General features: G+C 38.7%; 1 protein-coding gene, 1 non-coding gene and 1 pseudogene across 11 annotated transcripts; all 3 read right to left on the bottom strand.

Moving 5' to 3' along the window:
- Positions 1–20,503: 20,503 nt before the first annotated feature.
- On the bottom strand, positions 20,504–114,107 carry LOC108350036 (uncharacterized). 10 transcript variants are annotated; one of them, XM_063282901.1, is made up of 8 exons: positions 113,946–114,102; positions 103,929–104,073; positions 101,457–101,550; positions 94,592–94,710; positions 87,339–87,481; positions 80,522–80,719; positions 68,613–68,665; positions 63,062–63,229 (listed from the first exon to the last, which is right to left on the bottom strand). In XM_063282901.1, exons 1-8 carry the CDS (start codon positions 113,954–113,956, stop codon positions 63,177–63,179), a joined length of 816 nt encoding a protein of 271 aa, XP_063138971.1. In that variant the 5' UTR covers positions 113,957–114,102; the 3' UTR covers positions 63,062–63,176. The 10 variants fall into 10 exon arrangements, 5 of the variants coding, with proteins under 5 accessions (XP_038959649.1, XP_038959648.1, XP_063138971.1 ...); XR_010064304.1 differs by lacking the exons at positions 63,062–63,229; positions 68,613–68,665; positions 80,522–80,719 and adding exons at positions 20,504–20,697; positions 67,020–67,137; XR_010064306.1 differs by lacking the exons at positions 63,062–63,229; positions 68,613–68,665; positions 80,522–80,719 and adding exons at positions 54,257–58,691; positions 67,020–67,137.
- Hnrnpa1-ps46 (heterogeneous nuclear ribonucleoprotein A1, pseudogene 46) lies at positions 87,548–92,952 on the bottom strand (annotated as a pseudogene).
- A 17,619-nt stretch (positions 114,108–131,726) lies between the features above and the next one.
- On the bottom strand, positions 131,727–131,860 carry LOC120101338 (small nucleolar RNA SNORA17). Its single transcript, XR_005501705.1, has one exon. It is a non-coding gene; the product is annotated as a small nucleolar RNA SNORA17 (small nucleolar RNA).
- Positions 131,861–135,287: the final 3,427 nt, after the last annotated feature.

Here is a 135,287-nt window from a genome sequence, read left to right as displayed (position 1 = left end):
ATTTCTGGTGGAGGCATTCATAACTAGGGTACCACCTTTGTTAGCATCCCACACTAAGAAACTGCAACTACCGACACACATCCAAACCCTCCTGAATGGTCTATGCTGAAGTGTTCTAAAGTAAATTACAAACCCTGGAAACTGGAGCTGCAGCTGTCTTTTGTAAACTCACACTGGGGAATTTCAGAATACTGCATGGGGTAATTGTTTGAGCCAAAAGTCCTACTAGTCTCCAGTCTCCAGTCATAGAGGGAAAACATGAAATAGAAAGTCTCATCAGATAATTGTGTCACCAGAAAACATTGTTTCTGGAGCCCATAAACTGCAGCTCTTAAAGAATAATAAAGAATCCCCAAAAGAAGAATATTTTAGCTGTTTAATTTTATGTCTGACTAGAACCATAGAAAGAAAGAAATTTATCCTAAAATATAAAAATATCTAAATATACATTATATGTGTAATTATATATGTAAAATACAAAATTTAAGAAAGAATTCTTTGGCCTTCCATATTTTTTATAACTCTCCATTATTTTATTAATTTTCATCCAGCCACCCCACCCCGGACCCCCAACCCAATTTTCCTCACACAATTCCTCATCCCATTCCTCCTCCAAGGATGTTTGCCCACCAACAGGCCTCCCCTCTCCCTGGGGCCTCAAGTCTCTCCAGCACATCTTCTCCCACTGAAGCCAGCCCAGGCATTCCTCTGCTATATATGTGTCAGTGGCCTTGGACCAGCTACTGTATGATGCCTGGTTGGTGGCTCAGTGTCTGGGAGCTCCCAGAGGTCTGGGTGAGTTGAGACTGCTGGTCTTCCTATGAGGTCATCCTCCTCTTTTGCTTTTTCCATCCTTCCCCTAATTCAACCATAGGGGTCCCTGACTTCATTCCAATGGTTGGGTGTAAGTATCTGCATCTGTCTCAGTCAGCTGCTTGCTGAGCCTCTCAGAGGACAGCCATGCTAGGCTCCTGTCTGTAAATACATCATAGCATCAGTAATAGTGTCAGACCTCGATGTCTCCCCCTGATCCATAGTTAGGCTAGTCACTAAAACACTGTTCTTACAGTCTCTTCTCCATTTTTGTTCCTGTGGTTCTTATAGACAGGAATCTTTCTGCATCAGAAATTTTGACTGTGAGTTGATAACACCATCCCTGTCTTTCTACTGAAGGTGATCTCTTCAAGTTTCTTCTCTCCACTCTTGGGTACTTCATCTAAGGTCACTCCCACTGAGTTCTGAAAGTCTCTCACTTCCTAGGTCTCTGGTACTTCTAGAGGGTCTTCTTACCTCCCATCTTCTGAGGCTGCATATTTCCATTTATTCTACTGGCCCTCTGGGCTTCTCTCCTTTCCCTCTCTCCATAACAAATCGTGTTCCCCTTCCCCCTCCCCACGTCTCCTGCACACATTCCTCCAACACTCTGCCTCCTGTGATTATTTTCTTCCTCCTACTAAGTGGGATCAAAGACCCAGCTATACCATCCTTGGGCATAAACCCAAAAGTTGCCCCACCATACCACAAGGACATGTGTTCCATAATGTTCATAGTGACCTTATTTGTAGTAACCAGATGCTGAAAACAACCCGAATGCCCCACACTGAACAATGCATACAGAAAATGTGGTTCGTTTACACCATGGAATACTTTTCAGCTATTAAAAACAAGGACATCATGAATATTGCAGGCAAATGGATGGAACTAGAAAATATCGTCTTAAGTGAGGTAACTCGGACCCAGAAGGGCATACATGGTAAGTACTCACCGATAAGTGGATACTAGTCAAAATGTACAGAAAACCCAGGATACAACCCACAGACCGTAAGAACGTCAACAAGCAGAAAGGCCTTCCATATTTCATTCAGTCGCCATCTTGTAATGCATCTGTGGAAAGGAAATCATAACTAAAGCTCACTGGGACATCTCCGCTTCTTCCTGTGTGGAGGTGATGTAGCCGCACCTTTATCCCAGGTGGCTCCAGGCTCTCCTCATGAACATTACTCAACTTCTTTGGTCACCTTGGGGTCGCCTTACTCGAGCATCATGTGGCATGATTGTGGCGTCATTCAGGTGGGGGCTGAGGGGGACTAAATCATCTGACCCGCTCACTCCATTCCTTTATTTCCTTCTTGCCTTCCACATTCTCACTGAGCAAGAAGCTGGAAATTAAAAGCTAATTCTTACCTTAGAGGCCCAAAGACTGAATCTGGTTGTGTCGTCTTCCACCTCTGAATGAGGAATGGTGGTAGTTGAAGTCTCACTCAAGCTTTCAATGTATGGAATATTAAAAGGTATCAAAGGAAGAAGAAATTCTGACTCTCACGATTCAAGTATTCTGTCTGGAAGTGTAAGGAAAAACTAGGTAGTCTGTTTAACAAGAGAAAGCTGAAGTAAGTAATCCATGCTGACCTTTCCCATCCGTGCCCCTAACCTCGAAATAATCAGGTAAGTTTCGCTTTTGTGGTTTGACTTGTGACAAACTAAAGGAAATATTACGTGGGAAGGAATAATCATCTGAACTAAGGTAAATTCTGTGGTTTCTGTGAAAGGATAACATACTCCAACGCTCTGATAGCTTTTCTGATTCTTCATTCCTGTCAAGGCTTCTGGGAAAAATCTGAAGTTAACAAACTCAGTTTTATTTGATGTATTTCTTAGAGAACTTCAAAAACTTTAGAGGCATGCAAAAATATGCTCTGCACAAACGAAAATAAATCACTGAAAATGTAGGTAAATACCAAAAAAAAAAAAAAAAAAAAAAGGAGGGTAAATTTGCAAGTCACTGGCAGCTGTGTTTTTTTGGCCTCTTGATTCTGTTATTTCTGGCAAGGGCAGACGAGGCATTTCCCCCAGCAGCCGTTTCTGCTGCTTGTTCACACATTACCAGCGGGTCAAATTCACAAGCATATGCTCTCAGTCCAACATCTGTCTAGTTACGCTTGAACCAGAAACTATTTTGAGACACGGAAGAAAACATTGTCTTTTTAATGCAAAGAGTGTGGGTCTGGGAGGACTTTGCAGGGAAGGAGAAACCATAGTCAGAATACACTGAATGGAAAAAAAATATTTCCAAATTTTTTATAGAGTGTAGTTAAGTTTCAATTTTAGTAAGTGACACGCCCAACCCCCTGCCAGTGGGTTTTAGGTTGTAAAAGCACACACCGAAGTTGATATTTGAAGGTAGCCAAAAGCATGATGCCTGTTTAAGAAGAATCAGTGAAAGAGCCTGGAATGGTTAAGTTATACATTTAGAAAAGTAAACAACTGGGGCCATTGGCTAGGACTTCTACCCAAAATATTGACTTCTGTCTTAAACATGCATTTTATTTAGTATGCACACGCTCGTTCAGAATTTTGACCTTTGGATAATACAAGTTAATTACATCACCAGACAGTCAGGGTCAGTTTCTTCTACGTCTGAGTGCCCTGCAAACATTTTTCTGATCTTATGGGTAAAATCCCCAAAGATCATTGCAAATGTAAACGAACCACAATAACCCATAATCCCCTTCTTTGTTCCCCTATTCTTGCTAGTGAGCAGACTGGGATTTAAAGTTTTCTTGACTGGTCATTAAGATTCAAAGATTTAAAGCTCATAACTGGGGTCAAGATGGTTGGCCTACAGGCTCTGCCTGGATGGGCAGGTTCTCCATCTTCACTGTCTCTACAGTAACCAAACTCAGATGTTTTACTAAATCCTGATGGGGCAGGGTTAGGGTACTGCTGACTGAAGATGCAGTGGGGGGTGCTTCTTGCCTGGAGATGTGGAATGAAGAAGACTAGCACTAAGTCTAAAATCTGCCCAACCTCTTTGGAGCCATGAAAAGCCACAAAGCTAACTTGTGCTGAATTTCAATGGCTGTGGGCACATCTTGATCTGGATGTTTGACTGGTTCAGTGATGCTATTCTGTATCCCAACTATCAGTAGGTATTCACAGTACACAGAACTCCTGTCCCCGCTTTTAGTAGCCTCTCAGTCTTCTTTATCTTTTTCAACGCTGTCAACAGTCACACAGACACAGACTCGTCCAACAGAAGGGAAACCAGGATACCAATAATTTTCTTCCCTTTGGCTGCATGTCTATAAACGCCCTTGATTTTTGACAATAATCTACTGAATTAAAAAAATTCCTGTACATTTGTACATGAAACTGATTATACATGTGAAAATTAATCCTTTAGGCATTCCCCTTGGCATATTCTTAGCACTTCAGATGACATGTGATCTGTACTTTCTAGCAAACCTGGCTATAACTCACTGATGCCCATCTACCTTTCATTCTCCTAGACTGGTTTGCTAATATTCACATAAGATACTATGCATACTACATGTTCCTGACCATGTTAATTTTGATTTTTTAATTTTCATTTTTTTTAATTTTCATTTTTAGGGGTATCAGTGTTTGGCCTGCATGTATCTTTAGACCACTGCATCCTGGTGCTCATGGAGGCCAGAAGATGGCAGCAGATCTACTGGAATGAGAGTTGCAAATAATTGTGAGGAACCATGCGGGTGCTGACAATCAAATCCAGGTCTTCTGGAAGAGTAGTCAGTGTTCTTAACCATGCAAACATCTATCCCCCCAGCCCCTTTTCACAAGAGTAACAATAAAAAGGATGTTTATTCTAAACTGCGATTTACCTCATTGTTCTGTTTTTAGACAACTCACAAAAGGAAATGTTCCATTCTCGATATCAATTTTTACGTAAGATCATTAGAGGGAAAGTACTTTTTTGTATAGAGCTTTTGGTAGCCACTAGGAATCATCACAGACATTGTTACGTTAGTTCCATGAGAACTGCATCATGGAATATCAAAGGGATGTGTAGCTGAGAACCTGAGAGAAGCAATGAGATTTTTTTTTTATCTCTATTAACTTGAGTATTAATTTACATTTCGATTGTTATTCCCCTTCCTGGTTTGCGGGCCAACATCCTCCTAACCCCTCCCCTTCCCTCCCCTTCTCTATCGGTGTTCCCCTCCCCATCCTCCCCCCATTACCACCCTCCTCCCAACAATCACGTTCACTGGGGGTTCAGTCTTGGCAGGACCAAGGGCTTCCCCTTCCACTGGTGCCCTTACTAGGCTATTCAAGCAATGAGATTTTTTAATAAAGAGGAAACTCAACAGATCCCATCCTCATATCAAATGACAGAGATGAATTTGTTTGCATATATCTCCAGCCTAAAATTTGAAGAGGAAGTCATTTTCGAGTTTTACTGTAGCACCATGTTCTTTTCATTGCCGAGAAATTACAGTTATGTCATTACTTTATATCTGAAAAATTAATGAAATATCCTATCTATTTAAAAGTTTTATTGTAATGATCTCACAAATAAAAAATTTATATTTTCATAGCTAAAAAAAGGAAGCATTCGGAGTCATTATCTCATACTCTTCTTCATGATCTTTCCCTGTGATTTCACATCAGAGACAGAGTGCCAGAATATCATTAGTTCTGTAGCTGATCTCTACAACAGGCAAACATTTCCAGGAACTAAAGCACATGCCATCCCATGTGCAACATTTAAAAAACTACTCAAATAGCAAATATTACTTTTATGCCAACTGGAAAATGACACATTCCTTCCTGTTACTTGGAAATACATTTAGTCTCTCAACTAGTATTTCTCAATAAAAAAAAAAGAAAGAAAGAAGAGAAAAGAAAAGAAAGGAAAGGAAAAATCAAGTTTCTTTACAAAAGGGGGGTGGGTCGTGAAAGCTGAGGAACCGGAAGTGCTAGTTAATGTTGCAGGGAGCTTACTGTCCTTATTTTATATTTTGTAGTTTACTATGGTTGCCAAGTTATATCAAAAGCAAAATATAATGGCAAGTATATTTTTTAGCCTTTAATTTCAAAGTAAAAGTCTTAGAACAAAAGAGAAGGGACATGTGTGTGTCTTTGTGTGCCTATGAAATGGCCTCATGTAATCAAACCTGACTTAGTAATTCCTGTTTTCTGTTTTTTTTTTAAGAAAACAAGTGATGAGCTCATCATCCAATAATTCCATATTTAATCGATGAATGAATTAAATGCGGCGGTGGAAATTGTTCCCAAGCTGTTTATGCTCTTGACTGAACAGAGGAAAGATCAAGGTCATTGTTTGGGACAGCGAGTGTGCAGGTCTGCCCTGCCCTTCGTCAAGGGCTCTATGAATTCATTGTAAGGTATGATCTGTCATGAAGGAACACAGTAATCATTCACTAATGCTGGTAGAGCAGATAAAGTTGTATATCATTGTGCATAAATGATTTATTTAAGGAATTGTTTACTTAGAGGTCATAAACAATATATTTAAATGGTGCTTTGAAGAAGTTCATTTTTAGATAAATTAAGACCACATATGTATGAAAAAGAAACAGTGACATTTCAAAACTATGTGTTTTGCTAATGTTTAAACAACTGATATTTTAGAAAATTTCCACGTATAAATCTATTAGTATTGAAAGCTAACATTAGTGTCTATATATGTTTTCTAGCATTTCCATAGCTACTTAACAACATGGTGACTTCAAACTATACATATTGATTCCCTCACAGTACTGAAATATAGACATCTCAAAAACAGGTGACTGCAAAATGGAGCCCTGTACCCTGGCTTTGTGGGGTTGTGACCATACTTCTGGTGTGCCTTTCCTTACAGAGTCCTCATTGAATCTTTAGTCACTGAGTTCTATTATGGCTTAATCTTAGTCACTTATGTCTGCAAAGACTCTGTTTCAAAGGAAGATCGCATGCTTCTAAGAATCTGGCTGAACACTAATTCAGGAAAACAAGGTTCGACGAAATAAATTGGTTTGGCTTTTTTTCTCCCTGGCTCTGTGTTTTAACTTTTAAAGTGAAAATCTCACAGCTAAAAATAATCTACTTAATATAAATTTTTAGTGATTACCTACTTGAACTGACAGCTTTATTTAGGTAATATACTGCTCAATTTTTATCAAAATTTTTGGCAAAAGAGATAGAGAAGAACTTAATACTAGTCTTTAGGAAGATGTGCAAATTTTCTGTAGTCTATAAGAGAAATAATTCCCCAATATCTTTTGGTTTTACTATGTGTGGAATGCATTTTCATAGACTATTGATCTTTTAGTTTTCCTAAAAATGACTGCAGATGACTGTGTCATTGTGTCTGCTCTGACTGCTTCTAGTACCAAAAGAAAGGTAGATGACCAGAGACGGCAGACCAGGAGACCAGTGCTCATTAAAAGTTCTCAAAGAGATACAAGACTACAAAGAGAGCCTTCTTAGAGAGACTGTGTCATTCTGCCACCTACTGGGCAGAAGTCACTGGGAAAACTGGCCAATTCCCCTTCTGTAAATGACATGGCACTGTACCTTTCTCAGAAGACTCTAAAAGAGCCTAAATACAATGTGTATAAAGTGTTCCGAATGGTGCCTACATGTGTGAAAACTTTGTATAAAGGTTCAAATCCTTCATTAAAAATGTTAAGAAAGATAAACTTTGTAAAACATTTTGGCACAGCCAAAGAAAAGGGCAGCTCACTGAGTATAAGAAAATCTTCATCATCTATTCCTGAGAGAGGGGTAATGATCAGAATACACAAAAACTGCAAAACAGAAACACACACACACACACACACACACACACACACACACACACACACACACCCTGCCAAACAACAGATAAACTAAGGAAATGAACAGATTCCTCTCAAGAGAAGCAATGCATGTGAGCAATGTGCATATTAAAAGGTGTGCAACGTCCTTTGTCTTTGGGGAAATGCAATTTAAAGCTACGTTGAGACACACCTCACCCCCGTCTTTATGTTACCAAAAGGAGATCTGACAGGAAGTGCCTGTGAGAACCGTTTTCACTGCTGTGGGGAACAGGAACAAGCAGAGCCATCTTAGAAATCAGTTCGGAGGTTCATCAGAAACTGCAGAAACTTCCTGTGGCCGAGCTATACCATCCCTCTGCATGTGTTGTTAATCCCACTGTTCCAGAAGAAGACCACTAGGACAAGTTGGAGACAAATTTGCAGCAAGCTTTAATTAAGCACTGGTCAGAATGAAGTACTCTCGGCAGCTTTATTCTGTGGTTCCCAGAAAATGGCGTGAGTCTCATTTTGCAGAAGGTTACAAAGACAAGGCCACTTGGTCCAATCCTGATGTATTTACGGCCTGCATACCTCTGCCTATGTCTAACTCCGCCCCAGCATACATCCGGACATACTTCCTGCCTACAAACTTTCCAACTGCATCTGAACAAGCAGAGGAGGTGCCGCTGGGTCAAACAAACTTGTTTAGAGGAGTGAGACATGCGGCTTGTTACCGTACATAAACCGTAGCCTCCAATACTTAGTGTCTGCTCTTGTGCAAGGAATGGTCTTACAGATTAAAGGCATGTTTGTCTTACGGATCTCGTAGGCAGAGGAACCGAAACTTAAAACATAATTCTGACTCTTACATTTTCTAAACAAAGCCATATCCATGTTTCTTGCGGCTTTTTTCAGGGTAGTGAGGAAAGCGACCTAAACGCCTACTAACAGGTAAATGGATGAAGAAAAGGGGGTGCATGTACATAATGAAACTTATTTCACTAAAAGGGGAAGCAAAAAAAATCATGTTTTGCAGGAGAAAAAAGGTTGGATTTGGAAAGTATATTAAGTGAGGTGACCAAAGGTCAGAAAGACAAAAAGCTATATTCTCTCTCCCATATGGATTTGAGTTTGTAATACATGTGCATATGGAAAATGGACATACATGGACATAAAGCCTAAACTACAAAGGAGCTGGAGAGAGTGATCAGTGATAAGGGAGGATGGGGTGGACCAAAGGGCACGAGAGGTAAAGACTCGGGTGGATTGGGGCAGCAGGGCATGGAAGAGGTGAAGTAATGATTGTGTGTGTGTGTGTGTGTGTGTGTGTGTGTGTGTGTGTGTGTGTGTGTGTGGTGTGCTAGGGTTGGGGAGAATCCATCATCGTCGTCGTCGTCCTCCTCCTCCTCATCGTCAACATCATCATATCAACAACAACAACAACAACAACAACAACAACAACAACAACAACAACAACAGGATCTCTCAACAACAGCAACAAAAGGAAAAAGAAAGTAAACCAGCTCCTGTGAATATTTAGTGATGATGCGAATGTGGAAAGTTCTTGACCCGAAATTGACTTTCACGTGGCTTCTAGAGAACACTAATTGGTAGTTACAAACATTCTATAAACCGCAATCGATTTTTCTTTTCTTTTTACAGAAAACTTTTTAAAAGAGAAAAGATTTTTGTTTTGTATCTCGGTTTTCCTGTGTATGTCTACACACCCTGTGACTGTAGTGCCTCCAGTGGCCAGAAGAGGGCACGAGATCCCTTGGAACTGGAGTTACAGTTGTGTGTAAGCTGCCTTGTCGGGGCTGCAGCCTGAAATTAGGTGCTCTACAAGAGCAATAAGGTCTCCTAAATACGGAGGTATTTCTGGGTTTCTGATTAGCAGGGATCTTGTACCAATAAAAGTTTAGTGAGTAGTTTTTTGCTCAGATAGGATAATGATATATTTTTGTTGTTTTTGTTTTTTGTTTTAAAGTTAATCAAATTTAGCAAATGGAGACAAAAAAGATCACAAGTTTGAAGAGTGCTGTGCTACTTAGTCTGAGTCAAATGTGTGCTCTAGGACAGATTCGACTCCAGAGGAAGATTATATTTCAACAAAAGGAGAAACAATACGCACACGGTAAATACTTCAGGTTTTTAGATATTAATAGTTTTGGTGTAGTTTTGACATGTGTGGATTTGCACAGTTCTCTACATGAAGTCCTGTGACATTTACTGGTCATAACAGAGAATCTTTTCCTCTTAGAAATGACACTGTGCAAGGTAAAATGTGACAGTTACCTTGAATACACCTCAGTTATAGTTTTTTGTTTCTTAAGAGAATGCTCTGCCACTGTTGATCTCCCAGGCCAGCCATACTTCCTGGGCCATCTGCAGCAAGAGACAAAAAGTGTACCAGCCAGAGCAGATGTGTGAGTGGCCTTGACCATATTTCTCTAACCTAGCTAGACAAAACTAGTATGCACAATGGATCGAGGGCAGGTTATCAGGAATTTCCCGTGGCTCTGATGCCATCACTAGGGTGCTGGTCAGTCCTCTGTTGTTCATGCTGATCAGTAGTGTAAGGGTGAAGAGAGGAAGGACTGAGTAAACTTGGATAATCTCCAAAGGAAAGGAAGGAGCATGGGAAACCCGCTGCTGCAGATTGTGGCTGTACCCAGCCAGTCTGTTTGTTGTGGTGCAGCTGTCCTGGGGGCGGGGTTCTACCCTTCACTACAGCGAGATGGACCAGATGTTCCTTAACTCCAATTCGACAGTGTCCTCAGCCCGGGTGAGGCTGCACCCTCACGTCCCTTCCCCACGTGCCTCAGTGTGTCTCAATTTCCTTCCATCACATCTGCTATTTGAAAATGAGTCTTAATAGTCACTGCCAAAAGGATGCCAATAAATTCTCATCAAATGAGAGTAATAGGCGATATTATCCTTAAGTACTAATTAGGAAGGCTATAAACAGCACGTCTACGGCAGGTTGGCGAGTGCTCTGGGAAGAAGGCTTTCCCGGGTGAAATAAGGTTACAAAATGGTAGTTTAAACTGTGCTACTGAAATTATTGGGGGTAATAAGTAACTAGGGGGTGTGTATGGGAATACTTGTTGGAGACGTGAGAAGCATACTGATATTTAGGCCAGAACAGAGATAAACACATGAGGGCTGGTTGGATTCACAATATTTTGCTTTGCTGTGACCTAATATCTGGCAAGAAGAAATTTAAAGGGAACAGATTTTTCTCTGGCTTAGGGTCTAGAGGATGCTTTCCATATGCCAGCGGGTGTGACAGTGGCTAGATAAAAATGAGACGGGAAGTGGAGTGTGGCTAGGAAACCTCCCTGCCAACCCCAGTCATCCGCTCCTGGGAAGAATCCTCCTAAAAGTTGCACACTTTTCTCAGTCAACACCATCAGCTTTCTACCAAATGTTCAAACAAGTGAGTGCTGAAGTAGCTATAATAAAAGAGGCCACAGTTCTGTTAGAGTTTCTACATGATTGATTGACTGGATTTCTGTCATTGTAGAGAGTTGGAATGTTGCAGATCTAGAGTCAGATTTTTATCTTGAGTTATCTTTAACCCTTTACCCATTTGTTGACTATGCATCACTGACATAATAGCCTTGAGACTATCCTGTGGAATAATTCAATTTTGTATGCATTAATATAAAACACTACTAGCTTCTACCGACCCGAAAAAGATCATGTTGCATAGCATCTGAGATCTACAGAAGAGATTTTCTCACCTAGAGATAACCCAACTACCTAATGTTTCTATCAGAAGTATTTGAAAACTATCTCTATTCATGACTCTCGTCTGTTCTGTGTGTACAAAAACTTCACAAAAATGTTAGCAATTTCGAAGATGGAATTTAAGGTGACTAGAATCTGTGTTCCAGGGCACAGTCCTACATACTGGCTCCTGGAGTAAGATCTGCTTTGCGGATGGATTAATTTATTGCATTTCCAATTTAGTGTATATTTTCTTAGAATCTTTCAAAGTTGTGCTTGATACAAAAACATTGAGGAACATTTTCTCATAATATGTTTGTAACACGGTCAAGGGATTGAATTGAGTAAACGCTGCTTTGAACTATGTACCTAGAATGCATGGCTCTGCATGCATATACTTGGCTCAAATGTGAAAGGAAACTTCATAAAAACGGAAGGTGGAGTCCTCATTTCTTCACAAATTTAAACGACTTTGGATGATGCGGAATTCCGTATTGAGGAATGCCATTACATAATATAAACCCTGGGGAATTAAGGCTGTTTTAAGATGGTTGATGTCATTAGCACTATTAATAATTATGACATACCTAAGGAGGAAATTAGGTTTATTACTAAAGATTTTAAAACAATGGGCCTGCTTTGCCTACATTTTCCTTTGATTCTAAGCATCTTCAATGATTGTTAATGGAAAATGCTTTATTTGATGTCCTCTCCCTCTACGGACATAAGACCAGCTAAGTCCAGATGCCTGGCTGTGGAAACTGCCCCCTTCTAATTCTAGTAAGTACTTTTAACTTTTCAGAATGAGTATGTGAGCTTAATAGCTCTCTTCACCCTCAAGGAAAAATGATTTTTAGCACATTAGAGATGTCCAGATGGATTTCCTGGGAAGATAAAGAACAAAATTGACCCTAGTTCTCAAGCTGTTATTTTCTAGTAGATAATAGGTCATTATTTCTTAGCCTGTTTCAGTCTGCTTCCAAAGGGCCTGAATTCACTAATTAAAATTTCCCAGGGGAGAGAGGACAGAATCCTGATTTAATAAAATCATGAATAAAAGAGGGCCATAGCTCACTAGAGAATCAGCCATCTTTCAAATGCTGCAGTGCTGTGAACAGACTATTGTTTGCTCTGTTTATGGTGCTGAATTAAACCAACAGGGAGGTTCAGAGTGGTAGGGTGGGGAGGATGTGAAATGGTGCTGAGGGGGGAAGTGGAGGAGTCAGGTGAAGATCAGCCCACCTGAGGATAGCAGCTGAGGATAGCAGCTGAGGATAGCAGCTGAGGATAGCAGCTGAGGATAGCAGCTGAGGTCTCACAGGTACATACAGGTAGCTCACTATTCTAGGGACTTTGCTAAGACAGTGAACAGCACACAGTGGTTGGTCCCTCTGTGGTATTCCACTTATTAGTACATTGATTTGGAAATTTTGTCTGAATATAGAGAAAAGTGTGGACTATAGCAATTTGTTTTTCTTACATCATAAAACTGTGAAGAAAAAGTGGGCAGATCCATCTTTGTCCCCTTATGCCAACCATCACCTGCAAACTCAGATTTGTTCCAGTTTCAGACCATTGTACTCTGTTTACCTTCCCCACTGACCTAAAATCAAATCACACAGTTCGTTTATATGTATTGTGCAAACATGCTAGATTACTACTCCTTAGGGATATAAATGATTTTCTCTGCAAACCTGATTCCCATTGAGCAAGTAATCAAACCTCTTATGAAGGAGACACTGCCTTTCTGAGATGCCAAGGACTGCATGGGTGTAGGTTGCATGGGTGTGAGACTTGAGAGAGTTGCATGGTGGGAAACTCTGACATAGGCAGTGGATTGGAGTGTGAGCTGAGTAGTATTTGTGTTTGTTAATGACTTCTTTCAAGATTAGTATAGTTTTAAAGCCCCATGTTCACAGTGGTTGATTCTAAAATTCACATTAGATGGTTATATCCCTGACAATCATTATAGGCCAAAGACAGAATGGAACGGATATAAAAGAGAAAAAGACAGAAGATAGAAACTAATAATTTCCCCATTATTAATTTGGCAAATATTTGCTAGATATCTAGAATCTAATGTTCTAGCTGCAGGAACAGGCATTGATAAATAACACACACAAATACTTTGTTTTCCTTGACCTTACATTCTACTGTGAAAGGTGGTAAGGAAATAAAAGTTTTGTTGATGTTTTTCATTTTTATTAAGGTAGGATTGCCAAATGAAATATGGTCACTTACTGTTCACACCATGATACTTTGATAAATGTTTAAACTTCAAATGATTAAGCTGACTAATAACAGACCATTCCATATTCTCATCATTTTATGTGTGCGACAAGCACATTCATCACCCACATTCAGCACTCCTCACCTGTGGAAGCATTAGTATTAATTACACTCAGCACAGTATAAAATAAATCACCAAAAACGTAGTTCTCCTGACTGATTAAAATGTAGACTTTGCCTAACACCTCCACGTTGGCCCCAGTACAAACATTACCTGCAACTAAACTTCCACTCTCTGCTTATGAAAGCTTGACATTTTTTAGGCCACACGTGTAAGATAAACCATGTTTCCATGCTGGACTTTCTTCACTTAGCATAATGTCTCCCAGGTTCATCTACCTTTACACAAACAACAGACATAATTTCCATCTTGTTTAAGGATGGGCAGCATCCATACATATGTATCACGTGATCTTTCCTTGTTCACTTTTTGGTGGACACTCTAGTTAATGCTCTATCTGGACAGTTGTAAATGATGATGCCATGACTGTAAGGATGCAGGTGTCCCTTTGATGTCCTGAGCTCATTTCCTCTGATCAAGTATCCAGAAGTGGGATCACTGTATTATTTGGCGGTTCTACTATTTATGTAACTTCAAGACTACTTTCCATTGTGAATATACTAACTTCCAGTCCTACCTTCAGTCCACAAAAAAAATCCTCTCTTTCATATTCTGACCAACACATGTCAAGGAATATCTCCTTGTGGCTTCAGCTTGAAGTTCTGTGGTGATTGGTGACAGTGGTAGTTCCGATAAGAAAGGATCCATATGTTCAAATACTTGAATGCTTAGTACCCAGAGAGTAGAACTGTTTGAGAAGGATCAGAACAATTAGGAGGTGTGGGCCTTGAAGGAGGAAGTGTGTTATGGTAAGTGAGCTTTGATGTTTTAATGACCCACTCCAGACCCAGTCTGTCCCTCTCTCTGTCTCTCTGTCTCTCTGTCTCTCTGTCTCTCTCTGTCTCTCTCTCTGTCTCTCTCTCTGTCTCTCTCTCTCTCTCTGCCTGCAACCTAGGGATCAGATGTAAACCTCTCAGTATTACACCTGTCTGCTTCCTGCCATGATGATCATTGGCTAACCCTTGTTTTGAAAGAATTGCTTTGCTTCTGGTATTTCTTCGGAGCAATAGATATTAAATATGATATTAAATATCCTTTTTCAGACCTTTTGGTGAGTTACACTTTTATGTTTTATTGATTTAAAATACATATTTCCATTCATATATACAAAACCATTCTGTTCTCACTGGATTTGATAGGAAAGTATTTCAATATACATTTAACTCACACGCACACGCACACATGCACACACACACACACAATCATTATTCATAATGGTAAACAGTATAATGATACAGTTTACGTCTATGAGGGCCTAGATTTCATGAAGGGTAATAATATAATTACAGGTTGAGCCAAGGAAATCAACCCCTTTACAGCAAAAGCAAAAGCAAAAGCAAAAAATGAAAACAAAACAACAAATTTCAAATTATACTGAAAATCCCAATTTACCAAATGGACATTAATAAATACATGGACAATGACAGAATTATGGAAGACATAGATATTCCCTTCCTCCTGAAGTTGCTTTTGGTCAGAATGTTTAATTCAACAACACAGAGAAATCTGAGGCAATCGGCAGCATCAGTCTCATCATGACAAAATGTTAATTATTCTTTCATTCTAATAATTTATTACATCACATTGCTAGGACAGTAACTTCCAATATGATATGCAAACAAATTAGTAATTTATGGTAATTTCCCCTCATTACCATATTTTTAAAACCATGAAGATCACTTCACACAATTTTGGCTCTCAGTAGATATTTATTAAATGTTTCATTCAAATTTTCTGATAGTATATAATAAAGCATTGAATTAGCTTTAATTTTATTTAAAATATTTTATCATAGGCATAATATTGACACACTAGTTTTAACTTAATCCAAAGATATTTAGTAAACAATTCAAGTATTCTAAGAAAATGTATCTATTCCAGAGGTGATTAATTTATGGGTTAAAAATAGGATCAGTAATGCAGACTCCTGATTTAAAGCAGTTCTTCAGATATCTCTGTGTGATTTTTTTCACTCAGCAGTTCACTACTTAACAAAGGCATTCAGTAATCATTTCACACTGATAGAATGAGGAGCACTTCAGGCATATTGATCAATGGGTAAATACTCTTTTGTTAACCTGAAGGCTTGCCTGGATGTTCTATGAGAGTCGGGAAAGCCAGCAGGGTAGCAGTCCAGCACCACTTCTTTAGAGCTCACCATCTGTCTCAGCTACAAGGAACCTCATTTTTCAGAATAGATTACAAACACTTGATCTGAGTGAAAGCATTCAAGGACTATCCTATGATGTTTCTTAGAGCTAACTGCCATCCCTGAGTGCCAAAGAATGGAGTGTTTGACGGATGGTAGAAATCAGTCTAAGCTTTGCTCTCACCTGCTAGAGAAACCCTGAGAGAGGACAAGCATGAGAGGAGTACTGAGTACAGAAACTACAAATATCTACCTTTCAGAGCCTGAGAGGCCCTGGCAAAGCTACAGTAGAGAATTATCAGCATTTCCCCATTCTGTAGACTAGGAATCTAAGGCCCAGAAAAAAGGGTAATTTATCTAGAGGCAAAGGAAGAAAGAAAGAAAGAAAGAAAGAAAGAAAGAGAGAGAGAGAGAGAGAGAGAGAGAGAGAGAGAAAGAAAGAAAGAAAGAAAGAAAGAAAGAAAGAAAGAAAGGAGAGAAAGGAAAGAAAGGAAAGAAAGGAAAGAAAGGAAAGAAAAGAAAGAAAGAAAGAAAGAAAGAAAGAAAGAAAGAAAGAAAGGAGGAAAGAAGGAAAGAAAGAAAAGAAAACAAACAAGACCTGAGATGGAAAACTAAGTGTCCTACTAGCCATCTCCTTGTATTTAAAATATGGTATCAAAACATATTACTATAGCCTTGGGAGATAAATATCACAGGAGGATTTCTATGTATTTAGAAATATCTAAAAGACAACACACTGAACTCTGATTTCTCTTTGAAAGCATTTTTGGCTGAGATGATCTGTTTTTCCAGAGGTTTTCAAAATAGACAAATGCAAAGATAACACTCTCCGGGCAAATCATTCTTGTACCCCAACTTGAATGTGTATTTATGTATGCAAGCATTTTTGAATGCAGAGAAACCAAAGCAATGCATTACTATTCTTATTAGTGCATTGAAAAAATTTTTACATTTCATTCCTTTAAAAGAGATACTAGTTTCATTGACTAAAATAAAGTGGGACCACTATTTCCATGCTGCACCAGCATCAGAAGTAATGTGGAAAGAGAACAGAAATGAATCAACTTGCTGTGCTCTGTTTTAAATTTCCTTTTGAATATTTTCTGTGAACACAATAATAAGATGCATTACAAATCTTCCTAAGCACACCCTGGGTGGAAGAGGAGGAAATATTTATGTTTTCTTGTTGCTGTTACTAATGGGCATGGTCCAGTATGTTTCACTTGTGTGTGGCCTGGGATTTTTAAACTGATGAGTCTGAATGTGATAAATGTGCATATGACTGACATTGTGGTAAACAACTTGGGCACGTGACACTCATTTTCTGAAATTGCCTTTAGTGAACCAGTTCTTCATTCACCTTTGTATTATATTACTGATTGGGATGAGTTATATTTAAATTTTATTTTTTTAGTTATGTTAGGTGCAGAAAGCCAATGTATAGGATTTTGTTCGTAAAGAGCGGTGGAATAAAGCTCTCTCCTCATATGGGGATTATTTACATTCTCACCTGAGTATTTGTGTTGAACAATAAGTATATCCCACTGCACATGGGGCCAAATTCATGAGATCAGCTATGCTTTCTTTTGAGAGTGCATCACAATCATGGTGGACTATTGAGAGCCCCTCAAAAGAGAGGATGCAAAGGGTCATCAGACCCTCACCTGTGTCCACCTCTTGCCGAAATGCTTGGTTTCTGTTAACTAACTTATTAGTGGCCATTGTATGTGCAGAGCAGACTTGGCTCAGTACAGCAGCTTTACTTGAATACACTTCTTCTTTGAACTTTTTTTTTAACTGATTTTTTTTCAGGTAACGTTCATTTAAAAAAAGTTAATTAAAGTTTGTTCTTGTTTGGTGGCTGTATATGTATGGCCCACATGTAGGGCAGGCTCTGAACGGGTGTTCCTTCTGCCTCTGTTCTAAACTTTGCCTCCCTATTTCCCCTTTTAAAGAAGGAGTGAAGCATTCACATTTTGGTCATCCTTCTTAAGTTTCTGTGCATCTAGGGTAATTCGAGCATTTGGGCTAATATCCGCTTATCAATGAGTGCATACCGTGTATGTCTTTCTGTGATTGGGTTACCTCACTCAGGATGATATTTTCCAGTTCCATCCATTTGACTATGAATTTTGTAAAGTCATTGTTTTTAATACCTAATTAGTATTCCATTGTGTAGATGTATCACATTTTCTGTATCCATTCCTCTGTTGAAGGGCATCTGGACTCTTTCCAGCTTCTGGCTATTATAAATAAGGCTGCTATGACATAGTGGAGCATGTGTCTTCAAACTAGATAAGATGGATGAAGCAAAAAGAAGTGCAGGCTGACAGGAGCCGGATGTAGATCTCTCCTGAGAGACACAGCCAGAATACAGCAAATACATAGGCGAATGCCAGCAGCAAACCACTGAACTGAGAATAGGTCCCCCGTTGAAGTGAACGTGATTTTTGGGGGGAGGGTGGTAATGAGGGAAGGTTGGGGATGAGAACACCCATATAGAAGGGGAGGTGGAGGGGCTAGGGGGATGTTGGCCCGGAAACCAGGAAAGGGAATAACAATCGAAATGTAAATAAGAAATAACCAAGTTAATAAAGATAAAAAAAAAAGTTTGTTCTTAATGCAGGTGGAGCTTCTTGGACAGAAGTTGGACCATCTAGAAAAATATAATTTAGCAGTGACTCAGAACTATAAAGGATAGTTACAACCACTAAAAGCACAAGTCAGAGAATCTGTCCTTTGCAATGTTGTGTATCCCAGTGTTTTTGACCTCTAAAATTGTATTCGGTTTTAAAAACATAGAAGCAAATGTCTTTGTGCCTCAAATTGTGTATCTTAATTGCATGTGTACCCCTGATCTTCATCATCTTGTGTGTCAGATTTGTTTCCCTTACTAGACAGTCTGCTTGAATGCCATCTGCTCTGCTTTTACCCTGCCATGAGACTAGACAAGTTTTCATCGCTCCAGTGGCAATTGTTTATAATTATTAGTTATGAGAGCAATAGAAACAGAAATTCTCTTTTGTGATTATTTCCTTTCAGGGATAGTATTTCTTGTGCAGAAACAAAAAATATGGGTGTTTGCTACTATGAAACAAATACTTGAAAGAACCACACCACATCTGTTTAACGCCCTTGAGCTATGACAGATGTCCATATGTTTGTATTTTCACTTGTGAGGCTATCTAGGCTGTGTGAGGATCAGTAGACTCTTAGCTTTTTTTCAGAATACCACATGTCCTAGGATTGGCACACTCTAAAATGATGTTATTTTTTGTTGTTATTGGTTATAAGGTTTTGTTTCTTTCTTTGAATTTGTTTTTTTTTTTAGATAAAAGTCTGGAACTTACAATATAGCATGTGTGATGAATTGTTTGTTTATTTTTCAGATAAGTACACATGTAGTGTCTCCTCTGAAATTCTCTCTCCCTGCCTCTCTTCTCAGAGATTAGCCCATAAGCAGCATAATCCACTGTGTTTGTATTAAGACAGTATGCTATGCGGCATAGTGTTTAACAAGAGACTTGTGGTAATGTAACTTTTTAAACCAATATTTAGGATTTACTGTGTTTTATCTGTTTAGGAGGCTGTCGTAAATATTCATGTAGAACTTCTGCTAATGTAACTCAAACAATTTAATTTTTGTTGGGTTTCCATTCCTTACTACTTGACTGACTCTATGAATAACTGTTGCCTTCTATAAGAACCAACATTAAAGAGAAAAATGTTTAAGAACATTTGTTAAGGATTTGGATTATTCTGTTTACATGTAGACAACACAAGTCTGAATTATTATGGGTCCTTGCACGTTCCAGGACTGGTGGACCTGCCTTTACTATAAAGGGAAATCAGGACCATCAGCCACTTCAACCTGCCAAATACTAACATCCTCAGGTTGGCCAAACCCAAGGTCCATGCAGAAGTCAACAGAGCTGGAAGTGGCTAATGAAATGTTTGTGATGATGTGTAATTTCTGACTCGGCAACATTCCTTTATGCTTTCTCCAGAAGAGTCCAGACATGTAAGTCTGTGCTTTTCCTCAATCTCCAAGGCCTGTGCATCCCAATATTCTCCTGTGACCATCTGCTCAGCATTTAGTAGCTTGGGAATAGAAGAAACCCTTCTTTCCTAAGAAGGTGCAATAGGTGTACATACATGCACTCTCTCTCTCTCTCTCTCTCTCTCTCTCTCTCTCTCTCTCTCTCTCACACACACACACACACACACACACATACACACACACATACACATCTTCACCAATTATATTTTCCTTTGTTTGACAATTAACTCTTGACATGCATTTTCTCGAAATACTTAAGAGCATCTCAGAAGCAGGAAACATAATTCTCTTGACAGCTTTTATCACCACACAAGCATTTCTATATTAGTAAAAGCATTTGCACCTTTGTTTCCAAACAATAATATTTCACATATATCTTAAATGCTTATTTACATTTCTTGGCATCATTGATGCTGAAATCGGTCTTCATCAGAACATACCTTATTTAGTTTATTCTCTGCATCTATTTCATGGCATACATCTAATAAGATATGTGCTGACAAAATCATAAATGACAAATACTGATGCCTGAGAAGAGTGTATGTAATGGGAAACATATCATCATTTCACAATGCAATTTGCAAGAATTTGCTGACTGAAAACTTTACTGGCATGCGCTCAGTACATTTAGGCCTCTCTGATCCAAGCAAGTCTTAGCCCCAAAGGTGTAGTTGTGTCATCAAATCTTGTTTTCTTTCTTTCCAAGTTCAACTTCTTGTCACTCAACATGATGCCATCTTGTTCCAGCAGATCCTGAAGCCCATGCTCACAAGGGGAAGCTCTGGGAAATGAAGAAAAGTGAGATAGATTTCAGAAGAGTAAGACCGGAGCATGGGGGATTCCTGAATTGTATGTGAGGCTTCGTCACTTCCTTAAATGGCTCCATTATTTAAAGAGGAAGAAGCTACAAAGTGCCAAACCAATCTCTTAAATTAGTATGCAGCTTTTCCATAATTGCACTTGGTTGTAGGAGGAGTCTTTCAGAGGGGCTGTACTGCACAGGATTAGGGGAATTGGGTCCATATGTGAGAAGGATGTTGTTATCCACAATGGTATGGTACATGTGCTTTGAGGACCACCCATTCGTTTAAATACTCATGCTGTATATTTAGGCTCATAAATTCATTCAATCCACAAGGTAAAGTATGGTGGGGTCCTAATTTCATTTGTCAATTAGGACCTCAGGGAGAGGGGGCAGATGTTGATCAGAAAGAAGTTTAGCATCAATTTGGGCTGGTTTAAATTTATTATGATCTTTTTGGTTTCATTGCTTGTTGGCTGCTGGTTTGTTTTGTTCTTTTGTTTTTAGGCACAATGGTAATGTCACAATGCCATTTGCCTGAGTTGCATTGTGCTACCTGAATAATGTCATTCAGGCTATTTTTATTTCTTCATTATGGACACAAATTTTGAAAAGCTGGCAGTGAGTAGCTGGAGAGGTAGCTTAGCAGTTAAGAGCAATTACAGTTCTTTAAAGGACCCAGATTCAGTTCCCAGCACCTATAGGTCAGTGCATATCTGTCTATAACTCTAGTTCCAAGGGATCTGACACTGTCTTCTAATCTCCAATGGTAGTAGGCATCCATGTGTTATACATGCTTACTATTAGGCAAAGCATTCTAATACATAAATTAAAATTACTAACTCTCGAACAAATTGATGAATTTGATCTAGTTAAAGGCATATGAGTATCTATAAGGATGATGGTGACTTTAAAATTCAAAACCACTCATTGAAGACTGACATCATTTTAGGGGAGCCCACCAAGGAAAGAAGATGTGACTGGAGTAGCTGGAAGCAGGTCTAGAAAACATGTTCTAAATCTTCACAATAATGTGGAATCAAGTATGTTAAAAGCACTTACTTAATGCAGAATTCTAAGAATTTAAGATCAGAGGACAGTTCCTGACCTGTTTCAGTTTAAAAAAATGCGTACTAGGTTTACCAGATTGCTAAGTATCCTCCTATTGTCTACTGGAGAGACCCCCCCTTGAAAGTTTTCCATATAACATTGACCTTTACTTAGTAAAAATTGACAAAAAACACTTGAAATCAGTGCTTCTTATGACGTGTCCATCCACAACAACAATAAAAAGAAAGGAAGGAAGGAAGGGAAAAAGGAAGGAAGGAAGGGAGAAAGAAAAAAGGAAGAAGGGAGTTTTATTCTATAATGAATATTTGGCTAATTGTTTATTAAATATCTATACAACATTTCTTGATCCCTTAGACATATATAAATCTAATTAGCTTTCACAACGGCAGTAACAGTGTCCTATTTCTCAGTTTGTTACAGGTGGGAGAACTTTCAAATTATAATTCATTTTCATATTGTGTTTTTAAATTAAAATTAAAAGCAATATTTTTAAAATGTGTGACCAGTTTCTGAGTTTGCTATCAGGTAGCTCTTTGCATGTGTATCCCACTATTTGTCGTAAATTAAGATTAATCTTTCATTCCAAAGCATTCATTACATTAAATTTTGCTACAATTAGTTGTTACATATTTCTTTTTGAATAGTTTATAGCATTTTAAACATTTAACTGTTATAAAAACCTGTGACAGAGTCCAGTACATGGTTGGATAACTTATTCAACTGAAGCAAATTTATGTATAAAAGAAGAAGAGCCCGTAAGATATGTACAGTTTCCAGAGCGAGAAAACAATTAAATTATCAATGATGGTGATATGTGTACTTGAGGCAAGCTTATGGGGTCACATGGACAGCCAAAATCCCATCATTTGAGAAGTGGATTGGGGAACAGGACATCGATATTATTCTTGGCTGGATAGTGAGTTTGAAGGTAGTCCGGCTTATGTGGAAAGTGTAAATATTTTTAAAAGGAAAGGCCCTATTTTGCTTTTTGCAAAAACTAAATCTGCATATAACTTTCAGATGTCTAAAGGAAAAAAATGTGTAGCAGAAAACATTAACTTCAGACAACAAAAAGATTCTTAGAATTGTTACCCAGAATAAATATCTATGCTTTTGGTGTCTGTAATTCTAGGAGAAGGGATGAATTGGATGCCATGAAGTTTATGTCAAGAAAGAGAAGAGAAATGAAATGAGTCATAGATAAGAAGACAACTGAAAGGGTCCCAGGAGGAGGAGGAAAAGTTGCAGGAACCCAGCGGGGACAAAGGTACAGCCAAAAGGGCAGTTGGGGCACAGGTTAGCCAGGACTCCCTTTGAATATAGGTCCCTCAGACCTGTGTTACTTTTTTCTTGATCTTTAACTATATCTGTGATATGCAGTATCACAGACTTCCCTAAGACTTGTAATATGGAGAGGAAGAACACACTGTGAAGGTTGATGGAGCACCTTGCAGATTTTAACTGCCTAGGAATCTGCTATTCTCTTGGCCTTTTGACCACTGTGTCATCTAACGTTCAGCGAGATTAATGAGATTAACACTTGATCAGAACAAGTCACTCAGCAGTGGCAGAGCTAAGCGCAGACCCTTATCTTCTTCATATGACTCCAAATCTTTCCTAAGGGAAACAGAAGACTGTATCATGAAAGAAGCCCAGATCATGAATGGCAGATGAAACTTCTCTGTCACACTTGGTAGGAAAACTCTGAGCTAGAGCCATTTCTGTGCAGAGAGAGATGAATTATTGTCTCCTTAGTTTGTTGTGATGATGGAACAGTAGAGGTGGCTAAGAGCATGACAAAGTTGATTTGGGTGAGAGGTGTGTGTGTGTGTGTGTGTGTATAATCCAGGACCTTACCCATTCCAGGCACATACCCTACCACTGAGATTCTCCTATAGCATTTATGGTAAGAACTTTTATCCCAGAAAATAACAACATGTTATTTACATGTTGTATTACTCTATACTCTGAATGCAAGCAAAAATATTTGCTTTCTTTTATAACAGACCATTAGAAATTCATTCTCTTTGACAGCTAAGTCCTTATCTTTTTCAGCCTACCAAGGCTCGCTGTGGAAAAGGGAGCCTAGAGTGAACAAACATTTCTTCATGTTTCCCAGAAAAGGTCACAAAATACTTGACTTTCAGATTTAGCTTGCAAATTTAGAAATATTTAGGTTGCAACAATGGCATTTTGCTGAAATACAACATGCAGTGGGATGCACCTTTGCCTGACATTTCATTCCTGAAGGACAAGTCTCCAGAGTCCGTGTATTCTAAATGACATCATGTCAAGGCAAGGTGCAGCCCCATGGCTGTTCAAGATTTGTCAGAAAGATCCGCTGGATGGAGTCTAGGCCAAGTGAAGTTTAAAAATGCACAGAAGAGCCACAGAAAAGAACTGTGTGTGCCCAAAGGTCAAGAGGCTGGGACAAAATCAGTGGGTGAGCAAGATCTGCTGTCAATAATTAAAACTGACATCTCTAGATTGGATGGAAGTGAACATGGTGCTGTACAGAATGCTTTCTGAACAAGAGAGTAAGAGGGTGTAGCAGAATGACAGACTAGTTATGATGTACCACCTACCACCTCTCCAATACCAGAAAAATTGATCAACATGTATCACCCTTGCATAGTTAGACAAAAATACTGTAATCTTCTTCCTCCTCCTCTTCCTCCTCCTCGTCGTCCTCCTCCTCGTCGTCCTCCTCCTCCTCGTCGTCCTCCTCCTCCTCGTCGTCCTCCTCCTCCTCGTCGTCCTCCTCCTCCTCCTCCTCCTCGTCCTCCTCCTCCTCGTCCTCCTCGTCCTCCTCATCCTCCTCGTCCTCCTCGTCCTCCTCGTCCTCGTCCTCGTCCTCCTCGTCCTCGTCCTCGTCCTCGTCCTCGTCCTCGTCCTCGTCCTCGTCCTCGTCCTCGTCCTCGTCCTCGTCCTCATCCTCCTCCTCGTTCTCGTCCTCCTCGTCCTCCTCCTCCTCCTCCTCCTCCTCCTCCTCCTCCTCCTCCTCTTCTTCTTCTTCTTCTTCTTCTTCTTCTTCTTCTTCTTCTTCTGACACCCTCTCATGTCTTTCTTTCCCAGTTTGTCTAGTGTCCTTACTAAGAACCTCATGTTTTGGCTCCTTCCTATTTCCAGATTACGCAGTCTACCCCAAGTCAATGCAGTGATTATTGAATCCTTACAGGGAAGCTCACACAGTCACTGTGAGGTTGCTGGCACTAGGCAGAGATGTAACGCAGCAGCCAGCTGAAAGCTCACTGGGAACATGAGAGTCCTTGTAAGCAGTGATATCATGGTGGGGAAAAGGAAGGGGAAGTGTGAACAGCTTCACAACAGCTGTCCCAGAACCAGACAACTCTGTCCCTGCATTTGCCTGCCTTCCCTGGCTGGCAGCTGTCTCTCGCTGTTCATGTCTGTGTCCACGGCTTGTAAGAAACTACCTTGTGTGAAACCCCACCCCACAAGGGTCCCTGGGACACAGTTCTGAAAGGTTCCTTGGATACAGGACAAGATGAGCATGTATGTGTTGGAAAAGGTGTTGCCTGAGCCAAGGATGATGTCTACCTCACCCATATTTCAGCCATGACCTTCGTGTCGAAGAACTCTACTGTCTGTGTCTGCAATCTGAAGCATAGAGCCGCATTGTCAGTTTCCTGATGAGACAGAAAATAACTTGCTCCCAACATGGAAGCCAGACCTGCTATGGTAAACAAAACAAAGCAAACAAACAAAACAAAACACCCACTCCCCAAAAGCCAAACCCAAACTAAAACACCGTGATTGTTTTTTTTTTATTTAAATTCTTTGTCTAAAGTCTGGCTTTTTCCACTATATCTAGAATCCTCGGCTGAAGGTATTGGGCATCTTTTTACTACTCTGCCAAGTTTTAGATTTTTTTATTGGATATTTTTCTATTTACATTTAAAATATTATCCCTATTCCCAGTTTCCCCCTATTCCATTTCCCCCTTCTATAAGGGTGTTCCCGTCCCAACCACTCCCTTCCCACATTCCCTTACACTTCGGGGAAGGGGGTGTCCAGCCTTGGAAGGACCAAGGGCTTCTCCTCCCATTGGTGTCCAACAAGGCCCATCCTCTGCTCCATATGCACCTGCAACCATGGGTCTGTCCATGTGCAGTCTTTAGGTACTGGTTTAGTCCCTGGGAGTTCTGGTTGATTGGTGTTTTTCTTATGGGGTTGCAAACCCCTTCAGCTACTTCAAACCTTTCTCTAACTCCTCCAATGTGGACCCCGTTCTCAGTTCAATGGTTTACTGCTAGCATTCATGTCTGTATTTGTCATGCTCTGGAAGAGTCTCTCAGGAGACATCCACATCAGGCTCCTATCAGCATGAATTTCTTGGCATCAGCAATATTGTCCGGATTTGGTGGCTGTATGTATATGGGCTAGATCCCCAGGTGGGGCAGGCTCTGGATGGCCATTACTTCAGTGTCTGGTTAGCACTTTGTCTTTATATCTCCTCCTATGAATATTTTTGTTCCCCCTTTTAAGAAGGAGTAAATCATCCGCACTTTGGTCATCCTTCTTCTTGAGTTTCATGTGGTCTGTGGATTGTATCTTGGGTAATTCAAGCTTTTGGGCTAATATGCACTTATCAGAGAGTGCGTACCATGTGTGATTTTCTGTGATTGGGTTACCTCACTCAGGATGATATTTTCTAGTTCCATCCATTTGCCTATGAATTTCATGAAGTCATTGTTTTTGATAGCTGAGTAGTACTCCATTGTGTAGATGTACCACATTTTCTGTATCCATTCCTCTGGGTTCTGGGCATCTGGGTTCTTTCCAGCTTCTGGCTATTATAATAAGGCTGCTATGAACATAGTGGAGAATTTGTTCTTGTTATATGTTGGAGCATCATTTGGGTATATGCCCAAGAGAGTTATAGTTGAGTCCTCGGGTAATACTATGTCCAATTTTCTGAGGAATCTTAAGACCGATTTCCAGATTGGTTTGGAGTTTATTGGCTCTCCCTTAAGCTCACCTTAGAAATGGCTGAGAAAACACACATAGGTTCTTAAAGATAGGCCATTTTGATTCTCCACCAACACAGGAACCATCGGTGACTAACCACTTACTTCAGTTTCATTTCTTACTGAGTTTTTTTCTGGATAAGTGGTTTCTCAGACTGGAAAACCCTCATGCCCTCATCAGTGGTTCTCACGGCGCCTGACTACACTTCACAAAAAGTACCTGTCACCATCTCTTGGTTTTCACATAACCTTGTTTTTCTGTTAAGTTTGTTTATAATATTATTTATTTGTTCTTTGAAATGTGTGAGGATAATGCATCTTGATCTTCTCTACCGACCTCCAACCCACCTTCCAGTCATCACTCATTGCCTCTCCCTCATCTCTCCCTGTCATCCTCACATCTGCCTTGGGATTTTTAATTAATCGATTGGTTTGTTTTTATCCCACATAGTTGAGGCTGCCCTGTACCTGTATGTCTGTGGAATCATTTGAGGGCTTGGGGTGGGGGGCGTCTCATCTCATTCACCACTGCCAACTGAAACACTTATGGAGAAAACCTTGCCTCTCTTCATCATCTCTGCCGGGCTCCTAAAAAAAATTCATTTTCTGTCCACAAGCAGCCATCACCTGCCAATAGCTGACGGTGAGCCACTCCTCCATCCATGCTAGAATATTAACAGACTTGATGCTGTACAGGTCTCGTTCAATGAGTTCATGAATGCAAGGGTCCTGTCCCGTCAAGAAGACACTCGTGTGTGTAAGTCTGATACAGAACTCAATGGCTGGGAAGTTCACAGCATGGCTTCTTCCCTTTTCTGTTCCCCATCCTCTGTTTTCCATCACATGTGATCAAACTTGCCTTCTATCTTTATTTACCTGTCTTCAGTCTTTCCAGATGCATGTAGGATTATGTGCCTCTTCCCATCCATCTTTTAACTATGAAGGTTAGATTGCAATGCCAGCTTAATACATATTTAAGTCTCAGATGTACAGTTTTAGTGTCCTAATTCCAAGGTTTGTTTGGTGGCTCCATTGCTCCAAATCAATTTTTACACATAGATTTTCATAGGCAAGAGGAAGAAAGTGAACTTGTGCTTGGAACTTAGACATGGAGCTAAAAGGAGCTTACCCCAGTGCTGGAGACCAGACTTCCAAGGTCAATGAGCCACAGACGTGATTCTGTCAGCCAATTGAGACAGTTGCATTTGTGCTTATTAAAACCCCATAAGAACAACAATACCAACCAACCAGAGCTCCCTGGGACTAAACCACCCTCCAAAGACTATGTATGGACTGACCCATGGCTCCAATTATATATGTAGCAGAGGATGGCCTTGTTGGATACCAAAGGAAGGAGAAGCCCTTGGTCCTGCCAAGATTGGACACCCAATGTAGGGGAATGTCTGGTGGTGGGGGGAGTGAATGGGGAGGGCAACACCCTTATAGAAAAAGGGGAAGGGGGGAGGAATAGGTGGCTTATGGACAGGAAACTGGGAAAAGGAATGACATTTGAAATGTAAATAAAAAATATCCAATTAAAAAAGTGTTTTCAGATTCGAGGAATACAATAGTTTATCCTAGGCATTGCTTTCTGTATGAGCCTGGATCTTTGGGGGCTCTCAGAGACTGAAACACCAATGAAAGGGCATGCACAAACTGGCCCTAGGTCCGGTTTTCAGTTTTCATGTGGGTCCCCCAGGCAACTGGAGCTGGGGCTGTCCTTAAATCTGCTTGCCTGGACGAGGATTTGGTTTCCATTACTGTGTTGCAGTGCCTGGACTCAGTGGGAGAGGGTGGTCCTAGCGTTGTAGAGACTTGTGTGCCAGGGTGGGAGGATGGGGGCGAGGTGGGGCGGTGGTGCCCTCTCAGGGGAGAAAAGGAGAGAAGATGGAGGGAGGGACTGTGTGAGGCGGGACTACAGGAGGGAGGGACCAGGATAAAAAGTGAATAAATAAGGGTGTGAGTTCACAAACAGGGTTACTAAGTCTGAGATTTGGGGTGCACAATGTAGGGTGCTGGGTGTGGGAAAAGGTTGAGTTCCCCCTCCTTGAAATTCATTTTTGTTTTCTTTAAAGCAAACATTGCATACCTTTTCATCCAATTCTTGCCTCTGGCTTTGGGAAAGCCGGATCTATCTAACAATCCATAAGCATTTTGCCTGTTTAAAGTTCTTTCTTAAAACACTATATTATAGCAGGCAGACTTAAAAGATTGTCGGCAGCATATCTTTTTTTTTCCACTAGGAAAGTCCATAAGAGATTGTTTAAGGCTTTAGGGCCTTAGGGTGGTGCTCATCAGTCCATTTTCAGGAAACAAATCTTCTAAAGGAATCGGCCTTGAGTGATTTCTACTCCTTGTTTTTAAAGCTGCTGTAGAAATGGCCTCTTCTCCCCTCAGGGCTGGAAGCTCGCTGTTTAAAACTACAAGGATGAATAATTTTATTTTCACTATGGGATTGTTCCTGCAAAGCCAGATATTGATTCTTTGGCTGGAAATAGTATAGACATTTAAAATTTTTTGTTTTCGCTTTTTCTTTAAGAATAAGTATTTTAGATGCATAGTGTGTGCCTGTTCTTTGTGGTCAATCACTGCCTAATTTCAATTCCCCACACAATTTCCTTTCTTTCTCTCTTTCTTTCTTTCTTTCTTTCTTTCTTTCTTTCTTTCTTCTTTCCTTCTTCCTTCCTTTCTTTTTTGTTTATATTAGATAGTAAAAGAATTTAGAAAAGTGAATACATACATACATACATACGTGCATGCATACATATTGTACAAGTCTCATGATTCTCTTTTCCCCTAAGAGTTTTGTGAGAAGCCATTTTGCAGGAAGTATAAGTGAGTGTAAAGCTGTGGAGAGATTCAGTGTTGAGGAAGGCTCTTCCCATAACAGGAAGTAGTTCTGTGCTTTTTGGGAGTTTGTTGAATGATAAGGGACAGCGTTTCTCTCTGACACAGAACAACGTCATATGGATTATATGGCAAAATGGTTATGAACTTAATCATAAATGACCCCCCCAGCTTTAGACATATGGGTTCCTCTCAGGGAGTTTTCCTTCAGACACAATGTTTTACATGAAAAAATGACCCATGAATGAGATAATTGATGAGCATTGCTCCCTCCCAAGTGGGAAAACAATGAATCTGATCAATGTTGGGTTAAATATAAAGTATAGCACATCCACATAATGAACACATGGGTGAATATTAATATTTAAAACCTGAGTGAGGACGTGTTGTATGTAGCAATTATTAAATGTATATGAAAGAAGTTAAGCAACAGAACAACACACCTAAAATGATACTATTTGTCTGGGAGAAACAGATGAACATTTTTACATCAATTGCATGGGCCATATTCTAGTTTACAGAGATGATACATAATTCCACATAACACTAATGTCAAGTGGGGAGCAAAATCATTTCAGCAAAAAGCTGGAAATGGGTTAGGACCTTCCAGAAAGTTCTGGAAAAAATCCTCTTTTTATAATAACTGACAATTTCCCTGGTATAAATATTCCCACAGTGTCAATTTTAAAATGTCTGTGTGACACCACTGTACACATGTGTTGAGGCCTTGGTATAGTTGCTTTTGTGAGGCACTATAAACTGTTCTTCACTCAATCCCCTCTACTGATTGTGTTGTTGCTTTTGAATTATAAACTGTGGGAATTTAAAACTTATTCAAAAATAAGTAAAATAGAAACAGGTGTTCATGATGAACTATTTTTAATTTAATAACCAGATATTTGAAGCATAGATGACCCAGGATTCAATGGGGGTGATCTTAGCCGAAATGTCCAGCAGTGAGTGATGGAACCTGAAGAGAACACCTCCACTGGAGAGACAAGGCCCCCAGTTGACAGGAACGTAGCATGACTGTCCTTTGTGTCAGGGGACTCTGTCCAGGCCATGCATGATCTTTGGTGCAGTAGTCTCTGTAAGGTCTCAGATGTCTGGGTTAGTTGACATTGTTGGTCTTTCTATGGGGTTGCCATCCCCTTCAGCTCCTTCAATTCTGTCCCTTACTCTTCCATAAGAGTCCGTGACTTCAGTCCAATGGTTGGCTGTAAGTATCTGTATCTGTCTCAGCTAGCTGCTAGTAGAGCTTCTCAAAGGACAGCCATGCTAGGTTCCTGTCTTCAAGCACAACATAGCATCAGCAATAGTGTCAGAGTTTGCTGCCCTCCCAGGGGATGGATCCCATAACCTTTCCTTCAGTCTCTGCTTCATTTTTGTCCCTGCATTTTTTTTTAGATAGGAATAATTCTGGGTCAAAAATTTTGAAGGTGGGTTGGTGAGCCCATCTGTCAACTGGGGGCCCTGTCTCTCTAGAGGAGGTGTTCTCTTCAGGTTCTATTTCCTCACTGAAGGACATTTTGGCTAAGGTTACCCCATTGAATTCTGGGTGCTTCTCACCTCCTAGGTTCATATTCTTATTTCTCCAAAAAAAGACTCAGGTTTTTTTTCTTTTTTTCAGAGCTGGGGACCGAACCCAGGGCCTTGCGGTTGCTAGGCAAGCGCTCTACCACTGAGCTAAATCCCCAACCCCAAAGACTCAGTCTTATGCTTCAAATAATGTTTGTTAAATTAAAAATAGTTCAGAGGTTCAGTCCATCATCATCAAGGTGGGAGCAGGGCAGCATCTAGACTGGCATGATGCAGGCAGATCTGAGAGTTCTACATCTTCATCTGAAGGCGGCTAGTGGAAGACTGACTTCCAGGCAGCTAGGGTGAGGGTCTTAAGTCCTTACCTACAGTGACACACTTACTCCTAATAATGCCACTCCCTGGGCCAAGCATATACAAACATATACATCACACCCTCCCTTTAGTTAAGAACCAACTATTTATTAAGCAACCTATTCTCAGAAGAGGTGAGATTTTGAGACTCATTTGGTATAAAAGTAGGTAGGAGGAAATGCATTGGTAAAAGGAAGCTGGTTATGGAATTTTTGAACACACAATGATTGGTAGGCTTAAAGAATATTTTAACCACCAAACACAACAAAACAAATCACAGGACATGCTCTTTTCTGATGAGAGATGGATGCGGAGTGGATCTAGGAAGATGGCAGGTAGGAGAGGGCTGGAAAGAGTCGAGGAAAGAAGAAATTGTGATTGGGATATATTACATAAGAGAAAAATCTATTTTCAATAAAAGCAGAATATATAAGTGATTTCTATATATATATCTGCAGGGTTGTGGAGAGGATGAAGTGGAAGATATAAATCTGAAGAATGTTGCTCTATATGTCACTGTAGAATCAATGAGACAGGGTGAGTCATCCTGTAAAATGAATAAGGGAACGAGAGAGAAAAGAATTCCAATGGACTCTTGCAGATACTTCACAGCTATTACAAATTTCTGTACGTTTCTTCTGCCATGAGTGACTAATAATGCCTGGATATTTGTTTTCCAATTTCCCAACTTGAGCAGAATGATGAAATGACTGAATCATGGTGCTTGCAAAATCACTGTAAAAAAAGTCCCATATTTTTGAGGCATAGATCCTTTGTTTTGAGAAATGCAGAAAACAGATCAGATAGAATGAATATTGCTATAAATAAGCACAGACAATAGTCAATCCAGGGGCATTCTGATTTTGAAAATCAAGTGATCAACTATCTAAGACTTGGCAAGTAGCAAAGAGAATGTGTCCAAATGGAAACCGTAGAGAACAGATGGCTGTCCTTAGGTGACAAATATTTAACATGAGACATGGAGAGAATTTCTCAATAATATCTTAATAATCTAAACTTTATTTTGCATTTAGTTCAGGAAAAGTGATCATCTACACCCTAGATACTCCAGGCAGTAAGTAGTTAGGCCATGACAAACCTTTGATGGAGCATACAGACAAGGGGGAAGAAGACTGGAAGGCAGAGGTTAACAAACTTTCCCCATGCATGAGTCCCTCAATATTTGAGTCATATGTATCTTGTTTTTACCCTATAGTTTCCTTAGGTCAAAAGATATCTGACCATTTATCACATTAAGTTATTCTTATTTACAGTATCATGGGGCTCACTAAAGTGTGCTCATTGCTAAGATTAAAAGCATAAGCCACCATGCCCAGCTTTTTGACGTAGATTATGGGAATTTAGCAAAAGTCCTTGAGGCTTGGGTGACAAGTGCTTTCTCACTGATTTTTCACTTAACCTACCGTCCACAGCAACTGTTGTGTATCCAGCTCTTAAGAGATATAATGTCATCCAATGGAGTTTTATAAAAGCTGACTTTGACCTTTTTAATAATTGTCAATTCAACTGATCAATCATAAGTATCATTCTGATTACCTTAAAAACAAAAGATATGTATGCTACATCACCTTGAAGCACATTAGCATGCATCTGGGGAAAATGCTGCTCTAGAGAACTGGGGATTTTAAATCAAGCTGGGCCAGGAAACAAAAGAACCATCAGAAGATTATTCCTTTAGTTGAGCATTTTGTTTCTTCACTATAAGATAAGATGTGTTGAATCCATGAGAGACATTAAACATATTCCCAGTTATGCATTGACAGGAGTTTGTATAACTTCCTTTCAAAAGGATATAATTAGCTTTGAGATAAGCAATAGCCCTTTAGCTTAAGATCCCAACAGAATACTTGAGTAAAAAAGGAAAGGTCAGAAGATGTCATTCCTTCAGTGGCAGAATCCAAGACTCATGTAGTTCTGACAAGGTGTGATTTGTTTTTCTCTTGGAGTGTGCTGAGCTGTTTCTTTGGCACTTTGTTAAAGGACACAATGTCAGACTGTTATCTATTAGAGAAGACAGGAAATAATCCTGTGTCTAATCACTAGCAAGCCTAGAGATGTTTTATTGATGAATGAAGTACTAGGCTCCTACATCACCTTAATTGGCTTCTAAACTGTATCTTAGAATTGAATCGATGTTTCCTGTCCCCAGTTGCTTAATTGTTACATTTTGTTATGCTATGACAACATATTCACTTTAACGCATAATTTCATTGGTTTAATGTAATCATTAGGCCAAGAACAATTACCCCTCCTACTAGGGTAACTGTAAAGAATACACATTTCCCTCTCCCATTTTACATGGATAAACTTGATCCTAGAATATTTTACTGATATACAGAAATGAAAATAATTACTTTTTTGTAATTTATTCTATACATTTGTGATTCTTTAAATTAAAAAGAACACTCTCAGAAAAAAACAATACCCATTTCACTAATGAAACATTTTTAAGAATTTGTGTTAATTTGTGAATTCGAACCTTAACATTTATATTCTCTTAGCTCCGTTTTCCTCTCCCTTGCACAGGTAAATCAAGCAAAAACTATGCACATCCTGCACTTGATCTCTACTCCTCCAGTATAGTATTATAAAATGAACAGTTAGGAATTTCTCGACCATTTCAGATTTCTATGTTAAGAATTCTGTTTAGATCTGTACCCTTTTTTTTTTATTAACTTGAGTATTTCTTATATACATTCTGAGTGTTATTCCCTTTTCCGGGCAAACATCCCCCTCTCCCCTCCCCTTCCTTATGGGTGTTCCCCTCCCCATGCTCCCCCCATTGCCGCCCTCCCCCCAACAGTCTAGTTCACTGGGGGTTCAGTCTTAGCAGGACCCAGGGCTTCCACTTCCACTGGTGCTCTTACTAGGATATTCATTGCTACCTATGAGATCAGAGTCCAGGGTCAGTCCATGTATAGTCTTTAGGTAGTGGCTTAGTCCTGGAAGCTCTGGTTGCTTGGCATTGTTGTACATATGGGGTCTCGAGCCCCTTCAAGCTCTTCCAGTTCTTTCTCTGATTCCTTCAACCGGGGTCCTATTCTCATTTCAGTGGTTTGCTGCTGGCATTCGCCTCTGTATTTGCTGTATTCTGGCTGTGTCTCTCAGGAGAGATCTACATCTGGCTCCTGTCGGCCTGCACTTTTTTGCTTCATCCATCTTGTCTAACTGGGTGGCTGTATATGTATGGGCCACATGTGGGGCAGGCTCTGAATGGGTGTTCCTTCAGTCTCTGTTTTAATCTTTACCTCTCTATTCCCTGCCAAGGGTATTCTTGTTCCCCTTTTAAACAAGGAGTGAAGCATTCACATTTTGATCATCCGTCTTGAGTTTCATTTGTTCTAGGCATCTAGGGTAATTCAAGCATTTGGGCTAATAGCCACTTATCAATGAGTACATACCATGTGTGTTTTTCTGTGATTGGGTTACCTCACTCAGGATGATATTTTCGAGTTCCAACCATTTGTCTATGAATTTCATAAAGGCATTGCTTTTGATAGCTGAGTAATATTCCATTGTGTAGATGTACCACATTTTCTGTATCCATTCCTCTGTTGAAGGGCATCTGGGTTCTTTCCAGGTTCTGGCTATTATAAATAAGGCTGCTATGAACAGAGTGGAGCACGTGTCTTTTTTATATGTTGGGGCATCTTTTCGATATATGCCCAAGAGAGGTATAGCTGGATCCTCAGACAGTTCAATGTCCAATTTACTGAGGAACCTCCAGACTGATATCCAGAATGGTTGTACCAGTCTGCAACCCCACCAACAATGGAGGAGTGTTCCTCTTTCTCCACATCCTCTCCAGCATCTGCTGTCACATGAGTTTTTGATCTTAGCCATTCTCACTGGTGTGAGGTGAAATCTCAGGGTTGTTTTGATTTGCATTTCCCTTATGACTAAAGATGTTGAACATTTCTTTAGGTGTTTCTCAGCCATTTGGCATTCCTCAGCTGTGAATTCTTTGTTTAGCTCTGAACCCCATTTTTTAATAGGGTTATTTGTCTCCCTGGGTCTAACTTCTTGAGTTCTTTGTATATTTTGGATATAAGGCCTCTATCTGTTGTAGGATTGGTAAAGATCTTTTCCCAATCTGTTGGTTGCCGTTTTGTCCTAACCACAGTGTCCTTTGCCTTACAGAAGCTTTGCAGTTTTATGAGATCCCATTTGTCGATTCTTGATCTTAGAGCATAAGCCATTGATGTTTTGTTCAGGAAATTTTTTCCAGTGCCCATGTGTTCCAGATGCTTCTCTAGTTTTTCTTCTATTAGTTTGAGTGTATCTGGTTTGATGTGGAGGTCCTTGATCCACTTGGACATAAGCTTTGTACAGGGTGATAAGCATGGATCGATTTGCATTCTTCTACATGTTGACCTCCAGTTGAACCAGCACCATTTGCTGAAAATGCTATCTTTTTTCTATTTGATGGTTTTGGCTCCTTTGTCAAAAATCAAGTGCCCATAGGTGTGTGGGTTCATTTCTGGGTCTTCAATTCTATTCCATTGGTCTATCTGTCTGTCTCTGTACCAATACCATGCAGTTTTTTTCACTATTGCTCTGTAATACTGCTTGAGTTCAGGGATAGTGATTTCCCCTGAAGTACTTTTATTGTTGAGGATAGTTTTAGCTATCCTGGGTTTTTTGTTATTCCCAATGAATTTGCAAATTGTTCTGTCTAACTCTTTGAAGAATTGGCTTGGTATTTTAATGGGATTTTCATTGAATCTGTAGATCGCTTTTGGTAAAATGGCCATTTTTACTATATTAATCCTGCCAATCCATGAGCATGGGAGATCTTTCCATCTTCTTAGGTCTTTTTCAATTTCTTTCTTCAGAGTCTTGAAGTTCTTATTGTACAGATCTTTTACTTGCTTAGTTAAAGTCACACCGAGGTACTTTATATTATTTGGATCTATTATGAATGGTGTCGTTTCCCTAATTTCTTTCTCAGCTTGTTTCTCTTCTGTGTAGAGGAAGGCTACTGATTTATTTGAGTTAATTTTATACCCAGCCATTTTGCTGAAGTTGTTTATCAGCTTTAGTAGTTCTCTGGTGGAACTTTTGGGATCACTTAAATATACTATCCTATCATCTGCAAATAGTGATATTTTGACTTCTTCTTTTCTGATCTGTATCCCCTTGACCTCCTTTTGTTGTCTGATTGCCCTGGCTAGAAATTCAAGAACTATATTGAATAAATAGGGAGAGAGTGGGCAGCCTTGTCTACTCCCTGATTTTAGTGGGATTGCTTCAAGTTTCTCTCCATTTAGTTTAATGTTAGCAACTGGTTTGCTGTATATGGCTTTTACTATGTTTAGGAATGGGCCTTGAATTCCTATTCTTTCCAGGACTTTTATCATGAAGGGGTGTTGAATTTTGTCAAATTCTTTCTCAGCATCTAATGAAATGATCATGTGGTTTTGTTCTTTCAGTTTGTTTATATAATGGATCATGTTGATTGTTTTCCGTATATTATACCATCCCTGCATGCCTGGGATGAAGCCTACTTGTTCGTGGTGGATGATTGTTTTGATGTGCTCTTGGATTCCGTTTGCCAGAATTTTATTGAGTATTTTTGCGTTGATATTCATAAGGGAAATTGGTCTGAAGTTCTCTTTCTTTGTTCGGTCTGTGTGGTTTAGGTATAAGAGTAATTGTGGCTTCATAGAAGGAATTCGGTAGTGCTCCATCTGTTTCAATTTTGTGGAATAGTTTGGATAATATTGGTATGAGGTCTTCTATGAAAGTCTCATAGAATTCTACACTAAACCCGTCTGGACCTGGGCTCTTTTTGGTTGGGAGACCTTTAATGACTGCTTCTATTTCCTTAGGAGTTATGGAGTTGTTTAACTGGTTTATCTGTTCCTGATTTAACTTCGGTACCTGGTATCTGTCTAGGAAATTGTCCATTTCCTGAAGATTTTCAAGTTTTGTTGAATATAGGTTTTTATAGTAAGATCTGATGATTTTTTGAATTTCCTCTGAATCTGTAGTTATGTCTCCCTTTTCATTTCTGATTTTGTTAATTTGGACGCACTCTCTGTGTCCTCTCATTAGTCTGGCTAAGGGTTTATCTATCTTGTTGATTTTCTCAAAGAACCAACTTTTGGTTCTGTTGATTCTTTCTATGGTCCTTATTGTTTCTACTTGTTTGATTTCAGCTCTGAGTTTGATTATTTCCTGCCTTCTACTCCTCCTGTGTGTATTTGCTTCTTTTTGTTCTAGAGCTTTTAGGTGTGCTGTCAAGCTGCTGACATATGCTCTTTCCTGTTTCTTTCTGCAGGCACTCAGCGCTATGAGTTTTCCTCTTAGCACAGCTTTCATTGTGTCCCATAAGTTTGGGTATGTTGTACCTTAATTTTCATTAGATTCTAAAAAGCCTTTAATTTCTTTCTTTATCTCTTCCTTGACCAGGTTATCATTGAGTAGAGCATTGTTCAATTTCCACGTATATGTGGTCATTCTTCCCTTATTGTTATTGAAGACCAGCTTTAGGCCGTGGTGGTCTGATAGCACGCATGGGATTATTTCTATCTTTCTGTACCTGTTGAGGCCCGTTTTTTGACCAATTATATGGTCAATTTTGGAGAAAGTACCATGAGGAGCTGAGGAGAAGGTATATCCTTTTGGTTTAGGATAGAATGTTCTATAAATATCTGTTAAGTCCATTTGGCTCATGACTTCTCTTAGTCTGTGCTACATCTCTTTTTAATTTATGTTTCCATGATCTGTCCATTGATGAGAGTGGGGTGTTGAAATCTCCTACTATTATTGTGTGAGGTGCAATGTGTGTTTTGAGCTTTAGTAAGGTTTCTTTTACGTATGTAGGTGCCCTTGTATTTGGGGCATAGATATTTAGGATTGAGAGTTCATCTTGGTGGATTTTTCCTTTGATGAATATGAAGTGTCCTTCCTTATCTTTTTTGATGACTTTTAGTTGAAAATTGATTTTATTTGATTTTAGAATGGCTACTCCAGCTTGCTTCTTCCGACCATTTGCTTGGAAAGTTGTTTTCCAGCCTTTCACTCTGAGGTAGTGTCTGTCTTTGTCTCTGAGGTGTGTTTCCTGTAGGCAGCAGAATGCAGGGTCCTCATTGCGTATCCAGTTTGGTAATCTATATCTTTTTATTGTGGAGTTGAGGCCATTGATGTTGAGAGATATTAAGGAATAGTGATTATTGCTTCCTGTTATATTCATATTTGGATGTGAGGTTTTGTTTGTGTGCTTTCATTCTCTTTGTTTTGTTGCCAAGACGATTAGTTTCTTGCTTCTTCTAGGGTATAGCTTGCCTCCTTATGTTGGGCTTTACCATTTATTATCCTTTGTAGTGCTGGATTTGTAGAAAGATATTGTGTAAATTTGGTTTTGTCATGGAATATCTTGGTTTCTCCATCAATGTTAATTGAGAGTTTTGCTGGATACAGTAACCTGGGCTGGCAGTTGTGTTCTCTTAGGGTCTGTATGACATCAGTCCAGGATCTTCTGGCCTTCATAGTTTCTGGCGAGAAGTCTGGTGTGATTCTGATAGGTCTCCCTTTATATGTTACTTGACATTTTTCCCTTACTGCTTTTAATATTCTTTCTTTATTTTGTGCGTTTGGTGTTTTGACAATTATGTGACGGGAGGTGTTTCTTTTCTGGTCCAATCTATTTGGAGTTCTGTAGGCTTCTTGTATGCCTATGGGTATCTCTTTTTTTAGGTTAGGAAAGTTTTCTTCTATGATTTTGTTGAAGATATTTACTGGTCCTTTGAGCTGGGAGTCTTCACTCTCTTCTATACATATTATCCTTAGGTTTGATCTTCTCATTGAGTCCTGGATTTCCTGTATGTTTTGGACCAGTAGCTTTTTCCGCTTTACATTATCTTTGACAGTTGAGTCAATGATTTCTATGGAATCTTCTGCTCCTGAGATTCTCTCTTCCATCTCTTGTATTCTGTTGGTGAAGCTTGTATCTACAGCTCCTTGTCTCTTCTTTTGGTTTTCTATATCCAGGGTTGTTTTCATGTGTTCTTTCTTGATTGCTTCTATTTCCATTTTTAATTCCTTCAACTGTTTGATTGTGTTTTCCTGGAATTCTTTCAGGGATTTTTGTGTCTCCTCTCTATGGGCTTCTACTTGTTTATTTATGTTTTCCTGGAATTCTTTCAGGGATTTTTGTGTCTCCTCTCTATGGGCTTCTACTTGTTTATTTATGTTTTCCTGGAATTCTTTCACGGATTTTTGCGATTCTTTCACGCATTTTTGCGATTCCTCTCTGTAGGCTTCTACTTGTTCTCTAAGGGAGTTCTTCACGTCTTTCTTGAAGTCCTCCAGCATCATGATCAAAAATGATTTTGAAACTAGATCATGCTTTTCTGGTGTGTTTGGATATTCCATGTTTGTTTTGATGGGAGAATTGGGCTCCGATGGTGCCATGTAGTCTTGGTTTCTGTTGCTTGGGTTCCCGCGCTTGCCTCTCGCCATCAGATTATCTCTAGTGTTACTTTGTTCTGCTATTTCTGACAGTGGCTAGTCTGTCCTATAAGCCTGTGTGTCAGGAGTGCTGTAGACCTGTTTTCCTGTTTTCTTTCAGCCAGTTATGGGGACAGAGTGTTCTGCTTTTGGGCGTGTAGTTTTTCCTCTCTACAGGTCTTCAGCTGTTCCTGTGGGCCTGTGTCCTGAGTTCACCAGGCAGGTCTCTTGCAGCAGAAAAGTTTGTATTACCTGTGGTCCCGAGGCTCAAATTCATTCGTGGGGTGCTGCCTACGAGCTCTCTGTGGCGGCAGCAACCAGAATGATCTGCATCGCCCTTTCTGGGACCTTCCGTGCACCAGGGTTCCAGATGGCGTTTGGTGTTTTCCTCTGGCGTCAGAGATGTGTGCAGAGTGCAGTCTCTTCTGGTTTCCCAGGCATGTCTGCCTCTCTGAAGGTTTAGCTCTCCCTCCCATGGGATTTGGGTGCAGAGAACTGTTTATCGGGTAGATCCCTTCAGGTTCTGGAGGTGTCTCAGAAGCAGCGGTCCTGCTGCTCTTGGGCCCTCCTCTACTGGAACCCAGAGGCCTTATACAGTTTCCTCTTGGGCCAGGGATGTGGGCAGCAGTGGGCAGTGTTGGTTGTCTCTTCCGCTCTGCAGCCTCAGGAGTCCCCTCCTGACCAGGCGGTGAGGTCTTTCTCCCATGGGGTTTGGGAGCAGAGAGCTGCTGCGGGCCGGGATCCACGGGTTTGGGACTCCTGGTAAACACAGGAAGTGCCCTGTCCAAGAGGAATTTTGCCTCTGTGTGTCCTGAGTTCACCAGGCAGGTCTCTTGCAGCAGAAAAGTTGGTCTTACTTGTGGCTCCGAGGCTCAAGTTCGCTCGTGGGGTGCTGCCTAAGAGCTCTCTGCGGCGGCAGCAACCAGGAAGATCTGTGCCGCCCTTTCCCTCTGTACCCAATTTTTAAATTGGGTTATTTCGTTTTTTTATGTCTAGTTTCTTGACTTTTTTTTTATATATTTTTGAAATTAGCCCTTGGTCAGACGTGTTATTGACAAAAATCGTTACCCATTTTGAAGGCTGCTGTCTTGTCCTTTTGACAGTGTCCTTTGCCTTTCAGATGCTTTGTTAACTTCCTGAGGTCCCATTTATTAATTGTATGTGAATGTTAACGGGAATTGCATTGGATCAGTAAGATGTCCAAATTTACTATTCCAATACTAATTCATGAGCATGGAAGATCTTTTCACCTTTGACCTTTCTGTCTTCTGCTACCTCTTGAATTTATTTTTTCAAAGGCTTGAAGTTCTTATCATATTTGCTTGGTGAGAGTTACCCCAAGATATTTTACATTGTTTGAGGCTATTGTGAATGGTATTGTTTCACTGATTTCTTTCTCAGAACACTTGTCATGGGTATACATAGGAGTGCTAGTGATTTTCTGAGTTGTTTATTCAGCCACTTTGCTGAAGGTGTTTATCAGCAGTAGAAGTTCCCCTAGTACAATATATATATATATATATATATATATATATATATATATATATATGATTGATTTTCTCAAAGAATCAACTCTTTATCTACTTGATTCTTTGTATTGCTCTTTGTTTCTGTTTTATTGATTTCAGCCTCCTGTTTGGTCTACCTTACCCTCTACTCTTCTTAGGTTTGCTTACTTCTTTTGTTTCTTGAACAATTAGATGTGCTATTAAGTTGCTAACATGAGATTTCTCTATGAGGATGTCTTTGTGAGTTCTCTATTCATGAAGAAACTTAGTGCTATGATTTTTCCTCTTAGCACTGCTTTCACTATGTGCCATAAGACTGGGCATATTATGCATTCACTTTCTGTAAATTCTAGGAAGTCTTCAATTTATTTCTACCTTGATTCAATAGTTCTTCAGTACAGAGTCATTCATCTTCCATGATTTTGTAGACTTGTTTAATCTGTGGTGGTGTGATAGAACACAGGGTGTGGTTTCAATTTTCTTATATTTGTTGAGGTTTGCTTTGGGACTAAGTATGTGGTTAACAGGTGCTAAGACAAATGTATATTCTTTTCTGTTTGGATGAAATGTTCTGTAGATATCTGCTATGCCCATTTAACTCATAATATCTGCTACCTCTATTATTTTTATATTTATTTTTTGTCTGGATGATCTGTCCATTGGGGAGAGGGGAGTATTGAAGTTTACCACTATTAATGTATGTGGTTCAATGTCATATTTAAGTTTTAATAATGTTTGTATTACAAATGTGGGTGCCCAAGCTTCGGGAGCATAAATGTCCAGAATTACGGGGTCATCTTGGTGGATTTTTCCTTTAATCAATGTGAAGTCTCCATCCCCATCTCTTGATTACATTTGGCTGGAAGTCTATTTTGTTGGATATTATAAGAGCTATTCCAGCTTGTTTTTTGGTCCATATTTTTTGGGGGGTTATTTTTTCCTACCCTCTGCTCTGATGTGATCTCCATTTTTGAAATTGAGGTATGGTTCTTGCATGCAAACAGAAAGACAGATCCTGTTTTCACCTCCATTCTGTTATTCTGTGAATTTTGAATGTAGAATTGAGTCCACTAATATTGATAGATATTAATGATCAGTAATTTTTAATGCCTGTCTTTTCTTGTTGTTACTGGTGGTGTAGTATGTAAGTGCTTCGTTTCTTTTGATTTTGCTGGCATGAGATCATTAATTTCCTGAGTTTCATGAGTATACTGTACCTTCTTAGGTAGGAGTTTTCCTACGAGTAACTTTTGTAGGACTAGATTTGTGGATAGAAGTTGTTTAAATTTGAGTTTGTCATGAAATATCTCATTTTCTTCATCTATAGTGACTGAAAGTTTTGCTGATTATAGGAATCTTGGTTGGCATATGTGGACTCTTAGAGTCTACAAGACATCTGTCCAGAGCATTCTGTCTTTTAGAGTCTCCATTGAGAAATTGTGTGTGCACACATGCATTTCCTTTCTGTTTTTCTGATGTGAGATTATTTACTGTGTTTTCATGGGTCTAGTTAGCTTTTCTAGAATGGAGTTTTACTTCTAGTACCTTCTGTAGGGCTGGATTTTTAATTACATATTGTTAAAATTCCCCTTTGTCATGGAATATCTATGGTGATTGAAAGTTTCTCTGGGTACCTGTGGTCTCTTAGAATCTGCAAAATATCTATCCATGCCTTTCTGGCTTTTATTAGAATCTCCCTTGGGAAGGCAGTATAACTCTAATAGATCTGCCTTAAATGTTACTTGGCCTTTTTCTTTTGCAGCTTTTAATACCATTTTTTATTCTGCATGTTTAGTATTTTATTATATAGTAGAGAAACTTTTGGTACAATCTATTTTGGTATTCTATAAGTTTCTTGTACATTTATAGGCATGTCCTTCTTAAGGCTAGAAATTTTTTCTTGAGTGTTTTTTTTATGCAGTCACTGTGTGTCTTTTATCTTCTTTTTTTTGGATATTTTTCTATTTACATTTCAAATGTTATCCCCTTTCCTGGTTTCCCATCCATAAAACCCCTATCCCATCCCCCATTCCCCTTCTTCTATGAGGGTGTTTCCCCTCCCCAACCACCCACCCTTTCCCACCTCCCCACCCAGCCCTGACATTCCCCTACACTGGGGTCCAGCCTTTGCAGGACCAAGGGCTTCTCCTCCCACTGGTGCCCAACAAGGTCATCCTCTGCTACATATGCAGCTGGAGTCAAGGGTCTGTCCATGTGTATTCTTTGAGTAGACATTTAGTCCCTGGGAGTTCTGGTTGGTTGGCATTGTTGTTCTCATGGGGTTACAAACCCCTTCAGCTCCTTCAATCCTTTCTCTGACTCCTCCAATGGGGACCTCATTCTCAGTTCAATGTTGTGCTGCTAGCATTCACCTCTATATTTGTCTCGTTCTGATTGAGCCTCTCAGGAGACAGCTATATCAGGCTCCTGTCAGCATGCACTTCTTGGCATGGGCAATATTGTCTAGTTTTGGTGACTGTATGTTGTAGGGAGCAGCGCGGCAGCTGTATGATAATGAGGTGAATCTGGCGCCCTCCTAACAACAGTACTGAGCATGTGTGGGGTTTTGCACCTGACGTCAGTCTGGCTGGAGCGGTACTATGCTAAATGGGAGTTCATGCCGCGCCAATCTCTGGAGGACAAGTAGCTGGGATGGCAGTGGGGTGACTCGTGCCCCACCAATCCCTGAAAGAAGATTAGCATACTGTTGTGTATATAAGCCGAGCGGCTTTGTCACTCGGCCCGGTAACACTTAAAGCTGTAATGCTTGGAGCTGTAACACTTGGAGCTGTAACACTTAGGGCTGGCTGCCGCCGCCTCCCTGTATCAACAAAGAAGGTGTCCTGCAGTAAAGGCTGTTGAGAAGAATCCAACCGTGTTGCGTCTTCCTTGCCGGACGAGGTGGGCGCGACAAAGTGGTGGCCCGTACGGGGACGAGGACATCCTCATGGATCTCAGAACTCTTCAAATTCAGGACGAGCGACGTCGGAAAAGTTCCCGGTAAGGGACGATAAAGTTCTCTGGAGGTGAGCAGAGACGATGGAAGCCTTGGTTTAGAGGCTAAAAGGTCTGCAGTCTGCAGCAATGTTGTTTCCAATGGATCCTTTGTGGGTAAGGCTTGTAATTTTGTTTATTTTTTTCTTTGTGTGGGAAGCCGTTAGAGCAGTTTTAGACAGGTCAGAGGGTCCTTGCAGAGCAACAAGAAAGTATGTCAGAGGGAGAAAAGGTCCCAAAGAAAAAAAAGAAAAGAAAAGGAGATAAAAGGAACAGAGAGAAGGCAGAGATAAAAAAGAAGATAATCAGGACCAGGAAACAAATAAGATATATTCTTCTTTAAAAGCCTTGACCTTAGAAATGTCAGACAATCTAGAAAGCATCACTGACAGCTTAGAGAAAGTGAAAGTAAAGGTAGAACCATCGGGTCCCGGGCCTCCCGAAGAACAACAAAAGGAAGCGCAGGACTCCACCTCAGTTCCACCACCAGACTCATATTGACCCCTAGAATGGGAACTCAGGTGGTGGATACAGATTTTAAAGGCCCCAGTAAACAGAATTCAGAAGGATCACAGAAATTAAAAGCATGTGCAAAGATAAAGATTTGGGATAGTGGTAGTGGTCAAAAGGGGACACGGTAATAATGGTAAAATGTTTTTGTGTATGTGTTCTTTTAGAGTTATGTTAAAATCTAGAGAAACAAAGTTGATTCTCATAGATGCTTTTAGTCTTTGGACCCTGACTAGAGACAGTTTACACCCTAGACAAGAGAGAGAATGGGGTTGAGAAAAACAGTCCTCCCGAACTCTCCACAGATGCTTTGGCAGAAGAAGGAAATGAGCTTAAACTTTTTGGAGCTCTCCTGGGAACAGAAGGAGGTGGGAGACGTCTTGCCTCCTTGCTGGCTCCTATTGGAGAAGTGCTTGTTTCTGGTTCTGGGTTCTTTAGGTAGGATGTCTGGGTCCCTTTGGTGGAACGCCATCTAGTCCTTTTCCTCTGTGTCTATTGTCTGTCCTTGGTGCACCAAGCTGTGGATGTATGTCAATTTATGTCTGGGTTTTGCTTCTCGTTGTTTGAATGTTTTGTGTTTCATGTTTAAAAGAAAAAAATGGTTAAAACTTTAAATGCTGGTTGATTCACCCATTGATGTAGCTTTAACTCCTTTCAAGAAAGGAACAAATAAATAAAAAGTTTCAATTGGCTTTTGGAGCCGGCATCTGTAGCTAGAAGCCTAAGTTGGCTGGGCAAGCTCCCCAGGGGGCTGGCTAAATGTTTATACTAGCCGTCCTAGAAGCGGCCTATACAAAAGTGGTTAAGGTGCTTAAAAACAATCAATTGTTCATAGCACCTGAGAAGGTTCAAATGGGCCAAATGGGAGAATACTTAGGAACAAAAATCACTCCTCATAGTATTTCTCCTCAAAAAATTGAATTACGAAAAGACCATTTAAAAACATTAAATGACTTTCAAAAATTACTAGGAAGCATAAATTGGATTCGACCCTATATAAAAATGCCCAATGTAGATTTACAACCACTTTATGAGATCCTGAAAGGGGATTCTCAGCTTACCTCACCCCGTGTTTTAACCAAGGAAGCACGATTATCCTTGAGGAAAGTAGAAGAAAGACTAGAAAAGGCAATACTAAAAAGGTAGAAGAAGATCTGCTTTTGTGTATACTGAGAACTTTTCGTCAACCTACAGGAGTATTATGGCAACAAGGTCCACTTCTTTGGATTTATCCCCATATTTCTCCTAATAAAACTCTTGAATATTACCCTTCTGCTGTTGCACAGCTTGCTGTATTAGGCGTTAAATCTTGCATTCAGCATTTTGGTATTTCACCAAAGAAAATTATTATACCATATACAACTGCTCAGGTAGAAACATTGTGTGCATTGATAGATGATTGGGCCATATTGCGCTGTAGTTTTGATGGAGAGTTTGACAATCATTATCCTAAGGATCCGTTGCTACAATTTTTTACTGAACATCCAGTGATCTTTCCTAAAATCACTGCCTCAGAGCCTTTGTCTGGAGCGTTAGATATTTATACAGATGGCTCCAAAACAGGTGTAGGTGCCTATATGGTTGGTTCTCAAGAACCAGTATTAATTCAATATAGTCCAGGTACCCTCCAAATTACAGAATGTAAAATTGTATTGGAAGTTTTCAAAAGATTTCATGATTCTTTTAATTTAATTTCTGACTCTGCTTAGGTGGTTAATGCGGTGCGCTCACTTGAAATTGCAGGGCCAATTTGGTCGACTAGTACTGTATGTCAAATTCTTTTAGAATTACAAAATTTGATTTGGGCCAGAAAAAATAAATTTTTCATACAACATATTCGAGCCCATACTAATTTGCCTGGTCCCATGACCAGTAATAACGCCCTGGTGGATGCTAGTACTCGTAGAGAGTTTATTTTTCATGCTGCTCCGGTTGACCTCGCTAGAGAATTTCATCAAAAGTTTCATGTACCTGTCTTTACTCTTCAACAAAAATTTAAAATCTCTAGAGCTGCAGCTCGTGATGTGGTGTTAAGTTGCCAGAATTGTGTTCAATTTCACCACCCTCCTCATGTAAGGATTAACCCTCGTGGTCTGATCCCGCTAAAACTTTGGCAGATGGATGTCACACACATATCTCAATTTGGAAATTTAAAATATGCTCATGTTTCTGTTGATACATGTTCTGGTATTATACATGCTACTCTGATGACTGGTGAAAAGGCTCGTAATGCCATTAGCCATTGCTTAGAGGCATGGGCAGCCTGGGGAAAGCCTGATAGTCTCAAGACGGACAACGGGCCTGCCTACACTGCAAAGTCCTTTCAAGCATTTTGCCAGACAATGCAGGTCAAACATACTACAGGATTGCCATACAATCCCCAAGGTCAAGGAATTGTGGAAAGAGTACATCGTACCTTAAAAGAGCTGATAAAAAAACAAAAAGAGGGAATTGCCAGCAGCCGAACACCAAAAGAACAACTTTCTTTAGCTCTTTTTACTCTAAATTTCTTAATTTTGGATGCGCATGGCCGCTCTGCTGCGGATCGCCATGCTGCTACTACACCTATAACTAATGCAGAAGTAAAGTGGAAGGATGTCTTAACTGATAAATGGCGTGGCCCAGATCCCGTGATCTCGAGATCTAGGGGAGCTGTTTGTGTTTTTCCGCAGAATCAAGAAAATCCAATTTGGGTACCTGAGCGCTTGACTCGAAAATTGCCTTCTGCTCTTCCTGAAGATGAGACTACGAACCCTACTATTGCTACTGGGAATGATAATACAGGTTAATTCGATCACCCTGTGGGCTATTGCCAGATCCTGACCAGTACCCATGCCAGTCCATAGCAATTCTACTGTTTTACCAACCTTTTTCTCTACCTCCTGTTTGCGTGATGTTCCTTGTATAGTGCCAACTGGAGAAATGCCCCAACGGTATGCCGCCACTAACGTTTCTCTGTTGCATACCTTATGTTTTACCATTAAAGACTCTTCCCTGCCCTGTATTTGGTTACGTAGAGCCACATTAGCTAATTGGTTGAATCCTATAAGTGACAGCACAATGAACACTGGGATCATCCTGGCTGCTTTGAGTCAAATTGCCCAGGGAGTCTCTTCACCCAGCGAGGACATGTCAGTCGATAGTTCTGCTGATCTGAACATTACAACACTAATTGTGATGCATAGTTGTAGTGTTCCATCACGCCCAGGGCAAGGTAACTATGCACAGAATAGCTCTACCCGTCGTAGAGTCTTACCCGCTTGCCCCCCGCATCAAGAGTTTCCACCTAATTTTACCCCATGTCAGAGTCCATTCCATAGAACAAAACAATTCCTACCGGGATTTGAATTTTCCCCTCCTTTTGGCCATGTACAGTATGACTGGGGGGAGAATAAGACTGGCAAGCATAATCTCTGGCCTTGGTTTCAATGGGTGCTGTCCAATGAGCAAGGGGCATATACATCCCTGACCCCCTTTGCTAGGTTGATGGGTGAGAACTTCACGCTGTATAATGTTTCAGCTACCAGAAAAAATGATACCAGGTTGACCAATATTCAATATAATAACCTTTTGGAACATAATACTGCCACTAGTACTTCAGTATGTGTTAGATCACCTTTTTTCTTTCTGATAAGCACTAATGTCAACAATAGTGTTTTAAATTGTAATAGCTCTGATGTAGTCTGCTATTTAGCTGAATGCTGGGATGGCAACAATGACACCGCAGTGATGGTCAAGATTCCCTCCTTTGTGCCAATCCCAGTAGAGGCAAACCCAGATAGTTTTCCTATTCTCAATTTGCTGAGAACCAAAAGAGATTTGGAATTATGGCAGCCATAATTTCAGCCATCGTGCTGTCTGCTGCCACCGCTACCACAGCTGCAATTGCTATGACCAATCAAATACAGACGGCTGAGACTGTCAATCAGATTGTAGAAAGAACTGCAATGGCGCTAGAGATACAAGAAGAATTTAATACTCATTTGGCATCTGGCCTTCTATTAGCCAATCAAAGGATAGATTTAGTTCAAGAACAAATTGAAGCAGTGTATCATATGACACAGCTGTCTTGCGTTTCCTCCCTAAGAGGTTTATGCATTACTCCTTTGCAAGCCAACTTTTCTCAGCATTCTCAACAGAGCAAAGAAATCTCAAATTATCTGAAAGGAAACTGGTCCATGAAAGCAGAGCAACTATCCAGACAATTGCTGATGCAGATTGCTGTCCTCAACAGCACTAGGCTGGACCCCATCACAATTGAAGACTTTACCTCATGGATTACCAATGCTTTCTCCTTTTTTAAGGAGTGGGCGGGCATGTTTGCCTGGGGAGCTATTGTCCTCCTGGGATGCGGAGTATGTCTCTGGCTTATTGGCCGTTTAAAAAGAGAACATGCCAGACACAAAGCGGTTGTTTACCAGGCTATGACTGCCATTGACAATGGTGCTTCTCCCAATATATGGCTGGCCTCTTTGAAAGATTAAGAGTTCGCCCTAGATCATTTTTGTCACAGTCATGTGGGGTCATTGTATCCAGGGACGGGCAACTTTCCTCGAGCTCGGACCAACCTAAGACACGGGGCCCGGTGGCGATAGGGTGACCCAACGACGGGTAAGGCCGAGTCATTGTCAGGAACGACCTAAGACAGGAGCAATGACAAGATTGACGTGACACCCAGATCTAGACCAGTCATTTTATTAAACAAAAAAGGGGGAGATGTAGGGAGCGGCGCGGCAGCTGTATGATAATGAGGTGAATCTGGCGCCCTCCTAACAACAGTACTGAGCATGTGTGGGGTTTTGCACCTGACGTCAGTCTGGCTGGAGCGGTACTATGCTAAATGGGAGTTCATGCCGCGCCAATCTCTGGAGGACAAGTAGCTGGGATGGCAGTGGGGTGACTCGTGCCCCACCAATCCCTGAAAGAAGATTAGCATACTGTTGTGTATATAAGCCAAGCGGCTTTGTCGCTCAGCGCGGTAACACTTAAAGCTGTAACGCTTGGAGCTGTAACACTTGGAGCTGTAACACTTAGGGCTGGCTGCCGCCGCCTCCCTGTATCAACAAAGAAGGTGTCCTGCAGTAAAGGCTGTTGAGAAGAATCCAACCGTGTTGCGTCTTCCTTGCCGGACTAGGTGGGCGCGGCAGTATGTATATGGGCTGGATCCTCAGATGGTACAGGCTCTAATGGTGATTCCTTCAGTTGTTGCTCCAAACTTTGTCTCCATATCTCCTCCTATGAATATTCTTGTTCTCCCTTTTAAGAAGGACCAAAGCATCTGCACTTTGGTCATCCTTCTTCTTGAGATTCATATGGTCTGTGGATTGTATCTTGGGTAATCCGAGCTATTTAAAATATTTTCTTCGTTTCTAAGCTGGGGATCATTTCCTCTCCTGTTCTATTACTCCCAGGTTTGGTCTTCTCATACTGTCACAGAATTCCTCTTGTTTTGTGTCAAGAACTATTTTCGTTTAGCATTTACTTTGACCAGTGTATCAATTTCTTCTATCATATCTTCTGTGCCTGAGATTCTCTCTTCTCTCTCTTGTACTTTGTTGGTGATGCTTGTGTCTGTAGTTCCTGTTTGTTTATCTAGATTTTCCATGTCCAGGATTCTGTCAGTTAGTGTTTCCCTTATTACTTCTATTTCCATTTTCAAAACCTGTACAGTTTTATTTACTTTCCTTCACCTGCTTGTTTGTTTTCTCTTTCTTGGCATTCTTGGCTTTTCTTAAGGGATTTGCTCATTTCCTATTCAAAGAGCTTTATCATATTTATAAAATTAGTTTTAAGGTCATTTTGTTGAGTTTCAGATGTATTAGAATATTCAGGGCTTGGTATGGTAGGATAGCTGGGCTCCCATGTTGCCATATTGCTCTGACTGCTGTTGATGGTATTCTTATGCTGGCCTTTAGACATCTGAGTTTGGGCTAATTATAGGTTTTGGTACTGATATCTGAATTTATCCTAGTTGAATGGATTTGTTTTTCTTTTCCTTTCTATTTTCTCTCTTGTCTTCTAGCCTTACTAGCCTGTGGTTTTGGCGACCTTTGAGACCTCAGGTCCAACCATGTGTCTCTGCTGGGGTTTTGGTGGCTTGTGTGACTTCTGGGTTTTTGGGTCCTAGAGTTGATTCTGAAGTTCTCGGTACTGCTATGGTTTCCAGGGTTCAAGGTACCAGTATGAACTCTGGTAAGGTAGGAGGATTTTGCCAGAGTTGTGGTCATGGATATGGAGACAAGGGGAGAGGTTGTTGTTGAAGAAAGCAGGGCAGACTCTAAGTAGTGTTTGTAGGTTGTGGGCATAGTTTTACATGGGATTCTGGGTACTGGTATGGCTTCCTTTAGAGCAGACCTTTTGCTGGAGTTTCTGGTTTGTGTTCTACTAAGAAAGAGCAACAAAATGTATAGGTTTGAGTTGTGGGGGTGGAGAAGATCTGGGAGATTTTGGGGGAGAGAAAATTCTAATCAGAATATTTTGTATTAAAAATTCTAATTTTAGTAAAATAATTATTAAGAAGATTATATGAAGGTGAAGGTGTATTTCTAAAAAGGTAAGTATAAATTCTCTTGGAAACTCCAATTAAAAGTATATAAGGTTTTCCCTGAGGTGTTAAATTGCTAACATTTATTTTAGGCGTCATAAATTGTATATTTCCGTGTTTACTTATATAGTACTGTACACATGGAAAGCAATAACTAACAGTAACTGCAATACATGTTTTGATAACAGTTCTAGTAAATTCTTAATGAGATTAGCTCAGTGAATTTTATTGCTGTGGATACATGCGGTACTGTAAACCTTAGACAATTATAAATTAGAAAGTTTCTCTAAAGAGTGTAGATTCTGGCTCTTGTTTTTCAAGACATTGCAGATTCTTACTCAGACATTGTAGAATATGTGCTGTCACTTTCCTACCTCTTGGGCTATTAACCCCAGGGGAATAAGGACTGTGAGTAATTAAGTTAGATTTGTGTTTGTCCTGCCAGCTACCATTTTACTTTGCACAGAGTGGTCTTCAATGACCCTACAACCGGGTAAAGTATTTGGCTGATGGTTCGTCAGGTTCAGCAATGTAAAAGCACATTTCCAACAAAGAAAAACTGTATTAGCATAAAGAATGGTGAGCAGTGAGTGGTGGTGCATGGCTTTTATCTAAGAACTGGGAAAACAGATGTTGCTGTAAAAATATAAAAATAAAAAAATTGGGTGGTCTTTTACCCCGCTAGGTCCGCGCCGCGGTGTCCCAAGATATCTGCTAGATATCTTGGCAGAAACACATTCTAGCCACACACTTTCTTACACTCAAACCCTCACATAAAAGAACACACAACACAACAATCTTTGACTCAATTGGTAAGATATAATTGCCCACTTAAACATACAAAGCCCGGTACCATCCATCCCTTGAGAACATTAATAACAACCTGTAAATACACAGAGCAGAATCTTTTTTTTCTTGAAGTGTTTTAATTAGCATACATTAATTATTAATTATTATATGTATATAATTGTATTTCTTTTTTTTTATTAACTTGAGTATTTCTTATATACATTTCAAGTGTTATTCCCTTTCCCGGTATCCGGGCATCCCTCCCCCCTCCCCTTCCTTATGGGTGTTCCCCTCCCAACCCTCCCCCCATTGCCGCCCTCCCCCCACCAGTCTAGTTCACTGGGGGTTCAGTCTTAGCAGGACCCAGGGCTTCCCCTTCCACTGGTGCTCTTACTAGGATATGCATTGCTACCTATGAGGTCAGAGTCCAGGGTCAGTCCATGTATAGTCTTTGGGTAGGGGCTTAGTCCCTGGAAGCTCACAGAGCAGAATCTTAACATCACCTGCCATCTTGTCCTGCCACGGCTTCTCTCCTCTCTTCGTCTCCTCCCTCTCTCCCCTAGTCTCCTCCTCTTCCTTCAAACTTCTCTCCCACCCATCCTTCCTTCTCCTCCAATGACAGGCCTCCTTCTATCCTGTACCTGCCCCTCACCAGTACTTTACAAATTCAATGGAGGTGGCTCTGGTGAAGTCACCTGAGTTCTGAGTCCTTGAGTAGGCAGCTGTCCTTGGGGCAGTGAAATTAGCATCAAAATACAGTAACTTCAGGGCAAACCACAACAAACAGAGACAGGGGCTCTCTGAGTCCAAGGTCAGCCTAATCTATACAGCAAATTCCAGAATAGCTGGGACAACACAGAGTAACCTGGTCTCTAAACAAGAAGAAAACAAAACAAAAAATAGGAGAGAAATGTATAGGGAGAATGGGTAAATATAACACATCTTTAAAGAAATTAAAAATTTTTACAATGACATGGGTATGGTAATACCAGACTCAAGGTTTCTGAGGTTTCAAATTCTGGAAGTCAGGCTTGCTCAGCAAGCACTTTTCCCTCTGAGCCTTCTCTGCAGCCCAGCTCTTGTTAGCTTCAGGATTTTTATAAAGTCATTATACCAGAGTGAGGTGATATTTCCTTGTAGTTCTGATTTCCATTTCCCTAGTGATTAATGGCATTTAATCATTGTTATGGCTGCGAGACATTGTATAGGTCAATTGTCTTCTTCTTAAATATTGTCCCATTAGGAGAATGAATATCTTTTCCCTTTCATTGTTTGAGTTCTTAGTATAATCTGGGTACTGACCCTTTTGAAATGAATTGCAAACTCTCCTCTGTACTCTGTTGACATTTTCTCTGCTGTACAGAACCTTTACTGTTTGCTGCAGTCCCATTTTGCTGCTTTTGCATTACCTCCTCTGATTCTAGATTCAACTCCAAAATTATCTCTGATCATGACATTGTCCTATACTTTTTCTAAAAGATTTGTTTCACATTCCAGTCTTTAGTCGATTTTTTCAATATTTGGAACTGATAAGACTGAGATGTAAGTTCTAGTGATTGACAGGTTGGTTTTTGCGCCAGAACCATGTAGCTTGTTCACTACAGCTTTGGAGAATAGGATTGTACCAGAGAGGGTGAGGTCTCCAGCTTTGTCTTCTTGCTCGGCTACTAAAGACCTCTGTATTTGAGTATGGATTTTATGGCTACTTGTCCTACCTTTTTACAAACCTTGTAAAAGTGCATTTGCCTACTGATTTGCAGTGTCTTTGATTTCATTCAGTCTTTTCAGAAATTTATTGTGATTTTAATTGTGGAGTATCTCTAAGGGTCTCTACATTTAACATCTGCTACATTATATAATCTGTAATTACCAAATAGGAGCAATTAATACCACTATTTCTATTAATTTGTTTTAGTGTGTTGGACTAACACATAGAAGTTTATGTGCTTACACAGAATGCTGTGATATTTCTGTATGTGTGTATAATATATATCAAACTAGGATAAGTAGTGCTTTTTGTCCTTACTGTTTTAACTCCGGACTCTTTAATTACATTTCCTTTACTCATTAGATAATTAGTAATTTTATATACTGTATTTGTATCAATTCTTTGTAAAACAATATATCTTAAAACTCTTTCCTAACAATTTACGGTTACTTATCATCCAAAATTACTTTAACTTCACACTCTAATATCCTTCCAAGCCCCCAGCAACCAATAAATCACATTGAGATTAACTTTTGTGAGGTTTGAGATGTAGTTGGTAGAATTCTTGCCTACCCTGTGTGAAGACCTGGGTTTGATTCCCATCACTCCATAAACTTGACCTGGGGGTTCATATCTATAATCTCAGCCTTTTGAAGACTGAGACAGAAAGATCAGTAGTTCTATGTCCTTGTATGTTTTATGAAGAGACAGAGGCCAGCATGGGCCAAAATAATGGTTTTGTGTTTCTGGTTTTGCTTCCACATATTCAGTATTTGTCTTTCTGTCTTTCTGTGTTGTACTTTCTTTATGTAGTCCAAGTTTCCTATTTCCATCTATTTTTGAGTGAACTGTACAGACATTTTACCTTCTTGAGAAATGTATGACTAAGGAGGTTACTTCTTGTAGCTACTATAAATAAGACTATTTTCTTGAACTGTTCTATGAATAACTTGGTATAAAATATGATTTGCTTTTTATATTGATTTTGAATCTGCTATTTTTCTTTGTTTATTGTTTTGACAGAAATCTGGTGAGTCTTTACATTGAGAGATATATCTTTATCAAGAAAAAATATAATTTTACTTTTTGTTGAAACTATATGGTGTTGTTTAACATAATATTATCTTTATTTTTGTTAGGTCTATTGGATTAAAATTTTCTTTTAGCCCAAATTTACTTCCTAATTCTCTGATTAGATGATCTGTTATCATTAGGAACTGGACATAAAGTACTTAACTGTCATTGTGTTATAATCTCTATCTTCAGGTATCTTAACAGTTTTTTATTTACTATTTTAATATTCCTAGTGTTTATACATATAGGTACATAGGGAAATATATGGTTACAGATAATACCTCTTATGATTTGACACACTATCACATAATTTGTTCTTTGCTCTATTTTTAAAAAAACTTAAACCATATGCTCTTTGCTATAAATGGTACTACTCCTGTTGTGCTGGTTTCCATTTACATAAAATATTTTTCATGCTATCGCTTTCTGTGTGTCATGAAAAATGGAGTAAGTTCCTATGTCAAAATGTATAAATCTTATTTTCTCATCTCATACATTCTGTGTTTTTATCAAAGAACTTACTTCACTCACATTCATGTACAAGTAGTACTTATAACTACAATCGTGTTGTTTGTTTTCTGATTATGTCCAAGGTACTTTGTTTCTTTCTATCTCTCTCGCTGTTGCTCCATGGCTTTCTACAAAGGGAAGTTTCTGTTTGTGCTTGGTGTATCTTCTGCAGACTTTTGCTTTGTGGTGATGTACATTACTGCTAACTTCTGAAATATCAAAATATTGCTGTATTTTTAAATATTCTCTAGTGTATTTTAAAATGAGGACCAAGGTGTAAACGAGGCCCTCATTTGACAATAATGAGAAATGATCTATGGCAATTTGGTAACACTGTGAAATATCAGTCACTGTTATGGAGGTCAAGCTAGTCTTATCAGGATGTCAAAGCCCCTGTCTTATAGCTTGAGATGAATGCTATCTAGGACTATGTGGGGTTCTGCTTCACATATGCATAAGTGTACACAAAATCTGTCAGATTCAGAATATAAGGTCCATCACTGCTCAGTGTCAATCTGAGCTGGAATGAGTTGACATAACTCTTCAATCTTATAAGGAGACTGTATTCTAAGTTGTCTCATTTGTCTATCACATGAATGCCAGTTGGGCTCTGTTAGATGGTAGAGGTACTTCAGTTTTATAGTTAGTACATAAAATTTTAAATGCCACATTTAGTGGACAGTTGTAAGAGTGGTCCTTGCTGTATATATCAACTTCTACCCATCATCAAACTTGACAGGTAGGTGTGATGGATACTTTCAAGGACTGGGGATGTTATCTTTCACTAGGAGATGTCACCACCATTGAAATGAATGACATTCCAAACAAAAAATTTAACTATTTACATTTGGCTATGCCAAGATATTGTGAATAAGCTGTGACAACTAAAGCTTTGCTATAGAATATAATGCTTTCCTTTAGGAAGTTTGCTTTACCTCAGTAATAGTAGGAGTAGTAATGAGAGTTTTAAGCTAAATTAAGAATTTACTATACAAAAGACTGTTTAGTATTTTATATGGTCATTTTATTTAAAAGGATTATAATGTTTTTGTTATATTTTTGAATTTTAAATTTTTGACATTATAACTATGTAATTCCCCTCTTTTTTTCTTCCAAAGCCTTCTTGCTCTTTTTATTTTCAAATTCATAGAGAATACATTGTTTTCTGAATTAAATAGTGGTATTATATATATGTTAGGTACTGGACATCCTCTTAGTTTTATTTCTTTATTAAAAACAACAACAACAACAACAAATTCCACAAAGTTTCCAGGCTAAATGACACTCACGTAACGACCTACCATTTTGTTAACAAGAAGTACAGGCTTTGTTCTCAGGATCTTCCAGTGCTGAAATCAAGGTGTTGGCAAGGCTGTACTCTTTAGTAGTCCATTCTCTAGCACTTTCAGTTATTGGTAGGTCTCTTTGTTGAGGTCCCTTACTAGTCCTCACCTTGAGATCACCTTAAGTTCTTACAAGCTATCCATACTGCCTTTCCATCTCTGAAGAGGGTAATGCACTCTCTTCAAATCTCTGACTTCTTTCCTACTGACTTTTAGATCCAAATTTAAATAATCACTTGGTAGGGTCAAGTTGTCTCTTTTGAAGACAAATATGTCATGCCTACAACCAAGGAGAGGAGAATTATGCAAGGGATAGTTAGTCCTTTGAAGGTGACATTAATATTTTGTCTTCTACAGCCAAACAACATAAACTGCTTCCAAGGAAACACCTAAAACCTGACATCCAAAGGTTGTAAACCCTTTGATTAGAATTATAGATTTGACAAAAAGGCAGGTCCTAGCTGTAAAATTGAAAGCTATAGAATAAGCGTAATTTTTCAGGTCATCATGTTGTCATTGATTCTTAAAGAATATCTGTGGTCTGAATAGAGTATTTCTATTTTATCTTTTTTATAAGATAATACAGATATGTATGTAAATATGTGTGTGCAGTCTGTATATATGTTCATATGCATGTATAGATAGATGCAGGTGGATGTGCATGAGTACTAGAAGTAACTATTTAAATTTTCATTTTTCTTTTCTTTGTTTTCTTTCTCTCTCTCTCTCTCTCTCTCTCTCTCTCTCTCTTTCTTTCTTTCTTTTCTCACAGGTTGACTTAGTTAGGGGGTTTTATTGCTACAAAGAAACTCCATGACCAGGACTACTCTTATTAAAAAAAAAAGCATTTAATTGGGGCTTGCTTATATTTAGAGGTAAAAGCATGCAGGCAGATAGGATACTGGAGAGATAGTTGGGAGTTCTACATCTGGATGTAAAGGCATGAAGAAATGAATGTGAACCATTGGGCCTGGCTTGAGTTTCTGAAGTCTTTAAGCTTCCCCCAATGACACTTCCTCCAACAAGGGCACAGTTATTTCAAAAGGGTCACATGCCCAAGTCCTTTCAAAACAACAGCACATCTTAGGAGCCTATGGGGGCAGGCTAGTTTCATTCAAACCATTATAAGAGTCTCTCCATGCACAAAGAGCTCTGCAATTTATCCAGGCTGGCTGACCACTAAACTCTAGAAATTCCCCAGCCTGTGCCTCTACACCTCATGAATGAAAAGCAAACTATTATGCACAGCTTTTTCAGTGATTACTAGCAAGCCACACTGAGGTTCTTATGCCTGTGCACTGTACAACCATACAATGTTAGGAGACAATTTGGTTAAAGCTTTTAAAGATCGGCCAAGATGCTAGAGGCTGAACACTTTTTTCAAGATCTGTAGCATTTTGGATGACCTTTAAGTTTTTCAAGGAACATAACCTGTTTTTTAGAAGATGGTAAGAACAAAGAACAAAATAGAATTTAATTGAGAGAACAGTTTTTGTCATGTTTAACAGAGGGGTCCACGATTGGCATTTGTACATGAAGGAGGTTGTCTTACCATACCAGGGAATGAAACTTTTATCGAATGTTCTTGAAAGTAGAAAATATGGATATGCTTGTTCAAATCATGGAGATATAGTTGATCTCTCAAAACAGCAATGGATAGTTTTACTCCTTGCCTTCTTTTTCTTAATTCCTTTTTACTAGTTCCCACTGTTTAACTTTCTACAAAGATTAAAAACAAACAAAAGCCATGTATCATTTCACATTAACTACTTTTCTCAAAGTATTTGTGAATTTTTTTTGCTAAATAATTAACTTCCATTATCTTCCGTTGTACTAGATAAGGGGTAATGGTAAGGGTGATTGTTAATATGGCCATTTTAGGGTCCTAATAATTAACAAAATCTAAAGTATATGTCTTTTTTATTCTCTTCCTGGAAAAGCACACTTTCCAAAACTTAAATGCATCCTTGACTGCCATTGAAAATGAAGCATTAAATCTTTTGAGATTCTTGGCATGATGCCACAAAAGCTTTTAAAATAGCATTTTAGGAAAGAAGAGTATTCTGGCCACCATCACCCACTGGCATAATCAAATTACTGCCTCAAATTCCATGCCTGACTTTTCTTGCTCTCCACCTAAGACCTCCAGTGAAAAACAGTCTGACCCTTGCACTAATTTATCAAACCCAGGGAAGGTTATGCAGCAGTATGTCAGCAACAAGTGTACTTCTCTCTGGTATTTACTCACTGGAGTCAAACACAGCAGCAACTGGTTCTTACTGATATGCAAGCATGAAGTGCTATATTTTATGTTTATAACATGGACTGAACACAGCAAAACTAGTGATGGAAAGAGAGTTTGAAAGTAGAAATAGTTAGATAAATGTGTTTTCCACCTTAACTATTTTTAAGCTTGATTATGTCTTTATAGTCCCATTACTGAAAACACATTTTTCCTAAAACAATATATTTGGATAATGATTTTTTTCCTCCCTCTATTCTTCCCAGTAACTCCATCTCCCCTCCTATCTGGGTCTACTCCTTTCTGTCTCTCAGAAAACAGTCAGGCTTCTAAGGGAAAATAATAAAATAAAACAAGATAAGGGGTAAAATAAAAGCTAACTCACCATAATAGGACAAAACAAACAAACAAAAGAACCCAAGAAAAGGCAGAAGAAACAGAGAGGTGTCCTGTGTACTCAGGAATCCCATGAAACTATTAAACTGGAAGCTATAATGGAAATTCCATAACAATTTTGCCAACATCTTAGTTAGATGTTAACACATTTCTTGTGCTTAGAGATTCACTTGGTACAAGAGATATTCAGCTAAGCCTCTGTCTCCCCCATTATTTGGTGATTTTATTTAGATCACTTTTATATATGTATATATTTGCTGAAGCCTTTAGAGTATTCGGTTTCCATACTACCCATCAAATGGGCCTTAATTCTAGCTGTCTCCCTCTTGAATTCACCTCCTTGTTCTCTTTTCTGCCCCAACCCTCTTTATCCTCCCATTCCAGTCCCCTTCTTGCATCCATCCAGAACTATCCCATTTCTCTTTCTTAAAGAGATTTATCTGTACTCCACATCAATTACTCCATACCTAACCTCTGTGCTTCTAGAGGTTATAGTTTGGTCATCATTGACCTAACAGCTAATATTCACATATAAGCAATTGCTTACTACACATGCCTTTCTGAGTCTGGGTTACCTCATCTGCAGTAATATTTTTCTACTTCCATTCATTTTCCTGCAAACTTAAGGATTTAAACTTTTTAAAAAATGTCTGAGTTATACTCAATTGTATAAATATACATTTTCTTTATACATTCATCTGTTGATGATGGGTTCTAGTTTGTTTTAATTTCTGGCTATTATGAATAGAGCACCAATGAATATGTTTGAGCAAGTGTCTCTGTGGTAGGATGAAGCATTCTTTGAATATGTATTCTTCCTCTCCCCCCAAAAAGTGCTATATCTGGATCTTGAAGTAGATCAGTTACTATCTTCCTTAGCAAATGCCACACTGGTTCCTATAGTGGCTATACAAATTTAGATTCTTGCCAGAAGTGAAGGAGTGTTTCCCTTATTCCTTCCTGGCATACATGAGCTGTCATTTGTTTTATTGCTTTGTAATTCTAATTGGATGGTTTCTTGGCCTTTTGGCTAAGATCAAGCGTAGTAATTCTGACTGGTGTAAAATAAAGTCTGAAAGTAGTTCTCATTTGCATTTCTCCTGTGACTAAAGCTGTTGAACATTTCTTTACGTGCTTCTCGGCTTTTTGAAATTCCTCTTCTAGGAATTCTTTGTTTGGATCTGTATCATATTTTCAATTGATTTGTTTTCATATCTGTTTTTTTTGAGTTCTTTACATATTTTAGATATTATCCCTGTATCAGATGTGTAGTTGGTAAAGAAAAAAAAAACTTTTTCCATTCTGTAGCTGGCCAGTTTGCGATGCAGAAATTTTCCAGATTCATGAGGTCCAATATATCAATAATTGATTAGTTCTGTGCTAATTGTGATCTTTACAGTATGTTTTTGCATCTGCCAATGAATTTTAGCCTATTCTCCACTTTCTTTTAACCAGGTTCAGTATGTATGGTTTTACACTGAGGTTTCATTGAAGTTTTTTGATCCATTTGTAGTTGAGTTTTGTGCCAGGAGATTTTTATGACTCTAATTGTGTTCTAAAAACAGGTTGTCCTGTTTGACCATCAAGATTTGTTGAAGATGCTATATTGTTTCCAGTATGTATTTTTGGCTTCTTTATCAAAAGAACCAGGTGTCCACAGTGATCCAGATTTGTGAATGGGTCTTCAATTCGATTCCATTGATCAAGGTGTCTGTTTTTGTGCCAACAACAGGGTGTTTTTATTATTATAGCTTTGTAGTACAGTTGACAATCTGGTATGGCAATAGTTCCAGCAGATCTTTTATTATTCAGAATTATATTAGCTGGATTTTTGCATTTCCATATAAAGATGAAAATTAGACTTTAAAGATCTGCAAAGACTTATTTTGGAATTTTGATGAGGATTGTGTTGAATCTGTAGATTGCATTTGATAGGATGGCAATTTTTACTAAATTTATCCTATTGTTCCGTGAATATGGGAGATCTTTTCATCTTCTGATAGCTCAGTCATTTTTTCACCTTTAGGGTTTGTATTATACTAGTTTTTTTACTTCCTATATTTTTGGAGATATTGTGAAAGTTTTTATTTCCCTTATTTTTTTCTCAGTCCATTTGTCATGTATACATGAGAAGGTTAATAATTATTGTGAGTTAATTTAGTTTCCAGCTACTTTCCTGAAAGTGTTTATCAGCTGTAGGAGTTTCCTAGAAAAATTTAGGGATATATATATATATATATATGGAATAAGTTTGAAGAGAGTGAAAAATCTTGTCTTGTTCATGTTTTTAGTGAAATTGCTTTAAGTTTTCCTCCATTTAACTTTATTTGGCTATCAGCTTTATGGAAACTGTCTTTATGAGGTTGAGGGATATCTCTTGCACCACTAATAACTCCAGGGCTCTTATCATCAATGAATGTTGAATTGTTCCAAAGTCTTTTTGGCATCTAATGAGAGGATCATGTCCTTAGTTTATTTCAGTTTATTCATATGGTGGATTTCTGTCATTGATTTAAGAGTATTGAATCATCCCTTCTTCTCTGGAATGAAGCTGACTTGACCATGGTGGATGATACCTTAGATGTGCTTTTAGATTTGGTTTAAATGTATTTTATTGAGTATATGTGTATCTATGTTCATAAGGGAAATGGGTCTGTAATTCTCTTTCTTTTTTGGATCTTTATGTTGCTTGGGGAACATGGTAACTAATTTCAAGAAATAAATTTGAAAATGTTTCTTATGTTTCTACTTTGTGGAATCATTTGAAGAGTATTTGCATTAATTTTTCTTTCATAGTCTAGGAGATTAAAATACTTCAGAATTTCTATTTCAAATTTGGTTCAGTAATATAATTTTTGATTTGAAATTAATAAAATATATGTTGATGTTCCCTTACTGAGAGAAGACATCAAGCAACATGACTTTACATTTCACTGGTTATTGATGTTTCAACAGGACATTTCAGTGGAACTAGTACAGCATAGGACAAGTCACAAAGGACAAAAAAATGATATATTCAGCTTTAAAAATTGGATTTCTGTAAGTAATTCTTCATGACTTCATATCTGGCAGTATTTTTGTGATAAGATAAATTCCTTTTAGTATATATGCTTGGTTTGTTTTAGATATGGTCACTTGAAGTTTACTTGTATGCCTGCATTAGCTATGTGATACAAAATTATTCTTATAAATAAATGAAACTCGCTTATCTTTCACAGAGGAAATATACTTAAATCTTTGTTTTTATTTTTTTTACTAAAACAGAAGCCAGCTTATCTATTTGTTGAGACTCTCTGAAAATACAGTTATTGGTGACATAATCTTATTTATATAGAAAGGACTATTGGAACTAGGGACATGCTGCAGTGCTGAAGCAATCATTAATCATAGCAAAGGTTCATATATATAGCCATTGATTCACCCCTAATAAAGTGTTTGCACACAAGCTGTTTCATTGAATAGCATCGGAGAGATCTGTTTTATTGAATGCCATCTAAAAGAGCTGTAACACTGAAATCTTCAGAGACTTTCTCCCCATGGCATTCACTCCCGGACCAGCATCCTCCTTAACCATCTTGTCCAGACTTCACTTCATCCATTCCCACTTGTACATTGGTGCCTGAAGCAGAGAAAAAATGGAACCACAGTGCACATCACCTAATCACATGATTTTGTGATGCATACTACTCCTCAAAGTCAAAATTTTAGCCATTTCTGAAGGAGATTGTCATCTAGCCCAATTGTCATTAGAGAGGCTTCACACAGCAATAATGGAAAATGTTAAATCCACCCACAGCCTAACACTAGGCAGAGCATGGGCAATCCTGTGCAAGAATGGGAGAAAGGATTGAAGGAGTCAAGGGGGCCCACAGTGACTGAACCACAAACCAGGGAGCCTGCCTGGGTTTGACCTAGGTCCTCTGAACATACCTTACACTTGAGTACTGTGGACCTCTTTGTGGTCCTTTTTGTTTTTCAAAATAGTGGTTACAAGAGCGATATCTGAATGTGTTGCCTACCTTTGTGGCCTTTTCCCCATACTGGGTTACCTTATCAGCCTTAAGGGAAGAGGAAAGGCCTAGTCTTACTGCAACTTGATATGTCATGTTTTCTTGATATTCATCAAGGCCAGTCCTTTTCTGAAGAGAATAGGAAGAGGAGGAGGATTAGATGGGGAGGGCAGGGAGGGAAAGAGAAAAGATAGAAGGAAGAACTGGGAAGAGATGACGGAGAGGTAACTGCAGTTGAGGTGTAAAATCCATACAATTAAAGTTAAACATAAAAAAAAGAAAGCAAAGAAAGTCTGGTAGAGTTCTGTGCTAAAACAACTTCACTCTGGATTTTTTGGATAGACTTTTAGTTCCTGTTTCTAATTCACTGGATGTTTAAATTCCATTTAAATTGCTGATCTCAGTCGATTTAACTTTGGTAAGGCATGTGTTTTGAGAAAATGATCCATTTCTTTAAGATTTTCAAATCTTAAAGTATAGATCTTAAAGTACAAATCTCAAGTACAGATTATTAATCTATGTTCTTATGATTCCCTGGATTTTCTTGGTGTCAGGTTTTATGCTTCCCTTTTAATTTATCATTTTGTTAATATGGATATTCTTTCTTTGCCCTTCAGTTAACTTGAATGGCAGTTTGTCAATCTTACTGATTTTCTCAAAACATTAACTCTTAATTTAATTGATTTTTTGTGTGTTTGTTTCTAATATATTGATTTAAGTCCCCAATTTGATTATTTCTTGCCTTCTTGCTTTTCTATATGATTTTTTTCTTTCATTGTAGAGATTTTAGGAATGCTGTTGTTACAAGTATTATCTCTCTCCAATCTCTCACTGAGTGCTATGATCTTGCCTCTTGGAATAGACTTTCTTTTGCCCCATAACTTTATAAATGTTGAATATTCATTCTCATTCAACTCTAGAACATCTTTAATTTAATTCATAATTTCTGTCTTCACCCATTTTTATTCAGTAATCAAGTGTACAGTGTCCCTTTGTTTTAAGCTTTCTGATATTTCTGTGATTATTGATGTAGACTTTGTGGCTGAGTTGTCCAGGTTTCTCTCTCAGGAGCCTACATTGTACCTTCTTACACCAAGGCCACTAGAATTTATGGGTGAATGCTCCATGCAAACACCAACCAACCTCTCTTTATTCAATGAGCTATATAGAAGGTGTCTTTAGAAATGGAATCCTACTGTCAGATTTCAGAGAGTCACTCTTTTTCCTAACATCAGCCTGGGTTGCTTGTGGATCTCCAAGACACACTTTTGGTGAAAAACTCAGTGGCATGTAGTCCAATTCTACCACTGGAAGTCTTCCCTAACTACAAAAGATGGCCAGTTCAGACTCTATGTTCTTCATTGGTAGGAGTCTCCACTAGGATCATCACTTCCAAAAAGGTTCCCCTGAAATAGGCTTCTGCACCACTTTCTAAATGCCTCCAGCCCAATTCCAGAATCTCTGATACCCTCTCCTTCCATCCTTTTCCCCAATCAGATACTTCCCATTCCTGTCCTGCCCCCTCCCAGTCCCCTGCAAAATCCATCCTACTCTCCCTTCCCAGGGAGTCCTATGTATCCCGCTACAGTTCTCTTCTTTTCCAAGTCTGAGTCTGTGAGTTATAGTTTAAAAGCTAATATTCATGTAAGTTGGACATATACCATATCTGTTTTTCTTATTCTGTTATCTCATTCAGGATAATATTTTCTAGATCTATACATTTGTCTGAAAATTTCATGATATCAGTTTTTGCCAGCTGAGTAATACCACATTATGTAAATGCAACACTTTTTCTTTATCCATTTTTCAGCTGAGGCATACCTAGGTTGTTTCCAGTTTCTGACTATTATAATTCTGCTATGAACGCAGTTCAATAAGTGACCTTGTGATAGGATGAAGTGTCTTTTGGCTATATTCCCAAGAGCAGTATAGCTGGGTCTTCATGAAGATCAATTCCTAATTTTCTGAGGAATCACAATATTGATTTCCATAGTGTCTATCCAAGTTTCACTCCTCCCAGCAGTGGAGGAGAGTTCCCCATGCTCCACATCTGCATCAGGATGAGCTGTCACTTGTGTGACTAATGTTAATCATTCTGACAGGTGTAAGATTCCCCTTCAATAATGACAAAAGCAATTAACTATTAAGTAAAATGATCTAAGTTGACTTTCATATAAATTTTATGAATGTATATGTGTGTAAGACAAATCACTCAATCACCTTTTAGAAGTGAATCTCATATTGGTGAAATAAATTTATTTCCTGTTTCCTTAAGCACACACCTGTTTAATGACTAGATTGTTTTCTTCACTTTTAAAATATTGTCTGTTAAAATCACATAATAAAAATTCTTGTACCTTTTTCTCTTAACAAATTACCATGGATCAACATAGAAAATGTCTATATTGTAGAAGGAAACATATTCACAGTGAGAGTCTTACTGTTTGAGTACACCATGTTTTTGGGGAAAGCATCTGTACATCTCTGTCTTGGATCTTTCCGTATGTAATTTTCTTCAGATCTGCCATCTACACAAAATGAAATCATATAAACTAGCTCTTACTAAGGAGCTGTGAAGTTCAAATCACATCTAGATGTGGTGGCAAGTCCCCACAGATGACTCAGATACTCTGGAATGCTTTCAGTGAGACTAACATTAGCTTAGCACCTAAAATATTCAAGACTGTGCAATTCTTAACATAATTTTGTCATGTATGTAACTTCTCTTCTAATATTTAAAAAAAATAGTTCTACAACAAAATAATGGTTTGGGATGTGAGAGCCTTCATACAGTTCTTGTGTACAAAGCTGTCTCCAAGGACTCCTTTTACGTTCTGGTCCTCAGATCCACCTAGACAGATAATCTCTTTTCACAACATCATAGTGGATAGGAGAAAGAATTAAGTTGATATTAGCCACAACTGACAGGTGAATGACTAATTTTATATTTCAACTTGACTGGGATAATCTTATTCTGGCTGTTCCTTTGAAAAGTTTTTGGGTTAAATTACCATTTAAATGTGGTAGATTTGAGTTCAAATAATCCTTTGTAGAACAGTAAGTGACATCCATTAAGGTGAGGATTTGAACAGAAAAAGATTGGCTTTCTGCTCTGACCACTTATGAAGGAATTTTATCCATAGGAACCTTCTATCTGGAATTACTTTGCACCCTGTTTTCTCCTCTGAGGCTTCCCTTCAATCTCCCTCCCTCTTCTCTCCTCTTTTCCCCTGTCTCCTCCCCTCTCCTCGCCATTCCTTCATTCCATTTTCTGTTATTTGTTTCTGATTTCCCAGAGAACTTTATCTAATATGCAAGGTAATCACCCCAAAGGTATATCTTTTGTTAGCTTCTACTTTTTTCAAGCCCTATCCAAAGAAAGTGGTTATCATCACTTACTGTTTTTTTATTTCATATCTCTGACTCTTCTAACACATCTTTCATCTTTCCTCTTCTGTGATTCACTTATCTTTCATCTCTGCGTCCATCTATTTGTGACTTCTGACACTTAAAAGGTCTAATTCAGAGAAGAAGAAAAAAAAACCTCACATACATCATCCTTTTCATTGAAAGCTTAGCTTTTCAAATCATTTCGCTATGTACTTTCAAAAGTCATTTTGAAAGTCAAAGCTGAACAATGACTTGTTTTGTTTTCCTATAATCACCCTTAGTTTAAAATCAATGGATATTTGAGTGCCAATGCTTTGAGAGACCTCATCAAACTAGATTCTTTTGTTTGTTTTTATCTTCCTCACATTAGAATCAATGAATGTTTATGTATTTATGGTTCGGGAACCAGAGGCAAGAGAAATTATAAGACAGCTTAAAACTAAAATAATATTTGTAAACATTGGCATTTTGCAAGATAATGGCACAAAACAGGATTCTCAGTCCTGGTTTAGGATAGAATCATCAGGAACCTAAAAACCTAATGAAACCTAACAACCTTAAAGTCTATCTGATTAATTGGTCTAGGATTCAGGTAATATTATTTTTGCTAGTTTAGTAAGCAACTCAGGTGATCCTCATGTAGGATAGGCCTAGACATTGGAGTCCAATGATATGAAAGCAAAGATGTTGGAACAGGCTTTCATGCCCACTGTCACCTGAACCAGCTGTGAGACCCAATATTAACCTAAAGCTTCAGATTCCTCATATGATGATGAAGGAGGAGGGGGAGAAGGGAAGGAAGAAGAGGAAGAGGAGAAGGAAGAGGAGGAGGAGGAAAATTTCAATGCTTTAATGGACTTTCCACCACTAACATTCTGGAGATTAATTGCTGCGAGAACAAAAAGAGAGACTTGAACAGTGACTGATTCAAATATATACATACTATATACATGGAGAGAGAAAGAGAGAGAGAGAGAGAGGCACACACAGTCTAGACAAATAAATTATGTTTCAATGCTGTGCTGTAGGATTACTTAAGAATCCAGGAGGATGTTTTATGTGATTTTTTTCTGTCTTTTGCATGCTGATCAGACACCAACTTCAATGTAGATGTAGTAATAGATAAAGTAGTTCTCCCTCAGGTGTTCACTAAACTCAGGGAGTTATTATTTGGACATTTCATTTTTTTACATTTCAGATGTTGCCCCCTTCCTGATCTCCACTCTGCTAATCCTCCACCCCATACCCTTATCCTTTGCCTCTAATAGGATGCTCCCCTACCCACCCAACCACTCCTGCCTCATCCCTATAGCTTCCCCCTACACTGTAGCAAAAAACCTCCACAGGACCAAGGGCCTCCCCTCCCCTTGATGCCACATAAGTCAGTCCTCTGATACAGAACCTAGAATTGCTCCTGTCTAAAGGAAATTCAAGAACAAAAATAGTGGAGCAGAGACTGAAGGAAAGACCAGGCAGAGTCCTCCCTACTGCAGACACCAACACTATTGCTGATGCCAAGAAGTGCTTGAAGACAGCAGCCTCATATGGCCGTCTTCTGAGAGGTTCTGCCAACATCTGACTAAGTTAGATGCAGATACTCACTGCCAACCATTGGACTATGCCTGGGAACACCGATGGAAGAGTTAGGAGAAGATCTGAAAGAGAGGAAGGGTACTCACTAGTAGAACAAGCTGAGGTCTGAATATTGCATAAATATCAAGTGTGGGAGTTTTATTGTTATGCAATCATATTAATAGATGAGATTTTTCAAGTGGTAATAAAATTATAGACAGGATAGGATTATATCCACTTTAATATCAGACAAAATATACTTCAAACCAAATTAATCAGAAGAGAGAGAGAAAAATACTATATACATTTCAAAGGAAGAAAAGTGCAACTAAAGCATATTGCCACCCTTAACATCTAGGCACCAAACTGTGCATCATCAGGTTGGACAACTAAGTGCTTGCTACCTGGAAGACTTACTTAAGATTTAGGAAGACTATTAATATATAATGTATATCCATAAGCATTTGAAAGCATAAACCCTATTGAGACTGGGCAATACCAGTATGATATTAAAATAATATATGGCTAGAGTACTGAAGAGAACCAGACGACTTTTCTAGAAAAATACTTTCTCTATGCTCTAAATAGAGATAAACCATAGTAATGATAATGAGCTAAACAAATTACATTTCATTACAAATTGTGTTTTGGTTCCCAAGAGCCAATAATTCTAGTAAATTTTACTGAGATGCAATAGAACTCAATCCAAAATAAGAAATACTTCTGTCATAATACTAAGCCTACAGTTGATATTTGGAAATTACCTTTTCCCTCAAAGTCAAACTTAGACATACTCTCTAAGCTCAGAAAACTATGCAAATAAGAAAGAAGTAGAAAGATTTTTGTTCCATTTGGTTTAGCTTTCAGCTAAGACCACCTGCCACAGCCCCCAACACACCTCTCCATGTGTATGGGCTCTGAGTCATCAGAGAGTACTGAAAGGCGAGAGGGCATGACCTTGAAAAGAGAAGGAGAAGGACTGACCAGCAGACAAAGACAAAGAATGCAGTTATCTGAACTTTTTTTCACTGAGTAGAAGGAAGGGTATTAGGAAAACAAGACTTCAAAGCCCTTTTCAAATTTCCAACTGTAAATTCCTTAGCTGTGTTGTTAATCAGAATCCAAGTAGAACAGCCTCAGTGATCAAGAAAGGAAGAATGAGGGCAGAACTATTGGTCTGATTTGGTCATGGGAAGAGGTGAAAAGTAGGTCAGAGCAAGTCCAAGATTAATATCATCTGCCTCACACAAAATTAACGATTCTGAGTTTTTTGATTTTCAAAAAAATAGTTTTTAAATTCTATGCCTTTTATTACTTTCGACTTTTAAAATGTGATTGATATTTTTTTCCAGGACTAAAAATCAATTTTTTATGAAGACAAAACCAAATTTTACTTGTCTACATAACACCCACTGAGAGTCCCACTTAGTTATTTGAGATATATAAAGAGGAACGAAGATGAATGAGGCTTTGAAGATGGATCAGTTTGTAAGGTCCTTATGACATAAGCATGAATATCTGAGTTCAGATCTTCCAAAGCAATGTAAAGCCTGACAAGGTATAGTGATGAGGTAGTTCCAAGGCTCCTCGGGAGATGGGAAGTGGAATTTGCAATCACGGAGAGGGTATCTTGTCTCAAACAAGGTAAAAGGTCATTCCTACTTCCAGGGTTCTCTTCTTACTGCCTCATGATAACATGGAACACTCACCCCTGAAAGTACACATATGCACACACATACATTTACATCCCATGTGCTCACATCTAATACATACACACGTACAACCACATACATTCCACAATTATAATCAACTCATAGAAATATAATACCCATACCAATCATATGATATACATATAATGTAGAATCCCATATATATTTATCATTTATACAAATCATGTGCATCATTAATACATCAAACACGTATTGTACCAACACAACCATAAACAAGATCTCTCTACTTTTAAGAAATATGTATTCTGTGATATATTGTACAGAGTCATTAGAATATGAACTATAAAGGAAAATATGATTTAGAGCATGTCTTATTCAAGGACACTAATGCACTATAAAAAAAAAGAGAGATTTTATTAGCCACAGGATTCACAAGGCATTTTATAAATTAGTGTAAATGTTTTGATGTGACCTTTCAGAGGTCCTAAACAAAAACCATAGATTATTCTTTTCTTGAAATACAAAAAAGAGAGAAAAGCAAATATACACTTACAGTGATTCAAAAATTTGTTTGTTCCAGAACAGTAAAACTAATCAGAAACTCATTTCATGTCTGTAATTAGCCTTTTAAAAGCTGTCAATTCATCGTTTCTATTTGGTAGTATAATAACAAACAAAAGCTACATTTTTCTATTATAGAAAGAAATAATAACTAATATTAGATGGCATCTAAGAGCACCAAATCAGTTTACTACCAGTTCTCAAAACTTTATACGGAGACTTATTTTGGGAATCTTTCACTTTTCACTGCCTATGACTTAAACTTATTTAAGGAAACTACAGTCTTTGTATTGGTTACTTTTTTATTGTTGTATAACACCATGACCAAAACAATTTAGAGAAGAAAAGTTTCCTGGGTCTATAGTTTGAGAATAATAAGATTCCATCAGGGCAGGGAATCATAGCAGCAGCCAGCAGACATGGTGGCAAGAACAACTGAGAGCTCGTCATAAACTGCAAGCAAGATGCAAGAACACACTGGGAATGACATGTGGCTTTGAAACCTCAAAGATTTCCCCAGAAGGACTACACCTCCTAATCCTGTCCAAAACAGCTCTATCATTTAGAGAACAAGTATTCAAGTCTTGAATCCATGCGGATGTCTCTTTCACACCACCACAGTCTATTTCTTGCCTTGGTTGTTTTCAGTTCACTTCCCACTGTTCTAGATATGAACTGGAAAGTCTTTGCTTGAAAAGTGTAGGGCTAACATAAATTTTCATGGGGTCAGGTAGACAAACATGTAGGTTTTCTTACATAGTGAATGAGTTCTAGTCACTGAAACTCTATTCTATCTGAGGAGTTGCTTGCTCCGTATGTCTCATTTAGAGTGCTATAGCAGCTATGCTATTTAACCTGACACTTTTGAACTAAACTGTCAGGATAGTCATGCAGTAGAAAATACTTATAATCCTGGCCCATGGCTTCTTCTCACCTTAGATCATTCATGTTCCCAGACACATATAGCGTTTATATTTTTTAATATGTCCTTGGCAGAATTGACTTTCCTATCAATAACCTTCAGTTATTACTTACTATGCCTCATCTTGGCCACTCTTAGTTCCAATCGGGAAGCCCTAGAGCCAAATTGTCCTGACTCTTATTCCATGGCTCCTTCCCTTCTCCTCTCCTGTATGTTCATTTTTTACCCCATGGTGTGTGGCTTCTTTCTCCTCCTCCTCTTCATCCTCCTCCCCCTCCTCCTCTTACTCCTCCTTCACCTTCTCCTCATGGTCCTCTCTCCCAAAGCCCACAAACCTCAACCCCAGCTGTTTCTTTTGCCCAGCTATTGGCTGTTGACATTTTTATTCACCAATCAGAATTAAATTGGGGGCAGGGTTCTAGGGGTTATGTGCAGACTTCAGGTCTTGGGGACCTACACTTAGCATTACAGTAGACAGTTAAAGACAAACCTCAACATATGAACCCTTTGGGGGAAATATAATTGGGACACAAAATTATATATAAGAAGACATGTGCTATTAAGATATCCCTATTGTTGTAGAAACACTAAATATTTCAGCATTATGATGTACCTAAAAGTTTCACGGAGAACTGTTGTTCTTCATCCAGAAGTCAGCTGCTTTTGCAACTGTTTATAAATTACTTAATTACAGATTTAGTGCTAATTTGAAAAGTTGCTGTGTATTTCTTGGCATAGTATGACTAAAGGTAATGCTAAAAACCTAAGAGTGAGTTAGGTCTCTCTGCATTTTAGAAGATACAAGAAAAGCCATTTTAGTAAATACAATTGAAATGGTATGATTGTTGTATAAAGAATGGTAACTGCTAGAGTTGGTGGGCAGAGAGTCCAAATTGTAGGCCTGTTGTATTCAGTACATGTAATTTCTCCATTCACCTTCTCTACAGCACAGGCAATAGCTACTTAAGCCAAGCAACTTTGACTATCCTGCCCATAGAATATTGGTTTTTTTTTAAGATTAGAAAATATAAGTACAAGCCAAGTATCTTAGTCAGGGTTTCTATTCCTGCACAAAAACATCATGACAAAGAAGCAAATTGGGGAGGAAAGGGTTTATTCAGCTTACACTCCCAGGTTGCTGTTCATCACAAAAGGAAGTCAGTACTGGAACTCAAACAGGTCAGGAAGCAGGAGCTGATGAAGAGGCCATGGAGGAATATGACTTACTGTCTTGCTTCCCCTGGCTTTCTCAGCTTGCTTTCTTATAGAACCCAAGACTAGCAGTCCATGGATGGTACCTCTCACAAAAGGCCCTTCCCCATCCTTGATCACTAATTGAGAAAAATGCCTTACAGTTGTATCTCATAGATGCAATTTTTCAAGGGATGCTCCTTTCTCTGTGATAACTCCAGCTTGTGTCAAGTTGACACATTAAAAACAGCCAATGCACCAAGCATAGGCTTTTTCTTAGAGATCTTGTGATGTACATACTGACATCTCAAACTGTGAGTCTTGAAGTGGAAATTTCTGGTTCCCTTTGAGACTCAATTGGGTCATGTGATATTTCTCTAGAAACTGTCTCATGAGAGGATGTTTTGCTGAGAACAGACATGTGCTCTTTTTCAAGAAGCTGCCTGGTAAAAGAGCATGTGATGTTTTGCTGGAGTTATGCTCGAGAAGACACATGATGTTTGGGAAAGAGTATAAATACAACCCAGCAGACAGTAGATGAAACTCTTACATTGGTTTGCCTTGCAACTGTTTGCTGATCTTCATCAAGCATTGCTGAGGCTGGTCTTTGCTGCCTTGCTTCCTTAGTTCATCTTAGGTAACTGTGACTTCATAAAGAGAAGTGCACCAAAGAACTTCTGATGGTATTCTGCCTACATCTTGCCACAGCTGTGCAGATAGTTGGATCCTCACAGTTTCTTCTGGATCAAGCCACTTACTGATTTATGTTTGGTGTTTACTCAATGGACTGGACTGCTGATAATGAAGATTTGGAATAACCCCAAAGAACTATTTCTAAACAGGTCCACAACGCTGGTTTCCTATTAACCTTTCTTTCCCTCTGGTAGGCGGTAGGCTCAAAGGGATGTTGAAGCATTGAATAACAATAATTAAAGTAGGTACTGAAAAATCTAAGGCTAGATTCTAGCCATTGTTTCTAAGAGATAAGTACAACAATCCTTCACCTCTCATTTTCCATGTATAAAACCCATGATTTCCTTGCCAGTTATAATGCTTTCCCTTTATGTTACAGAAAATCCAATTTCAACTAGTGCAACCAGTAAAATAGTATTTCCCTGTTCCCCCAACATGGTCAATTTCCAGTGTTCTTACAACAGTTTTAAAATTTCCAATATTATTAAGCCAAAGAAGCTTTTAAAATTAATTTTATGGAAACACCTAAAATTGCAACCTATCTTTTAGTCATGGCAGATACTAATGATTTCCTGTAGTGGTTACATGTGTTCACTTAAGATTTTGAATGCTCACTGTGCTATTTGGGGTAGAAGGAAACATCCTTGGTAAGGATGTGTTTCGGCCCCTAAATTTATGGAGCTGTTATGTGGGAGAGGTAAGTCTATGGTAAAATACCATGAAATTCTTCTTGGTCCATCTAAATCTTCCCTAGGAATGATGGTGGCTCTATCCCTAGCCACAGTCATGCCAGGCCCTGGAAGCAACTGTTATCTTTCTATTAACTCACTGGTGTGATATAGCTTTTAAAATATGTAACAAAATGCAAACTTGGTCCTCAAATTTCTGCCTACAGGTGCTCTGTAACACAATCTTACTGGTCAAAAAAAAAAAAAAAAAGGTCTGACTTCAGGAGAAAGGGAAATAAATGCCTGTGGCAGAGAGAGCAAGTGGATATGTGACAAGAAATGCAATCTGTCCTGTGACATCGAAACTTGGAGCAGAGATCAATACAACACATGGTATTGTGATTTGGGAAGACAAGGTTTTCAGAGACATTGCTACCACACTCACACTTTCCTATATTGTTTGTGTTAGATTTTGCTCTATGGGGTCCGAGGCGAGCAAGTGCAACAAAAACACAGCCGACAGTTAATCAAACTAACTTTTATTTGTAGAGTGTTGGGAAATTGATCATAGAGCATGAACTTCTTCATAGCTTCATAACTTCATAGCTAGGTTATATCCCTGTCCATGAAATGGTCTATTAGAGATTCTCCTACCATGATTTCAATACAGAATAAATACTGAATATGTATATATTACCCCTGTATGTATTATGCAAATATATTCACATAATGAAGAATTCCTTTAATTTTTAGCTTTTTGTCAGCAACAGTAACTGCTTTCTTTCTCTGCAGAGTTGGTTATGATAAAATACATAATTTGGAAAAAATATTTTCTGGAGGGGAACAATCTTCTGGTAACTTCAAGATCCCATCCAGAATCTTTAAGTTTGGCAAACACAAGAACACTCTAAAAAATAAAATAAAAATTAAATAAGTATATTGAGCAAGGAATTTTATTAGTAAATATATTTGTCATATTCAAATAAGGAAGGGTAGATGGCTATCAATTTATTCTGTTCTCTATATCTTGAAGAGGGGTTAAAGCAAGCAAGCCATTGTTCATTCTTTGAGTTAATGACCTGGGCATAGTCTTTCCTCTCTTGGATTTAATTGACCTTTCAGCAGGTATAAACATTGATCAGAGATATGAGACAGAATTCAATCTGTTTTTATAAGAGAGCACCAGTCCAGTTTTCATAAAGCACTTTAAGGAAAAAGAATCAGTGAGTGGATTCAACCAATATACTATAAGAAAACAAATGGGTCTATGAGGGCAAATGTGCCTGTTATAAAGTTAAAAGTTCAGTAAGGGTTTGCGGGAAGGCAGTTTTATTTAGTGAGAGCTGAGTGGAATAAAAGCAGGATGAGAAATATAGTTTGCAAGCTATTTTGTCTTGAGAGAAAGTTCTTCTGGGGGGTCATATTTCAAATATAGGAAGTCAACTCCAAGGTCAAAAGAGATCCTTCTGATCAGTATATTAAAACAGTGATCATATGCAGAGAACTGTTACAAGGCAGTATCTTCCTTCAAGTGGACAGGTCCCCTATATTTGGGAATTCTTAGACTTCAAGCAAGGGGAATCTATGGTCTCCACAATGAAATGGAAGATCCTAAACCTGTTAGCTAATGGTGCTGCCGACCTGCTTAAGACTTTCTGTTGTCCAGTGCCAGCTTCTCTGAGCAGCAAAAATACATTCTGCACATTATTTCACTTAGCCTTCACAGCAGATCTATCACCCTGATTCTGATTCCCTAGTTTAAGTTTTTTATTCAGGACCTCAGTACTAGACAGAGAAGAATTAAAATTTAAGTCCTCAGAGATCAGTGTTCAGACTTAGGTCATAAGATTTCATCACCAACAAAATTTTCAATATCACGAAGCTGTGATGAAATTAATATGACAAGGGCTTCTAAAAGATGGCGGAGATTAGCTTGAGCTAAATGAGCACATCCTGGAAGCGGGGTTACCCCCATGTCAGTCCTTTCTCTTTAGAATCAAGCTGTCTTATCTGAACATGGGGAGAAAAAAAGGAAAGAGTCATAATTCTAGGTAACATTATCCCAGAGAAGCTACATATAAAATAATTACAAATAGGGAGTCAAGGAGTTCTAGAGTTCAGCCCAAAACCTTGATATGAGCACCTAGTGACAAAATAAATAGTGTATTATCTTCAAAGTGGGGATTACTGGATTGGTAACTGAACTTAAATTTAGATGGACCTCAACCTTTGTCTTATCTGCTCAGCATGAATGGAAGTTTAAGTCCTTTCTTTATATGATAAAACCACCTCATCTCTCTCTCTCTCTTCAAAACACCCCTCAAGTACCCAAGTTAACAAAACATGCCTTTTGTAGCTTAAAAGTCAGTAACATCCATTTCAGGCCCAATTCAATAGAGTTGATACCAGAAAAACAGGAGAGACTTATTCTCATCTGACTGTATACCATATCATTTATTCTGAAGACAGAATTTTAATTAAATAGCAGGGCATATCAGGTTTCAGACCATCTTAATGTTTTCACTGTAATGTGGATTCTGGAAGAAGTCAAGTGACTTAAGTTGGCACCAAGATGTTTTTATAAAATCCCCCATATTAACAAAACTAAAATATCATAGTATTAAGTTATCCTTATGACTAAGAATGTGACATCTTATGAATGATGTTGAAATATCTGCCTAAGCCTCCTCTCAATAAAGAAAATATTATTTTAAGCTTTAAAACATTATGATTAAATATTAGCTCAATATTAAAGTCACTATGCTGCCAGTTTTTACTGCTTTGTAAAAGCAATTTGAAAGTTTGCCTTCTGACTACAGTCATAAGGGAGAAAATTGCAATAATGATAATAAGATTCATGTAATAACAACACAGATTAGAATCCAAATTTTGACAGTTTGTCACTGTAGAGCAGGAGTTGAACAATAGAACATTACATAAAACTGTTTGGCAATTATGGAAAAATTGGCAATTTTGAGAAGGAAAGATAGGAAGAACCACATCTGTTATTGAAGCTAGATGTCTGCAAAGGGTTCCCATCATAGAATGGGAATAGACTGTCCCTAGAGATGATTTGACCCTTATTAAAAAAGAATTAGCTGAGAGATAAGTTAATCTGTAGTCATATGGGAAAAATGTAAGATTAGAATTCATTTACTTGCTCTTATCTTTTCAAGTCTCATAAGAATATCAATGACACAGAATTTGCTGGAGACATTTATCCGTTTTTATTTACACTATCTATCTATCCATCTATCTATCTATCTATTATCTAACCATCTATCTGCAATCTATCTTCTTTTATCTATTGATCTATCTATCATCTATCTTAGTGAGCATTTGCTTAGTATGCAATCCAAGGCTATTTAAATTTCAACAATGTTCCCAGCAGTGACAAAATAATAAAATCATTTCTTCTTGGCAGATTTTAAGTTCTTTCAATCACTGCAGTTGACTTAATCAATTACTTGCTTGTATGTGGTACTCATGGATCATCATAAAACTAAAACCAGAGAGTAAAAAATGTATAAGACAATCTTATAACATTTAGAAATACATATTTAGAGAAAAGCTAAGGACATGATATCTTTTAAACATACAAGAGAAAATATATCAAATTTGGAAGCAAAATAGAATTTCTTTGTATGTATTAGAAAGTCCCATTACAGAGATCAAATGAAGACAGTGAGTGAGGAAAAACAATTCTTGACTATAACCCTATAAAGTTGAAATTACTATGATCTGTTACTTCAAAGGGGAGACTAGGCATTGGAAAGGCAAGGAAGGCTCACACTCATCAACTGATTGTTAGCGATTAGATCAAATATAGAAATATAGTGTGTTCAATGTATAAAGGAATTATCAGGTTATAAGTTAGACTTATGAACAAATCAGTAGAGAAGAGGGAAAAAAACCTTTAATAGGGCTTCCACTCTGGACCTACAAATTAATGGAAAAGGAAAATCTTTGAAGACGATGACATTAAAAACAGGAAATTCAATGATTGTGCGATATGCCATGTGAATCAGACACTGGAAAATTACCCAGTGTCACCTGTTCAGCATTACAGTCTGCTACCCCAAGCAAATCTTAAGCTAGACTGTGATCAAACTGTCTTCCAAGAATGTGTACACAAACTTGGCACAACCCCATATCCAAACCCCAAAACTGCTTCCCTGTTTATTAAGATCAAGAGACTCAAAGAATGATATAGTCGGATTTGACATGACCTGAATTAAAACGCAGAGGAGCAGTTAGAATGTGAACACTTAACAGAAAGGCAGGAAAGGCCTGGCAAGCTGAGAACATTGAGCTGCAAGAGTTTCTCCTATAGAGTGGTTGCTTCTGTAGTTAGGATTCTACGCCTTCACTTGGTTAGAGGTGGTGCTCACTTTTCTTTACACATGGGCTGAGAATTTGGTCGTTGAGCTGCACCTCCAATGCAATGGGAAGGTGTAACAACAAAATCCAACAATAACCTAGTCCCATATTTGGACGTAAAGAAAATGGTTGATTAAATTAATGTAACCAACAAGATCAGAACAAAATAATAAACCCCAGCACAAAAATGGAAGGACCTTGTCCAAAATCAAGACAAGATTTCTTTGAAAATTACCAATTCCATAATAATGAATTCTAGTGATAGTAAGTTAGAGGAAATCCCAGACAAAAACTTAAAAGAATGGTTATAAGAATGTTCAACTAAATGAAAAATGAGGGAGCTAGAGATCAATGGTTAAAGGTATCTGGTATTATTATGAAAGATCAGATTTCAATTTTAAGCAACCATGGCAGGATGCCTACAATTGCCTATAACTCCAGTTCCAAGAGATTTGACATCATATTCTGGCCTCTGTAGGCATAAACATGCACACAGTACATATACATACATGCAAGTAAAACATTAGTACCCATTATTTTTTATTCTAAGAAAAGGGACTTAATTATATCCCTGAATTAGTTCAAAGAGAATGACTGAATGAAAGGAGGAGGTCAATTTAGAATATGAAAACAAAATTCAATTGAGATTTTAAAATGCCAAAAAAGTAGTCAATGTATATTTTGAAAATGAAAATTACAGTAGGTCAAATAAAAACCTTAGTGGAAACCCTCAAAGGGATGAATTAAGTAGAATATAGAATATCAGGATTTAATGAACAGGTAGATAAGTTAGAATGGTAGTAACGACAAAACAATAAGAAGAAACAAGCATGAAAGAGGGAAATGATACCACTAGAAGACAAAACTGACCATGAAAGGAGGAGGAAACATATAAGACAGCAACACAGAAATGTATATTCAATAAATCATAACAATATTTCCCACATCTAGAAAAAGAAGTGGCCATCCAGACACAGGAAACCTTGGGAATAATAAACAAGGCCATGAAATACTCATCTGCATCAACTTATAGTAGACAGAACAAAGACTATTTCAAGCTCCAAGAGGGAATCACTAAGTCACTGACAGAGGAAAAACCATTTGAACAGCACCGCTCTTGAGATGTTAAAGGTTCCAAAATAACCAATGTTATTTTTTTATTTCTGAAAAACAATAGCTGGCAATCTACATTTATGTGTCCTATAACAATACCTGTCATAACTAAAGGAAAAGGAAAAGTGTGACTAACACAGACTAAAGAAAGATATGATAACTAAGCAAGCATTGAAAAAGATAATTGAAGGAATTCAAAACACTGATGGCAAAACTAGATACATCCACGAAGTCCATGGAAGGAGCCAGCACCCTTCGAGAACAGAAAAATAAACAAGAATTCTCAAAATACCAAACAGTATAAAAGTAGACATATAGGAAGTATTAATACATAATTAAACAAATTGAAAGAAAAACAACTCTTTGGCCAAAAATAGTAAAGCCTTGGGCTGTAGATCACAGAAAAGTATGTTCTGTCTGAGGAACTGGAAACAGAAAACAAGTGTATACACACTAAGATCTGACAAGATACATTCCATCCCAAATGATGTATGTGTATACACACACACACACACACACACACACACACACACACACACACACACACACACGCAGGCACGCATGCACATGCCACAAGTACCTACATGCAGACAGTGTATGTATATGCACTCAGGCATACACACATACACATGAAATGAAGAGCAAACCTTTGCTAAGTAAATGTAAACAAGAAAGAAACAACATGCAATGTGGCTAAAGTTCACTAGTCAACAAAAGGAAAACCAGACATTTGAACCTTACTGCTTCCTGTAGTTTTGGTGAAATTCACAGGGGTTTCTCTTCAAGGTGAGGATTTCCAGTGGTGTGCACCGAAAACGGGAAAGGCCATCCAGTGTCTCAATGTGGTTTTCAGCCAATGACAAATGTTGTATCTGAGGTATGTTTGGTAGTTGTTTGAAAGACGTGAGATAGTTTTTGCTCATATTTAAAACTCTGCAGCTGGAGACAATATAAATTATACCATTTGCCTTTTAAAAAATTCTTTATTCTTCCCTCATACAATGTACATGAACTTCAGCCTCCCCACCCCCCACTCCTTCCAGTTCATTGCCATGTCCCCTCTAAGATCATTACCTTGCCAGAGAGTGACAGTGAGAACTATCACAAAGGAAGTTTACAACTCATGAGCCCTGTTCACCACTGGAGAAAAATGGATGAGTAGATCATAAGCCTGCTATACACAGGCCTCCGCCTTCTCTCCCTATGTGTTTAATGGGTCTTGAATGTCCCATACATCTTGCAAAGGTGACTAGTTTCATACCATTTCCCAACAAAAAGTTGTGTAGAATGTTGCCCCTAAGTAATGAAGTTGTTGTTCTTCTTGCTTTTGTGTACTTAAAAAACTCTATAATGAGAAAATAGCATTTTTAAATCAGATGTAAACCTTGATTTATGTATAAAAGAAATATACAGTGTACGCTTGATCAAATAAAAGTATGTTAGGCACTTAAATTCCATGCATTTTCTGCTACGTATTGTTTCCCTATATTTTTGCCTTAAAATCATAATTATTTGAGACTGTGATGATGGAGGAAATAATTCAAAGTTTATTTGTAGCATACTGCCTTAAGGAAAAATAAATTCTTTATGGATAAGTTACATTTCATTCCACAATAAAGAATCAGTACCCTGACTTTGATATGAGAACTGTTATTGGTAAATAAGGGGCAACGACGAAAATGGAAGCACAAAACCAAATGAAGCCCTCAGAATTCATTGTTCCTTTTGCGTATCTAATATCCTCATTCTTCTGCCAGTTTATTTCCATATAAACTTTATACAGCCTATTGATATCTTTAATAACTTTTGGTGTCTGCTTTTTACCACTTGAGGACCTTGGCAATTTTTAATTGCCAACTCAGCCAGCACTTTTTGCTGCTCTGTTCTCTTTCCATTCTCTGCCAAGGTCCGTTCCCCCCACAGTGATCAGTCATGTCTTCACTCTCTGTTCTCTCATCCTGACTCATCATACCATCACCTAGAATAACTCCCTCCCAAATTGCTTCAGGCAACGAGATATGACAGAGACAGGCAAAAGTTTAGAGGACAGTAGCATAGCTTTCCTGATAAATAAGAGGTAGCTATGGATGCGTTGTGTGCATCAGATTTTTCTTCTTTGATATAACAATTTTGAAGATGTAAAATATGAATTACACTTGTAAAACTTTATATTATGTGTCCTCTCTTAAAGGAATAAGGATGAAGAAAATGCATTTACAAAGCATCAAAATTAGACCTTTTCATATATACATACATGCATATATGATAGAATATATTCTATATTATATATATATATATATTAATTCAGTGTTATAAATATGCTCTGAATCTCCATGATCATCCAATTGTTTTTGTTGCCTGTAAATTTCTACTAGTATTGGCAAAATACACCTATGTATCCCTTATATCTTAGTCAATTAAATCACCAAGGTTACTAAGTAAGTTTGTGTTGAGTGATGCATGATTTGTGGGTGTATGTGTGTATGTATGCATGTGTGTTAATATCATTAATTTTCTTTAAAACTGTGTTCTTTTAAACTCATTTCTAAAAACTGAATGGCAGTGTATTAAAATGCTATGTACATTTCACACAGACTTTGAAAATGCCCGAAGGTGGTGATAGATACATCAACACTTTGCATATTCTGGCCTACTTTACATCTCCCCAGCTGTTTCTTCTCTCCTGTACAGTGATGCTGGTATGTTTCTGTAGCCTTGTCAACCCAAGATCAGAAACACATCTTAATTGCTCTGAGATTTACTTTCATTTTATGTAGAGTCTGTTTCCTTCCTTATAGTTTTCATTTGCTTTCTCTTTCCATGATAGACACCATGACAAAAGCAACTTGGGGAGGAAAGGCTTTACTTTGCTTACAGGTTACAGACTATCACCTGGGAAAGACAAGACAAGTATTTGGAACAGAACCTGTGGAGGAAGGATATTTTCTGGATTACCCTCAGGTTTATGTTGTTATATAGCCAGGCCAAACTGCATAGGCATGGGAATGCTCTCACTGGGATGGAGTCTTACACATCAAATAGTAATCAAGAAATTACCTGGAAGACATGCCAACAGACCAATGTGATTAAGGCAATTATTCAGTTGAAATTCCCTCTTCACAGGTATGTCAAGGTGACAACATACCTGCTCACGACACTATTCTGTTCAACTCCTGAAGACTTCGTCCAGCCTTTCATGGCTTTCAGAAGCTCATTCCACCCACCAGTTCTGCCTGGTGGAATTGGTCTTACACAACACTGACCAGAAACTCAGAATGTCATTTACAATTGGAGGGCATCTTTTGAGTGATGAAAAGGTGCAAGCAAAAAATTTTTTGTTAAATATTTTATTTGTTTCTGTTCCCAGGATAACAACCTTAATGTCTATGTTATGTAACCTTGAAGATAATACTTGTTAACTACTTTATAGAATATCATGTGTTTAATAAATGAAGCTAAGTAAAAATTAATGCCTTATAACCATAATATATATGTAATAGAGATGTGTTTTCCAGTTCGCAACACAAGTAAAATGGCAAGAGTTACTCCTTACAGATTCCATGATTCCAAATTACTATGCCAAAAGTTAGTTTAAAAAAATGAAACCATGGCTGGGGATTTAGCTCAGTGGTAGAGCGCTTACCTAGGTAAGCGCAAGGTCCTGGGTTCGGTCCCCAGCTCGGAAAAAAAGAACAAAAAAAAAAAAATGAAACCATCAACAGGAGAGAGCATATGTCAGCAGCTTGACAGCACACCTAAAAGCTCTAGAACAAAAAGAAGCAAATACACCCAGGAGGAGTAGAAGGCAGGAAATAATCAAACTCAGAGCTGAAATCAAACAAGTAGAAACAAAAAGGACCATAGAAAGAATCAACAGAACCAAAAATTGGTTCTTTGAGAAAATCAACAAGATAGATAAACCCTTAGCCAGACTAACGAGAGGACACAGAGAGTGTGTCCAAATTAACAAAATCAGAAATGAAAAGGGAGACATAACTACAGATTCAGAGGAAATTCAAAAAATCATCAGATCTTACTATAAAAGCCTATATTCAACAAAACTTGAAAATCTTCAGGAAATGGACAATTTCCTAGACAGATACCAGGTACCGAAGTTAAATCAGGAACAGATAAACCAGTTAAACAACCCCATAACTCCTAAGGAAATAGAAGCAGTCATTAAAGGTCTCCCAACCAAAAAGAGTCCAGGTCCAGACGGGTTTAGTACAGAATTCTATCAGACCTTCATAGAAGACCTCATACCAATACTATCAAAACTATTCCACAAAATTGAAACAGATGGAGCACTACCGAATTCCTTCTATGAAGCCACAATTACTCTTATACCTAAACCACACAAAGACCCAACAAAGAAAGAGAACTTCAGACCCATTTCCCTTATGAGTATCGACGCAAAAATACTCAATAAAATTCTGGCAAACCGAATCCAAGAGCACATCAAAACAATCATCCACCATGATCAAGTAGGCTTCATCCCAGGCATGCAGGGATGGTTTAATATACGGAAAACCATCAACGTGATCCATTATATAAACAAACTGAAAGAACAAAACCACAAGATCATTTCATTAGATGCTGAGAAAGCATTTGACAAAATTTAACACCCCTTCATGATAAAAGTCCTGGAAAGAATAGGAATTCAAGGCCCATACCTAAGCATAGTAAAAGCCATATGCAGCAAACCAGTTGCTAACATTAAACTAAATGGAGAGAAACTTGAAGCAATCCCACTAAAATCAGGGACTAGACAAGGCTGCCCACTCTCTCCCTACTTATTCAATATAGTTCTTGAAGTTCTAGCCAGAGAAATCAGACAACAAAAGGAGATCAAGGGGATACCGATTGGAAAAGAAGAAGTCAAAATATCACTATTTGCAGATGATATGATTGTACATTTAAGTGATCCCAAAAGTTCCACCAGAGAACTACTAAAGCTGATAAACAACTTCAGCAAAGTGGCTGGGTATAAAATTAACTCAAATAAATCAGTGGCCTTCCTCTACACAAAAGAGAAACAAGCTGAGAAAGAAATTAGGGAAATGACACCCTTCATATTAGACACAAATAATATAAAGTACCTTGGTGTGACTTTAACCAAGCAAGTAAAAGATCTGTACATTAAGAACTTCAAGACTCTGAAGAAAGAAATTGAAGAAGACCTCAGAAGATGGAAAGATCTCCCATGCTCATGGATTGGCAGTATTAATATAGTAAAAATGGCCATTTTACCAAAAGCAATCTACAGATTCAATGCAATCCCCATCAAAATACCAATCCAATTCTTCAAAGAGCTAGACAGAACAATTTGCAAATTCATCTGGAATAACAAAAAAACCAGGATAGCTAAAACTATCCTCAACAATAAAAGGACTTCAGGGGGAATCACTATCCCTGAACTCAAGCAGTATTACAGAGCAATAGTGATAAAAACTGCATGGTATTGGTACAGAGACAGACAGATAGACCAATGGAACAGAATTGAAGACCCAGAAATGAACCTACACACCTATGGGCACTTGATTTTGACAAAAGTGCGAAAACCATCCAATGGAAAAAAGATAGCATTTTCAGCAAATGGTGCTGGTTCAACTGGAGGTCAACATGTAGAAGAATGCAGATCGATCCATGCTTATCACCCTGTACAAAGCTTAAGTCCAAGTGGATCAAGGACCTCCACATCAAACCAGATACACTCAAACTAATAGAAGAAAAACTAGGGCAGCATCTCAAACACATGGGCACTGGAAAAAAGTTCCTGAACAAAACACCAATGGCTTATGCTCTAAGATCAAGAATCGACAAATGGGATCTCATAAAACTGCAAAGCTTCTGTAAGGCAAAGGACACTGTGGTTAGGACAAATCGGCAACCAACAGATTGGGAAAAGATCTTTACCAATCCTACAACTGATAGAGGGCTTATATCCAAAATATACAAAGAACTCAAGAAATTAGACCGCAGGGAGACAAATAACCTTATTAAAAAATGGGGTTCAGAGCTAAACAAAGAATTCACAGCTGAGGAATGCCGAATGGCTGAGAAACACCTAAAGAAATGTTCAACATCTTTAGTCATAAGGGAAATGCTAATCAAAACAACCCTGAGATTTCACCTCTCACCAGTGAGAATGGCTAAGATCAAAAACTCAGGTGACAGCAGATGCTGGCGAGGATGTGGAGAAAGAGGAACACTCCTCCATTGTTGGTGGGATTGCAGACTGGTACAACCATTCTGGAAATCAGTCTGGAGGTTCCTCAGAATATTGGACATTGAACTGCCTGAGGATCCAGCTATACCTCTCTTGGGCATATACCTAAAAGATGCCCCAACATATAAAAAAGACACGTGCTCCACTATGTTCATCACAGCCTTACTTATAATAGCCAGAAGCTGGAAAGAACCCAGATGCCCTTCAACAGAGGAATGGATACAGAAAATGTGGTACATCTACACAATGGAATATTACTCAGCTATCAAAAACAATGACTTTATGAAATTCATAGACAAATGGTTGGAACTGGAAAATATTCTGAGTGAGGTAACCCAATCACAGAAAAACACACATGGTATGCACTCATTGATAAGTGGCTATTAGTCCAAATGCTTGAATTACCCTAGATGCCTAGAACACATGAAACTCAAGACGGATGACCAAAATGTGAATGCTTCACTCCTTCTTTAAAAGGGGAACAAGAATACCCTTGGCAGGGAATAGAGAGGCAAAGATTAAAACAGACCCAGAAGGAACACCCATTCAGAGCCTGCCCCACATGTGGCCCATACATATACAGCCACCCAATTAGACAAGATGGATGAAGCAAAGAAGTGCAGGCTGAGTGGAGCCGGATGTAGATCTCTCCTGAGAGACACAGCCAGAATACAGCAAATACAGAGGCGAATGCCAGCAGCAAACCACTGAAATGAGAATAGGACCCCCGTTGAAGGAATCAGAGAAAGAACTGGAAGAGCTTGAAGGGGCTTGAGACCCCATATGAACAACAATGCCAAGCAACCAGAGCTTCCAGGGACTAAGCCACTATCTAAAGACTATACATGGACTGACTGTGGACTCTGACCTCATAGGTAGCAATGAATATCCTAGTAAGATCACCAGTGGAAGGGGAAGCCCTTGGTCCTGCTAAGACTAAACACCCAGTGAATGTGATTGTTGGGGGGAGGGTGGCAATGGGGGGAGGATGGGGAGTGGAACACCCATGAAGAAAGGGAGAGGGAGGGATTAGGGGGATGTTTGTCCGGAAACCAGGAAAGGGAATAACATTCAAAATGAAAATAAGAAATACTCAAGTTAATTAAAAAAAAGAAAAAACAAGAAAATAAATGAAACCATCAATTAGGAAGAAAACAGACTTTTTTCATTCTGAAATATGACATTTCGACATAAAACTTTTCTGTTTTACTTTTTGCTTTAGCACAAATGATCATTCCTAAGATCTTTGTAAATCATGGTATAGTCTCTGTATACTATAGCTACATATATCCAAGGAGCAAATATGAAATTCAGAACGGTCACTAGTACCTTGGCAATCTTATGGCACTTAAATCAATGAGTGAATTATCCACCAACCAAAGGGTTTCAACTCGAATCAGTCTTCTAAGAATCCTGTTAAAATTTTGAACTTGGTAAGGGTCCCCCAGATCCTGAAATGAAATGTTCAGTTTCTGAAGGAAAAACACACATAATAAGTTAGTGCAGTTATTATTACAAATGTGATAATGCATCTTTTGTTGAATTTTAATTAAATCATCTCCCTTTTCATCTTCCATAATATTTATCCTTGTAAACACTTATTGTATTGTATTATTGTATTGCCAGAATTCTTAGTGGAAGCTGGGTGCTAATCAGAACTGTTGAGTGATGTAAAGTCAGAAATGGATGAGAGACGGGTAGGATCCTCAAATAATATACTGAAATTTTCTAGGGCACATAGATTATAGTGCATAAAAATCTGTTGGAGAATGACTAATATGAATGATTACTCCACTGGCCTAACTCAAAAATACTCAGAAGTAACATTTATGAAAAATTTAGCTCAGGCACGAAGATCAACAAGTAATATATGGGACCTCATGAACCCAAACAGCTACTGTACGGCAATGGAACTGTCAAAGGACAAGATGGCAGCCTACAGAAAAGGAAAAATTTTCACCAACTCCATTACTGACATAGGGCTGATATCCAAAATATAAAAAGAACTCAAGAACTCAAGAAACTAGACATTAACAAAACAAACAACCCAATTAAAAATGGGGTACAGAGCTAAAACAATAATTCTCAATAGAGAAATTTCTACTGGCTAAGTAGCATTTACAAATCAAAATGATTATGAGATTCCTTACATCTAATGAATGGCTAAGATTAAAAATTCAAATGAGTTTTTGGCAAGGATGTGGAGCAATGGGAACACTCCTCCATAGCTGGTGGGAGTGCAAAGTTGTACAACCACTTTGGAAATCAATTTACTGGTCTCTTAGGACATTGAGAATAGATCTATCTTAAGACCCAGCTATGCCACACTTGGGCAAACACCCACAGAATGTGCCATCCTACCACAAGAATACTTGCTCAACTACGTTCACAGAAGATTTGTTCATAATAGACAGAAACTGGAAACAAACTAGTTGTCCCTCGACTGAAGAATGGATAAAAAAACTGGTACATTTACACAATGGAGTATTACTCAGACATTAAAAACAATGACATCATGAAATTTGCAGACAAATGGGTTGAACTAGAAAAGTAACCCAGACCCAGAAAGACATTTTTTGTACTCACTTAGTTTTTTGAAAAGTTAAAATTTCCTTAATTTTTTATTCCTAGTATCACTACCACAATTTACCGGGCAATATACTTGATGTAATGAAAAAAGACAAAACTACAACAGGTACAAGACCTCAGGAATGTACATCCAATTGACACTACATTGCACTAATCAAAGGCTGCAGTTTTTGCAAACTGTGGCTGTGATGGTCCTGAACAAGAAGGTTTTTCTGTTTAAGACACAGCGACTTTTCTAACTGTGGATCATTGTTCCTTCTGTGGTAGATTTTTACAGTTCCTCTAATGCATTTGGGATGACTCTCTCAAAGTAGTCTGCAGCTTTCCTAACAATTCCTCATTCTTTCTCTTTCTAAGAATTACAACTGTTTCTGTTTCATTTAAAAACCCTCTGCTACCATATCCACCACTTCTACCTCCAGATCCATAGCCACCACCATAGGGATTGCTTGAGCTGCTGCCACCAAAACTACCCTCCACCATGAGTCCATAATTTGATTGTTGCTGTCCACTATAATTTCCAAAGTCATTATACTTACCACCACCCCCATAGTTATCTCCACCAAAATTTCCTCCTTCAGTGTAACCATCATATCCTCCTTCACCACCACCATATCCACCACCTTGGTTTCCATATCCTGGTCCACCACCTCCATAACCTCCTTTACTACTGTAACCAGGACCGCCACCAGAGTTGCCACCATCACTTCCAAATCTATTATATCCACCATCACCACCTCCATAACTGCCTCTGCTGCCACCACCTCTACCACCATAGCCTCCTCTTCCACTAAGGTTTCCTCCATGACCAAAGTTTCCTCCACCACCTCTAAAGATTTCTTCCATGACCTCTCTGTGATATAGCAGACTGCATCTCTTGTTTAGAAATGGCCTTTTGCACTTTACAATTATGCCTATTAATTGTGTGGTATTTCTGAACAATTTTATTAACTATGTCATGATCATCAAATTGCAAAAGCGAATCCTCTCTTTTTTCCCCACTCTGTCATCCATAATTCTATGGTTTCAATGTTGCCATCCTTTTCAAAGTAGTCTCTCAGATTATATTCTACCACATCCTCTTTAATACCACCAACAAACGTTTTCTTCACCATTAAATGGGCACCAGGCTTTACAGAATCGTCTCTAGAAACAGGTCTCTGGTTTCACCTTATGCCCATCAACCTGGTGTGGTTGAGCACAACCTGGTGTGGTTGAGCTGCAGCAGCATCCACCTCTTCAAAACAAGAGTAAGTCACAAAACCAAAGCTTCTGGAACATTTTGTACTCATAAGTGGATATTAGACATATAGTACAGAATAAACTTGCTACCTAATGCAGACCCAAAGACACTAAGTAACAAGGAGAACCAAGGAGGGATGCTTGAATCTTGCTGAGAAGGGGAAATAGATTAGACACCAAGAGAAACAGAGGTAGGAGGGGGGGCTGGAGATGGAAACAGGAGGGATAATTTGTGCAGAGGACAGAGAAAGTACTAGGAGACAAAACTGGATTAGGGGGCATAGAATGAGCTTGAAATTTAGGACAATGGAAATTCCCAGTAATCTACAAGGATGACCATAGCTAAGACTCTTAGCACATGGAGATACTGAGCCTGAACCACTCATATACTATAACCAGGCAAGGTTTCCAATGGAGGGATTGGGACACCAGCCCTACCACTAAAACTTAGACCCATCATTTGTCCTGCCTACAAGATGAGCAGGGGTAAAACATGAGCAGGGAATTTGAGGAAGTGTCTAACCAACGACTGACCCAGCTTGAGACCCATGCAATGAGAGGGAGCCACCTGACACTATTTATGATACCATGCTATACTCAAAGAAGGAACTACAATAACTGCTATTAGAGAGTTTCACCCAGAAACTGATGGAAACTCATGCAGGGACCCCCAACTAAACATAAAACAGAGTTTGGAGGATCCTATGGAAGATGGGGAGGAAGGATTGAAGGATACAGAATCAGCTACCCTGGGCCCACAGGGGCTCACAGAGTCTGCACTGCCCACCAGAAAGCATGCATGGGATGGACCTATACCCCCTGTACATAGGTATCAGTTGTACATCTGAGGTTTTATGTGAGACACCAAAAGTGGCTTAGAGTAGGGCGTGTCTGACTACGCTGACTGTCTTAGAATCTTTTTCCTAACCTTGGTGCCTTGTCTAGCCTGAACAGAAGATGGAACTAGTCTTATTGCAACTTAATATACCAAGGCTGGTTGACACCCATAGAGGCCTTCCCTTTTCTAGGGAGAAGGGGAGGATGGGCGAATGCAGGGGGAGGTGAGGGGAGAGACTGGAAGGTGACAAGAGGAGGGAGGGAAGCTGCAACTCAAATGTTAAAAAGATATCTAGCAAAAGACTACATTATTCAAAAGATGAAATTTTGTTGTTTAAAGCAATTACAAATACATATTTATAAATTACTTTATTTCAAGGCAGTAATTGAATGCTTACTTTTAATATCCATCAACTTTTAGGTATAAAAAGCTAGTACTACCCCTGGTGGTAACACTGCTCTTGACACTTTCATTTCTAAAGGACAGTGTATCATTTTAACCTAGGTGTCACCGCCAACTTCTGCCAATAAAGGCTGTTGAGTAGAAGAGTAACCTCATTATTAAAGATTTGAAGCAAAATAATTTACTATATTTAAGGAACTACAGACATCTTACTTTAGAAAATTAAAACCTGAAGTTGGAGAGATGACTCAGTGGATAAAATGCTTAATGCTAAATAGTGAGAACCCACATGTGAACACCTAGAACAGATTCAGAGAGTGAGCATGATGGCATGCACATATAATCCTGGGTGTGCCATAAAATGCTGGAGTAAAGAAAAGGGAAATCCTCAGGTCTCCTAGGCCAGCTAGCCTGACATAGATAGGGTGAACAAAACTCATATCTCTGTCTCAAAGAAGATGAAAGACAAAGACTGACAATTAATGCTATCCTCTGATCATATGTCATACATAGTCTGTGCACATCCACACAAATGTGTGTGCATGCATGCACACAAGCACATACACATCATACATACATGAAAAGAAGGTTAAATAAAACATAACTCAGATTTTATTCCAGACAAGTTGTTCTCAACCTTTATTTAATACAGCTCCTCATGTTGTGATTTCTCCCACCCATGAAGTTACGGTCATTTTGACACTATAACTAATTTTCTTAAGGTATGAATCATAATGTAAATATTTTGAAGATAGAGGTTTGCCAAAGTAGTCATGAACCCCAGGTGAGAACCACTGTTAACATTAAACATTATAAAATTTCATTTTTTCTCCATCTTTATTAAATTGGGTATTTCTTATTTACATTTCAATTGTTATTACCTTTCCCAGTGGATATTAGCCCAAATGCTTGAATTGCTCTAGATGCACAGAACACATGAAACTTAAGAAGGATGACCAAAATGTGAATGTTTCACTCCTTCTTTAAAAGGGGAACAAAATACCCTTGGGAGGGAATAGGGAGGCAAAGTTTAGAACAGAGGCAGAAGGAACACCCATTCAGAGCCTGCCCCACATGTGGCCCATACATATACAGCCACCCAATTAGATAAGATGGATAAAGCAAAGAAGTGCAGACTGACAGGAACCGGATGGGTAGATCGCTCCTGAGAGACACAGCCAGAATACAGCAAATACATAGGCTAATGCCAGCAGCAAACCACTGAACTGAGAACGGGACCCCAGTTGAAGGAATCAGAGAAAGGACTGGAAGAGCTTGAAGGGGCTTGAGACCCCATATGAACAACAATGCCAAGCAACCAGAGCTTCCAGGGACTAAGCCACTACCCAAAGACTATACATGGACTGACCCTGGACTCCAACTGCATAGGCAGAAATGAATAAAATTTCATTCTCAAAGCTCTGTTTTCTATAAAACACAAAAGGCTCTTTTTCTAAAAATAAAACATAAAGAATGAAGTATGATCATAGCTACATCACCTACGTATCAATGTCATCAGTAAGTATTCTTATCTTCTGTTATTTTACAATTTAGTCTTCTATGGTAGCTTAGAGTTTAGCAAGTCAGCTTTTTACAGTTACCCAAAGGTTGATTATGTTTTTGATGATCATTGATTAACAAGCTCCACTGACCTTTATGCTTGCCCCATCCTTTAAATTACAACTCTAAAGAATGAATAGACCAAAGTAATCGGCACCAGAGAGAAGCCTGGCACCGGAGGTCAGCGCCTCAGGTGAAGTGTTTATCTTTCAAAATAAATGAGTAGGAGGCACACTGTTAAATTTTAAAAGAGTACTATGCAATATTATCCATTTATTTTATAAACATTAAAAATTAATCTTTCGTTTTCTTTTTTCCCTCCATCTTTATTAACTTGGGTATTTCTTATTTACATTTTGATTGTTATTCCCTTTCCTGGTTTCCAGGCCAACATCCCCCTAGCCCCTCCCTCTCCCCTTCTATGTGGGTGTTCCCCTCCCTATTCTCCCCCAATTACCGCCCTCCCCCCAACAATCACATTCACTGGGGGGATCCAGCCTTGGCAGGACCAAGAGCTTCCCCTTCCACTGGTGCTCTTACTAGGCTATTCATTGCTACCTATGCAGTTGGAGGCCAGAGTCAGTCCATGTATAGTCTTTGGGTAATGGTTTAGTCCCTGGAAACTCTGGTTGTTTGGCATTGTTGTTCATATGGAGTCTCAAGCTCCTGCAAGCTCTTTCAGTCCTTTCCAAAGGAAGCATTGTACTGTAAATGGTATTCTAGTTGTACATCTTCCACTAATCAGCTCTGCAACTTGAGAAAACCACCATTTATTTGTTTGTTTGTTTGTTTGTTTGTTTGTTTTGTTTTGTTTTGTTTTATTGGACTTCTCAATGGAGGAAATTTAAAACAGACCCTCTTAGAAATTCCTTTCCATGCACTAAATCTATGACATGCAAAGTCAAGTTGTAAAGGAGGAGTTGGGACATAAGAAGTCAAGCTGTAAAGTAAGGGATGAATCAGGAGACCCCAACAAGAAACAAGCTTCCACATTCACGTTCATCTCTAGATGTCCTAAAATTGTCAAGTGTCATGTAATCATTTCCATACAGTTGCAAAGTAGATGATTTCTTTCATTGCTAGCAATGCTGCCAATAGTATTGCCACATAGATATGCAGTCCTCTGCATATAGGTGATTTTTAAGGAACTAAGTTAGAACCAAGTGATTGTAGCCACTGTCACCTGTACAGTGAATGGTGTGACTAATCAAACTGTCTCAGTGCCACCCACTCAGTCAGCTGAGCCTCACTCTGTGAAGCCACAGCTCATATCTTCCATGGTGAAAAATGTGTTTGTACAGATTCCATGCAGAGCATTTTGGCTACCTTGGCTTCTCAAGACTTTTACCAAGATAAGTCAATCAAGAAATTCACGATAACATCATACATATAATGATACTCACTATTATAATAAATTTGATGTTAAAATTTTTTAATGTGTGCAGATGTTTTTAGTATGTTTATGTCTATGCACAGCACATGGATGTAATACCCACAGAGGATAAAAGGGGCACTGGATTGTCAAGGACTGGAATTAGAAACAGTGTAAGCTACAGTGTGGGGCCTGGGAATTGATCCTGTGGCCAATGAAAGAACACTCAGTGCTCTTAACCATGAAGCCATCTCTCCTACCCGAAATTTGACTTTCTTTTAAATAAAGGGAACAATTTCATCTTCTATTATTTTCAACTTTTCCTGTTGCTTAACAATACCACCCTGTAAGTAGAAAATATATAATGTTGTCCAAATTAAATTGCAAAGTGGAAGGAAAGATGAAGAATTGTGGATTCTTATCTTGAGATGCTAAATATTTTGGTACTCATGCTGGCTTATTGCCCCTTAAGGAAGATATACAGTATGAATTTTTAAGGAATTAGTGCAAATAGCCTATTATTTTCATGAGTAATGTTGAAATTGATCAGCAGGGAGTGCAGCCTTTACCAGAACTCACCTTGCAATCTTCCCAGTTTTCTTGTAACCATGTTTCCCATTCGTTTTTCTTAAGTACTCTTTTCTTTGGAGGCAATGTGCATCCCACCTGTCTGGAAAGCAACCACTCTTCAGAGGGTCCTAAACCAAAGACATAATATGAAAGCCCAGTTGTTAGGAGACCACCATTGGCATCTTCGATTGTTTTTTGTCAAGCGTTTGAAGATTGAGTCTCTATCTGGATGAAAAATAACCTGATTTAATCTCCTTATTTCCATTACTATGCCTAACCCAGGTAAAAGGAAGCTAGATCATTTGAGCCCCAAAATGACTTTACTGTATTTTCCACTTTTGAAGGATTGCCAGAAATGTTTTTCTTAAAATTTGCCCACTGGACTTCCTCTCATATCTTGCAAAGTACAGGACAGCCTCTGCATTCACAGGTTCTCTAACTGTCATTGGTTGAGAGGTAGAATCCATTATAGAAGGTCCACTGGGAGGTTAGACGCTGTTTGAAAACAGAGAGTCAGATTCATACATATGACTCCGGACCCTGTTCTCCTGGAGAAACCTTGTCTAGTGGTCTATCATCTAAATATCTCCATCACAAAATTCATTACATAAGAGGAGAACTGGCGAACAACTTCATTTTTCATCTATTAATTTTCATTTTCAATAGAATTTAGAAAAAAGAGAATTTATAATTGCAGATTATTTAAATTTATATGCATATGTGGAATATAATGATAATATACATATTAATTAGATATGTATATACTAACATATATATAGTAGACACACACATGCATCACATATATCTCCCTAATGGTCCTTTCTTCTAAAGATAATAAAGAGTAAATTAAATGAAATAACTGAAGTGTGAATCAGAGTTGAACAAGTGCTTGGCACATGGAAGATCCTGGGTTTGATCTGCAGTCAACATACACACATATACACAGACACACATACAGACACATACACATGCACACCCACATACACATGCAGGAACACACAAAACTTCACTTGTATATTTCTTCTAAAATCTGAAGTAGCAGATTAATGGAAAAAACAGTAATTAGACTGTATATTATTTGCCATTTTAATAGACCATCCTAAATTCTGGGCACAGGTTTTAAGCTCAAATGTAATTCTTTTTTTTTCTACGACTACTAAAATGTAAAAAAAAAGTTACTTTAATTAGTGCAGGAAAATTCAGCATATAGAATTAGCCTATAGGCCTATGTAAATTATATCTAGCACACAAAGATGAAGGGAGGCAGCAGTATATCTCTTCTTGATATAATTTGTGTGGAAGAATATGAAGCCATTCCCAATTTTCTCTTTTTGGGTGTCCCAATTCACTGAGTTCTTTATCTGATCGTTTTTTCAGTATGAGACTCTGTCCCTTCCTTTTAAATGTCTGGATACTCAGATCTCATAAAGCTCAGGCTGCTTTTACAGGGGTTTCCTTCGATGCTGCTCCCAAGCCTTCAGACAACATTTACCATGGAGTATGCATACACAAAGCATGACAGGCATGACTTACTCCCTGCCCACACAGCCCATCTTGTCAACAGAACCGCCCACATCTTATCCTAATTTGTATTTCCAAAACAATTTCCTAGTGTTATCCAATCTTCTCCTCCAAATAAGATTTGTTCATATCCCTCAAGGTTAGGAAAGATTGTTCTGCTTCTGATCTTAAGGTGGGTGGAAAGGAACCCTGTGATTCTAGATAATGGATTTTCAGGTGCTGACCTTTAGCTGTTTGCATATCTAAAAATACCAGAAAGGTCGGAAGCAAGGGCCCAAAGTGAGCTGAGTTTGGATATAAAACACATTTGTTTTGTACTTATGATTATTTATAAGACATTTATTTCTTTAAAAAATGGCCAACATATGCTTTTTTATTTCCACAATGTGCTGCATGGTTTATTGAGCTACCCAAGCAAAGCTAAGTCTTTTACCATCCAGGGCCACTGAAGCAACTGAAAGTGAGCTTTCAAAGCTGCCTCCCAGTGCTAGCATGTTGTATTTATATATGTTGTATCCATATCCTTTGTCTCCATTTCTGTCCCTCTATTTTTCTGGAATTCATGAGTCCAATCTTTTCAAAGATAAAGAATGTATAGAAGCACCACAGACTGACATTGCTCAAAAGGCATGCTTGTTTAGACTAGGGGTTCTCACCTTGGATTGCTATGTCTTTTAAGGTTGAATGACTTTCCTATGGGTCACCTCACACCATCAGAAAGCACAAATATTTATACTATGATAATAACAATAGCAAAATTACAGTTATGAAGTATCAATCACAATAATTTGTAGTTGGGAGTCACCACAACCTGGGGAACTGTATTAAAGGATTGCAGCATTAGGAAGGTGGAGAACCACTGCTCTACATAAAGACAGGAAGTACTGATTCCATTTCTGAAGGATTTATGGAGGCAATAAGAGAAAGAACCCACTGCTTGATTATTTTGACACAAGCATTAGTCTTTTCTTGCCAGTGGGAGGCATAGGTCAAGGTGTCATCTAGCCCTGTTCTGTCAAAATGAACTCTACTGTGGTAACCCAAGATATAATTTGACCCCCAACTCTAGTAGGGTCAACAAATTTGCAAATAAGGTAACCTTGGTTAGGAAATGGTCTTTATCAATGAAGATAATTGGAACTAAAATCCACAGTGTAGAAAGCTTGACAAATCCAGCGAATTGATTTTAGACACCTTCAAATGGTATTGTCTTGAACCTATTCCAGATTTGGTAATGCTCATAGTGTGCTGAATACCCCGGAGTTTTTAAGCTCTGCCCTGTACTGTTTGTTTGAGTGCTATTGATTTTCTGGTCTTTTAATTATTTCTCTTTGCAGTAGATTCCAAAGATTTCTTTGGTATTGAAGGCCAAAGGTCATTTCCTCTGTGAGGAGTTACATTAAATTGGCAATTTATTTTTTTTACTCCTACTGGGTCAGTAATTGAAGATATATCTTAGGGGCTAAGACTATAGAGCAGAGTATCTGACAGCCCAGGGATGTTGGCTCTAGCTTGCTATCTCTTAGCTCTTTCTTTGTCTCCTCACTGGATTTATGACCAGAAATGGCAGTCAAAGAGTCACTTTGCTAGGAGATTTTCAGTTAAAATAAATCTATCCTTTAGAAGGATTCTGCTAACAGTTGGCTTGTTTGCTTCATTTAATTAGATGAAGCTAAGTCAGTCTTGATCCAGCAATCAAAGGCTCAGGAAATTGATGTTTATCATTTACCAGATAACCTTGCTTTCCCCACCAACTTGGGAATAGACAATTGGGTCAGTTGAGACCAACAAAAAAATAGTTTTGATAAGTTGTTCAGGAGTTAATCTCAGAGGAGGATAATTCTTATCAGTGTGTTCTTGAAAACATTTGTTTTCCATCTCACAAAACAAACTTAAATCAAATTGAGGCCATTTTAGAATGGACATCTATTTTCTTTATAGTTTAAGGTGATAGGATTTTTGCCCAGTGTTTTCCTTCCCCTGGGTAAATCTCTGTTTCTTTTATGACTAGTCACGTAGGAAAGATTGGGTTCTGTTAATGATCTAAGGAAGGAAAATGTGTCTTTATCTCAGAAGAGCAATGGTGTCCTCTGCATGAATGGTTACTGTTGTCATGGAGTGGGATTGGATTTGCTGATTGATGACCTCAGCACTTGACCTGGTCGTTTAAATCATGGAGGGGGAGGAGACTGGGAAACTGTCTTTGTACATGCTCATTTTGATTTTTCTCTCACACTTACTACTGTTTTTATGCTTTCATGTTTCCTCGGTTCTGAAGTTCTCACCATACCTCAGCCTTCTACTTATGCTCAAACTATAGCTTCTATTTTCACTCATTCTTCTCTCATATACTACATCCCAACTGCAGTTTCCCTTCCCTCACCTTCTCTAGTCTCTCACACCACCCTTTTCCTCCACATCCACCCTCCTTCTGCCTCCTTTTAGAAAAGGCCCCCCAAGGACATCAACCAAACAGGGCATAACAAGCTGCAAAAAGACTAGCCACATGCCTTCCCATCAAGGCAGGACAACATTATGTAGCAGGAATAAAAGGGTCCTACAAGTGGGCAAAAGTGTCAGGGACAGACTCTGCTCCCAGTATTTGCATGCCACAAGAACACCAAACTACCCAGCCATAACATATATGCAGAAAACCTAGGTAAGTCCCATACAGGTTCCCTTAGCTCTCAATTTCCCATGAATCCCGGTCAATTGCAAATACAGGTTTTTCTTGCATCTTTGCAGCTGACAAAATCATCAAGCATCCCCCAACCATGTGTGTGTATATTTGCACAATATCAAACACACACACACACACACACACACACACACACACACACACACACACACACACACACCCTTTATTTACTATCAGATGTCTCTTCTCAAAACACTCGGTATGTCTCATAGGAAGGCCTTCAGACAGGCTCCAACAGAATTTGCTGCCATCATTTATTTAGCAAGTGCAGCGATGCTCCAGAAGTCCATCCCACTTGAATTACAGCATAATGCGGTTTAAAAGGTTCAGAAATGCAGTTTTTCACATGATGTACTTAAAGATCCAAGCTGACTCCTGCTCATCCAAGCAGTGGCATGGCTCATTCTCTCGTACAATGGCAAACTCCTCATTGACAGGTACCTATTTGGTCTCTGTATCTTCTGATCTCACTCTTACCTAATTTTCTAAAATGTCTCTCTTTCAAAAAAAAACAACAAAAAAAAGCAAAACAGTCTAATGTTCCTAAATGCAATGTCTAATTCTGTATCTTAATGTTATTTAGTGGCATTTTGAGAAATGAGTTAATGCTTAGTTCCCTAAAGTTAATAGCACTAAAGTATGTGAGCATGTTTTGAACTAGTTTTAAGAATATGTTTAGATCTTTGTTGGCTGAGTTTGAGTGAAAGACATGTATTATGTGGGCAAAATAGCGCTACTGGTAGACATAAATGAATAGGTTAACATCTCTAAGTATGCCTTCTAAAAATTAGCCATTAAACTATATCATATACAGTTATACAATATATAATTAATTATGCATTTATAATATATAAATTTTATGTAATTTATGTATATTATATAATATAATGTATACATATATTTATATTCATATATAATATATTATACCTATAATATATACATGCATTATATAGTATTTATATATATAATGTAAATATTGTATAAAATTTATAAATATGTAAAATATATTATACAAATATAATATATAATATTTATAACTATACACAATTATACAATATACAGTGTTTCAGTAATACTTTAAATATAGATGAGAATAATTCAAAGTACTTGAAATTTTATAAAAATGAAAAGTTCAGTGAAACAGGAATTGCATAGTATTATTTTACTAACTTAAGTATGATCAATACACAATGACATGAGAAGTATATAAGTTCCTTTTACAGTTCTAACTTATTACAGTCCAAGGCCAAAATCTAAGGTAGGGATTCTGGGGACAAAGCATGGGACTTGAGTATCCCGGCCCCTGAAGAGAGATACAAATCATCTTTTCTCTGCCCTTTTTTCTATCATGGTCTTCGAATAGGTGTATAGTTCCCACCTCTTCTGGGTAAGGGAAATTCTTTTTACCAATTCAAATGAAAGACTTTCAATAGTATTTGTACAGGCAAAACCAGATATAACATTAAGCCATCTCTTTACATATTTCTTAATCGAGGTAGGATGACAAATAAAATTGTCATTGTCACAGGACGCTTCAGTACAAGTAAATAAGACCTGTGTTCACTTTCCTGTGCTTGTATAACCCGATCATTGAGTCTCAGAGAGAACTAAATGGATGAGAGATGAGTTCACTCTCACTTCTGGATATGGGACTGATCAGAAATTCACATATCCTGGCATTTAGACTCCAGGCCTGGTATTAGAATTTTCCCATGAGACTCCAATTAAGGTAGTAATTCCCTGGTTCTTCAATTTACTGACGTATTTGGGGACTTCACATCTCCCATAATTATTTTTACCAATTATTATAACTAATGTCATATAATTTTATGTATAGACAAAAATATTGGTGGGTATGTTTTCTTTGAAGAATGGAGCACACTGAATATAATCTCTTATTGATTTTAATATATATTTACTCAAAATTAAAGCAGTATTAGCTCATTTGTTGAGATATTATCATAAAAACAAATTAACAAACTAATTTTTAAAAAATGATCAAACATTTATTACAAACATTTAACATGTACATATAATATAAATATATACAATTTTAAAGGTATGTTTTCATTAATAGCATAATAATGCAAATACATATATATGTAGATCTAGATATATAGATAGTAGGTCACATAACTATCTAAACCAACCCTTTTTATTATTTGGAACAAAATAGTATTATTTACACAATGCTTTAAGATGAAGTCACTATATAAAAAATGCTTTGCCATTACAAAAAATTCAATCTATAAGCAATATCTTTCCATCTCTAGGAAATATACTCAAATATACATTGTGGTGATTTGAATGAGAATGGCTCCCATAGGTTTGTAGTTGGAAATTCTTGGTCCTCAGTAATAGAACTGTTTGGAAAGGATTAGGAGGTATGGCCTTCTTGGAGGAGATGTATTAGAGCATAAGAATGGGCTCTGAAGTTTTAAAAGTGCCCACCATGCTTCGTCTCCCCACACCCCCATACCTGCCTTCTGCCTAAGGGTAAACAAGGCACTAATTAAATGCTTTCTATTTTAAGAGTGCCTTGGTCATAGTGTCTTTTCACAGCAATAGAATAGTCACACACACACACACACACACACACACACACACACACACACACACTCTACTCAGAGAAAGTGTAAAAAGAATTGTTTTTACCTTTTCTTATTCTTGGACAATGTAGCTGACTACCTTGAATCTCGTGCTGTTCTATATTGTACCAAGTGAGGTATTTGAAAGAATCTGATGGAAGCTTAAAACAAAAGAGGAAATAAATATCATCTAATATATGCACACATCATAGAATGTGTTTCTTTTGCTTCTATGTGTCAAACATTCAGTCAAATTGAACTCCAAATGTCCTGTAACGGACGTCACCTTAGCGCATTGTACATCTTTGTGCCATGTATCCCAGCACTTGCAACTTACTTATTTTTGATGGTCAACGACAGAGTAGTGTTTCACAACTACCTATAATTCTGGCTTCAGGGAATTACAGTGCCTCTGGCTTATTGCGAACATTGCAGACAATCAAAACTCCCAGGATTTTGCATCTCTGACAGTTTCCAGGTTAATATAAACAAACTAAATTTATATTACTGAATATATGCTATGCTAAATATCTACATAAATCATAGATTTCCATTCCCCTGCTATCCATTCTTACACACAGACCAATTGAGAATATGTGGCCTGATAAAATGCCATCAAAACATTAAGAACAACCACATTCATCTTATTAAATCTCTCACATAGCTTATGTTTTTCTTAGGTATAAAGTTGGGTAACCAATATAAGAATATTTCAACTGCTAGATAATCTTATCTTTCAGGTGGTTAATATAAATTAAACATGAGTTTTTCCTAGGAGATTTTGAACTCTTAGTATGCTAGTACACATGTGAGTTTACACTATGAATCGTTTCTGTGGGCTTTATGTCATGATGGCATTTATTTATTTATTTATTTATTTATTTATTTATTTATTTTTACACTCCAGATTTTATTCCTCTCCTGGTCTACCCTCCAACTGTTCCACATTCCATACCTCCTCCCCCCAATTCCCATCTCCATGAGGATGTCCCCACCCTACCCACCCCACCCACCCTACCCACCCCACCCACCCCACCAGACCTCCGAACTTCCTGGGGCCTCAAGTTCTTAATGCCTTTCTTGGCCCAACATATGGAATAACTGGAAAAGGGTTGTCACAAATTTAATTATTAAAGTGTGGCTTTGATTCATTGATCTTGAGGCTGGGATAAGTTCATCATTTGAGAGTACTTCCTTCTTTCCTAGAAAACCTGAGCTCAGTTTCCAGGACACAAGGTAACTGTTTCGCAACTGCTCCAGGGGATAATAGTAGCTCCTCTGGCTTCCACCAACAACTACACACACAAGAGAAGATACCCAAAGATAAACACATAATCACACACATAATTAAAAATAATACTGACAATAAAATTTTAAAATCTGAGCATTTTATGTCATTACTTAATCTTTTGATAACCCGAGTTTTTCAAATATAATTCACACCTTCATTGTAAAAAATAAACTATCACCACAAACCCAATTAGTGGACGCTAAAATGTTAGAAATGCTAGTGTAATGTGTTGAAATAATCAGTGTTTGTTAATGAATTTTCTAGGCACTAAGTTGCTTCTCTGAACTGGCTTTAAAACAACCAGTAAACACATCTAGATCTCACATTGCTAAACTGCAGGGATTAATTATTCTGAGTTGCGTTGTTTAGATGTTTACAGAAACTCCTTTCCAAAATTTTATGCTTTCAGAAGATGTTCTCACTTGCTTCTGTTGTGACATTTTAAATAGACAATTTCTATATAGAAAACATTCCTTCAGGTTCCAGTCCCTAGGGCTACCACACCCTATTGCTTCTTAGTGATTCTTTAGAAAGCAGATAGTGGATACAGAAGAAACTTCAAGATAAATCCATTTATATTATATTGTATTTGAGGAAAGGAAAATCATCCATCTTTTCACATGAAATACAACAAAGCTTGTTTTGATTTCTATGAGCAGTTACATGACTTAATTGGTCCATTGTGATGTCACAAAGAATCTGGAGTGCGTCTTGATTACCACTGGGTTAAGTTGTCAGTGTGGTATGACATGATTGTTTTTCTCCACAAGACAACAGTGAATAGTCATGCCTTGTCTTATAGTTTTTCCGTTTTTTAATTTTGATGGCCTTATTGACTTATGTAGAGCCTCTTGAACTCTAGGATTTTTAAAAATATGTCCCTTATATGGGAGTAACAATAGCTTATTGTGTGCTTTGTTATGTTCTTTTAAATAAATAAATAAATATCTTATACACATATGTATACATATACATACATACATACATACATGCGTGATCATATGTTGGGTGACAAAATTTTGTCAGACATTGGGAATAGAAAAAATTGAATAAAGTATATTAACTATGTTTGAAAGAGTTTTGTTCTATAATTTGAGAACAGACTATAAAAACTTAACTGAACTGGGCTAAGTGGAACCATTTTAATTAAAGGGAGAGAAATAAAAACATTCATGGTTTTTACTAAATATCATGTCATGCATTTTTGAAACATAATGTAAGTTAAATTGATAATGAAATGATATTTACCAAAGATGATACTCCAGAACCTGAACGTGAAGGACATGTTCTGTTACTTGGAAGAACTGAATGGATTTGAGGCTCCCTGGGACCAGAGCAGTATGAGGTGACAGATGGACAGGTCTCCTGACTGCTTGTGGCTTGATCTGAGAAACTGAGCAAAAGGATGCATTTAAAGTATTTTTGTATCTCCTTTGTTGCCCTAAAAATAAGCACCTCTGTTTAAAGTAAGAGCAGATAATAAGCACAAACTTCTGTCAAGAGAAACGTTGAATGATACTGTAAGAGTTTATGAAAAAATTTAAATAACTTTGTATTGCCTTAAACATATATGTTTATATATAAAATATTGTATATAATAATTTCATAGTTTATAATATAAAAATATATACATATATGTATACACATATATGTATACACACACACACACATAGTAGTCACTTAAACAAATGTCCCTCATCTTCAAAACTAGAATGTATGCATGAACTGCCTGTCTCAGGAAAGTAAATATGTTAACCTACTACCAAGTTTATAAAATGCCAAGTTGCTCAGGTCGTGCACTGTAATGCCATTCTCTATGGAGCTACACAGCTAGATTGGCACCTGCCAGCATCCTTACTCTGTCTTGTGGTACCTCATAAATTTGACCATAAATATTCCCTAAGATTTACCAAATTTGTGGCAATCAAACTAAAATGGGAATTTCTGTAAATAGCTTTGCTCACTTTGAAATCTGTCAAGCCATTCAATTTAAATCTCTGGTTTCTTCCACATTCGTCCCTGTTTCTATACTGAAATAGACAGTGTCTTTGTTTTATGTTGTTATTTTTCTCTCTCAATTCCACACCTTGTTATTCATTCTTTTTTTTAAAGATTTATTCATTTATTATATATGAGTACACTATAGCTGTCTTCAGACACACCAGAAGAGGGCATCAGATCTCTTTACAGATGGTTGTGAGCCACCATGTGGTTGCTGGGAATTGAACTCATGACCTCTGGAAGAGCAGTCGGGTGCTCTTAACCACTGAGCCATCTCTCCAGCCCCCTTGTTATTCATTCTTAAACTTCTACCAGCAATAGTTATCAGTTTCTCTTTCTGTAATGTGTGTAATACCTAAGTTAAGAATAAATAATTTTAAAACAAACATTATTTGTGTTAAGAAGCTATTCCTCTATTTTTAAGCTCACTCTCTTCCAGTAGATTATATTTCAAGTTCTAAGAACCTGTTGATATTGTTTTCTCATGCATGCCCTCCTAAATATTTTTTAAAAATCAGAAAGTATAGCCTTATTTCTCACCCAGTGTAATGGTTTCCAACCTGTTCTAGCCATTCTCAGGGAATACTTTGTTTTAGAAACAATTTTACTGGCATTTGAGGAACAATACTACAGTCTATGAACTTTATGATTACTAATATAACCAAGACCTGACATCCATAAACGTAACTTCAGCTAATAATCATAATGAAATCAATGGAACAAAAATAAAATAATACCCTCAGGGATTAACAGGGAATGCAGGTTTGACTTTTAACTTAATTTAAAAAAATAAAATCCACTAATGTAAATGAAATCAAAATGCTAGTAAACAACGGGCAAATGGTAGCTAATGTCTCAACTCTAATTATGTTCACAAAATGTCAAACTGAATTAACAGAAAATCCTTAACATTTCTCTCTTGGTTCTCATACATGAAGTTCTTCTTTCATGTGTGTAAGTTCCTTGAAGTCCAGAGCAGAAAGGAAAACACTTGGTGGTTTTCTCTGGCATTCTTGTGTGTGTACTTGTATGTTCATGTGTGTGTGCACATGTGGTTGAATGCTGGGAACAGGGGATGAAAAGTGAAAGAAGTCTAGAAGTCAATGAGAGACGTTCTATCACCCAAGCTTGCAGTAATATTTTCTGGTTCATTTATTTATTTGTTGTTCTGGGACCAAAGCCAGGGCACTGCTATTGTGAAGTTCACACTTGAACTCTGAGCACCATCCTTAGCCCCACATTTCTGTGGTTTAAAGTAGAACTCCTTTGTGCCATTATCCCAATAATAATGAATCATCATTTATTAACCGAATCAGGTTATGTTTCATTCAACCCCATAGGAAAAACAACAGTATCAACCAGCCAGACCCACCCACCCCCCAGAGCTCCCAGGGACTAAATCACCAACCAAAGAGTACACATGGACAGACCCCTGGCTCCAGCTGCATATGTAGCAGAGGATGGCATTATCTGGCATCAATAGGAGGGGAGGCCCTTGGTCCCGTGAGGGCTCAATTCCCCAGTGTAGGGGAATGCTCGGGCAGTAAACTGGGAGTGGGAGCACCCTCATAGAAGCAGGGGAGGGGAGATGGGATGGGGGGTTCCAGAGGGGAAACCGGGAAAAGGGATAACATATAAACTGTAAATAAAATATCCAATAAAAAATTGTGGGCAAGTATCCAATATCCTCCTTCTCTCTTCCAACCCTTTCTAGCTCCTCCACTTTGTCACCCTACTTCCCCTCTCTCTCAATGCCCTCCTGCTGCCAGAAGGGAGCTAAGAAGATTAGTCACTAGGTGACTACTTTGACATATTGGATGGGACACCTCTGCATTTCTGCCCTCACATTCTTCTGTCACTCCTAGGCAGTGTGGCTTTAAACAGTGACCAGAAGCTATGCCCTAGGACAACATTGTGAGGAAGCCTCTGGAACTCTGAAAATTGTCACTGATTTCACTTCCATCCAAATGTCATATGGATTTTTTTTCATTCTGTATTTTGTTTACTGTGTTTTATTGAGAAGTCACAATAAAACAGATTCTTAACCCTTGAGAGGAGAAACATCTTCCAGGTTATATAACTACCTAGTAAAACTGCTCTCTCTGGTCCAGGACGATATTAATATGCACAACGCCGAGGGCCACACTGCAGAACAAGTGAGCCTTGGAATCTGAGGTGTGGTGACTGCTGTACCATCACTCCTTAGCTTCGGCATTCAGAAGCTAAAACAGATGCTTCCTAATGAAAAACATTTGCTGTGCTGGTTATGTAATGTTCTAGCTGCTACTACTTCAGATAATTTTTTTACATATTTATCTGCATGTGTGTGTGTGTGTGTGTGTGTGTGTGTGTGTGTGTGTATGTCTCAGAATATGAGAAGGCCAGAAGATAACCTGAGGAATTCAGCTCTCATTTTCTACCATGTGGGTTCCAGGAACTGAATTCTAGTCCTCAGGCAGGTACTTTTGTCTGCTGAGCCTTCTTGCCAGATCATGCAACTAACATAATGTTAGAGCCAGTACTAATGAGTGCTTACTGCTTGCTAGGAACTTTATCAAATTTTTGAATGGATTCATGAATTCTACTTTTTATATGTTTCTAATAAAATATAAAACATAATGATTTTGGTTTTGTAGATGATAAAATTGAAGCTCAGAGAGTGGGATGATTTGAATGATAAATGTCTCCCACAGGTTCGGGGTATTTAAACATTCCATTCCTAGTTGCTGACACTGTTCGGGGAGACTTAGATTGTGCAGCCTTGATAAACAAATTTTGTCACTGCGGGTAGGAGGTAATATTATATAGTCACTGATTCCTGCTTGAAGTTGATCCTTAAACTTCTTTTACCATTTACCATGCCTACTTGTTGTCATTTCTGTCCCCTTGGCCCCATGAACTCTTATCCCTTGGGTACCATAAGTCCAAATAAAGTCTTCTATAAATTTCTTGGCCATGTTAATTTATCACACCAACAGTGATGTAGCTAATACAGAAAGATTTGTTTTCCTAAGGCCCCCTAATAAATGTCTATTTCTTTTTCTATTAATCATTCCATTCATTTACATCTCAAATGATATCCCCCTTCTTAGTTACCCCTTCACAATCCCCCAACCCATCTGTCCTCTCCTTCCTCTCCTTGCCCCTATGGGGGTACTCTTCCGCCCACTCACCTACTCCTGCCTCACTGTTCCAGCATCCCCCCTATGCTGGGGCATCAAACTTCCTCAAGAACAAGGCCCTCCCATTGATGTCAGATAAGGCCATCCTCTGTTACATATATATAAATCGGTTAAAATCATCCCCCTTGAGTAATGAATGCGTCTCTCTTCCCTGGCATCTGGGACCTTCCTCCCCAAGTGCTACATATTTTCAACAAATGGTGCTGGTTCAACTGGTGATATGTATGTAGAAGAATACAAATTGACCCATTCTTATCTCCTAGTACAAAGCTCAAGTCTAAGTGGATCTTGGACCTCCTCATAAAACCATATATACTCAAACTAGTAGAAGAGAAAGTGGGAAAGACTATAGAACACATAGGCACAGGGGAAAATTTCCTGAACAGAACACAAATGGCTTATGTGCCAAGATCAAGAATCGACAAATGTGACCTCCTAAAATTGCAAAGCTTCTGTAAGGCAAAGGGTGCTGTCAATAGGACAAAACAGAAACCCACAGATTGGGAAAAGATCTTTTCCAACCCTACATCTGATATATATATATATCTGGAGCCATGGATCCCTCTATGTACACTCCTTGGTTGGTGATCAAGTCCTGAGAACATTGGGTGGTCCAGCCAGGTGACATTGCTCTTCCTATGGGGTTGCAATACCCCTCTGTTTTTCCAGTTTTTGTCCCAGCTCTCCCACCAGGGTCCCCAAGTTCAGTCTGATGGTTGGTTGCTAGCATTCACATCTGCATTAGTCAGGTGCTAGCAGAACCTCCCAGGGAACAGAGACATTAGGTTCCTGTCAGCAAGTGCTTCTAGGTATCCACAACAGTTTCAGGGTATCTGGAGATAAATGGATCCACAGGTGGGGCAATCCCCAAATGACCCTTTCTTTAGTCTCTGCTCCATTTTTTTTGTCCCTGTCCTTCCTTTGGATAGAAACATTTCTGGATTAAAAAAATTGAGATGGGTGGGTGGCCCATCCCTTGACTGAGGGCCATGCCTATCTACTGGAGGTGATCTCTACAGGTTCTATCTCCCATTCACTGCACATTTCGGTTAAAATCATCCCCCTTGAGTAATGAATGCGTCTCTCTTCCCTGGCATCTGGGACCTTCCTCCCCAAGTGCTACATATTTTCAACAAATGGTGCTGGTTCAACTGGTGATATGTATGTAGAAGAATACAAATTGACCCATTCTTATCTCCTAGTACAAAGCTCAAGTCTAAGTGGATCTTGGACCTCCTCATAAAACCATATATACTCAAACTAGTAGAAGAGAAAGTGGGAAAGACTATAGAACACATAGGCACAGGGGAAAATTTCCTGAACAGAACACAAATGGCTTATGTGCCAAGATCAAGAATCGACAAATGTGACCTCCTAAAATTGCAAAGCTTCTGTAAGGCAAAGGGTGCTGTCAATAGGACAAAACAGAAACCCACAGATTGGGAAAAGATCTTTTCCAACCCTACATCTGATAGAAGGCTAATATCCAATATATATATATATATATATATATATATATATATATATATATATATATATCAAGAAATCCAGAAAAACCAAATAAGTCTATTAAAAATGGAGTACAGAGATAAATAAAGAATCCCCAGCTGAGGAATTTCAAATGGCTGAGATGCACTTAAAGAAATGTTCAACATCCTAAGTCATCAGGGAAATACAAACCAAAACCACTCTGAGATTCTACCTTGCACCAATCAAAATGGCTAAGATCAAAAACTCAAGGTGACAACAGATACTGAAAAGGCTGTGGAGAAAGAGGAACAATCCTCCATTGCTGGTGGGGCTATAACCTTGTAAAACAACTTTGGAAATCAATCTGGAAAAAATTAGAAACTGTTCTACTTGAAGATGGAGCTGTATCAGTACTGGGCATATACTAAAAGATGCTCCAACATGTAGCGAGGACACGTGCTTCACTATGTTCATAGCAGCCTTATTTATAATAGCCAGAAGCTGGAAAGAACCCAGATGTCCCTCAATGGAAGAATGGTTACAAAGTGTGGAACATTTACACAATAGAGTACTACTCAGCTATTAAAAATGATTACTTCATGAAGTTGACAGGCAAATGGAAGGAACTAGAAAATATAATCCTGAGTGAGGTAACCCAGTCACAAAAGAACACACATGGTATGTACTCACTGATAATAGGATATTAGCCCAAAGGCTCAGAATGTCCACGATACAACCAACAGACCACATGGAGCTTAGGAAGAAGAAAGACCAGGAGGTGGATGTTTCAGTCCTGCACAGAGGGAGGAACAGGATGACAAAGGGAGGTGGAGGAAAGAGGACTTGGGAGGGAGAGAGGTGGAGAGAGAAAAAAAGGGGGACAGGACAGGTATTGGAGGGGACAGAAGAGAGATACAGAAGGTCAAGAAATTGAATGAATGTGCATTTGTTAACCAGTAGGATTGAAATGCAATGCAAGTGTCAGATGTGTACTGCACTGCTGTAAGGAATTGTAAAGCTCTACCATCATTAGTGCAAACTTGATAAAGAAAATTATTACTATGGATTTTTCCTATTCTGAGAGTCCCACCTGACCATATATAAATCATTTTACTACTGAATAGAACTTGCAAGTCTGAACAGGTCTCATTCACTTCAAGCAGCCGTTAAACTCTCCAACATGGAGCTGGTGAGAATAGCGTTGTAGAGAACAGCATTCTGCCTATAAAACTCACCCCCTCATTTCAAAATAAACCAGACACATGTGCTTTGCCTGCTATATTTGTTTGCTCATTCTTAGTCCTTCTGCCACCAGTGAAGAACCATCTATCATAATTTACAAATCTAAACCCTTATAACAGAGGAATTAATATTATCATTGCAATGATAGAAAGCTGTGCTAGAGAAAGTTCCGTGGCTGAAACCGCACAACATCCATCAGGCTTGATTTAAAGTGTCTTTAAAAATAGGTGGCATTGTCTGAACTGACCATCTATTCTTGTTTTTTTTAACATGTAGAGTGACTAACGAGAAGCCATCGGGTGAGCTGAGAAGGAAGGATGAAAAATAACAATAGGAACTTATCAGTTCCCAAGCACCTTCCGTCAGAAGACCATGATGTCCTTTAGTCATGAATTTATGACCCTCATAACCTGTCTGCAGCAGTGAGAGTCGTTTAATTAAAATGTGTAGCAGGCAGATACATGACTTGTAAGGTAACCAAAGGAGGAAGTAGCGGGTAATCCACTTCCTAGGGGTCAGCTGAGCTTCTTGATTGGAAGAAGGGACACTAGGCACACATCAGGGCCAGGGGCTTCTCTATGACATACAGCATGAACAAAATAGCATTCAGTACAACTCAGTTTCTAAAACTTACATTTCTATTAATGGTTTTCCCATGAGGGCTCTCTATTCAAGGAGGAGGAAAGAAAATTCAATTTATTTTTTAGTTAACAAAGGGCACTCTTCCCAAGTGTAAAAGCTCTTCCTTATCCTTAAAGAATATAAATAAATATATACATTTATATAGCATATTTTAAAATCTTATAAATTATATATTTTTAAAACATACACATACATATGTAGAGAGATATAGATGTACAGAGAGAGAGACACACACACATACACACACACACACAGAGAGAGAGAGAGAGAGAGAGAGAGAGAGAGAGAGATGGGTTCTGAAAACTAATGAAATTTTTGTTTACACCAGGCAATCTTAGACATGATACAATTGATCTCATGATAGATCATCACATAGTATCCCAATGTGTCTCAGATATTTTAAATTTTAATTTAATTTAATTTTTTTACTTATTCACTTTACATCCCACTCATTGCCCTCTCCAGGCTTCCAGGTCACCCCCTAACAAAATCCTTCCCTGCTCCTCCTCTGTTGTTCTTTTTATGTCTAACCCAGTGTTTCAGTTCTTTCCGGGACTATATTTTGCTTGCTTGCTCACTGGCAGCGTTTGTGCTATCAGCACGGTAGAGATGATAATGAAAAATAGGCAGAACTCTTAATGCAGCTCTCATAAAACCCAGGAGTAATCTGATATTTAAGAATTGTTGATTTCCGAAATGACAAATGAAATGTACCAGGTTTAAATTCAGAAACTATTACTACCCTCAAATAACTCTATATTAAATTCTTAGGACTAAACTCATAAATTGAGCATATGATACGTTATTAGCCATCTCTTCTGGAAAACTATCTTTTAGAAACATTCTAAATTCTTTCTGTTAACCCAAAGCCTTGGATCACAACAGGCAAGTCTGATATTATTTATATTGTTATGAGAAAATATTTAATTTTGAAGAACTGTCCAACTATATTTGTTTATTTCCTGGGCTTCAGTCTGAGTTAAATTTTATTCTGTTTATTTTTGCTACATATATTAGCAGCTGAGCTGGATTTTAATTTTATGAGAACCAAATTTTTATTGTTATAAATTTTACATGCTCCCATTGCCACATCTCCATGCCTAGCTTTATAAACAGCAGTGAATCCCAAATCTATGCACAATAAAAGTGAGAAAACAAAGAAGAAAGAGCCTTCTACAAAGAAAAAAAGCTTTTAAATTGCAGAAGCCACTAGCATGTTCACTGGTAGTTATTAAAGCAAAGATTACTCAAGGACTCAGGACAAGGAAGATGCAAATACTTCCATATCCTCTCTAAAAATCATATTTAGAAGCTGGATTGCTTTGTTGTCCTAGGACCCTAGGACCTGGAGTCCTGCTTAGGTTTTCACTCTGTCCTCTCTTTATATTGTTACAATTTTGAAAATGTAACCAGGTTCCCTACTGCCTTAGCAGAGAATAGATATTGATAGACATGTGATAGGCATCAGTCCTGTGATTAAGGACAAACTATGCAAACCCACCTGAAGCAGACTCCTTTAGGAAGCACTGTGGAGAGAAGAGTGCAGACAAGGGGGCTGGGAAAATGCAAAGCTAAGAAAACAGAGCATGTTCCTTTCTGCTTCCCTCCCATTCACAGATCTCCTCAGTCCGCCCTCCTTTTCTTATCCTGCCCCGTTCCTTCCTTTCGTCCCCTCTTCCTGCCTCCTTATTCTTACCTCTTCCTCCTTTTGTCCTTCAAATATTCAGTAATGAAAGATAAATTGTATCTCTGTGTCACTTGTTTTACATTGTCCCTAAAATTCCTTCCATGGAGACACACTGGAAAAGAACATTACTGATGGTAAACATGCCTTACATAGAGCTCACAAATTACTCCCTTCTAGGGCAGGTAAAAATGAAGTCCATAACACTGTACAGAACCTCTACACATTTGAAAATGACTACTTTCCCCTGTCAATTCTCTGAAGTACCAGGCACTTATATTTCATTTGTCCTATCATGATACCACTTGAGGTGTACACAGTTGGCTTCTGGAAGCAGACCATTCTGTCATTTCAGCAGCTCCCTACCTAAGAACTTTACTCTGGTCTACAGGCAGTAACCGGAAGCCACAACTGATTTCTTTATCTTATGAAGTCATGATGGATATAATATTGAAGGCCTAAAGTGTGAATCGCATGCTTTAAAAGATGAGAACCAAGTTATACAGCAATATACATTTAAAAACTTGAAGAAAATTACAGTTCTCCAAAATGCTTATTTTTAAATTACCTGCAAGGTACTGTAAAAATACTTAGGAGACAGCGATGTAGTGTGGAATGAGGAAGGGAAGAACAGGCTTTGCCCTTAACTAAGTTCCAGGTGTCTTTCAGCAGTAAATAGATTTATTTGCACCTATCTAGTTAATGTCAATAGATATTCCATTTTAGCTGATCCATTTATCGCCTTGAAGCTTGCACTTACATCTTAAAGAGTATCTGCAGACATCGTTCCTAGAACAGCACACCTCCTTTGATAAGGCAATGATTAGGATTGCATGAGTTTACAGCTAGCTGCAAGTAAGTACTGAGCAGATGGTAATGGCTGAGTTTGTTTGACTCTGGAAGCAACAACCTTCATCAGCCCCCAACATTACAACATTTACAACATTAACTGCAATATAATCTGGAAACATGATCTATGCTTGCTGGACTTTTGTGCTCACTCTCAAATAATAGCAAAGATACTTTAAATTCCTTTTTTCCTACCTTCTGAACATGTCTGGAAGGTAGAAATAAAAGTCCGTCTTGCTTCATAAAAGTTACTTTCCTGTAGGTAATCTTTCACACATTTCCAAGGATATGAGAACTGTCCACCAAGAATCTGCTGCTATGTTGTGGATAGGAATCTTCCATGGATTCCCCGTGACCAAGGAAACATGCTGTTACCTAGCAACGTGGCCATCTAGGAGATCTTGTTACTACTCTCTGGGAGCTTGTCAAAGGAGTTCTTGTGCTCCAAGTGCAGGTTAACAGTGAACATTGCTCACAAGGTCTTGTCTGAACTATGATGTTACTTGAATCTTGATGCAGAAATGAAAAGGACAGCAGGAGGGGCCTTTGGGCATCTACAGCCATCCTTCAATGTCGACTGCTTTTATTATCATTATTTTTAATGAAATTCAATTTTTATACAATATATTTTGATTTTGGTTTCCTTACCCCAATTATCCCACCTCTTCCCCTCCCCCCGCATCTCTCCTCCCACCCAGGTTTACACCCTTTCTGACTTTCATTTACAAAATCAGGTGCATATGATATAATACTGAAATAAAATAAGATAGATTAAAACAAACAAATCTGAATAGGACAAAGAAAAACACAAGAGAAGAAAAAGAGCCAATGAAAAGGCAAAAGAAACACATATAGATGCAGAGGCACACGTCACACATACAGAAGTCCCATAAAAACATAAAACTGGAAGCCATGATATATGTGCAAAACACCACATGAGTCTGCATCACATGACACAACCCAAAACTTTCATTTCACCCTTCCTAGGGAAACCCATCCTTTCCAAGTAGTCCCTTACTCCATAACTAACTTCTGTGGTTATATGAGCGATACTCTGCTTATCAATGACCTAGCAGCAAACATCCATATTTCTGTGTGGCTCTGGGTTATATCATTAAGGACAATTTCTTTTTCTGACTCCTTTTATTTAACTGAAAATTATATTTTTAATAGCTAAATAATATTCCATTTGTATAAATATGCCACATTTTCCTTAGTCATTAATCTGTTGTTGAACATTTGGTTTGTTTCCAATTTCTGTCGACAGTGAAGAGAACTTAAATGTTAAGGAATGAGCCAGTGTGGGGGTGTGTAGAGTCCTTTGCGTAGTATAGCTGAATCTCAAGGTAGATCCAATTCCCAGTTGCCTAAGAAACTCTCTCACTGATTTCCGTAGTGGCTGTACAAGTTTGTACTCTCATCAGAAATGAAGGAGTGGTCCCCTTATGCCACATCTTTACCAGCATGAGCTATATTTATTGTATTGACCCTTGTCATTCTACCTGATGTAAGATGAAATCCCAAATTACTTTTGAATTGCATTTTCCTGATCACTAAAGATACTGAGCATTTCTTTAAGTCCTTCTTAGCCATTTGAGTTTCCTCTATTTCAAACTCTCTGTTTAAATTTGTACCCAATTTTTAATTGAGTTGTTTGTTTTCTTGATGTCTGGTTTATTTTTGTTATTTGTTTTTGTTTGTTTGTACTTCTACATATATTTTGGGTATTAACTCTCTGTCAGATACATAGTAAAACAATTTCCCATTTTATAGCCTGCCACTTTCTCAGGATGATATTATTCTTTGATATACAGATGGTTTTCCATTTCATGAGGTCCCATTAGTTAACTGTTCGCTCTTAGTGTCTATGCTATTGGTGTTCTCTTCAAAAAGTCCTTTTCTGTGCCAACTAAAGACTATTTTCCATTTTTTCTTCTATCAGATTTTGTGTATCTGGCTTACATTAAGTCCAAGATCAGTTTGGAGTCGAGTTTTGTCTAGACATTGAATATTTAGCATAAAGAGGCGATTTGTGAGGGACACGGAGCCGTGATTGTTGGGGTGCACACAGTTCCTGGGGCTGGATAGACACATATGAAATTGAGTCTTCAGTGCATCACCTGGTTTTGAGTGTCCCGCACCAGGCCTCAGCTGATGACCCCAGCAGCCATTCCAGAGCTAGTGCCCCCTCCTGTCCTTGCTGTCAGCCCTGCAGCCACCGTGGAAGAGCAAACGTGTCAAAATCCAAGCCCAAGCTGGAGTGCTGCCCTGCTGTGAGATGGACTTTGCAGAACCTTCAGTGTGCTCACAACAACTGAAGAGGTCAGGTGTGCTGGAAAGATGCTTTTCAAATGTGTTTTCATAGAACTGGAAGGAAAGAGGGTGCAGCAGAGCACACAGAGTGTGGGTATGGCAGAGAATGGTGAAACTAGAGAAGTGAGGGAACAAAATGGAAGAGATATTGGAAGAGTTGGCCTCAGGGGACATAGAACACTCAGTGTTGGCGCACAGCATAGAGCCCCTGTGGCTGCTCACCCTACTGGAAGGAGGGGAGTAATAGGCTTAGGTGTTGCCCACAGGTTGCAAACACAAAGGTTGTGGCACCTAAGACAGGGAGGTGTACTTCAGCCTGGAGCTCCTTAGGAAACATCTCCTTGCTGAATAGGGCTGGCTCTCTGCCTTGCTGGAAGGAGGAGAATGTGGGGCCAAGGCACTGCCAATAGGCTGCAAGCCAATAGTGCTAGTGAGCCTCAGATAGGCAGGGAAATGTGTGGTGGCCTGGAGCTCTCGTCAATCCAGCCCTTGGAACCCCTGCTTAGGCACAAGATCACCCTGACTCTTGACAGCAACAGTAGGTTATCTGAGATGAGTCTTGTGATGGTCCAGTGTTTACAGTGCTCTAGAAAGGTTGATCCAGACCAATTATTCATTGCAATGATTATTTACATAGAAAGATTTTTGGACAAAATATGACACACTGTAGCTTCCAATGCAACTTCAGCCACAGTGAACAAATATATGGTGGAAAGGTGGTACAGATGGAGGAATGAAGGAGCTAATGCACAGTGGAGAGATGACAGGCGTGGGAGAAGGCTGAGGTAGAAAGGAAAGGATGTTGTTGCAGAGTAGGACTGGCAGGGTGGTGCAGAAGCCTGGACCTTGGGCAGGTTCTTCCCCTAAACATTCTGCCCAACCACACTATCATCTTGGCTCTGAGCAACAACAGGATGCCCAGAGAGAGAATGGTTCATTTTCTGGATTGAGATTCTTTGAAATATCTCCAGGGTCCATGCTGTCCCCACTCCCACCCCTTAAAGCCACGTTGGTATCCATGATCTGTGCTACAGATGGGGACTTGCTGGAGTCCATGGTCTATGCTTTCAGTCCATATGGATGTTAGTAGTCCAGAGGTCAGGTGGTGTCACAGAGGTCAGACATGCCTGTGGTCTGTGCTACTGCTGAAGGTCATGATGAGGTCCACGGTCCATGATGCACCAAGGACCAAGTTGGTGTTCGTGGTTCTTCTGCTGCTGGGGACCATACGGAGGTCCATGACCTGTATTACCCCACAGGTCCTGTGGATGTCTGCAGTCTGTGCTGCTGCCTGAAACCATGCAGATGCCAGTGAACCATACTGTTGCTGTGGGACATGCTCATTGAGTTTAGCTTATATAACTACCTAAGGCCATGTAGATAGCAGGGTTCTGTGATGCCACCTAAAGTCATGTTGGTGTCTGTAGCCTGTACTGCTGCTGCAGAACCCATAGAGTGCCCAGAGATTATGGTTGTCCATGGTCTGTGTTTCTACTAGAGGCCATGGTTTTTAGATTTAACATTTTTGTTGACTAGAGTATCCAATTTTCTGTCTTGTCTTCAATGCCAGAGATTCTCTCTTCCATCTCCTCTATCCTGTTGGTGAGGCATACCTATGAAGATCCTTTTTCAGTTCCTGTTTTACTTCACCTTGTTTTTTCTTTATTGATTTCTATTTCCACTTTCATGCCTTGAAGTATTTTTTTATTTCACTTCCCTGTTTGTGTTTTCATACATTTCATTAATAAATGCATTCACACTTTCCTTAAAGACCTCTAATATATTCAGAAAGGCTATTTTGAAGTCCTTGTCTTGTGTTTTAGTTATATTGCATTGTTCAGTGACCACTGTAATAGAGTTACTGACCTTTAGTGGAGACATGTTGTCCTGGTTGTTACTGATCCCATTATTGTGCTGGCATCTAAGCATCTGGATTTAGGATGACTGTAGTTCTAGGTGTTGACATTTGGTCTTGATTTTGTTAGGTAGAAACCAACCTCTGCTAGTTGGTTTCTGTTCCTCTTTCTGGTTCTTATGAGAATGTGGTAGCTGTGGTTTGCCTGGTAGGGAGTGCTTCTGAGGCCCTGTCAAGGGTAGCCACTGGTAGAACTTGTTTCTAGGAATTGGAGGCTGACCCATAGGAATGGGGATAGGCTAGGAGGAGGATCTGTAGGGTCCACAAGAGGGAAGAAAGCAAAGTGTGCCACCAAGATCTGCCTAGTTTCTAGAAAATGGAAGCAGAGAGTGTGGAGAGGCCTCAGCAGGTGGTGCATCAGAGACAGTGGTAAGAATAGGGGAGTGGGTCTGGAGGACAGGAGGGAGAGTGAAGTTTGCACACCTTCATCAGAAGGCATGGCTGGCAGGTTCTCAGGAAATGGCAGTTGGAGTTCATAGACGAAACAAAGGGATTGAATAATGAGAAGCCATTTCTGTTATTGAAAATACTTGTGTGTTTGGTTTTGTTGAAGTGAAACTTGTACAAAATGTCTCTTGGTACTTGGTTTCTTGCTTCTGTTCTATGAATTTAGAACAAGAAGGAGCAAGTTAGATATAGTTAATTTCTGCTCGACCTTTGTGCAAATAAAACTCCTTTGAAGACAAGGAGTACTTCCTTGTTCATAACACGAAAGAAATATACTTTATTTCAAAGCAAACATCTAACCTCTTTGCACAGAAAAGGGAGCAAATATCATATTTTATTTGTATAATTATTTATTGATCCAACAAGTTGGCTCAGGGCATCTACTAGATACATAGATCACATTACATTTTTAACTTCATTGATGAATAAAATGCACATTCTGTAAGCATGCAGTTTGTATCTTGTTCTCCGCAAATATAAACTTTTGGCTTTTTAAGTCTTTGACAGTTTCATATATGTATATAATGAATTTTAATCATTTTTACTTCCTATCCTTCTCTTTCAATCGCTTTCTTCTCCTGGTAAAAAAAATCTCCTTCTCCCTCTCCTATTAAAACCTTCTTCCCAGGTCTCCCTCCTACTTTGATGCCTTGTATGCATGAGGCTCATAGAGTTCAATCTGAGTGTCCTGAGGGAATGTGGGTAGGAGTTTATTTACTGGAGCATAGATAATTTATGAGTAGCTTTCTCGGGGAAGAAAGTGATGCACCCCTCCTAACAAACATTAACTGCTTAAAGATGCTCAAAGGGGTAGTAGGTGAGGAGCCCCATCTGCACCTCCATCTCAGTGGTTCAGGGGCTGAGAAATCACTGTTTGCCAAAAGCATAGAAAGCTCTCCCATAGACTTTCCTTATTCATTGAACTAGATATTGTGGAAAGGATTTCAGTCAAAACTAACTTCAAAACAAGGTACTTGTCACATACATAAAACTGCAATTCTTGCTGGGCATGGTGACCACATCCATAATCCCAGTGCTTAGGAGGCTGAACACTGATCTGTTTTATACATGGATTCTGTATAACACTTTCTTTCCTTCCCTTTTTCTTAAAAAAATATTTTATTTATTTAATGTATCTGAGTACATTATAGCTGTCCTCAGACACACCAGAAGAGGGTATTTGATCACATTACAGATGGTTGTTGAGCCACCATGTGGTTGCTGGGAATTGAACTCTGAACCTCTGAAAGAGCAGTCAGTGCTGTAAGGACTGAGTCTATTCTCTGGCCCCCTAGTCCTTTCTTTTTTTTTTTTTGGTTCTTTTTTTCGGAGCTGGGGACCGAACCCAGAGCCTTGCGCTTCCTAGGCAAGCGCTCTACCACTGAGCTAAATCCCCAACCCTAGTCCTTTCATTTTTAAGAGACTTGTTTACATGGTTTGGAAGCCACTAAAAAGCTCTGTTGAAATGATTTAATGAATTTCTGATAGTTGAAAATACTGTATTTTAGCCTTCAAGACTTTACCATTGAATGCGAGTATGCTCCCTTTTTCCTTTCTCCTTTCTCTGGATCTTTCTGGATCTGTGCTGACCTAATACTCCTGATTTTGCCTCTTGTCTGCTCCAGTAAGTAGTAGTTTTCATTCTTGATCTCATTGAAAGCTAGGGTGGTCGTTTTATATTTACACATTTATAGTATAGTTTCTGCATAATGTTTAGATCGTCAAAAGTTTATTAATCATTTAAATATCCCATGAAAATTAAGTCAAATGCCAATAGGGATAGAAAGTTAATAACATGGCACCAAGAAAAGGCAAACTACGTCATCACAGAGTACGCTGGAGAAAAGCCAGGGCACTAGAAAGTAAAGGATGATGGGAACATGCGGTATCCAACAATGCATGCCTATTGAGTAAGGTTAAAGGGCATGGTCTGAAACAACTAAGGACAAAGGGAAAACCTGAAATACCTCTACCCAAATGTTTACGAGTATACTCATAATTTTCTGTATTTCTCAAATTCTTTGAGATTATCTATTGTTTTCATTATACATTTAAACTGAAATGGTTTCCCATGATAGTGACAAATCTGGTTTGATGGCACATGGATACATCACCCAATAACTGAAAACAACTAGGACCAGGGCATACCAGTTATAATATAGTCCAGTTCTGGCATTTTCTCCTAATCACAATTCTCAATCTGCTTTGCAACTCGGACAGTAATCATTTTTAGTTGCTGTAACTGTGCAGAATAAATGACATTATAGGGGAAAAAAGCCATGAGCACATTCTATCCCTAGCAAAATTTAACTCTAACAAAATGAAATGAAGAACAAGCATTAGGTTTGGTTCTGACAGCAGAGGGAGAACTGTACTAAAATAATCCTTACACGCATGGAAATTTGAGAGATCACTGTCACATTCCCTGTATATCAGATTCCATACCCAGGCATATTCATATCCTATATCCACATATACAAGCCTAATTTAATGTAGAAGGTGAAGGCAGGAATTTTTTAAGCAGATGACTCTTGCTCTTTGTCATCCACCAGCCATGACATTGCAGAATTTCCCCATCTGTGTTGTTTGTCATTATACCTGAAAATAGAAGTGTCCACCAATATCTAGCTGCTTTGGAAGATGGAAAGTTGGCTGGCAGCTGAAAGAATGGCATTAAGCTAGAGACTGCTTCACAGTACAGCTCCTAGCAAATGTGATCATAAATGTGTGATCGCACAAAACACTTCAAGAGCCGCTGTTCAGCACGAAATCTCGTTTGAACTCATCCAAAAACTGACCTGGAAGCTTCAGAAAAAAATATTTATTTTTATCTGACAATGTGCAGGTATACAATATACAAGTCCAGAAAACAAGATAAATGCTGAAGAGCTGCCTTGTATATTTCTAGTAGAGTTATATGTCTCTCTCTCGTATTCCTTCTTTGGGGAGGAAATGGTCACATTGACAGCTTGGCTTTACTTTCTTTTTTTACTGAGGTAGGAACAATGTTGTTTAGTCTAACAGTTTGAGTGTATGGCCCAGGGCAGAATCTTGCCTTCTACCCTGCCTTAGGTAGAAATGGATTGATAGTCCTCATTATGGGAGAATAGGAGTCTTTCTTCAAATAGTAAACAGAGTTTGTAGTAACACCTATTATAAAGCAGCCTAAGACAGTCAGAAACTTAACAGAAAAAGACTGTTATTAGTTTTAAAAAAGCACTAGGTAAGTTTTATTTTTTAGTACCTTTCATATGAAATAGTCTATAATAATTATTTATAGTTACATATGTAGGTATACACAAAATATTGAAGCAGATTTTACATTTCCACTAAAGATAAGTGCTAAGTTCATATTGAAAAATAGTTATTGCTTGAAATTTTAATATCTTATAAATTTAAATGTTTTACTTAATTATTGATAAATATTTTAATAATTTCAATATTTAAATAAAAATAATTGAAATTAAATGACATTATCATTTCTAAAACAGCATACCATATCAAGAGGGCAAGGAGGATAGTTTATTCAGTAACATGTTTACTATATAATTACAAGTTCAGATCCTCAGAACCTACATAAAAAGCCCACTATGAATGTCTCAATCTGCTTTGCAACTCTGATAGTAATAATTTTTAGTTGCTGTAACTGTGTAGAATAAATGACAATGTTACAGAAAAAATATGAGCACATCCTACCCCTAGCAAGATTTAACCCTAACAAAATAAAATGTAGAACAAGTATTGGGTTTGGTTCTGACAGCAGAGGAAGAACTGTACTAGAATAATCATTACACTCACGGAAATTTGAGAAATCACTGTCACATTTCCTGTATATGTTTTCCCCTTACATTTCTCCTTTTGCCTCAGTGCTGTGTTTATCTTTGCCAGTGATGTGCATTTCTTGTAAATAACAAATTGGTGTGTCCATAAAAACTTGAGGTCAATAACATTCAGAGTTACTACTATAATAAAGTGCATTATCGAGAGGTGTATATTAACAAACTCTTTAGAAAATCTATCTCTTTAAGAAATCCTGACTCTATTCCTGTTTGTCCTAGGCTTTACTGGTAGTACATACTGATAATATAGTTTACATTGATAGTATATACTGAGAGCATCCTATATTATAGCATATTTTAGATCAATCTTTAGATCTTTGAAAGCCACATTTCCATTCTAGAAAATAACCAGATGCTGTAATAAAAGAATATGCCCATTCAGCATATTCATTTTCCATGGATCCCACAGATGCTCCAGGGCGGGTCCTTCCACCTTAACTCAGGTGCTACGGCAAGATAGCATCATATGTGTGCAAGGGACTATGCGACATATGAAAACTGATTTCCTCCTTTCAGATAAATTGCAAGATAATAAGAATAGTTCTACTCTAGATACATAAAATATATGTAGATACTAGTTTCAATTAACAAAGCCCAAGACAACAAATAAATGATATTCTAGAGTTGTTCCAAAACTTATAGCACTACTGACTATTAGGATATCATAATTTTATTATGTATGTAACTTCTTACTTGTATTAACACAATCTAACTGATGTATTCTAAAGATTCTATTCCTTATAGTCAAAATAGCAGCTAGCCAAATTCCAGTGGAGTCACCCTTTAAAAATATCTCATTTTGTGGTGAGAGATGTATATTTAGGACTTTGTCTACCCTATTATTTGGTGACCACACATAAGTTTCTTCCATGTTTGTCTCTTTTTCAAAAATCTTTGAATTAATAGGTTTCTACAAAACCCTTCAAGTGGTCCAGTCAAAGAATTGGGCCATAATCAATTTGTTGGCCAAAGGAGACTCATGGAAATCCTCAAACAACCCAAACCACTGCCATGGCTATTGGCTGCGATCCACAAACTGATGGTGTAAGGCTTGAAGTGAGTCTTAATTACTGGGAGACCCCCAAAGTGAGACACAAAATGGAGTGTAATGCAAACACAAGAAGTTTATTTTTCCAGCCTGTCAGGGTTGACCCTCAATCAGGCTCTCGTGGTAAGTGACTAGAAGGGGATCCTGAATGGCTATAACAAGCAGTTTTTATACTTTTTAGGGGTACAGGTTGCATCAGCAAGGTTACAGTTTAGACTTATTGGCTAAGCATATTGACCTTTGAATCTATTGGCTAGCAAGCATATGACACCCATTCGAACTCTATCTGGGAGCAGATGGTCAGGTGACAGTCAGTACATTCCGCGGTTTTTCAAGAATGTTCCTGCTCCTCCAGAGAACTGTGGGTGGAGAACAGAACTTGGCCTAGCCTGGACCCGAGGTGGGAAGCTGGTACTAGTCCTAGTCTTGACCTGAGGAGGTGGGTGTAAGGCTGGCAAAAGCCCGTAGGGTCCTTCAAAGGTAAGAAGCTATTGTTGAATACAAACACTACACCCATTTGAACATTGAAAAGTCAGTCTGGTGCTACCAAATGAGAAGGCTAGGCTGACTCCATGACAGGCTTCAAATTGCCAGTTCAGGAGACTAGGCAAGAACTGGACAAGTTCAAGAACTGAGGTTTGCTCAGGCCTCAGAAGTTGCCCTACTACCTGGTCTGAGGCAAGGACAATGAATAGATCAGCAGCAGTTTTCAGACTTCCACAGCAACAGTTTCCAGCCCCTAGGCTCCAGCAATGATGCTAAAATGTCCCTAGAGATGGAGTCATGATTAATATAGAGGTCACCTACACTCCCCACCCCTGCCCCAGAATTCCTGTAAAGTGCTTTAATTGAGGTCTGTGAGCTCATTTCAGAGTCTCTCCATATTTGTAAATGGTAGACTCCAGCATGCTGGACTTTTGCAGAATGAAACACTCCTTACATTTACATACTATTTCAGTCCAGGGTACTACTCTTCTGTGAATCATGAACCCTTACACTACCTATTGCCTTTACCCTGACTGACTAATGGTCGTGATAATAGAATGTACATTACCAGAAGAGAAAGATAACCACTAACCCAGCTGTAAACGCTACATCTGCAATTATGGCATATTTCCAATATCTCTGGTACAATAGTAACACAAATGTTATGGAAATAACCAACTACTAGCTCATTGGATATTGAACTTAAGGCCCTCCATGAAATGTAACCTATATCTGACACTGTTTGGGTGACTAAGATTCTAAGCATAGATAGGCCATGGACCTAGAGAATAATGAAGTACCATGGTTCTACTAATGAAGCATAACAATAAATGACTTATAACAGCATTCTGCTATACTTATAGATCAGGGCCTTGTTCATTCATCTGCCAAGACCATCCTCTTGCTTTAGATGTGAACGAATACAAGTGGGCAATGTGCAGAGACTAAGAGACCTTACAACACTCAGTCCTCAAAGGGTCAACTCTATTAAATCACTCCCCTAAGGGTTCAGGGAACTCTATGGAACAGGAGGGGAAAAAAGAGTATAAGGGCCAGTGGGGATGGAAAATACTAAGAAAACAAGGCCTTCTAGATACATTAGGACTCACACGTATGAATTCACAGAGACTACAGAAAGTTAGGTGGGGTTCCACTACTAAGAAGGGAAGCCAACAGCAGCCCCATCCTCAAGCCAACAGCTGCCATTAATTGATAACCACTCACAAAGGAAAAATTAGTTTTCTCCAATATAAACCACACTTAAGGGTACATACCATGCTCAGAAGAAGATGGCCAACACAAAACAAAGTCAGTGGTATTTTTGGAAGTGTTTTTGTCTCACGATGCTTTGAGAAGTTTTTTAAAAGCTTACAAGTTTTTCACATAGTTTCTGACTTTGTGTTTTTCTATGCAATTTCTATGTGTGCAAATTTGTGTGTGCCTAAGTCTATATGTGGGGTGTGTGTGTGTGTGTGTGTGTTTGTGTGTGTGTGTGTGTTCTTTTTTTCTGTTTGCTCCTGTTTATTTTGTCTTATTTTATTTTTTTAAATGGCTGGTAGTTTTCAATAGAAATAAAGAGAAGAAATAGTACAGACTTAGGTGGATGGGAGATGGGAAGAATCTGGAAGAACATGAGAGAGGGAAAGCCATACTCAGAATGCATTTTATTAAAAAATTCTGTTTTTAATTGAAATTAGTGATGCCATATTATTAAGGATCTTATTGTTTTTTGCTAAAACCTCTGATAATTAATGATGTTTCTCATTTATGTTCTTCGCTTTTTACAGGTGACAGAGGTTTCCTAAGTCTGACCTTTTAATACACTATCACTACATTATTGCACTATAGTTAAACAGTGTGTATGTAGACTGAGTGTGTGTATTTGTGTGTATGTGTGTGCTGATGGCATACCACTTTTGCAGAAAATAGAAGCATATCCAAAACAATTTATAATAGTATTATTACTTTCTATTTGTGGTAACTCAACTGCTAGTTATCAGTAAGTCACTAATATCTTAATTAACAGTCTTTCTCAATGAAAGCCCAGTTCTGGTTTTATTGTGCTAGTTATCATTTAGTCTGATAACCTCCTTTGAGTTTAAGTGTGATCTTTCTGTGGTGGTGGATGCCAAATCAGCTCAGTGCATCCGAAGTCACTTTTGTTTCTGAAGCCAACAGGTTGTATGGCAGTTCTTAGAACAGTTACTCAAAAGTATTGTTAAAACAAGGCCTACGGGTAAATCTAAAATTATATTTAAAAGGTTATTATTGTTTTCTTTAATGAAATAGAAGAACCAATATTAGGTATTGAAGAGTCAAAGAAAGTTCAGCATATGCAGAAGGCTGGGGTTGAGAGAGTTAATTGCAGTATGGAGCTCTGAGAATTCAGGATGGTTGGATCAAAATGACAGAGACAATAAATCAAAATGAGGCTTTAGAGACAAACGAAAATCTGAGCAGAATGAGCCTTTAAATGCGAGAAATAGTCTTACTATATACGTTATCATCTGAACCAGAAGAACCCTTTTGAAATATATTTGATTTAAGAAGCTGTGCTATCTGTCTCCCTGCCCCAGATCTGGGCAGTTGCACATGAGGTGCAAAAGTCAATAGCCAGTCAGGCGAGCCCGTCAGTCTCATGACCACCTGTGTTCCTCCAAGCCATGCCCCTACAGGGGACTGGGTTGATTTTGGTGACATGTGTTACCAGTGTGGACTATGCAGATATGGGTGACCTCTGCTGCAACCTGAGGTCATGGTGATATCTGGGTCCTTGCCGTCACCGAGAGCCACCTCAGGGTCTGATATCCTACTGTAAGTGGGGTTCTGTGTTGATGTTGGTGGCCCATGTTACCGCCAAAGGGCAGGCGGATGCTCTGCATGGTCTGTGGTGCACTCCGAAACTATCCAGATGTACACGTGCTGTGTTACCAATGGGGCTATGTTTGTGTGGGTGCCTTCTGCTGCAGTCTGAGACCATGTTGACATCTGTGGTCTGGCCAGCTTCCAAAGGCCTTGCCTGTGGTTCTACCGCAGCAGGGGGCAGTGTCTGTGGTCTGTGCTGTCACCAGAAACTGTGTAGAGGCCCATATACATGCAAGAAAATCGTCTTAATATATTATCTGAACCAGAAGGACTCTTTTGAAACGTATTTGATTTAAGAAAAGAACCAGTAAAAATGGCTATTTTTGCTATATTAATGACTGCAGACACACACAATTGAGAGGGAAGGACATGGAAATTTGTGACAAATCCTAGTGACCCATCCCCTGTCTCCCTAGAAGTAACAGAGTAGACAAGAAGCCTCTGAAGAGAATGCTTCAAAAGTGTGACAGACACCGAAGAGTAAGTCTCCACAATTGATGGTACCTGATGGAGGTGTCGGAGACCAGAGACTCAGCTCTATTTAAGGGGCAGGCCACTGAGTGTTCGGCCATGCACCAGTGAGTATAAAGATAACCAAAAGGGACTTCTTTTTTCTATGCGTCATGTATTTTACCTCTTCTGGAGAGTGTTGTAGAGCAGAGACAGATAAGAAAGGAAGGGGAGGGATTTTTATAGGGTACATGATATGAAGCTCCTAGAGTATCAATATAAATGTTACATGTATTTTGATGTGGAAGGGAGATATATTAATTTGAAAAAACAATATTCATTACAGCCTAGTTTCTAGTCACTTTTTTCCTAAAGAGAGGTAACAATATTCCTTATCTCTAGACACCAGCAGATAGTCTTACACCATGGACATACGGGCAGCTCTCAGTGGACTCAGTAGGTTTGATTTAAAAATAAAAAAGAAACACATGAAGTTGGTAGAAAGGATGGGAAGGGTAATACAAAAGAAACCGTTTGGCAGGGATTGGGGATTTAGCTCAGTGGTAGAACACTTGCCTAGCAAGCACAAGGCCGAGAGTTCGGTTCCCCAGCTCTGAGAAAAAAAAAAAAAAAAGCGTTTGGCAGTGAATGAGGGGTGGATTTGATTGAAGCACATTATATGTTTGTATAAATTTCTGAACAATAAAATTTTTAACTGTGTTTTCCCTTGGTAATATTAAACATATAATAAATAAGTTATAAATCTGTAAACCAAATCTTTTAATGAATGATAGCTTTGAGACCTGGACACAGCTATTCCTATTGTTGTGTTTTAGAAGTTTTATTTTGGTTTGTTGGTTTTGTTTTGTTTTAGCTTTTAAGAGTTTATATTGAAGTCCTATTCAGAGACGCTGATTTTGATTCTTCCCTTTGCTGTTTTGCTCATTTTATTCGATCCTTTTCCTTACAATTTTCACAATTTTCTCTGATATTTTCTATCTCTTCAGGTATTGCTGTTTTAAAAAGCCATAAAATATGATTAAAGGATATAACACCTTAGGAATAATTTAATTTTTTACATTAAAAATGTCCTTTTATTCTCACCATAATGAATTCCCTAAAGTTAATCAGGAGTAAATTTCACTACATCACAAACATAAACCTTTAGTTAAACTCTTTAAGTGAACAAAGGTTCCTGCCTGTGGAAGGTGTAGGAGTAAGCATGAGTTAATCCTTACCCCTACCCCAAGACAAACAAGGAGCAGTTTTCACATTATATAATACTGAGGAAAATGATTTATGTAAACTTTTTTCTCACTGTTATGTAGATGATTCAATGTTATGAAAAGATTGACTGCCAATAGTTCACTGTCAGCATTCATAAATACACATGTATAAAAACACAGTAAGATTCATCATACATCATACCCTAAGAATCCTAGAAATTCCCCAGGCAATTTACAAGTTTACAAGGCTGGCATTTTTAAACCATGTTATCCCTGAAGTATTCTCAACTTGATGCAAAGATAGATACAAGAGTTTTGGGTTTTTTGTTATCATCTTTAGCATCGTGTGCTTTCCTCTTTCATATTTTCTTTTACTATATTTGATTTTTTGCCTTGTAAATAAATACATGTCATTTTTCTTAGGATATGTCCTAGTCTTCTTTTCTACTCTCTGTCTCAGAGCAGTCCTTCATTTATAACTGCCAGGCAATGATTCCTAGTTTGTACTAAGATTCTGATTTTTGCCAAGATTCTAAGATCTAGCTAGACCTGTTGATGTACCCTGTGTATACATACATACAGGACATATATTAAGCTGACATCTCTCATTTTGTGGCACAACATCTGTCTGTATAACCCATAAACTTTCCTATTTATGCTGTTCATTCATTATAAGCCTTGAAATCAAATCTCATCAGACTTTCAATTGTTATTTTCTTCATTGAAAGGGTAGGTATTTAAGTTTACAGTTCCCTTATATTGAAATGTATCCAAAAAGAAAATAAACAGATGAATTGGTAAAAAAAATAAGAGATAGAGAGAGATCAGATAAATAGATAGGTGATAAAACAAACATAATAATGTAGAATTTAGGTGGTAGATATGTGAATACTCATAAAAGTTCTTTAAACATTTTTGTTTATTTTGGATTTTTAACTATGTTGAGACGATTATAGACTATGGGAACTTTGAAAGTGTGACTAAATGTATTTTTTATTATGCTATGGCTAGGTATGGCCCCCATAGACTCATGTGTTTAAACAAACCTATGGGGGCCAGAGAGTAGAATGTGATGGTTTGTATATATTTGGCCCACGGAGTAGTGTGGCCTTGTTTGATAGGTGTATCATTGTGGGCATGGGCTTTAATATACTCATCCTAGCTGACTGGAAGCTTAGAAGCTAGTCTTCCTCTAGCAGCCTTCAGATGAAGATGTAGAAGTCTCAGCTCCTCCTGTCCCATGTCTGTCAAAATGCTGCCATGAAACTACCTTGATGATACTGGACTGAACCTCTGAACTTGTAAGCCAGCTGCCATCAAATGTTATCCTTAAAAAAAAGTTGCTTTGGTCATGGTATCTGTTGACAGCAGTAAAACCCTAAGGAAAAAATATGTTAGAAAGGAGAAAGTTTCTAAACTGGGTTTCCCAAACATTTTCATCGACTGCCACAGATTTGACCTGGTTGGTTAACAATTTACAACTGAGATGTTCAAACCATCACATTGGATCAACAATTTTCTTGGTCTACTTTTATCAGGTCTTCCCAAAGGAAAAACTTCCTAAACTATGGCAGCTCAGTCTGTCTATCTCCCAGCTGGGAATCCCAGCTCCCTTGCTTCCAAGCTTTGAATGACTCCCTGTTGCTGACAGGGTTGTGTTTAAATGTGAAGCTTCACAGTCGATACAGTTTGGTTGTTGTCTGTATTAAGAACATCATTTCTTACCACTAATCTGTTTCTCCTGTCCCCCATAAATGCATAACTACCTAGTTGTGCATCTTCTTTAATTACTTTTTGATATTATAATTATATCACTTCTCACTTTCCTTTCCTCCCTCAAACTCTCCTATATAAGCCTTCTGGCTCTCTTTTAAAGTCATGACCTCAAATCTAATCCCTGAATCCTGAGTTCCAAGCCAAGCTAATTTAGAACAAGTTCGGGGGGGGGGGGGGGGGGGAGTTAGCATATAGTAACCAAATCAGCCACTAGATGGCAGAGGCTACCATATGCAAAATAACCTTTCTGAAATGAAACTGCTTATAGGATCATTTACAATGAATGGCAAATTCCAGAAACAAAATTTTACTGACCTACCCTCTTAATCCTTCCATCTCTTGAGCGATTTGTTATTTGATGACAGGTTTTTCTGTTATGTTTGTTTTTGTCATAAAGCTGGAAGAATTAATGCAATCCTCTGACTATAAGATGGATGAATCTCAACAACAAAAAAATATCTGGAATCTTATCAACTCCATAAAACACAAAGTGGAATCAAAACACTAGGCAACAAATTGCATTTAGATGGCAGCGAAGATGAATAACCCTGTTGCATTCAAAATTGCTACACAAAAGCCAAATGGCCACCCTCACTGACTTGATGTATCCTACTCAAAAGGGAATGACAAGTCAATTACAAAAGCAAAGATATTTACATCATATTGAACTATCCATACTAAATTAAATTTTTGTTACATTCGTTGTGTGGGGGTGGGTAGAGGTGGATGCACTTGCCATAGCATAGCTATGGAAATCAGAGGATAACTTATGTGTCAGTTTTCTCCTTCTATGATGTGTGCCACAGGGATGTAATCAACGTGAACTTGGGTCACATACCTTGGCAGCAGATAGCTTTACCTGCTAAACCATCTTGCCCATTACTAACACTGCATTTACAAAATACCTTTGACATCTTGTCTGTTCATTTGATCATTTTGCCGGTTACTTAGCCCATAGGTGGCCATTTAAATTCAGAGGGTAAAATGACAAATAAACAAACAAAAAACAAACCCAAACTATTAAAACCATAATTCAATTATAAAAGTTCTTCAGAATCTGCTAGACATTGTTATTCTTTTTAGTTTATTTTTTTGTTGGTTCTTTGTGAGTTTCACATCTTTCTAATCCCACACATCTCCCCACCCCTTGTATCTACCCTCCACTCTTACAACCTCCTCCCTCAACAGAGAAAAAAAAAGATCTACACTGATGTCATTCTCACACAATTGGGGCCACCTCACCCATATCCGGAGAGTCTGGGGTTGTCCTTGGAGTGCTCAGGAATGCTATGCCACACTCCTGCATTATGACATGGGGCATAGTCTGTCCATGCAGGCCTGTGTGATGCCAGACTGGTGTTCATATCAGGCTAGGGCCTTATCAGGCCCCCCTGGCACCTGTCTGATGGTTACCTCTGGTTCACTCCTTGTCTGATTTGCAGGAGTGCTCCCTTGCTAGGGTCATCTGTCTCAGCTTCACTTTTACCACAGACCCTGTGGCCCAAGGAACCAGACAGGGTTCTTCTAGGCTCTGGCTTGCTCCTATCCTGGGAACCCAAGTGGGGCCTGCCTGTCCTGGCATAGAGGTCATCTCAGGTTCTCTTTTTTGTGCTTATAAAGGTACTAATCATTCAGATGTTCTTAATAGGTCAGAGTACTAAGCTAAGACATAGCCTCTCACCTCTCTGCTATCTACTGATAACAGTGTAACACAGATGTCACTCCCGCAAAGCCTTAGGGGCAGGAAGATTATTATTCTAAGTAGCTAAACTTGTTTTCTTGAATTGCAAATTGCTTCCATTTGACCAGTTACTTTAAATAAAGAGTTGTGACATAGATTTATAAAACATGAATCTTTTCCTCACAAATTTTCTTGGCCAATAATATAAACATTTCCTTATCCGATCAAAAGAATTCTTGTGGCTTGATAAATGTTATCTCCTGTGCTTACTTCAGTAGCTCATGCACTAAACATAAAATGATACAGAGAAGATTCATCTACTCCTTACCTCCACAGACTTGTGAACTGGTCCATATTTTAAGGGCAAAATATGTACGAATGAAAGGAAAATTATACAGATTTAAGGTTTAAAAATATAAAGTTAAAAGAGTATGTTTCAACTCAGGACTAAACACTGTGAAAAGCAAGCCCAGGCAGCCCCGCCCTGCCACTAGAACTAACAGACCATAAAAGGAAAGGAATGCAGAACAGACCAGGAGTACCGGATCTGACTCACAGGCCACCTGGCAGGAAGAGATAAGCCCCCAGCCCCCAACATCCAGGACGCCCCAAACCTGCCAATGTGTGTAGCTATACCTTATTACCTCATCATGTGAAATAGCCAATCATATGTGAACATGTCTATGTGCCTCGTTTGAATCCACCAATCCCCGTAACTATGCATCTGCTTCTGTACACCCGCTTCTGCTTCCCCAATCCCTATAAAAGCCCCATGCTGGAGCTGCTGGGCGCGCAAGTCCTCCGAAGAGACTGTGTGCCCGCAGGTACCTGTGTTTTCCAATAAACCCTCTTGCTGATTGCATCCGAGTGGACTCGGCTCGGTCATTGGGTGCTTGGGACTCCTCCTGAGGGAAAGGTCCTCTCTGGGGGTCTTTCATTATGGGGGCTCGCCCGGGGTTTGGAGACCCTCCGCCCAGAGATCACCGACCACCCACCGGGAGGTAAGCCAGCCGGCGTTTGTCTTGTCTGTTGTGTCTTGTCCTGTGAACGATCGATCAATAGGCTCAGATCTGGGGACTATCTGGGCGGGCCAGAGAAGGAGCTGACGAGCTCGGACTTCTCCCCCGCAGCCCTGGAAGACGTTCCAAGGGTGGTTGGAGGAGAGGGAGATCCGGATCCGTGGCACCTCCGTCCGTTTTCGGAGGGATCCGCACCCTTGATGACTCTGTCTGAATTTTATTGGAGTAGAGGATCCAAGACCCTCGCTGACTCCGTCTGAATTTTTGGTTTCAGTTTGGTACCGAAGCCGCGCGGCGCGTCTGCTTGTTACTTGTTTGACTATTGGAATTGTTTGTCTTCTTTGTGACCTGACTGTGGTTTTCTGGACGTGTTGGTGTCTGTTAGTGTCTTTTTGACTTTTGTTTTGTGTTTGAATTTGGACTGACGACTGTGTTTAAAATCTTGGACCGATGACTGTGTTTGAAATCATGAAACTGTTTGCTTTGTTCGTCGAAGAGTTTTACTTGGTCCCCTTAATGCTTAGTGAGTAAGAAACTTAATTTTGTGGACCCCGCTCTAGTGGCGGTGTGTTGGTTGATAGCCAAAGTTAATTTTTAAAACATAGTGTTTTGGGGGTTGGGGATTTAGCTCAGTGGTAGAGCTCTTGCCTAGCAAGTGCAAGGCACTGGGTTCGGTCCCCAGCTCTAAAAAAAGGAAAGAAAAACAAAACGAAAACATAGTGTTTTATCTGTGCTTGTGCTCGCAGCCAGCTGTGATGAACTGGGAAAGATTTAAATTTTCCTTGGGAGTAAGGAATCTTAAAGGCGGAGTTTCAGCCGGTATGGCACTTAGTGTGTAGCTGCCTAAAAGATCAGAAATGCTGTCAACAGGCTATAAAAAAAAAGGGACTGGCGGTATTAGAAATGCTACAGGAAGAACTATCTAAAAAGGCTGAGAGCGAGGTGGGAGAGGACTATAAGGAAAACAAGAAAGGAATTTCTGACATTTGCTCACAGAAGGAGAGCACTCATTAAGAGAAGTTCTTTAAGGAAGCGTGCCTTATCTGCTGTCCTTATTCCAAGGGAGGAGTCAGTCTCCAACATTAAATTACTTTTCTTGCTGATCATCATTAACATGGAGAGTGCCTTTGGTCCTATCCCCACAGCAGCCAGTTCCTGCCCCTATGGTTAAAATGCCCCAGGTTGGGGGACAAAAAGAGCCCCTAAAATAGTTTCAAAGAATCTATAACTGTGAAGAACTTTGTTTTGCCAGTCAGGATTAATGTTTTCTTTTCCATGGGCCTATAGCCCACTGAGACAGTTTGGTAAAGGGCTGCTACTGAGGTCCTGATAGCCCCAGGTGAACTGGTTACGATTCTTTTTTCAGCCACCTGGCATCTAGCAACCAGGTTCTAACCATCTCTCCATCCTTTTGCTATTAGTTGTTACTAGAAGCCTAGTGTCATTTGGAGGCTGGTTCTTTTGAGAGACAGAGCCACCAAGCTGACACTGAAGGGAGGTAGGTACTCCTTAAGGGAAAATCTAAGTCCAGAGAGACAGCCGGTAACAGATAGGCTGCCTCTCTGCTCGCCTTTCTGTTTCATAGACAAAGCTTGTGCTTATATTTACAGTGGCCTTTTGGTCCAAAAAAAGGCCTCCTGGTTTAGCTGTGTGACTAAATACTATTTGTCCTCTTCAGTGGACCTCTCTCCTCTAGATTCCCTTCTTGTTTTCTCACCATCCCACGTGAGATGCTTGTTAGTAACTGTTACAGATCTTCTTTACCACCGAGGAAAGACAGAATCCTGCTAGAGGCCAGAAAGAATGTTCCAGACATGGGTGGAAGGCCCCCACTCCCGACTGACGTAGGGAGTGCTCCGGGTCTGCCCCCAGGCTCCAAGGGTGGGTCTCCTAGGGGCTGGAAAATGCCCCACCAATCTGGCTAAGATAAGGAAAGGGTATGAAGAGAAAGTTACAGAAATTTGAAGGGTTAAGCTAAGTTGCTGAGAGTTAGTATAACTTACAGAGAAAGTAAGGTTAAACAAAGAGAAAGAGAAAAGAAGGTAAAAAGAGCAGGAAGCTAGGGAAGAAAAGAGACTAAAAGAAGAGGAAGCTAGAGAGCTAAAGAGAGATAAAAGACAAGAGAGGAACATATACTGGCCACAGTAGTTAGGGAACCTAGGAAGACAGTACCTGGCAACAGAAGAGAATTCCTGGCTAAAGATCAGAGTGCCTAATGCAAAGAAAAAACAGACACTGGGTCAGGGACTGCCCCAGAAAGAACAAGAGGGGACACTGGAGAGCCTCTCGGTCCTGGAGTGCTGGCTATGTGCAGAGATAGGAGGGAAGCCTGCCCAGTTGTTTTATGGATACAGGGACCCAATGCTCTGTGCTCCTATGCTCCAGTGGGCCAGTATCCAAAGACCTTGGGTACAGGGGCCTACTGGCAACAAACAATACTTATGGACTGCCCGAAGAACAGTGGACCTTGGC

This window comes from Rattus norvegicus, chromosome 2, assembly GCF_036323735.1.
Source record: "Rattus norvegicus strain BN/NHsdMcwi chromosome 2, GRCr8, whole genome shotgun sequence".
Taxonomy (NCBI): Eukaryota; Metazoa; Chordata; class Mammalia; order Rodentia; family Muridae; genus Rattus; species Rattus norvegicus.
The sequence above is the reverse complement of the archived record's forward strand: the minus strand, read 5'-3'. Positions and strand labels throughout refer to the sequence as shown.

Excerpts from the sequence above, each read along its gene's own strand:
- LOC108350036 (XM_063282900.1), bottom strand. Across the intron at positions 101,551-103,928 it reads GTTCTGGAGTATCATCTTTG|CTTCCATCAGATTCTTTCAA; the intron begins GTAAATATCATT and ends TTTTGTTTTAAG. Across the intron at positions 80,720-87,338 it reads AGTGCCATAAGATTGCCAAG|CTGCAGAGTTTTAAATATGA; the intron begins GTACTAGTGACC and ends TATTGTCTCCAG.